The 123,486-nt window shown below is 38.9% G+C and overlaps 4 protein-coding genes and 10 gene segments (V, D, J or C); 5 read left to right on the top strand and 9 right to left on the bottom strand.

Annotated features, from left to right (window-relative positions):
* Positions 1–3,881: 3,881 nt before the first annotated feature.
* LOC137872986 (Ig kappa-b4 chain C region-like) lies at positions 3,882–7,933 on the bottom strand. The segment is given in 3 exon segments: positions 3,882–4,392; positions 5,602–5,677; positions 7,886–7,933. Coding segments are annotated over 3 exon segments (456 nt in total).
* Positions 7,934–11,522: 3,589 nt separating this feature from the next.
* LOC137872985 (Ig kappa-b4 chain C region-like) lies at positions 11,523–13,305 on the bottom strand. The segment is given in 3 exon segments: positions 11,523–12,041; positions 12,866–12,941; positions 13,249–13,305. Coding segments are annotated over 3 exon segments (468 nt in total).
* Positions 13,306–18,126: 4,821 nt separating this feature from the next.
* Positions 18,127–19,495, bottom strand: LOC137872464 (Ig kappa-b4 chain C region-like; the record flags this gene model as incomplete). The annotated part of the segment is given in 2 exon segments: positions 18,127–18,630; positions 19,456–19,495. Coding segments are annotated over 2 exon segments (372 nt in total), but the record flags the coding sequence as incomplete, so codon positions are not given.
* A 3,986-nt stretch (positions 19,496–23,481) lies between these two features.
* Positions 23,482–24,226, top strand: LOC137872463 (immunoglobulin kappa variable 6D-21-like). The segment is given in 2 exon segments: positions 23,482–23,665; positions 23,875–24,226. Coding segments are annotated over 2 exon segments (363 nt in total).
* A 1,627-nt stretch (positions 24,227–25,853) lies between these two features.
* Positions 25,854–28,738, bottom strand: LOC137872984 (Ig kappa-b4 chain C region-like). The segment is given in 3 exon segments: positions 25,854–26,369; positions 27,579–27,654; positions 28,703–28,738. Coding segments are annotated over 3 exon segments (444 nt in total).
* A 9,575-nt stretch (positions 28,739–38,313) lies between these two features.
* On the top strand, positions 38,314–38,872 carry LOC137872983 (immunoglobulin kappa variable 3-15-like). The segment is given in 2 exon segments: positions 38,314–38,365; positions 38,565–38,872. Coding segments are annotated over 2 exon segments (360 nt in total).
* A 1,043-nt stretch (positions 38,873–39,915) lies between these two features.
* Positions 39,916–41,708, bottom strand: LOC137872982 (Ig kappa-b4 chain C region-like; the record flags this gene model as incomplete). The annotated part of the segment is given in 2 exon segments: positions 39,916–40,431; positions 41,639–41,708. Coding segments are annotated over 2 exon segments (402 nt in total), but the record flags the coding sequence as incomplete, so codon positions are not given.
* Positions 41,709–45,976: 4,268 nt separating this feature from the next.
* On the bottom strand, positions 45,977–47,829 carry LOC137872981 (Ig kappa-b4 chain C region-like). The segment is given in 3 exon segments: positions 45,977–46,487; positions 47,694–47,771; positions 47,817–47,829. Coding segments are annotated over 3 exon segments (423 nt in total).
* A 4,194-nt stretch (positions 47,830–52,023) lies between these two features.
* LOC137872462 (Ig kappa-b4 chain C region-like) lies at positions 52,024–53,476 on the bottom strand. The segment is given in 2 exon segments: positions 52,024–52,534; positions 53,361–53,476. A coding segment is annotated over 1 exon segment (261 nt).
* A 6,188-nt stretch (positions 53,477–59,664) lies between these two features.
* Positions 59,665–61,049, bottom strand: LOC137872461 (Ig kappa-b4 chain C region-like). The segment is given in 2 exon segments: positions 59,665–60,183; positions 61,008–61,049. A coding segment is annotated over 1 exon segment (261 nt).
* Positions 61,050–68,902: 7,853 nt separating this feature from the next.
* LOC137872950 (formyl peptide receptor 2-like) lies at positions 68,903–78,628 on the bottom strand. Its single transcript, XM_068711490.1, has 3 exons — positions 78,510–78,628; positions 72,833–73,013; positions 68,903–71,658 (listed from the first exon to the last, which is right to left on the bottom strand). Exons 2-3 carry the CDS (start codon positions 73,004–73,006, stop codon positions 70,789–70,791), a joined length of 1,044 nt encoding a protein of 347 aa, XP_068567591.1. The 5' UTR covers positions 73,007–73,013; positions 78,510–78,628; the 3' UTR covers positions 68,903–70,788.
* Positions 78,629–82,341: 3,713 nt separating this feature from the next.
* si:ch211-171h4.5 (myelin-associated glycoprotein) lies at positions 82,342–93,589 on the top strand. Of its 2 annotated transcripts, none has more exons than XM_068710670.1 (12): positions 82,342–82,384; positions 82,865–82,918; positions 83,046–83,254; positions 83,802–83,955; positions 84,193–84,350; positions 85,108–85,261; positions 88,025–88,161; positions 88,507–88,645; positions 89,847–89,943; positions 90,209–90,227; positions 91,650–91,727; positions 93,180–93,589. In XM_068710670.1, exons 2-12 carry the CDS (start codon positions 82,870–82,872, stop codon positions 93,288–93,290), a joined length of 1,305 nt encoding a protein of 434 aa, XP_068566771.1. In that variant the 5' UTR covers positions 82,342–82,384; positions 82,865–82,869; the 3' UTR covers positions 93,291–93,589. The 2 variants fall into 2 exon arrangements, with proteins under 2 accessions (XP_068566771.1, XP_068566770.1); XM_068710669.1 differs by having other exon boundaries at positions 91,650–91,744.
* Positions 93,590–98,960: 5,371 nt separating this feature from the next.
* LOC137872980 (uncharacterized) lies at positions 98,961–107,840 on the top strand. The gene is made up of 5 exons (XM_068711511.1): positions 98,961–99,021; positions 105,914–106,080; positions 106,652–106,747; positions 106,844–107,011; positions 107,673–107,840. The coding sequence occupies exons 1-5, from the start codon at positions 99,015–99,017 to the stop codon at positions 107,838–107,840; spliced, it is 606 nt and encodes a 201-aa protein (XP_068567612.1). The 5' UTR covers positions 98,961–99,014.
* A 3,966-nt stretch (positions 107,841–111,806) lies between these two features.
* On the top strand, positions 111,807–119,554 carry si:ch211-171h4.3 (serine/threonine-protein kinase SBK2). The gene is made up of 5 exons (XM_068711489.1): positions 111,807–112,221; positions 116,208–116,352; positions 116,452–116,654; positions 116,744–116,905; positions 117,597–119,554. Exons 1-5 carry the CDS (start codon positions 112,216–112,218, stop codon positions 118,227–118,229), a joined length of 1,149 nt encoding a protein of 382 aa, XP_068567590.1. The 5' UTR covers positions 111,807–112,215; the 3' UTR covers positions 118,230–119,554.
* The last annotated feature ends 3,932 nt before the right edge of the window (positions 119,555–123,486 follow it).

The following is a 123,486-nucleotide window of genomic DNA, read 5'->3' as shown; positions in this document are numbered from 1 at the left end:
TTTTGGATTTCAGTTTTTCCATCAAACCAAAGACTCTAATAAATGAGCACTGACACATTCCTGATCAATACTCTGATAAAGTGATGGATCCATTGATAAAAAGCATCATCACAGTAATCCAAGTCCCTGTTGGAGTCAGTCAGAGCATTTCCATAGAGAGCCACTTTGCATCAGCAGCACCATGCTCCAGTGCTCTGGGAGAGTTTATAGTCCTGAGAGTTGAACACTGGATGACTGACAGCTGTCCTTCATCACAACAGAAGACACAGAAATCGTCCTCATCAAAAACATGACTTTGATCTCCGTCCTCATCTGGACTCTCCTCTGCTGCTGCTTCACAGGTAAAGTCCAGAGAATCAAACTCCTCTCCTCTGTGAACATCCGTCCCTCTGAAATGAAGCCGACTAAACCGTGACGCTGCTTTATGTTTTTGTCTCTGTGTCCTCAGAGTCCAGAGGCCAGGTCACAGTGACTCAGTCTGGAGCAGTGAGCTCGGCTCTGGGAGGCTCCGTCTCCATCACATGTAGGACCAGTCACAATGTTTATTATAGTAGCTCATATCACCGTTTAGCCTGGTACCAACAGAGAGACGGAGAAGCTCCTAAACTTCTTATCTATAGAGCAACTTCTCGACAATCAGGGATTCCAGATCGTTTTACAGGCAGTGGATCAAACTCTGACTTCACTCTGACCATCAGTGGAGTCCAGACTGAAGATGCAGCAGTTTACTACTGTAAGGGGGAATTCGACGCCAAGAGTCATGATCTGTTCACACAGTGAAAAAGCATCGTACAAAAACCTCCCTCAGTCAGACTGAACAGAAACTGAACTGACTGCTGCAGCTGGAAGCTACTGCAGAGACTGATACACTTCACTGAAGACACAAACACACACACACACACACACACACACACACACACACACACACACACACACACACACACACACACACACACACAAACATATATTTTCATCTAGAGGATTGACTTTATTACTATTGTTGCTGTAGCCACTAATGAACATTTATCACAAGAATTTCAATGACAAAAAATGATCCTGGTGATCTTTCCACCAAAGCTATCCATTCATATCCTGTTATAGATTTATGTTCTAATCTGATTTACCAAAGAATCAAGAAAAGCAAACCTGAAAACATTAATTTTATCTTCATATCTGCATGTATATAATTTGTATACAAAAACACATTTTCCCTTACATGCAACTCAAAAACCCAACAAATACATTGAGATTAAAAGTGAATTCTTCACCCTGAAAACATCAAAACAATCTCTTCTCAATGTTCATCCACTAACTGTTGTTGAGCCTTCAGTCACATCCTCAGCAGATGGAGTCGCCCAGTTGTCATTGAAATGTAGATTTTCAAATTCCCAACAGGAAAACTACTGAATGGACCTTGTGGTGAAATAGTTTTAATTGTACAGCTTCGACTTTCAACCTCAACTTTTCAGTCAAGGTGGACGAGAAGTTGTTAAAGTGCAGCATGAAGATCTTCAGAGAACTCACATCTACATGAACTTGAGTGAATTAAATCTGTCCAACTGGAATAGACGGTGGGCTGAACGTGTTCTTTGTGTTGGAGATTGATCTCCATTGATAGAGTAAACTATATCCATGTTTGATATTAAATTATTCCATGAAGTCCAATTAAATGTGTTGGCAGATCTGGTTTGATCAAATAATATTTAATTGTCAGTCTGCTCAGGAAGATCACGGGACAGCTCTAGATGCTGAATCAATCATTTGGTTCTTTTTAACGTTATTAAAATTACCAAATAATAGAGTAAGACTTTAATAGGAAGTAGAATGGGTCATTTATCAAATTTAGTCCACCGTCTAAAACTGATGATGACTTCCATGTTTTCTGGTTCTGTCCACATGTCCAAAACTTCTGGTTGAAATCCTCAACCTCAGCCTTCCTTAAAGCCTCATCACAGCTTTACTTGGTGAAATCTCCATATTACAAACATAAACATGTCAAACCCACATTGATATTGATATCACTCATCACTGTCCAAAAAGACCATAATACCAAACTGGAAAGACGGAAAAAAACTGTCCACAAGTCACTGGATCAGTTTACTACCAGACCATTCAATGTCCTCCACATGTAAATATGTAAATGTGTAGATCAAAGCTGTCATCAGTGAGGAGGAAACATGATGATGTGTTGAGGACAGCTACACTTCACTGACTCTGAGTGTTTGCATATGTGTCCTGCCTCTCTGCTCCCAGCCGTTAAGAGGCCAGTGTTGATCAGTGGCTGTCCAGGCCTTTCAGAGACACTGACACGCCGGCAGCACAATGATGATGTCACTGACTCTACTGCTGACCACCCTGGGGCTCCTTGTTCAGGGTGAGACTCTCTTCTGAAAACTTTGCTTCACCACAATGATGTTCTGCTGTGATGGAGAAACAGTGAAACAAGCAGCATTTACCTTCTTCCATCTGTTCTCCATGTTGAAGAAATGAGACTCTTCTGTTTGGATGTTGATCATCTTTCTCCAAACTGGATTTGTCTCAATAACCCTTCTGCTCTTTTTCATGTTTTCCAGATTCATCAGGAGAAATCGTCCTGACTCAGTCTCCTGGATCTCAGTCTGTTGTTCCAGGACAGACTGTCTCCATCAGATGTAAAGCCAGTTCAGATATGGGAAGCTACCTTCACTGGTACCTTCAAAAACATGCAGAATCTCCCAGACTTATGATTTCATACGCTACAACTCGTCAGTCTGGAGTTTCAGATCGTTTCGTGGGAAGTAGATCTGGAATTGACTTTACTTTGACCATCAGTGGAGTTCAGACTGAAGATGCAGGAGATTATTATTGTTCACAGAGTGGCCACAGTTGGCCGTTCACACAGTGATACACCGTCGTACAAAAACCTTCTCAGCAGGAGAGGAACTGATCTGACTCAACAGCTGCACAGAAATACAGACACTTTACATTTGACTGAAATGAAATCGTTTTAATAGTTACATGTCAGGATATAATATTTATACTACAGTAAATGATAATGGTAATCTTGTTGAAATCGGGAATTAATCTATTAATAATAATAATAATAATAATATATTTAAAGTCTCATCAAAGATGAGTTGGAAAATAGAGAAGTTATTAAAAGTAACATGAACACTAAATATTTGCCTCTGAAAAACAATATTTACTTCCATGTGTTTTTGACAGTTATTCTTCAAGTGATTCAAATTTAATTTAAAATTTGGTTGATATTCAAGTTAAACAGTTTCCAACGTACCTCAATACATTGTGTGTATTCAATAATCCTGTGTTCATGGTGAAACGCTGAAGTTATTTTATATTTTGATCACACTGCTGATACTGATACTATAATGACATAATATGTTGAAGATATCCTACTTTATTACTCAGATTTAATTTAAACTTCTCAGACTTTGTAATTCATTCAGATTCTTCATACTTGCTGAACACTTTTAAAACTGTGTTTCTACCAATGACACACTATATATCTGATATAAATACAGTATATCCAATTCTTCTTGAAATATTTTAATGATCAGCTTTGTTATAAAAATATGAATTGGCAGTCAGTGTAATGAAGCAGATTCTGACGTCACAAAAGTTTGAAGGAATCTAGAATAAAGGATGAATTTACTTCTATCATGTCTGGGTGACATTAACTGATAGTCGTGATTATCTCGTCATTTTTCAAAACATGAAAACTATCAAAAAAAACATTTATTAATTTTATGTTATTTCTTTAGACATTCATAAGCAATAATAAAACCCCAAGACTCAGATGAGTTAATTATTTCTAGATGTATTGGAATTATTAAGAAAGAAACATCAGTTTATTTTACAAGAACATACATCATGACATTGAATTTGATGAAAAGTTATTTATTTTGTTGGATTAATCAAAATTAGCATCAAAACGGTATGAATGAAACATGTACATGTCTGGGACAGACAGTGAAAGAAAAAGATAAACAGACATAAAGAGTTACAGAGTACAGACTGAGAGTATCAGAGTGAAACCAGTATCAGAGTCCAGTGAGTCAGGTCAGGACTGGGAACACTGGTCTCTCCTCAGTGTCTCTGAGAGAGGAGTCTGGGAGCCCTGGGTGGCCTCACAGGTCACAGAGCCAACCTTCCTCCACTGGTCTGCAGGGAGCCTCAGGGTGCTGCTCCAGCTGTAGCGGCCGTCCTTCTCCAGCACCCCGGGGCTCCTGCTCTCCTCCCAGCTGCTGCTGCTGCTGCTGCTGTCGTCCACCTTCCAGGCCAGACTCCAGTCTGAGGGGAAGCCCTTGTTGGCCAGGCACATGAGCGTGGCCTTCCCCTGCTGCAGCTCCTCACTGGAGGGGGGCAGCACCGTCAGGGTGGGACGGACATCACCTAGGAGACACCAATCAGCTTAGAGGACAGGGACCACACAGCTGTCAATCAAACACCAGACACTTGGACACCTTTACTGTGAGAGAGTTGATTTTCTCCTTTAAGGAGTTTCTGTCAGATGTTCTTTCTGCTCCACCAGTCACTCACTCACACATTGTTTCACTTCCCTTTAAGAAGCCTCTCATGCATATCAGCACAGAGAGAATCATCATACAGAATGAGCTGAAATATATCAAACTACACTGGAGATAAAACATCAATATGTGGCCAAATATCAAAACATTATCATCCAAAACATTAACTAAACATTACTTTAAAATATTTAGTGGAAACATTTACAAGTACAGAAAATGAAGTGACTACAATCAAACGTTCTTCATGTGGATGTCAGTCATCATTAAAAACTGTTCAAAGATTTAAACATTTTAAAACAATATTTGACACAATGAAGAGGTTTTACACGTTTTCAAATACCTATCTTCATCTTCACTCTGTTAATTTATATTTTACTCATTCTGATTCAGAATTTGTTTTAAAACAGTTTTAATTGAGGTCGAAATGAACCCAAACTTTTAAAACATTTGTAGAAGTTTTATCTTTTTTACATTTCAAGCTGTTTGAGTTTCAGTAGGAGAGGAATGAGTAAATAAATGTTTAGTAAAGCTGCTCTGAGTTAGTCTCCATGATAAAAGTGGAGAAATAAAAACATGAATCCTAAAAGTGTACGATTAAAACAAGATATATTCATCTTTTTCAAACATCAAAAACCTACATTTACAACATTACTTTAGAATAATTCATTCAGTATTATTGTGCAAAAACTTACTTCCAACATCCAGTCTGGTTCCTCCACCAAAAGTCAACCACAGTGATACAAAGTCATTGAGCCGCCGTACAAAAACCTCTCACTGTAGAGAGACACGGCTCTCTGACTTTGACACACTGAACTAAAACTACAAACCCTCAAGATGCAACTTCACCATTTCAACTGGAACTAATGATTATCCTGTAATTTAATGTTTTACTTTCTTAAATATGAGTATTTTAATTTCTGTTGCTAAAGTGAACTTTGTCTCTTAGTGCAAAATATTTGACGAAAAAGTTGTTCATGATGGTGGAAAGAAAACTACTTTTCTGAGTCTGTTGAATATAAAAGAATACAAAGACAAATTACTCCTGAAATAATTAAAATGTAAATATTTGACTTACTTCCAACATCCAGTCTGGTTCCTCCACCGAACGTGTACCACAGTGATACAAAGTCATTGAGCCGCCGTACAAAAACCTCTCACTGTAGAGAGACACGGCTCTCTGACTTTGACACAAACAAACTCAACAAACACATTCACAGTTTACCCAGTTTATGTAATCACTGGTTAAAATGTTTAAAACTGATTCAGAAATGATACATATGTATTTAACTATTTATTTGTGAAATGTTGAACATCTATGGGCAATATTTACTTGTCTCTTTGTAAAACAAATTGATATAAGATATTCGTAAAGAAAAACTCTTCAATAAATACTGCGAAATGTAAATAATTATCATAAATACATTTTATTTTAGATAATGGCAAATGACAAATTATAACTTTGTTTAAGTTTGTACAACAGTGATGATGGTTGATGTGGTAGTGAATTTGGGGAAAATCAAAACAATATTCTGGATTTCAGTTTTTCCATCAAACCAAAGACTCTAATAAATGAGCACTGACACATTCCTGATCAATACTCTGATAAAGTGATGGATCCATTGATAAACAGCATCATCACAGTAATCCAAGTCCCTGTTGGAGTCAGTCAGAGCATTTCCATAGAGAGCCACTTTGCATCAGCAGCACCATGCTCCAGTGCTCTGGGAGAGTTTATAGTCCTGAGAGTTGAACACTGGATGACTGACAGCTGTCCTTCATCACAACAGAAGACACAGAAATCGTCCTCATCAAAAACATGACTTTGATCTCCGTCCTCATCTGGACTCTCCTCTGCTGCTGCTTCACAGGTAAAGTCCAGAGAATCAAACTCCTCTCCTCTGTGAACATCCGTCCCTCTGAAATGAAGCCGACTAAACCGTGACTCTGCTTTATGTTTTTGTCTCTGTGTCCTCAGAGTCCAGAGGACAGGTCACAGTGACTCAGCCTGGAGCAGTGAGCTCTGCTCTGGGAGGCTCCGTCTCCATCACATGTAGGACCAGTCAGAATGTTTATGGCTCTAACTACTTAGCCTGGTACCAACAGAGAGATGGAGAACGTCCGAAACTGCTTATCTATTTGGCAACTTCTCGACAATCAGGGATTCCAGGTCGTTTTACAGGCAGTGGATCAAACTCTGACTTCACTCTGACCATCAGTGGAGTTCAGACTGAAGATGCAGCAGTTTACTACTGTCAGAGTGTTCATCACATCAACAGTCAGTGGGTGTTCACACAGTGAAAAAGCATCGTACAAAAACCTCCCTCAGTCAAACTGAACAGAAACTGAACTGACTGCTGCAGCTGGAAGCTACTGCAGAGACTGATACACTTCACTGAAGACACACACACACACACACACACACACACACACACACACATTCAAGATGTTATGACTTCTCACAACAATACATTGACTTATATTAATTTTCTGGGAAGTACCCAGTGGAGGTCCGTGTATTTTATACCTGGGCCTTCAATGCTGTCCTGCTACAGTTGAACCACTTCCAAATAACCTCATTATGACTCCAGCATGACGGGATGCTTCGTTATTAACGGGCAATGCATAAAGTCAAAATCAATGTAATTAACACAATGACAAGAACAAACTGACAAGAACCAGTCACATATATTTACTTGACAACAAAGCAGGTAGAATAACATGAAACCCAAATAACACGATTCAACAGTTCTCTGCACATTCCAGCAACACTGCGGCGCTAAAACACACATTCCACCACACACTCAAGAACACGGGCCATTCACATATTATTCACATCAGAGGGAACAATATTAACCATATCATAAAAACGACACCACAGACAAATTAACACAGTAGTAACGCTACAGCAGATGTAAAAAAAGAAAAGCAGTTCACTTACCAAAGCTGCTGTTCACTATTTAAAGACAAAGTATATCCTCCTTTCTTTGTTTACAAAGAGTTTAATACCACGGTTGTTCAGTACATCCGTGCAGTTTAGTTCCAGCACGAGGTCCTTCCCGATTCATGGACGCCAGTGATGACAGTCGAGTCTCCCCAGTTGTATTTCTTGAATACATTTGAATGCGTTTGAGTCAGTGACGTGCGGTGAGGTTCGTGTCTGGTGAGGCTCTGACTCTACATAAGTCAGATTTACAAATATATGAACCCAATAGAGAAGTTTAAATCACCATTCAATTAGCAGCTTGCACGTTGACTACTGGTTTTTTTTCATATCAGCATTATTTACACACACACACACACACACACACACACACACACACACACACACACACATAGGTAAAGTACATATTAGATTCCACCGGGAGCGTTTCAGAAGCGGAGCGCTCGCGGGCTCCACACGCGAACATCGTGAGATTCCGCGAAAATCTGCGTAGCAACCACGGATGTATAAAGAGAACAACAAACACATAAACGGTTACTTTACCTGTCCGACGTTGAATTGCTGTTGATTTGTTCATATTTCCTTGTTTCTTGAGACATTTTTAAGCTTGGATATATAATCTTACATTTTTGTGGTCAAAGCAAAATATAAAAAGAAGAAGAGAAGTGTAGAAGAAGAGCAACGACAGAACAAGCATCAACCCGACCCGTGGGCTCTCGCTCGCCCCCTTCTTTGAGACAGAGTAGTGTTTGCCTCTCTGTGCTTTTTCACTGCGGTTTCTGTCAGATCAGCAACACTAAATATGTTCTACACAGACGTGAAATACATTACCTATTCTATGGAAAGAAAATACATATAATAAAAGTGTCTACAAATATTACAGTGGTGACAAACAATGAGAAAGCTAAGAGGCACGCGCTCCACCCAGTTAGTGAAGGATTCACAGTCTGAGGAGAGGAACAGCTCGTCACTGCCTCACCTCACTGTCTCCTCTGTTTGAACAGGACATGCGCTAATTCAGCGATTTTGATTATAAAAATACTTGAAATGATTGGAATCATACAGAAATTACATTTATAGCACAGATCAGTATAGAAATATTAATATTTATTTTATTTTAGCATTATTTGTTTTTTACTTGTCATGATGACCTCCCCTGACCTCACGTCCCTGGTTTGAGGGCTGAAAATGTCCGCTCGACAGAGACACTAGAGTTTGGGATTGTCACCGCCAAACATGGCAAAACGTTAAAAATGTAATGTCACGTAAAAACTTCTTGCATATCTTTAAACTTTAACTCTTTTTACTACAAAGTCCTGCTAGCTATTTTCACAACAGTCACGCTACTCCACTGACCAATGAAGTCGCACGTTAATGATGACGTACTTGTAGGCCAGCTAGAAGGCTCTGGCATGTGAAAGAATACGGCCAACATGTCAAACTAAAAATGTGATTGGTTGAAGACTATGACGATAACAATATTGTCCCCATTTACTTGAACTGCAAAGAGATTCACTTGTAATTCTGAAGGCCTCTGGGCAGATTTTTTTTACTTAGAGACAACATAGAGGTGAAATGTGATTGGATAAAAGCTCTACTTAAAACAAGCTGTGCTGAAAGCAGCGCAACTGAGGAAGACAGCTACTGTATGCAATGAGATAATAAGCTAAAGGGAAAAATATGTAGAATACATGTAGTGTATTTATGAAAAATAATTCTGTCAGTGTCTAGGCCAGCAGAGAAGGCCTTGCTGGCCCTGATGGCCCACCATTGGTGTCATGATTTAAATAGCCAGTGAGGAGGAAACATCATGATGTGTTGAAGACAGCTACAGTTCACTGACTCTGTGTTTTTACAGTAATTGAAAATACCAAACAATAGCGTACGGCTTGAATAGGACGTCTATCGCTGAGGATGAATCATTTGAAAACTTAAAGCAGAGAGGAGGCTCCGGTCCACCGTCTAGAACTGAAGATGACTTCCATGTTTTCTGGTTCTGTCCACATTTCCAAAACCTCTGGTTGATTTTCTCAAACAAACGATCTGAGATCCTCAACCTCAGCCTTCCTTAAAGCTTCGTCACAGCTTTACTTGGTGAAATCTCCATATTACAAACACATAAACATGTCAAACCAACATTGATATTGATAACAGTCATCACTGTCCTAAAAGACCATAATACCAAACTGGAAAGACAGAACAAAACTGTCCTCAAGTCACTGGATCAGTTCACTACCAGACCATTCAATGTCCTCCACATGTAAATATGTAAATGTGTAGATCAAAGCTGTCATCAGTGAGGAGGAAACATGATGATGTGTTGAGGACAGCTACACTTCACTGACTCTGAGTGTTTGCATATGTGTCCTGCCTCTCTGCTCCCAGCCGTTAAGAGGCCAGTGTTGATCAGTGGCTGTCCAGGCCTTTCAGAGACACTGACACGCCGGCAGCACAATGATGATGTCACTGACTCTACTGCTGACCACCCTGGGGCTCCTTGTTCAGGGTGAGACTCTCTTCTGAAAACTTTGCTTCACTACAATGATGTTCTGCTGTGATGGAGAAACAGTGAAACAAGCAGCATTTACCTTCTTCCATCTGTTCTCCATGTTGAAGAAATGAGACTCTTCTGTTTGGATGTTGATCATCTTTCTCCAAACTGGATTTGTCTCAATAACCCTTCTGCTCTTTTTCATGTTTTCCAGATTCATCAGGAGAAATCATCCTGACTCAGTCTCCTGGATCTCAGTCTGTTGTTCCAGGACAGACTGTCTCCATCAGATGTAAAACCAGTTCAAGTGTTAGTAGCTACCTTCACTGGTACCTTCAGAAATCAGGAGAATCTCCCAAACTTTTGATTTATGACGCTACAACTCGTCAGTCTGGGATTTCAGATCGTTTCAGTGGAAGTGGATCAGGAACTGACTTCACTTTGACCATCAGTGGAGTTCAGACTGAAGATGCAGGAGATTATTATTGTCAGCAGAGTAACAGCTGGCCGTTCACACAGTGATACACCGTCGTACAAAAACCTCCTCAGCTGAAGAGGAACTGATCTGACTCAACAGCTGCACAGAAATACAGACACTTTAAGTTAGAACAACTATGAATATAATATAACAGAATAATGTCAAGAAATATTATTTATACTATAGTAAGTTTTAATGGTAATCTTGTTGAAATAGGTTATTTATCAAAATAATTAAAGTCTCATGAAAGATAAGTCGAAAAGTAGATAAGTTAACACAAGTAACATAAACAATAGATATTTGACTCTGAAATATAATATTTACTTCCATGTGTTCTAAAGATTATTTTTCAAGTAATTCAAAAACATTATACGTTAAAACAGTAAAACATTTATCTTTTCCAACACAAATAAACACATTGAGTTTGTTTATATGATCTTGTGTTTATAGTAAAACACATCTTATGTCATTTTTGAAACTTCTAAATATGTTTCCACTTGAGAGTTTCTATCAATGACAAACTTAATTTGTGATATACATGAAGTATATCTAATTTTCTTTAAACTATATAAGATTCCATTTTTATAGAAAAAACTACAATTCCATTCAGAGTAATGAAGCAGATTCAAGTCATACAATATTTAAGGAATCTGGAATAAATGGTGGATTTAATTATATTATGTCAGGGTCACAAGAACCTCAAAGTAATGATTATCAAACTAGTTTCTTTAAAAATATGAAAAAAATATTAAACACAACAGTATAGTATTATTACATTATTTTTAGAGAAATGTCCAAGCCATTTTAAAACATTGGACTCAGTTGGGTTGAATGTTTCCAAAATTAATGGAACTATAAAAAAGCAACATCTGTTTATTTTTTAATAACGTATGTGAAAACAACGAATTTGATGAAAAGTTCTTTATTGTAGTAAATATAAAACAACATTCAACATGGCATTATATTAACTTAAAGTTGTTTTCTTCCAAAATTGCCAGAAATGTTTTAATTTTAAGACTGAATCTTTCTCTTTAACTTTTAAAACAGCAACATCTGTTTATTTAATAAAATTATACATGAAAACAATTCTCTTCATGAAAAGTACTTTATTGTTTTAAATCAACCTGAATTACAACAACAAAACGTTATCAATGCAACATGAACTGAGACAGTGAGTGAGTGAAAGAAAGAGATAAACAGACATAAAGAGTTACAGAGTACAGACTGAGAGTATCAGAGTGAAACCAGTATCAGAGTCCAGTGAGTCAGGTCAGGACTGAGAACACTGGTCTCTCCTCAGTGTCTCTGAGAGAGGAGTCTGGGAGCCCTGGGTGGCCTCACAGGTCACAGAGCCCACCTTCCTCCACTGGTCTGCAGGGAGCCTCAGGGTGCTGCTCCAGCTGTAGCGGCCGTCCTTCTCCAGCACCCCGGGGCTCCTGCTCTCCTCCCAGCTGCTGCTGCTGCTGCTGCTGTCGTCCACCTTCCAGGCCAGACTCCAGTCTGAGGGGAAGCCCTTGTTGGCCAGGCACATGAGCGTGGCCTTCCCCTGCTGCAGCTCCTCACTGGAGGGGGGCAGCACCGTCAGGGTGGGGACGACTCGACCCACTGCAGAGAGAGAGATTCATGAAGTTCATATGAGGCTACTACTTCTGTTGGTCTTCCTCAGATTGAATCAAACTGATCTCAAACGTTTCTCTTCTCTCTCTGAGCTCAGTAACCGCAGCAACAGACAAGCATCACTGCTGAACCATGACAACAGACAGGTTTCAGTACTGAAGATAAAACATCTAAACTGACCTTCTTTAACTAAACTTTGGAAATTCAAAATATTACAGCGATAGTACATATGAAGATTATGAAGCTTGTATTGTTTTAACTATTTTAAGTATTTCTTGTTTTAATTCAAAACCTCATAGATGATGATATGTGTTTGTTCACATCATGTAAGCAGGAATCATCACTGAACAGTCGGGGTTCATTACTGACACATTCCTACTATTCTTAACTACTGAAATACTTTTTTAAACTCATACGACATGTTTATTAGCTTTAAAAGCATCAGTCTGAGAGGAAAATTTAATCACAACCACATTAAACACTGAACAAAAATATATGAATAAAAAGTCATTCTTTAGCCGTAACATCAAATATTTTACATAAAAATGAAAATATTTTCTTCATGAAAATGAATGTAGAGTAGTTACGAATTAATTTGAATAATGTATAAACTTAAAGTAAAATCTTCTGTGCAACAAGATTATTCATTGGAGTGGATTTTTATCAACCTATCAACACTGAAGACCAGATAATTGTTACAAGTATATAAAATGTTGAATATCAAAGAAAATATAACAGTAAGCTCTACAGCTATGACATTCAAACAGAATACATGTATAATGTAGGTTATTAAGGGAGTCAATTGTACTTACAGTTAACGTTCAGTCTGGTTCCTCCACCAAAAGTCCACCACAGTGATACAAAGTCATTGAGCCGCCGTACAAAAACCTCTCACTGTAGAGAGACACGGCTCTCTGACTTTGACACATTGAACTAAAACTACAAACCCTCAAGATGAAACTTCACCATTTCAACTGGAACTAATGATTATCCTGTAATTTAATGTTCTACTTTCTTAAATATGAGTATTTTAATTTCTGTTGCTAAAGTGAACTTTGACTCTTAGTGCAAAATATTTGACGAAAAAGTTGTTCATGATGGTGGAAAGAAAACTACTTTTCTGAGTCTGTTGAATATAAAAGAATACAAAGACAAATTACTCCTGAAATAATTAAAATGTAAATATTTGACTTACTTCCAACATCCAGTCTGGTTCCTCCACCGAACGTGTACCACAGTGATACAAAGTCATTGAGCCGCCGTACAAAAACCTCTCACTGTAGAGAGACACGGCTCTCTGACTTTGACACAAACAAACTCAACAAACACATTCACAGTTTACCCAGTTTATGTAATAACTGGTTAAAATGTTTAAAACTGATTCACAAATGATACATATGTATTTAACAACTTATTTGTGAAATGTTGAACATCTATGGGCAATATTTACTTGTCTTTTAGTAAAACCAATTGATGGTTGATCAAGATATTCCTAAAGAAAAACTCTTCAACAAATCCTGCCAAATGTAAATAATTATCATAAACTCATGTTTTTTTACATACTGTGATACATTAAAAAACAATATTTTGTTTAAATTCGTCCCACAGTGATGTTGATTTGTGTTGTAGTGAATTATGGAGATTTTACAAAACATTTCAGAGGAAAATGTTTCCATCAAACTCAAACCAAAGACTTTAATAAATGAGCACTGACACATTCCTGATCAATACTCTGATAAAGTGATGGATCCATTGATAAACAGCATCATCACAGTAATCCAAGTCCCTGTTGGAGTCAGTCAGAGCATTTCCATAGAGAGCCACTTTGCATCAGCAGCACCATGCTCCAGTGCTCTGGGAGACTTTATAGTCCTGAGAGTTGAACACTGGATGACTGACAGCTGTCCTTCATCACAACAGAAGACACAGAAATCGTCCTCATCAAAAACATGACTTTGATCTCCGTCCTCATCTGGACTCTCCTCTGCTGCTGCTTCACAGGTAAAGTCCAGAGAATCAAACTCCTCTCCTCTGTGAACATCCGTCCCTCTGAAATGAAGCCGACTAAACCGTGACTCTGCTTTATGTTTTTGTCTCTGTGTCCTCAGAGTCCAGAGGACAGGTCACAGTGACTCAGCCTGGAGCAGTGAGCTCTGCTGTGGGAGGCTCCGTCTCCATCACATGTAGGACCAGTCAGAATGTTTATGTTTATAACAGCTATCACCGTTTAGCCTGGTACCAACAGAGAGATGGAGAAACTCCTAAACTGCTCATTTACTCTGCTAGCACTCGACAATCAGGGATTCCAGGTCGTTTTACAGGCAGTGGATCAAACTCTGACTTCACTCTGACCATCAGTGGAGTTCAGACTGAAGATGCAGCAGTTTACTACTGTCAGAGTGTTCATTCCATCAACAGTCAGTATGTGTTCACACAGTGAAAAAGCGTCGTACAAAAACCTCCCTCAGTCAGACTGAACAGAAACTGAACTGACTGCTGCAGCTGGAAGCTACTGCAGAGACTGATACACTTCACTGAAGACACACACACACACACACACACACACACACACACACACACACACACACACACACACACACACACATTCAAGATGTTATGACTTCTCACAACAATACATTGACTTACATTAATTTTCAGGGAAGTACCCAGTGGAGGGCCGTGTATTTTATACCTGGGCCTTCAATGCTGTCCTGCTACAGTTGAACCACTTCCAAATAACCTCATTATGACTCCAGCATGACGGGATGCTTCGTTATTAACGGGCAATGCATATAGTCAAAATCAATGTAATTAACACAATGACAAGAACCAACTGACAAGAACCAGTCACATATATTTACATGACAACAAAGCAGGTAGAATAACATAAAACCCAAATAACACGATTCAACAGTTCTCTGCACATTCCAGCAACACTGCGGCGCTAAAACACACATTCCACCACACACTCAAGAACACGGGCCATTCACATATTATTCACATCAGAGGGAACAATATTAACCATATCATAAAAACGACACATTGACAAATGAACACAGTAGTAACGCTACTGCAGATGTAAAAAAACAAAAGCAGTTCACTTACCAAAGCTGCTGTTCACTATTTAAAGACAAAGTATATCCTCCTTTCTTTGTTTACAAAGAGTTTAATACCACGGTTGTTCAGTACATCGGTGCAGTTTAGTTCCAGTAAGAGGTCCTTGTCGATTTATGGATGCCAGTGATGACAGTCAAGTTTCCCCAGTTGTTTTTCGTGAATATGTTTTAATGCGTTTGAGGGCTGAAAATGTTCGCTCGACAGAGACAGTAGATACTGGATATGTCACCGGCCAAAATATCAAAACGCTAAAAATGTAATGTCACGTAAAAACTTATTGCATATCTTTAAACTTTAACTCTTTTTACTAAAAAGTTCTGCTAGCTAATTTCACAACAGTTACGCTACTCCAGTGATCAATCAAGCCGCACATTAATGATGACGTACTCAAATAGGCCAGAAATCTGATTGGATAAAAGCTCTACTTAAAACAAGCTGTGCTGAAAGCAGCTCAACTGAGGAAGACAGTAGCTACTGTATGCAAAGAGATAATAAGCTAAGGGGAAAAATATGTAGAATACATGTAGTGTATTTATGAAAAATAATTCTGTCAGTGTCTAGGCCAGCAGAGAAGGCCTTGCTGGCCCTGATGGCCCACCATTGGTGTCATGATTTAAATAGCCAGTGAGGAGGAAACATCATGATGTGTTGAAGACAGCTACAGTTCACTGACTCTGTGTTTTTAAAGTAATTGAAAATACCAAACAATAGCGTACGGCTTGAATAGGACGTCTATCGCTGAGGATGAATCATTTAAAAACCTAAAGCAGATAGGAGGCTCCGGTCCACCGTCTAGAACTGAAGATGACTTCCATGTTTTCTGGTTCTGTCCACATTTCCAAAACCTCTGGTTGATTTTCTCAAACAAACGATCTGAGATCCTCAACCTCTGCCTTCCTTAAGGCCTCATCACAGCTTTACTTGGTGAAATCTCCATATTACAAACACATAAACATGTCAAACCCACATTAATATTGATATCACTCATCACTGTCCTAAAAGACCATAATACCAAACTGGAAAGACGGAAAAAAACTGTCCACAAGTCACTGGATCAGTTCACTACCAGACCATTCAATGTCCTCCACATGTAAATATGTAAATGTGTAGATCAAAGCTGTCATCAGTGAGGAGGAAACATGATGATGTGTTGAGGACAGCTACACTTCACTGACTCTGAGTGTTTGCATATGTGTCCTGCCTCTCTGCTCCCAGCCGTTAAGAGGCCAGTGTTGATCAGTGGCTGTCCAGGCCTTTCAGAGACACTGACACGCCGGCAGCACAATGATGATGTCACTGACTCTACTGCTGACCACCCTGGGGCTCCTTGTTCAGGGTGAGACTCTCTTCTGAAAACTTTGCTTCACTACAATGATGTTCTGCTGTGATGGAGAAACAGTGAAACAAGCAGCATTTACCTTCTTCCATCTGTTCTCCATGTTGAAGAAATGAGACTCTTCTGTTTGGATGTTGATCATCTTTCTCCAAACTGGATTTGTCTCAATAACCCTTCTGCTCTTTTTCATGTTTTCCAGATTCATCAGGAGAAATCATCCTGACTCAGTCTCCTGGATCTCAGTCTGTTGTTCCAGGACAGACTGTCTCCATCAGATGTAAAACCAGTTCAAGTGTTAGTAGCTACCTTCACTGGTACCTTCAGAAATCAGGAGAATCTCCCAAACTTTTGATTTATTACGCTACAACTCGTCAGTCTGGAGTTTCAGATCGTTTCAGTGGAAGTGGATCTGGAACTGACTTCACTTTGACCATCAGTGGAGTTCAGACTGAAGATGCAGGAGATTATTACTGTCAGCACTGTTACAGTTGGCCGTTGACACAGTGATACACCGTCGTACAAAAATCTCCTCAGCTGAAGAGGAACTGATCTGACTCAACAGCTGCATCGCAATTTAAACACTAGATATTTGATAAATATACATTTTTATGGAAGAACAAAAAAACACTTTAAGCATATTTCTGTTAAATAAAGTTTTAGGAGTATTTCTTAAAGTGGTTTGTGAGTAATTAGAAGTTTGCTCAAAGTAAGAACCAAAATAATATAATTACAGCTTTTACAACATTATAATCTAAGTGATTATAACATTCTAACAAATAATCAATACTTTAGTTCAATAGTTTTTAAACAAAATCAAAGTCAACTTTCTATATTTTCTTTGGAAAATGTCAAGCTTCAACCTCAGAACGGAAAAAAAAAATACGAATTACAGTTCAAAACTAAACAATTTCTGTCTGTTATACATTTTATAGAACTATTTATACATTTTACTATACTCATCCATTTGAAGTGTTTTGTATATATTTAGAAGTTTATAAACTATATAATACAGCGCAATTCAGATCAGAGTAGGTCACTGAGACTAATTTCTTTCTAAAATAATGACCAGAAATGATAAATGATGAAATGATCTGAAGCTAAAACAAACTCAGTCTCTTTTGATTAAATACATCCACTGTTGTAATGCTAGACAACCACATATTACAACAGTTAGACTATTATATTATACATGGATACAGTTGATTTGAACAATAGCTTTTTTGTATTTTAATATAATATCAGTTTTACGACAGGAAGTGAAAAATGATCATATGTTAGTTCAACAGACAGACATTATTATAACTTCTTTCGTGCCACATCTTTTGGTGGAGATTTACTGTCTCATTTAAATAACATTTTGTGCAAAATCTCAAATTGCATTCATGATAAGTGATAACAAAGAGAAATATGATTCACCATTTAAATGTTCTGACCATGTGTATTGTTAAAAAACTTACGTAATATAAATACAACTGGAACATTGAAAACAATTCTATAAGCTTAAAACCATTAAAAAAATAACCTGGAATGAATTGACATATTACTTTTTGTGACTTTTGTCCATTAAATCTGACTAATGTATAATAAATGTCAAAGAAAGGAAGTCAAAAGACACATCACTTTAATAATACACATGATGAATTCTTTATTGTTTTAAAATGTGGAAACCATCAACACAATAAAGAAGAAGTTAATGTTTAAACATGTCATGAGGAAAGAGAACCAGAGAGAGTTACAGAGTACAGACTGAGAGTATCAGAGTGAAACCAGTATCAGAGTCCAGTGAGTCAGGTCAGGACTGGGAACACTGGTCTCTCCTCAGTGTCTCTGAGAGAGGAGTCTGGGAGCCCTGGGTGGCCTCACAGGTCACAGAGCCCACCTTCCTCCACTGGTCTGCAGGGAGCCTCAGGGTGCTGCTCCAGCTGTAGCGGCCGTCCTTCTCCAGCACCCCGGGGCTCCTGCTCTCCTCCCAGCTGCTGCTGCTGCTGCTGCTGTCGTCCACCTTCCAGGCCAGACTCCAGTCTGAGGGGAAGCCCTTGTTGGCCAGGCACATGAGCGTGGCCTTCCCCTGCTGCAGCTCCTCACTGGAGGGGGGCAGCACCGTCAGGGTGGGACGGACATCACCTAGGAGACACCAATCAGCTTAGAGGACAGGGACCACACAGCTGTCAATCAAACACCAGACACTTGGACACCTTTACTGTGAGAGAGTTGATTTTCTCCTTTAAGGAGTTTCTGTCAGATGTTCTTTCTGCTCCACCAGTCACTCACTCACACATTGTTTCACTTCCTTTAAGAAGCCTCTCATGCATATCAGCACAGAGAGAATCATCATACAGAATGAGCTGAAATATATCAAACTACACTGGAGATAAAACATCAATATGTGGACAAATATCAGAACATTATCATCCAAAACATTAACTAAACATTACTTTAAAATATTTAGTGGAAACATTTACAAGTACAGAAAATGAAGTGACTACAATCAAACGTTCTTCATGTGGATGTCAGTCATCATTAAAAACTGTTCAAAGATTTTAAAATTTCAAAACAATATTTGACACAATGAAGAGGTTTTACACGTTTTCAAATACCTATCTTCATCTTCACTCTGTTCATTTCTATTTTACTCATTCTGATTCAGAATTTATTTTAAAACAGTTTTAATTGAGGTCGATATTAACCCAAACTTTTAAAACATTTGTAGAAGTTTTATCTTTTTTACATTTCAAGCTGTTTAATTTTCAGTTGGAGAGGAATGAGTAAATACATGTTTAGTAAAACTGCTCTGAGTTAGTCTCCATGATAAAGGAGGAGAAATAAAAACATGAATACTAAAAGTGTACGATTAAAACAAGATATATTCATCTGACTCAAACATCCAAAAACTACATTTAAAACATTACTTTAGAATAATTAATTTAGTATATTTGTGTAAAAACTTACTTCCAACATCCAGTCTGGTTCCTCCACCAAAAGTCCACCACAGTGATACAAAGTCATTGAGCCGCCGTACAAAAACCTCTCACTGTAGAGAGACACGGCTCTCTGACTTTGACACAAACAAACTCAACAAACACATTCACAGTTTACCCAGTTTATGTAATCACTGGTTAAAATGTTTAAAACTGATTCAGAAATGATACATATATATTTAACAACTTATTTGTGAAATGTTGAACATCTATGTGCAATATTTACTTGTCTCTTTGTAAAACAAATTGATATAAGATATTCGTAAAAAAACCCCTCTTCAATAAATATTGCTAAATGTAGATAATTATCATCAATACATATTGTAGATTATGGAAGATTACAAATAATAGCTTTGTTTAAGCTTGTACAACAGTGATGTTGGTTGATGTGGTAGTGAATTCGGGGAAAATCCAGAAAATATTTTGGATTTCAGTTTTTCCATCAAACCAAAGACTCTTATAAAGAGCACTGACACATTCCTGATCAATACTCTGATAAAGTGATGGATCCATTGATAAACAGCATCATCACAGTAATCCAAGTCCCTGTTGGAGTCAGTCAGAGCATTTCCATAGAGAGACACTTTGCATCAGCAGCACCATGCTCCAGTGCTCTGGGAGAGTTTATAGTCCTGAGAGTTGAACACTGGATGACTGACAGCTGTCCTTCATCACAACAGAAGACACAGAAATCGTCCTCATCAAAAACATGACTTTGATCTCCGTCCTCATCTGGACTCTCCTCTGCTGCTGCTTCACAGGTAAAGTCCAGAGAATCAAACTCCTCTCCTCTGTGAACATCCGTCCCTCTGAAATGAAGCCGACTAAACCGTGACTCTGCTTTATGTTTTTGTCTCTGTGTCCTCAGAGTCCAGAGGACAGGTCACAGTGACTCAGCCTGGAGCAGTGAGCTCTGCTCTGGGAGGCTCCGTCTCCATCACATGTAGGACCAGTCAGAATGTTTATGTTTATAGCTCAAATCACTGCTTAGCCTGGTACCAACAGAGAGATGGAGAAGCTCCTAAACGGCTCATTTACTATGCTAGCACTCGAGCATCAGGGATTCCAGGTCGTTTTACAGGCAGTGGATCAAACTCTGACTTCACTCTGACCATCAGTGGAGTTCAGACTGAAGATGCAGCAGTTTACTACTGTCAGAGTCTTCATTACATCAACAGTCAGTATGTGTTCACACAGTGAAAAAGCGTCGTACAAAAACCTCCCTCAGTCAGACTGAACAGAAACTGAACTGACTGCTGCAGCTGGAAGCTACTGCAGAGACTGATACACTTCACTGAAGACACACACACACACACACACACACACACACACACACACACATACGCACACAATTAAGAAGATTAAATATTTCAGTATTGTTGCTGTAACCACGAATGAACATTTATCACAAGAAGTTCAATGACAAAAAATGATCTTGGTTTTAATGAATTTATCTTTCCACCCCAGCTTTTCACCATCCATTCATATCCTGTTATAGTCTCATGTTCTAATCTGATTTATCAAATAATCAAGAAAAGCCAACATGAAAACATTAATATTATCTTCATATATCTGCATGTAAAACATATGCAAAAACACATTTTCTCTTACATGCAACTCAAAATCCCAACACACACATTGAGATTAATAGTTCATTCTTCATCTTGAAAACATAAGAACAATCTCTTCTCAATGTTCATCCATTAACTGTTGTTGAGCCTTCAGTCACATCCTCAGCAGATGGAGTCGCCCAGTTGTCATTGAAATGTAGATTTTCAAATTCCCAACAGGAAAACTACTGAATGGACCTTGTGGTGAAATAGTTTTAATTGTAAAGCTTTAACTTTCAACCTCAACTTTTTAGTCAACGTGGACGAGAAGTTGTTAAAGTGCAGCATGAAGATCTTCAGAGAACTCACATCTACATGAACTTGAGTGAAACAAATCTGTCCAACTGGAATAGACGGTGGGCTGAAGGTGTTCTTAGTGTTGGAGATTGATCTCCATTGATCAGTGACGGGCCGTGCATTTTATACCTGGGCCTTCACTGCTGTCCTGCAGCTGAAACACAGCTTTGGTTATTTGTTTTCTGTAAAAATGAAGCTCAGCACCTATAAATACACTAGCTGCAGAGTGCAAACATGAATATGCCGGGAGTTTGTCTCCTCTCTGCTCTGACTGCAGCTGGGACTGCTGCGCCAGGCTGATGTTAGAGTGACCGTCTGTGAGTGCTTTGGGGCGGTGGAGGGGCTCACGGCAGCTCCCGCTGCTGGGTCATGACAGTGCAGAACGTACGTGTATTCACGTCAGTCAAACACCAGAAAAATTTCACACAACACCAGTAAAAGTCACTAGATTTGTCGCCAGATTCAGCAAGAAAGTCGACAAATTGGCAACACTGGCACCGGCTAAATATGTCCCAAGCGCAACATTGGATGTAACAATAGATCCTATCACATATAAAACCAAACAAAAATCCATCTTCATAAAAACAAGTTGACTTACCGAATGCTGATCACAGATAAACTCCATCCTCCTTTCTTTGTTGAAGAGTTTAATCCCAGGTTAAATCCCAACTCGTCACTGAGTGTTAAAAAAACAAAAGCTAGGTAAAAAAAATCTAAAAAAATCTACACCAAGCAAAATGCAAAAAATGTCATAATTTCTTCCATATCTTTTTATTTGAACTCTTACTACTCCGACTAAGCCTCTGCTGTTAAGTTTCGTTTTCCAACAGTCACATGCTCTGACCAATCACAGCGCACGCTGCACCTCACCGCAGAGCTGCACCTGGAAACTGAGCTGCACGTTAATGCTGACGTACTTGTAGGCCAGCTAGAAGGCTCTGGCACATCAAAGAATACGCCCAACATGTCAAACTAAAGATCTGATTGGTTGAAGACTATGACAATCAACATTATTGTCCCCATTTACTTAAACTGCAAAGGGCTTCACGTGTGAGTCTGCAGGCCTCGGGCCTCTCTTCTTAAGCTACATCCATACTACTCCGTTTACGTTTGGAAATGGAGTTTTCAAACAAAAACGATCTCCGTCCACACGGCGTTTCAGCCATCGTTTCCGAAATGATCTCCGTCCACACCACACGCCTGGAAACGAATATCACGTGACTCTTCACGTACACTGGGCATGCGCCGATGTAAACAGGAAGTAGATTGTCGTATTTTGTAACAAAGCAACCAGAGTAATAAAGTAGTCTTTAATGATCGTAAGTACGTGTTTGATACTTAAGATCTTCTCTCAAATATTCCTCTATAAACTCAGATACAGTTCGTGGAAAGTTTTATAAGTTTTATTTTTCAGACTTAACGTTAGTTACGGCGCTGCAGGTCTCTCTCTCTCTCTCTCTCTCTCTCTCTCTCTCTCTCTCTCTCTCTCTCTCCGCTCACTGATCTCTCTCTCTCTCTCTCTCTCTCTCTCTCTCTCTCTCTCTCTCTCCGCTCACTGATGTATCTCTCTCTCTCTCTCTCTCTCTCTCTCTCTCTCTCTCACCGCTCACCGATCGCTACAATAACAGCTGTTTCCTCTGCAGACATGCAGACTTTACCTGGACAACAGCTGCTAGTAAAGACAACAAGGTCATCAATGCCTGTAATCAGTTGTCCGCGTTAAATTAACCTGGTAGTCGATCGCGGGTGTCTACGTCATCGTTTCCAAACTTATGCGTTTCCGTCCGTCCAGACGAACATCAAACAAACGATCTGAGATCCTCAACCTCAGCCTTCCTTAAGGCCTCATCACAGCTTTACTTGGTGACATCTCCACATTACAAACATAAACATGTCAAACCCACATTAATATTGATATCATTCATCACTGTCCAAAGAGAACATATTACCAAACTGGAAAGACGAAAACAAAACTGTCCACAAGACACTGGATCAGTTCACTACCAGACCATTCAATGTCCTCCACATGTAAATATGTAAATGTGTAGATCAAAGCTGTCAGCAGTGAGGAGGAAACATGATGATGTGTTGAGGACAGCTACACTTCACTGACTCTGAGTGTTTGCATATGTGTCCTGCCTCTCTGCTCCCAGCCGTTAAGAGGCCAGTGTTGATCAGTGGCTGTCCAGGCCTTTCAGAGACACTGACACGCCGGCAGCACAATGATGATGTCACTGACTCTACTGCTGACCACCCTGGGGCTCCTTGTTCAGGGTGAGACTCTCTTCTGAAAACTTTGCTTCACCACAATGATGTTCTGCTGTGATGGAGAAACAGTGAAACAAGCAGCATTTACCTTCTTCCATCTGTTCTCCATGTTGAAGAAATGAGACTCTTCTGTTTGGATGTTGATCATCTTTCTCCAAACTGGATTTGTCTCAATAACCCTTCTCCTTTTTTTTCATGTTTTCCAAATTCATCAGGAGAAATCATCCTGACTCAGTCTCCTGGATCTCAGTCTGTTGTTCCAGGACAGACTGTCTCCATCAGATGTAAAGCCAGTTCAAGTGCTGGTAGCAGCCTTCACTGGTACCTTCAGAAATCTGGAGAATCTCCCAAACTTTTGATTTATGCTGCTACAAATCGTCAGTCTGGGATTTCAGATCGTTTCAGTGGAAGTGGATCTGGAACTGACTTCACTTTGACCATCAGTGGAGTTCAGACTGAAGATGCAGCAGTTTACTACTGTCAGAGTCTTCATTACATCAACAGTCAGTATGTGTTCACACAGTGAAAAAGCGTCGTACAAAAACCTCCCTCAGTCAAACTGAACAGAAACTGAACTGACTGCTGCAGCTGGAAGCTACTGCAGAGACTGATACACTTCACTGAAGACACACACACACACACTCACACACACACACACACACACACACAAACACACACACACACACACACACACACACACACACACACACACACACACACACACAAACATTTAGTTGGTAAGATTACTTTTCTTCACCTCCTCTATCTCTAACAGCATATTTACCGACATTACAAAACACTTTTTAAACATGAAGATGTCTTATCTCCACTTGACTCTGCATTTCATAATGAACCCTTTCAATCTTTTTTGTCAGAAAGTAATCAAGAAAAGCTTCATATGTAGCACTGTCTTAGACCAGAGTACATTTGAACTTTTTATTAAAAGATAATGTTATGATTTGTAGAACAGGTAGCAGGATAAGGACCCAACACAGATACAGATGAGGAGGAAGATGGAACAATTCAATGCTTTATTTGAAATGGCTGACAGGCATGGTCTGCTATTTAACAGTCTCTGTTGGTCAGGAAGGTTCTAAGATGCAGGAGATTATTATTGTCAGCAGAGTAACAGCTGGCCGTTCACACAGTGATACACCGTCGTACAAAAACCTCCTCAGCTGAAGAGGAACTGATCTGAATCAACAGCTGCACAGAAATACAGACACTTTAAGTTAGAACAACAATGAATATAATATAACAGAATAATGTCAAGAAATATTATTTATACTATAATAAGTTTTAATGGTAATCTTGTTGAAATAGGTTATTTATCAAAATAATTAAAGTCTCATCAAAGATAAGTCAAAAAGTAGATAAGTTAATACAGGTAACATAAACAATAGATATTTGACTCTGAAATATAATATTTACTTCCATGTGTTCTAAAGATTATTTTTCAAGTAATTCAAAGATATTATACGTTAAAATAGTAAAACATTTATCTTTTCCAACACAAATAAACACATTGAGTTTGTTTATATGATCTTGTGTTTATAGTAAAACAGATCTTATGTTATTTTTGAAACTTCTAAATATGTTTCCACTTGAGAGTTTCTACCAATGACAAACTTAATTTGTGATATACATGAAGTATATCTAATTTTCTTTAAACTATATAAGATTCCATTTTTATAGAAAAAACTACAATTCCATTCAGAGTAATGAAGCAGATTCAAGTCATACAATATTTAAGGAATCTGGAATAAATGGTGGATTTAATTATATTATGTCAGGGTCACAATAACCTCAAAGTAATGATTATCAAACTAGTTTATTTAAAAATATGAAAAAAATATTAAACACAACAGTATAGTATTATGACATTATTTTTAAAGAAATGTCCAAACCATTTTAAAACATTGGACTCAGTTGGGTTGAATGTTTCCAAAATTAATGGAACTATAAAAAAAGCAACATCTGTTTCTTTTTCAATAACGTATGTGAAAACAACTAATTTGATGAAAAGTTCTTTATTGTAGTAAATATAAAACAACATTCAACATGACATTATATTAACTTAAAGTTGTTTTCTTCCAAAATTGCCAGAAATGTTTTAATTTTAAGACTGAATCTTTCTCTTTAACTTTTAAAACAGCAACATCTGTTTATTTAATAAAATTATACATGAAAACAATTCTCTTCATGAAAAGTACTTTATTGTTTTAAATCAACCTGAATTACAACAACAAAACTTTATCAATGAAACATGAACTGAGACAGTGAGTGAGTGAAAGAAAGAGTTAAACAGACATAAAGAGTTACAGAATACAGACTGAGAGTATCAGAGTGAAACCAGTATCAGAGTCCAGTGAGTCAGGTCAGGACTGGGAACACTGGTCTCTCCTCAGTGTCTCTGAGAGAGGAGTCTGGGAGCCCTGGGTGGCCTCACAGGTCACAGAGCCCACCTTCCTCCACTGGTCTGCAGGGAGCCTCAGGGTGCTGCTCCAGCTGTAGCGGCCGTCCTTCTCCAGCACCCCGGGGCTCCTGCTCTCCTCCCAGCTGCTGCTGCTGCTGCTGCTGTCGTCCACCTTCCAGGCCAGACTCCAGTCTGAGGGGAAGCCCTTGTTGGCCAGGCACATGAGCGTGGCCTTCCCCTGCTGCAGCTCCTCACTGGAGGGGGGCAGCACCGTCAGGGTGGGACGGACATCACCTAGGAGACACCAATCAGCTTAGAGGACAGGGACCACACAGCTGTCAATCAAACACCAGACACTTGGACACCTTTACTGTGAGAGAGTTGATTTTCTCCTTTAAGGAGTTTCTGTCAGATGTTCTTTCTGCTCCACCAGTCACTCACTCACACATTGTTTCACTTCCTTTAAGAAGCCTCTCATGCATATCAGCACAGAGAGAATCATCATACAGAATGAGCTGAAATATATCAAACTACACTGGAGATAAAACATCAATATGTGGACAAATATGAACTCTTTATCATCAAAAACATTAACTAAACATTACTTTAAAATATTTAGTGGAAACATTTACAAGTACAGAAAATGAAGTGACTACAATCAAACGTTCTTCATGTGGATGTCAGTCATCATTAAAAACTGTTCAAAGATTTTAAAATTTCAAAACAATATTTGACACAATGAAGAGGTTTTACACATTTTCAAATACCTATCTTCATCTTCACTCTGTTCAATTATACTTGAATGATTCTGATTCAGAATTGTCTTTAAAAGAGTTTTAATTGAGGTCGAAATGAACCCAAACTTTTAAAACATTTGTAGAAGTTTTATCTTTTTTACATTTCAAGCTGTTTGAGTTTCAGTAGGAGAGGAATGAGTAAATACATGTTTAGTAAAGCTGCTCTGAGTTAGTCTCCATGATAAAGGAGGAGAAATAAAAACATGAATCCTAAAAGTGTACGATTAAAACAAGATATATTCATCTGCCTCAAACATCCAAAAACTACATTTAAAACATTACTTTAGAATAATTAATTTAGTATATTTGTGCAAAAACTTACTTCCAACATCCAGTCTGGTTCCTCCACCAAAAGTCCACCACAGTGATACAAAGTCATTGAGCCGCCGTACAAAAACCTCTCACTGTAGAGAGACACGGCTCTCTGACTTTGACACACTGAACTAAAACTACAAACCCTCAAGATGAAACTTCACCATTTCAACTGGAACTAATGATTATCCTGTAATTTAATGTTCTACTTTCTTAAATATGAGTATTTTAATTTCTGTTGCTAAAGTGAACTTTGTCTCTTAGTGCAAAATATTTGACGAAAAAGTCGTTCATGATGGTGGAAAGAAAACTACTTTTTTGAGTCTGTTGAATATTAAAGAATACAAAGACAAATTACTCCTGAAATAATAAAAAATGGAAATATTTGACTTACTTCCAACATCCAGTCTGGTTCCTCCACCGAACGTGTACCACAGTGATACAAAGTCATTGAGCCGCCGTACAAAAACCTCTCACTGTAGAGAGACACGGCTCTCTGACTTTGACACAAACAAACTCAACAAACACATTCACAGTTTACCCAGTTTATGTAATCACTGGTTAAAATGTTTAAAACTGATTCACAAATGATACATATGTATTTAACAACTTATTTGTGAAATGTTGAACATCTATGAGCAATATTTACTTGTCTTTTAGTAAAACCAATTGATGGTTGATCAAGATATTCCTAAAGAAAAACTCTTCAACAAATCCTGCCAAATGTAAATAATTATCATAAACTCATGTTTTTTTACATACTGTGATACATTAAAAAACAATATTTTGTTTAAATTCGTCCCACAGTGATGTTGATTTGTGTTGTAGTGAATTATGGAGATTTTACAAAACATTTCAGAGGAAAATGTTTCCATCAAACTCAAACCAAAGACTCTAATAAATGAGCACTGACACATTCCTGATCAATACTCTGATAAAGTGATGGATCCATTGATAAACAGCATCATCACAGTAATCCAAGTCCCTGTTGGAGTCAGTCAGAGCATTTCCATAGAGAGCCACTTTGCATCAGCAGCACCATGCTCCAGTGCTCTGGGAGAGTTTATAGTCCTGAGAGTTGAACACTGGATGACTGACAGCTGTCCTTCATCACAACAGAAGACACAGAAATCGTCCTCATCAAAAACATGACTTTGATCTCCGTCCTCATCTGGACTCTCCTCTGCTGCTGCTTCACAGGTAAAGTCCAGAGAATCAAACTCCTCTCCTCTGTGAACATCCGTCCCTCTGAAATGAAGCCGACTAAACCGTGACGCTGCTTTATGTTTTTGTCTCTGTGTCCTCAGAGTCCAGAGGACAGGTCACAGTGACTCAGCCTGGAGCAGTGAGCTCTGCTCTGGGAGGCTCCGTCTCCATCACATGTAGGACCAGTCAGGATGTTTATTATAGCAGCCCATATCACTATTTAGCCTGGTACCAACAGAGAGATGGAGAAGCTCCTAAACTGCTCATTTACTATGCTAGCACTCGACAATCAGGGATTCCAGGTCGTTTTACAGGCAGTGGATCAAACTCTGACTTCACTCTGACCATCAGTGGAGTTCAGACTGAAGATGCAGCAGTTTACTACTGTCAGAGTTATCGTGAGATCAACAGTCAGTGGGTGTTCACACAGTGAAAAAGCGTCGTACAAAAACCTCCCTCAGTCAGACTGAACAGAAACTGAACTGACTGTTGCAGCTGGAAGCTACTGCAGAGACTGATACACTTCACTGAAGACACACACACACACACACACACACACACACACACACACACACACACACACACACACACACACACACATTCAAGATGTTATGACTTCTCACAACAATACATTGACTTATATTCATTTTCTGGGAAGTACCCAGTGGAGGGCCGTGTATTTTATACCTGGGCCTTCAATGCTGTCCTGCTACAGTTGAACCACTTCCAAATAACCTCATTATGACTCCAGCATGACGGGATGCTTCGTTATTAACAGGCAATGCATATAGTCAAAATCAATGTAATTAACACAATGACAAGAACCAACTGACAAGAACCAGTCACATATATTTACTTGACAACAAAGCAGGTAGAATAACATAAAACCCAAATAACACGATTCAACAGTTCTCTGCACATTCCAGCAACACTGCGGCGCTAAAACACACATTCCACCACACACTCAAGAACACGGGCCATTCACATATTATTCACATCAGAGGGAACAATATTAACCATATCATAAAAACGACACATTGACAAATGAACACAGTAGTAACGCTACTGCAGATGTAAAAAAAGAAAAGCAGTTCACTTACCAAAGCTGCTGTTCACTATTTAAAGACAAAGTATATCCTCCTTTCTTTGTTTACAAAGAGTTTAATACCACGGTTGTTCAGTACATCCGTGCAGTTTAGTTCCAGCACGAGGTCCTTCCCGATTCATGGACGCCAGTGATGACAGTCGAGTCTCCCCAGTTGTATTTCTTGAATACATTTGAATGCGTTTGAGTCAGTGACGTGCGGTGAGGTTCGTGTCTGGTGAGGCTCTGACTCTACATAAGTCAGATTTACAAATATATGAACCCAATAAAGAAGCTTAAATCACCATTCAATTAGCAGCTTGCACGTTGACTACTGGTTGTTTTTCATATCAGCATTATTTACACACACACACACACACACACACACACACACACACACACACACACACACACACACACACACACACACATAGGTAAAGTACATATTAGATTCCACCGGGAGCGTTTCAGAAGCGGAGCGCTCGCGGGCTCCACCCGCGAACATCGTGAGATTCCGCGATAATCTGCGTAGCAACCACGGATGTATAAAGAGAACAACAAACACATAAACGGTTACTTTACCTGTCCGACGTTGAATTGCTGTTGATTTGTTCATATTTCCTTGTTTCTTGAGACATTTTTAAGCTTGGATATATAATCTTACATTTTTGTGGTCAAAGCAAAATATAAAAAGAAGAAGAGAAGTGTAGAAGAAGAGCAACGACAGAACAAGCATCAACCCGACCCGTGGGCTCTCGCTCGCCCCCTTCTTTGAGACAGAGTAGTGTTTGCCTCTCTGTGCTTTTTCACTGCGGTTTCTGTCAGATCAGCAACACTAAATATGTTCTACACAGACGTGAAACACATTACCTATTCTATGGAAAGAAAATACATATAATAAAAGTGTCTACAAATATTACAGTGGTGACAAACAATGAGAAAGCTAAAAGGCACACGCTCAACCCAGTTAGTGAGGGATTCACAATCTGAGGAGAGGAACAGCTCGTCACTGCCTCACCTCACTGTCTCCTCTGTTTGAACAGGACATGCGCTAATTCAGCGATTTTGATTATAAAAATGCTTGAAATGATTGGAATCATACAGAAATTACATTTATAGCACAGATCAGTATAGAAATATTAATATTTATTTTATTTTAGCATTATTTGTTTTTTACTTGTCATGATGACCTCCCCTGACCTCACGTCCCTGGTTTGAGGGCTGAAAATGTCCGCTCGACAGAGACACTAGAGTTTGGGATTGTCACCGCCAAACATGGCAAAACGTTAAAAATGTAATGTCACGTAAAAACGTCTTGCATATCTTTAAACTTGAACTCTTTTTACGACAAAGTCCTGCTAGCTATTTTCACAACAGTCACGCTACTCCACTGACCAATGAAGTCGCACGTTAATGATGACGTACTTGTAGGCCAGCTAGAAGGCTCTGGCATGTGAAAGAATACGGCCAACATGTCAAACTAAAAATCTGATTGGTTGAAGACTATGACGATAACAATATTGTCCCCATTTACTTGAACTGCAAAGAGATTCACTTGTAATTCTGAAGGCCTCTGGGCAGATTTTTTTTACTTAGAGACAACATAGAGGTGAAATCTGATTGGATAAAAGCTCTACTTAAAACAAGCTGTGCTGAAAGCAGCGCAACTGAGGAAGACAGCTACTGTATGCAATGAGATAATAAGCTAAAGGGAAAAATATGTAGAATACATGTAGTGTATTTATGAAAAATAATTCTGTCAGTGTCTAGGCCAGCAGAGAAGGCCTTGCTGGCCCTGACGGCCCACCATTGGTGTCATGATTTAAATAGCCAGTGAGGAGGAAACATCATGATGTGTTGAAGACAGCTACAGTTCACTGACTCTGTGTTTTTAAAGTAATTGAAAATACCAAACAATAGCGTACGGCTCGAATAGGACGTCTAACGCTGAGGATGAATCATTTGAAAACTTAAAGCAGAGAGGAGGCTCCGGTCCACCGTCTAGAACTGAAGATGACTTCCATGTTTTCTGGTTCTGTCCACATTTCCAAAACCTCTGGTTGATTTTCTCAAACAAACGATCTGAGATCCTCAACCTCAGCCTTCCTTAAAGCTTCGTCACAGCTTTACTTGGTGAAATCTCCATATTACAAACACATAAACATGTCAAACCAACATTGATATTGATATCATTCATCACTGTCCTAAAATAACATATTACCAAACTGGAAAGACGAAAACAAAACTGTCCTCAAGTCACTGGATCAGTTCACTACCAGACCATTCAATGTCCTCCACATGTAAATATGTAAATGCATAGATCAAAGCTGTCATCAGTGAGGAGGAAACATGATGATGTGTTGAGGACAGCTACACTTCACTGACTCTGAGTGTTTGCATATGTGTCCTGCCTCTCTGCTCCCAGCCGTTAAGAGGCCAGTGTTGATCAGTGGCTGTCCAGGCCTTTCAGAGACACTGACACGCCGGCAGCACAATGATGATGTCACTGACTCTACTGCTGACCACCCTGGGGCTCCTTGTTCAGGGTGAGACTCTCTTCTGAAAACGTTGCTTCACCACAATGATGTTCTGCTGTGATGGAGAAACAGTGAAACAAGCAGCATTTACCTTCTTCCATCTGTTCTCCATGTTGAAGAAATGAGACTCTTCTGTTTGGATGTTGATCATCTTTCTCCAAACTGGATTTGTCTCAATAACCCTTCTGCTCTTTTTCATGTTTTCCAGATTCATCAGGAGAAATCATCCTGACTCAGTCTCCTGGATCTCAGTCTGTTGTTCCAGGACAGACTGTCTCCATCAGATGTAAAACCAGTTCAAGTGTTGGTAGCAGCCTTCACTGGTACCTTCAGAAATCTACAGAGTCTCCCAAACTTTTGATTTCTTTTTGGAATATTTTATTTTTCCAAGTTTTTTAACCAAGGAAGAGAACGTGCAGAGCTTACAGAACACAATACATTAAACATTACAAAAAATTACATAACACGCTAAGAAAGAAAAAAACCCACAAATACATGAAATAAAATTAAGTAAATAAATAAAGAAAAAAAAAACACAAATACATGAAATAAAATTAAGTAAATAAATAAATAATTCCCCCCACCCGAACAAACCAAAAAACAAAAAAGGTTGGTGCATAAAGTGACACAGCACAAAGCATATTGTAACTTCAAATAATTACAGTCCTATTGTAATGTTAGTGTTGTACCCATGTACTCCAAATAAGGCTGCCAGATTTTTAAAAATAAATGATATCTTTTTCTGAGACTATATGTAATCTTTTCAAGAGGAATACAACTGTTCATTTCCACAGACCATTTGTCGATGAGAGTGGGGGAATCAGATTTCCATGTCATTGCAATACATTTCCTGGCCACACATAAAGCAATTACTGCAAGTTTAATTTGGGGCTTTGTTAAAGACCTGTTGAGAGTTGTGAAGTTTCCCAGTAAACATAGCTCAGGATCTAATGGAAAGGTAACACCTGTGATCTTAGTTATTGTATTACAAAAGTCATACCAAAAGGACCTCACCTTTGTACAAAGTCAGGTACAGTGTAGGAAGGAGCCAACCTCTATACCACATCTGAAACACATTTATGACAATTCAGGTTTGGATTTATGTAGCTTCTGTGGGGTGAGGTACAGCTGATGAAGAAAATTATAATGAACAAGTCTGTACCGGGCATTAACCGTTGCTGACAAACTGTTCTGGCACAAATCTGACCAGAGTTGTTCATCAATTGTTATATTCAAGTCTGATTCCCATCTCATCCTGGATCTGTGTAATCCTGGTTTTGGGCCCTCATTCAGCAACATGGAGTACATTTTAGAAATAAATTTGTACACATTTCCCTGGTGAAGCAATTTTTCCACATTAGTTAACACAGGTAGAGTCATTCCAGGGCCCAGGTTGGTTCTCAAAAAAGATCTTAACTGGAGGTAACAAAAGAAAGTTCTACTGGACAAGTCCTACTTTCTCTTCAGTTCTTCAAAAGACATGACAAGTCCTTGATCAAAGCAATCTTCGAGATGCTGGATTCCTCTGTCATGCCAAGTCTCCAGAATCTTGTTATTTAGTCATGGGTAGAAGTTCATTTTGTGTTAGAGGTGATTTTGGTGATAGTCTCATATTTAGTCCAAGAGTTTTGTGAACTTCATAACATATTTTAATAAAATGTTTCAAAATAGGATTGTCTGTCCTACTGGATATGGTTTTGGAGTTCCATTTATAAATAAAATCACTGGAGGCTTCTTCTTTCAAAGGATGAAGTGCAATTTGTATTCAAGAGGGGGCAGCACCACCGTCAAAAAATGACAAAATATATCGCATCTGGGCTGCTAAATAATATTTCTTTAAAATGGGTAGTTGAAAACCTCCTAGACTATAATCCCATGTTCATTTTTCCATTGACACCCTTGGCATTTTACAGTTCCATAAAAACTGCCTAATGTGTTTGTTGAGGGTTTTAAAAAGGTTTGAGGTAATGGAATGGGTAAGGACTGGAAAAGATACTGCAACCTCAGGAGAATATTCATTTTCACAGTTTATTCGACCAGTTAGAGTAATGGGTAGATTCATCCATCGACGTAGGTCGTTCTCGATTTTACTCAGCAATGGGAGGTAATCCAATTTGTACAAGTTTTTAAGATCATTATCTGTAATTATTCCTAGATATTTAATATTCGGTAGCCACTTAAATGGGGTTGTTTGTTGGTATTCAGTGTGATCAAAGTTTGTGAGTGGAATAATTTCACTTTTTTCCAAATTGACCTTGTATCCTGAAATAGCACTATAGGTGTTTAGTAGCGTCTGTAGTTTAGTGAGAGAGTTAACCGGGTCTGTTAGATACAGAATTACATCATCTGCCAGGAGATTCATTTTATGATTTATTTGGTCCACTCTGAACCCCTTTATATCTGGATCCCGTCTAATTGCTTCAGCAAGTGGTTCACTAGCCAGGACAAAGAGTCCTGGAGACAGAGGGCAACCCTGTCGACTCGATCTACTCAAGGGAAATGCTGTCGAAGTCTGTCCATTTGTGGTAATTTTGGCTCTGGGTTTATGGTAAAGGGTTTTCACCCAATTGATAAACAAATGGCCAAATCCAAACTTGCCCAAAACTTTGAATAAGTACGGCCACTCTAGCCTATCAAAGGCCTTTTCAGCATCTAATGCTACAGCTACACTAGGTTCAGTTTTAGATTTTGTTAGATGGATAATATTAAAGAGTCTGCACAAGTTATTGGCTGATGAGCGTTTCAAAATAAAGCCGCTCTGGTCTGGGTTTATTCATTTTGGCAAATATTGGCCAAGCCTGTTAGCCAGGGCTTTGGAAATCAATTTGTAATCTGAATTCAACAAGGAAATAGGTCGAAAAGAGGAACACTTTAATGGATCTCTATTTTTTTTTGTGAATCACAGTGATTATGGCAGTGGAGAATGATTCTGGAAGAGTTTGAGTTTTGGATGCTAAATTAATCACATCCATTATAAGGGGGGTAAGTAAGTCCTTAAATTCTCTGTAGAATTCAGGAGGGAAGCCATCCTCTCCTGGTGATTTATTGGATTGTAGTGAGCAGAAGGCCTTTTCAATTTCTTTCTGGGTGAAGGGCAAATCAAGATTCTTTTGGTCTTCGTGGCCGAGTTTCGGTAATTCAATAGTGGACAGAAATTCATCAATCTTAGATAGATCCTCTGGTGATTCTGATGTATATAGATTTGTATAAAACTGTTTGAATGCATCGTTAATTTCTGTTGGGTTGTGTGAGGTTGCACCCGTTTCAGTTTGAATTGCATTAATTGTCCTTGAGCTTTCCTCTGTTCTCAATTGCCAGGACAGAATTTTGTGAGCTTTCTCTCCCAATTCATAATATTTTTGTTTGGTTCGTAAACATTTTTTTTCAACTGTATAGGTATGTAATGTATTGTATTTCAGTTTTTTGTTAACCAGCCGTTTGTAAAGTTCTTTAGACCCAGATTGTTGAAACTCCTTTTCCAATTTCAAAATATCTGCTTCTAGCTCATTTATCTCTGCCATATATTTATTTTTGATACCCTTTGTATAAGATATTATTTGTCCTCTTAGCCCATAATATGAAACTATTAGGGGAGGAGGCGCAGTTTGTCTCACAAAAAAAAGTTATCTGGTCCCTAATAAACTGGCAAAAGTCTGGTCTATGAAGGAGAGTAGGGTTCAGACGCCATCTATATTGGTTTGCTGGTTTTTCTGGCATCAAAATAGATAGGGTCAAAGGTGAATGATCAGACAGCATCCTAGATACATATTCAGATTCTAGTGTTCTATGAATTAGCTGTGTTGACAATAAGAATAGGTCAATCCTGGTGTGAGAGTTGTGTGGGCAGGAGTAAAAGGAGTAGTCTCTAGTTTGAGGGTGCATCTGTCTCCACACATCAGTCAGGTTTAGATCTTTCATAAATGATAAGGTAGTTTTAGCTGCTTTTGTTCTGGATGTTGTTGTGGCTGACTTATCTAACATAGGGTCTAAGCAAAAATTAAAGTCACCTCCTACAAGTATGTTTTGTTGTCCCCCTGATACCTTCATGAAAATATCTTGAATAAAGGATTCATCATCATAGTTAGGTGCGTATACGTTTAACAGTGTCCAGGGTTCAGAGTAAATTTGGCAATTAACTAAGACATAGCGGCCTGATGGATCAATTATAGTTTCTCCAATTGTCACTGGAATGTTTTTATTTACCGTATTTTTCGGACTATAAGGCGCACTTAAAATCCTTACATTTTCTCAAAAATTGACAGTGCGCCTTATAATCCAGCGCGCCTTAAGCATGGTCACTTGTTGTGCTTATTGATCGATTTTATGTGGTACAATGTGCTCAAAAATCTGTCGAAATATGTAAGTACGACTTTGGTAAGCAACGAAGCCGCTCCGCTCAATGGATATTCGGAGCATTACGGTACGCTGTGTCACTACCTGATTGGCCCCGTAACAGGAATGTAATGTCTAAACTAAAAGTCAAAATCGATCAATAAGCACAACAAGTAACCATCGGTCGCAACTGTCGTCCGAGCTTTCACGATAGCTGGAATCATCACTGAACAGCCAAGTACCGATAACAGCAACAAGACTGACTCGGAAAATGACGAGAGGGATTCGGGCATTCTTGATGCCGAAATCGCACAGCTGTTTCCCTCAGACACTGAAGATGAAGAATTCGATGGATTTGTGGAAGAGGAATGAATCGATAAGTGAGTGTATTTTTCTGTACCGGTATTTGTTGTTACAACTGAGTTGAATAAAGTTTGATTTACCGGACTGTGTTGTTTTGCTTAATGCGCCTTATAATCCGGTGCGGTTTATGTGTGAACATAGACACGTTAATTCACAGTGCGCCTTATAATCCGGTGCGTCTTATAGTCCGAAAAATACGGTATTAAAATAGCAACCCCCCTTGCTTTTGAGTTAAATGATGATGATAGTACGTGTCCTACCCATTCTCTTCTCAGCTTTTTATGCTACTGTGTGGTAAGATGGGTCTCTTGTAAAAAAGCGATATCTGTTTGCAGTTTTTTAAGGTGTGTCAAAACTCTCTTCCTTTTAACAGGTCCATTTAGCCCATTCACATTAAAGCTAACAAACTTCACTACCCTATTCATTAATGCCAAGTGTGGACATCAGAGTGTCATCGCCTCTTTGTAAATTCACTGTGCAAGAGCCAGTGTATCTCCTGTGATCAAATAAAAAAAGATAAACCAAAGCACCAACATTAACGAAGAAAACAAACCCCTTCACCCCAAGTGCCTAATCCTGAACATTTGACACTATCTTCCCTATCAAACTGGGTTGTGCACTTTGCACTTGTCAATTATGACATGTCTGGCTGGTTCAGAAACATACAAACCAGCCCAAGGCTTTGTCTGAGAAAAATTTTAACAATATGTATAGTATCGAATTTTAAGTGTGACAAGAAATTATAACAAATGCTGAAAACACCCTTTTCTGAAATTATTAGAACGCAAGCAGGGTGGGTTAATATGAAACCAATCTATCAGATAAAACTTAAACTTGAATTGTTGCCATCACTTACTTTATCCCAACATCTTTAACCTAACAAGAGTGACGGCAGTGCTAAAGCTAGACAGCTCCTGAGAGCTGCTGCTGCGTGTCTGGGTTTCATCCACCTGTTGGTTCCGTCCGCCTGGTCCGTTATGTTTGTCCCGGGGAGTCCCGCAGGAATGCTGCCGCTTCTTTTGGTGTTTTGAAGAATTTTCTTTTTCCATCGGGAAGGAGGATGGATCATTTAAAAACTTAAAGCAGATAGGAGGCTTCGGTCCACCTAGACTTCGGTCTAGAACTGAAGATGACTTCCATGTTTTCTGGTTCTGTCCACATTTCCAAAACTTCTGGTTGATTTTCTCAAACAAACGATCTGAGATCCTCAACCTCAGCCTTCATTAAAGCCTCATCACAGCTTTACTTGGTGAAATCTCCACATTACAAACATAAACATGTCAAACCCACATTAATATTGATATCATTCATCACTGTTCAAAGAGAACATATTACCAAACTGGAAAGACGGAACAAAACTGTCCTCAAGTCACTGGATCAGTTCACTACCAGACCATTCAATGTCCTCCACATGTAAATATGTAAATGTGTAGATCAAAGCTGTCATCAGTGAGGAGGAAACATGATGATGTGTTGAGGACAGCTACACTTCACTGACTCTGAGTGTTTGCATATGTGTCCTGCCTCTCTGCTCCCAGCCGTTAAGAGGCCAGTGTTGATCAGTGGCTGTCCAGGCCTTTCAGAGACACTGACACGCCGGCAGCACGATGATGATGTCACTGACTCTACTGCTGACCACCCTGGGGCTCCTTGTTCAGGGTGAAACTCTCTTCTGAAAACTTTGCTTCACCACAATGATGTTCTGCTGTGATGGAGAAACAGTGAAACAAGCAGCATTTACCTTCTTCCATCTGTTCTCCATGTTGAAGAAATGAGACTCTTCTGTTTGGATGTTGATCATCTTTCTCCAAACTGGATTTGTCTCAATAACCCTTCTGCTCTTTTTCATGTTTTCCAGATTCATCAGGAGAAATCATCCTGACTCAGTCTCCTGGATCTCAGTCTGTTGTTCCAGGACAGACTGTCTCCATCAGATGTAAAGCCAGTTCAAGTGCTAGTAGCAGCCTTCACTGGTACCTTCAGAAATCAGGAGAATCTCCCAAACTTTTGATTTATGACGCTACAACTCGTCAGTCTGGGATTTCAGATCGTTTCAGTGGAAGTGGATCAGGAACTGACTTCACTTTGACCATCAGTGGAGTTCAGACTGAAGATGCAGGAGATTATTATTGTCAGCACTCTAACGGCTTCCCGTTCACACAGTGATACACCGTCGTACAAAAGCCTCCTCAGCTGAAGAGGAACTGATCTGAATCAACAGCTGCACAGAAATACAGACACTTTAAGTTAGAACAACTATGAATATAATATAACAGAATAATGTCAAGAAATATTATTTATACTATAGTAAGTTTTAATGGTAATCTTGTTGAAATAGGTTATTTATCAAAATAATTAAAGTCTCATGAAAGATAAGTCAAAAAGTAGATAAGTTAATACAAGTAACATAAACAATATATATTTGACTCTGAAATATAATATTTACTTCCATGTGTTCTAAAGATTATTTTTCAAGTAATTCAAAAATATTATACGTTAAAATAGTAAAACATTTATCTTTTCCAACACAAATAAACACATTGAGTTTGTTTATATGATCTTGTGTTTATAGTAAAACACATCTTATGTCATTTTTGAAACTTCTAAATATGTTTCCACTTGAGAGTTTCTACCAATGACAAACTTAATTTGTGATATACATGAAGTATATCTAATTTTCTTTAAACTATATAAGATTCCATTTTTATAGAAAAAACTACAATTCCATTCAGAGTAATGAAGCAGATTCAAGTCATACAATATTTAAGGAATCTGGAATAAATGGTGGATTTAATTATATTATGTCAGGGTCAAAAGAACCTCAAAGTAATGATTATCAAACTAGTTTCTTTAAAAATATGAAAAAAATATTAAACACAACAGTATAGTATTATTACATTATTTTTAGAGAAATGTCAAAGCCATTTTAAAACATTGGACTCAGTTGGGTTGAATGTTTCCAAAATTAATGGAACTATAAAAAAGCAACACCTGTTTATTTTTTAATAACGTATGTGAAAACAACTAATTTGATGAAAAGTTCTTTATTATGGTAAATATAAAAGAACATTCAACATGGCATTATATTAACTTAAAGTTGTTTTCTTCCAAAATTGCCAGAAATGTTTTAATTTTAAAGACTGAATCTTTCTCTTTAACTTTTAAAACAGCAACATCTGTTTATTTAATAAAATTATACATGAAAACAATTCTCTTCATGAAAAGTACTTTATTGTTTTAAATCAACCTGAATTACAACAACAAAATGTTATCAAGGCAACATGTACTGAGACAGTGAGTGAGTAAAAGAAAGAGTTAAACAGACATAAAGAGTTACAGAATACAGACTGAGAGTATCAGAGTGAAACCAGTATCAGAGTCCAGTGAGTCAGGTCAGGACTGGGAACACTGGTCTCTCCTCAGTGTCTCTGAGAGAGGAGTCTGGGAGCCCTGGGTGGCCTCACAGGTCACAGAGCCCACCTTCCTCCACTGGTCTGCAGGGAGCCTCAGGGTGCTGCTCCAGCTGTAGCGGCCGTCCTTCTCCAGCACCCCGGGGCTCCTGCTCTCCTCCCAGCTGCTGCTGCTGCTGCTGCTGTCGTCCACCTTCCAGGCCAGACTCCAGTCTGAGGGGAAGCCCTTGTTGGCCAGGCACATGAGCGTGGCCTTCCCCTGCTGCAGCTCCTCACTGGAGGGGGGCAGCACCGTCAGGGTGGGACGGACATCACCTAGGAGACACCAATCAGCTTAGAGGACAGGGACCACACAGCTGTCAATCAAACACCAGACACTTGGACACCTTTACTGTGAGAGAGTTGATTTTCTCCTTTAAGGAGTTTCTGTCAGATGTTCTTTCTGCTCCACCAGTCACTCACTCACACATTGTTTCACTTCCCTTTAAGAAGCCTCTCATGCATATCAGCACAGAGAGAATCATCATACAGAATGAGCTGAAATATATCAAACTACACTGGAGATAAAACATCAATATGTGGACAAATATCAAAACATTATCATCCAAAACATTAACTAAACATTACTTTAAAATATTTAGTGGAAACATTTACAAGTACAGAAAATGAAGTGACTACAATCAAACGTTCTTCATGTGGATGTCAGTCATCATTAAAAACTGTTCAAAGATTTAAAAATTTTAAAACAATATTTGACACAATGAAGAGGTTTTACACATTTTCAATTACCTATCTTCATCTTCACTCTGTTAATTTCTATTTTACTCACTCTGATTCAGAATTTGTTTTAAAACAGTTTTAATTGAGGTCGATATGAACCCAAACTTTTAAAACATTTGTAGAAGTTTTATCTTTTTTACATTTCAAGCTGTTTGAGTTTCAGTAGGAGAGGAATGAGTAAATACATGTTTAGTAAAGCTGCTCTGAGTTAGTCTCCATGATAAAGGAGGAGAAATAAAAACATGAATACTAAAAGTGAACGATTAAAACAAGATATATTCATCTTTTTCAAACATCAAAAACTACATTTAAAACATTACTTTAGAATAATTAATTTAGTATATTTGTGCAAAAACTTACTTCCAACATCCAGTCTGGTTCCTCCACCAAAAGTCAACCACAGTGATACAAAGTCATTGAGCCGCCGTACAAAAACCTCTCACTGTAGAGAGACACGGCTCTCTGACTTTGACACACTGAACTAAAACTACAAACCCTCAAGATGAAACTTCACCATTTTAATTAAAAGTAATGATTATCCTGTAATTTAATGTTCTACTTTCTTAACGATGAGTTTTTCAATTTCTGTTGCTGAAGTGAACTTTGTCTTTTAGTGCAAAATATTTGCTGAAAAAGTCATTCATGATGGTGGAAAGAAAACTACTTTTCTGAGTCTGTTGAATATAAAAGAATACAAAGACAAATTACTCCTGAATAATTAAAATGTAAATATTTGACTTACTTCCAACATCCAGTCTGGTTCCTCCACCGAACGTGTACCACAGCGATACAAAGTCATTGAGCCGCCGTACAAAAACCTCTCACTGTAGAGAGACACGGCTCTCTGACTTTGACACAAACAAACTCAACAAACACATTCACAGTTTACCCAGTTTATGTAATAACTGGTTAAAATGTTTAAAACTGATTCACAAAGGACACATATGTATTTAACAACTTATTTGTGAAATGTTGAACATCTATGGGCAATATTTACTTGTCTCTTTGTAAAACAAATTGATATAAGATATTCGTAAAAAAAAACCTCTTCAATAAATATTGCTAAATGTAGATAATTATCATAAATACATATTGTAGATTATGGAAGATTACAAATAATAGCTTTGTTTAAGCTTGTACAACAGTGATGATGGTTGATGTTGTAGTGAATTCGGGGAAAATCCAGAAAATATTTTGGATTTCAGTTTTTCCATCAAACCAAAGACTCTAATAAATGAGCACTGACACATTCCTGATCAATACTCTGATAAAGTGATGGATCCATTGATAAACAGCATCATCACAGTAATCCAAGTCCCTGTTGGAGTCAGTCAGAGCATTTCCATAGAGAGCCACTTTGCATCAGCAGCACCATGCTCCAGTGCTCTGGGAGAGTTTATAGTCCTGAGAGTTGAACACTGGATGACTGACAGCTGTCCTTCATCACAACAGAAGACACAGAAATCGTCCTCATCAAAAACATGACTTTGATCTCCGTCCTCATCTGGACTCTCCTCTGCTGCTGCTTCACAGGTAAAGTCCAGAGAATCAAACTCCTCTCCTCTGTGAACATCCGTCCCTCTGAAATGAAGCCGACTAAACCGTGACGCTGCTTTATGTTTTTGTCTCTGTGTCCTCAGAGTCCAGAGGCCAGGTCACAGTGACTCAGCCTGGAGCAGTGAGCTCTGCTCTGGGAGGCTCCGTCTCCATCACATGTAGGACCAGTCACAATGTTTATTATAGTAGCTCATATCACTATTTAGCCTGGTACCAACAGAGAGACGGAGAAGCTCCTAAACTTCTTATCTATAGAGCAACTTCTCGACAATCAGGGATTCCAGATCGTTTTACAGGCAGTGGATCAAACTCTGACTTCACTCTGACCATCAGTGGAGTCCAGACTGAAGATGCAGCAGTTTACTACTGTAAGGGGGAATTCGACGCCAAGAGTCATGATCTGTTCACACAGTGAAAAAGCATCGTACAAAAACCTCCCTCAGTCAGACTGAACAGAAACTGAACTGACTGCTGCAGCTGGAAGCTACTGCAGAGACTGATACACTTCACTGAAGACACAAACACACACACACACACACACACACACACACACACACACACACACACACACACACACACACACACACACACACACACAAACATATATTTTCATCTAGAGGATTGACTTTATTACTATTGTTGCTGTAGCCACTAATGAACATTTATCACAAGAATTTCAATGACAAAAAATGATCCTGGTGATCTTTCCACCAAAGCTATCCATTCATATCCTTTTATAGATTTATGTTCTAATCTGATTTACCAAAGAATCAAGAAAAGCAAACCTGAAAACATTAATTTTATCTTCATATCTGCATGTATATAATTTGTATACAAAAACACATTTTCCCTTACATGCAACTCAAAAACCCAACAAATACATTGAGATTAAAAGTGAATTCTTCACCCTGAAAACATCAAAACAATCTCTTCTCAATGTTCATCCACTAACTGTTGTTGAGCCTTCAGTCACATCCTCAGCAGATGGAGTCGCCCAGTTGTCATTGAAATGTAGATTTTCAAATTCCCAACAGGTAAACTACTGAATGGACCTTGTGGTGAAATAGTTTTAATTGTACAGCTTCGACTTTCAACCTCAACTTTTCAGTCAAGGTGGACGAGAAGTTGTTAAAGTGCAGCATGAAGATCTTCAGAGAACTCACATCTACATGAACTTGAGTGAATTAAATCTGTCCAACTGGAATAGACGGTGGGCTGAACGTGTTCTTTGTGTTGGAGATTGATCTCCATTGATAGAGTAAACTATATCCATGTTTGATATTAAATTATTCCATGAAGTCCAATTAAATGTGTTGGCAGATCTGGTTTGATCAAATAATATTTAATTGTCAGTCTGCTCAGGAAGATCACGGGACAGCTCTAGATGCTGAATCAATCATTTGGTTCTTTTTAACGTTATTAAAATTACCAAATAATAGAGTAAGACTTTAATAGGAAGTAGAATGGGTCATTTATCAAATTTAGTCCACCGTCTAAAACTGATGATGACTTCCATGTTTTCTGGTTCTGTCCACATGTCCAAAACTTCTGGTTGAAATCCTCAACCTCAGCCTTCCTTAAAGCCTCATCACAGCTTTACTTGGTGAAATCTCCATATTACAAACATAAACATGTCAAACCCACATTGATATTGATATCACTCATCACTGTCCAAAAAGACCATAATACCAAACTGGAAAGACGGAAAAAAACTGTCCACAAGTCACTGGATCAGTTTACTACCAGACCATTCAATGTCCTCCACATGTAAATATGTAAATGTGTAGATCAAAGCTGTCAGCAGTGAGGAGGAAACATGATGATGTGTTGAGGACAGCTACACTTCACTGACTCTGAGTGTTTGCATATGTGTCCTGCCTCTCTGCTCCCAGCCGTTAAGAGGCCAGTGTTGATCAGTGGCTGTCCAGGCCTTTCAGAGACACTGACACGCCGGCAGCACAATGATGATGTCACTGACTCTACTGCTGACCACCCTGGGGCTCCTTGTTCAGGGTGAGACTCTCTTCTGAAAACTTTGCTTCACCACAATGATGTTCTGCTGTGATGGAGAAACAGTGAAACAAGCAGCATTTACCTTCTTCCATCTGTTCTCCATGTTGAAGAAATGAGACTCTTCTGTTTGGATGTTGATCATCTTTCTCCAAACTGGATTTGTCTCAATAACCCTTCTGCTCTTTTTCATGTTTTCCAGATTCATCAGGAGAAATCGTCCTGACTCAGTCTCCTGGATCTCAGTCTGTTGTTCCAGGACAGACTGTCTCCATCAGATGTAAAGCCAGTTCAGATATGGGAAGCTACCTTCACTGGTACCTTCAAAAACATGCAGAATCTCCCAGACTTATGATTTCATACGCTACAACTCGTCAGTCTGGAGTTTCAGATCGTTTCGTTGGAAGTAGATCTGGAATTGACTTTACTTTGACCATCAGTGGAGTTCAGACTGAAGATGCAGGAGATTATTATTGTTCACAGAGTGGCCACAGTTGGCCGTTCACACAGTGATACACCGTCGTACAAAAACCTTCTCAGCAGGAGAGGAACTGATCTGACTCAACAGCTGCACAGAAATACAGACACTTTACATTTGACTGAAATGAAATCGTTTTAATAGTTACATGTCAGGATATAATATTTATACTACAGTAAATGATAATGGTAATCTTGTTGAAATCGGGAATTAATCTATTAATAATAATAATAATAATAATAATATATTTAAAGTCTCATCAAAGATGAGTTGGAAAATAGAGAAGTTATTAAAAGTAACATGAACACTAAATATTTGCCTCTGAAAAACAATATTTACTTCCATGTGTTTTTGACAGTTATTCTTCAAGTGATTCAAATTTAATTTAAAATTTGGTTGATATTCAAGTTAAACAGTTTCCAACGTACCTCAATACATTGTGTGTATTCAATAATCCTGTGTTCATGGTGAAACGCTTAAGTTATTTTATATTTTGATCACACTGCTGATACTGATACTATAATGACATAATATGTTGAAGATATCCTACTTTATTACTCAGATTTAATTTAAACTTCTCAGACTTTGTAATTCATTCAGATTCTTCATACTTGCTGAACACTTTTAAAACTGTGTTTCTACCAATGACACACTATATATCTGATATAAATACAGTATATCCAATTCTTCTTGAAATATTTTAATGATCAGCTTTGTTATAAAAATATGAATTGGCAGTCAGTGTAATGAAGCAGATTCTGACGTCACAAAAGTTTGAAGGAATCTAGAATAAAGGATGAATTTACTTCTATCATGTCTGGGTGACATTAACTGATAGTCGTGATTATCTCGTCATTTTTCAAAACATGAAAACTATCAAAAAAAACATTTATTAATTTTATGTTATTTCTTTAGACATTCATAAGCAATAATAAAACCCCAAGACTCAGATGAGTTAATTATTTCTAGATGTATTGGAATTATTAAGAAAGAAACATCAGTTTATTTTACAATAACATACATCATGACATTGAATTTGATGAAAAGTTATTTATTTTGTTGGATTAATCAAAATTAGCATCAAAACGGTATGAATGAAACATGTACATGTCTGGGACAGACAGTGAAAGAAAAAGATAAACAGACATAAAGAGTTACAGAGTACAGACTGAGAGTATCAGAGTGAAACCAGTATCAGAGTCCAGTGAGTCAGGTCAGGACTGGGAACACTGGTCTCTCCTCAGTGTCTCTGAGAGAGGAGTCTGGGAGCCCTGGGTGGCCTCACAGGTCACAGAGCCAACCTTCCTCCACTGGTCTGCAGGGAGCCTCAGGGTGCTGCTCCAGCTGTAGCGGCCGTCCTTCTCCAGCACCCCGGGGCTCCTGCTCTCCTCCCAGCTGCTGCTGCTGCTGCTGCTGTCGTCCACCTTCCAGGCCAGACTCCAGTCTGAGGGGAAGCCCTTGTTGGCCAGGCACATGAGCGTGGCCTTCCCCTGCTGCAGCTCCTCACTGGAGGGGGGCAGCACCGTCAGGGTGGGACGGACATCACCTAGGAGACACCAATCAGCTTAGAGGACAGGGACCACACAGCTGTCAATCAAACACCAGACACTTGGACACCTTTACTGTGAGAGAGTTGATTTTCTCCTTTAAGGAGTTTCTGTCAGATGTTCTTTCTGCTCCACCAGTCACTCACTCACACATTGTTTCACTTCCCTTAAGAAGCCTCTCATGCATATCAGCACAGAGAGAATCATCATACAGAATGAGCTGAAATATATCAAACTACACTGGAGATAAAACATCAATATGTGGACAAATATCAAAACATTATCATCCAAAACATTAACTAAACATTACTTTAAAATATTTAGTGGAAACATTTACAAGTACAGAAAATGAAGTGACTACAATCAAACGTTCTTCATGTGGATGTCAGTCATCATTAAAAACTGTTCAAAGATTTAAAAATTTTAAAACAATATTTGACACAATGAAGAGGTTTTACACATTTTCAATTACCTATCTTCATCTTCACTCTGTTAATTTCTATTTTACTCACTCTGATTCAGAATTTGTTTTAAAACAGTTTTAATTGAGGTCGATATGAACCCAAACTTTTAAAACATTTGTAGAAGTTTTATCTTTTTTACATTTCAAGCTGTTTGAGTTTCAGTAGGAGAGGAGTGAGTAAATACATGTTTAGTAAAGCTGCTCTGAGTTAGTCTCCATGATAAAGGAGGAGAAATAAAAACATGAATACTAAAAGTGTACGATTAAAACAAGATATATTCATCTTTTTCAAACATCAAAAACTACATTTAAAACATTACTTTAGAATAATTAATTTAGTATATTTGTGCAAAAACTTACTTCCAACATCCAGTCTGGTTCCTCCACCAAAAGTCCACCACAGTGATACAAAGTCATTGAGCCGCCGTACAAAAACCTCTCACTGTAGAGAGACACGGCTCTCTGACTTTGACACACTGAACTAAAACTACAAACCCTCAAGATGAAACTTCACCATTTTAATTAAAAGTAATGATTATCCTGTAATTTAATGTTCTACTTTCTTAACGATGAGTTTTTCAATTTCTGTTGCTGAAGTGAACTTTGTCTTTTAGTGCAAAATATTTGCTGAAAAAGTCATTCATGATGGTGGAAAGAAAACTACTTTTCTGAGTCTGTTGAATATAAAAGAATACAAAGACAAATTACTCCTGAATAATTAAAATGTAAATATTTGACTTACTTCCAACATCCAGTCTGGTTCCTCCACCGAACGTGTACCACAGTGATACAAAGTCATTGAGCCGCCGTACAAAAACCTCTCACTGTAGAGAGACACGGCTCTCTGACTTTGACACAAACAAACTCAACAAACACATTCACAGTTTACCCAGTTTATGTAATAACTGGTTAAAATGTTTAAAACTGATTCACAAAGGACACATATGTATTTAACAACTTATTTGTGAAATGTTGAACATCTATGGGCAATATTTACTTGTCTCTTTGTAAAACAAATTGATATAAGATATTCGTAAAAAAAAACCTCTTCAATAAATATTGCTAAATGTAGATAATTATCATAAATACATATTGTAGATTATGGAAGATTACAAATAATAGCTTTGTTTAAGCTTGTACAACAGTGATGATGGTTGATGTTGTAGTGAATTCGGGGAAAATCCAGAAAATATTTTGGATTTCAGTTTTTCCATCAAACCAAAGACTCTAATAAATGAGCACTGACACATTCCTGATCAATACTCTGATAAAGTGATGGATCCATTGATAAACAGCATCATCACAGTAATCCAAGTCCCTGTTGGAGTCAGTCAGAGCATTTCCATAGAGAGCCACTTTGCATCAGCAGCACCATGCTCCAGTGCTCTGGGAGAGTTTATAGTCCTGAGAGTTGAACACTGGATGACTGACAGCTGTCCTTCATCACAACAGAAGACACAGAAATCGTCCTCATCAAAAACATGACTTTGATCTCCGTCCTCATCTGGACTCTCCTCTGCTGCTGCTTCACAGGTAAAGTCCAGAGAATCAAACTCCTCTCCTCTGTGAACATCCGTCCCTCTGAAATGAAGCCGACTAAACCGTGACGCTGCTTTATGTTTTTGTCTCTGTGTCCTCAGAGTCCAGAGGCCAGGTCACAGTGACTCAGCCTGGAGCAGTGAGCTCTGCTCTGGGAGGCTCCGTCTCCATCACATGTAGGACCAGTCACAATGTTTATTATAGTAGCTCATATCACTATTTAGCCTGGTACCAACAGAGAGACGGAGAAGCTCCTAAACTTCTTATCTATAGAGCAACTTCTCGACAATCAGGGATTCCAGATCGTTTTACAGGCAGTGGATCAAACTCTGACTTCACTCTGACCATCAGTGGAGTCCAGACTGAAGATGCAGCAGTTTACTACTGTAAGGGGGAATTCGACGCCAAGAGTCATGATCTGTTCACACAGTGAAAAAGCATCGTACAAAAACCTCCCTCAGTCAGACTGAACAGAAACTGAACTGACTGCTGCAGCTGGAAGCTACTGCAGAGACTGATACACTTCACTGAAGACACAAACACACACACACACACACACACACACACACACACACACACACACACACACACACACACACACACACACAAACATATATTTTCATCTAGAGGATTGACTTTATTACTATTGTTGCTGTAGCCACTAATGAACATTTATCACAAGAATTTCAATGACAAAAAATGATCCTGGTGATCTTTCCACCAAAGCTATCCATTCATATCCTTTTATAGATTTATGTTCTAATCTGATTTACCAAAGAATCAAGAAAAGCAAACCTGAAAACATTAATTTTATCTTCATATCTGCATGTATATAATTTGTATACAAAAACACATTTTCCCTTACATGCAACTCAAAAACCCAACAAATACATTGAGATTAAAAGTGAATTCTTCACCCTGAAAACATCAAAACAATCTCTTCTCAATGTTCATCCACTAACTGTTGTTGAGCCTTCAGTCACATCCTCAGCAGATGGAGTCGCCCAGTTGTCATTGAAATGTAGATTTTCAAATTCCCAACAGGTAAACTACTGAATGGACCTTGTGGTGAAATAGTTTTAATTGTACAGCTTCGACTTTCAACCTCAACTTTTCAGTCAAGGTGGACGAGAAGTTGTTAAAGTGCAGCATGAAGATCTTCAGAGAACTCACATCTACATGAACTTGAGTGAATTAAATCTGTCCAACTGGAATAGACGGTGGGCTGAACGTGTTCTTTGTGTTGGAGATTGATCTCCATTGATAGAGTAAACTATATCCATGTTTGATATTAAATTATTCCATGAAGTCCAATTAAATGTGTTGGCAGATCTGGTTTGATCAAATAATATTTAATTGTCAGTCTGCTCAGGAAGATCACGGGACAGCTCTAGATGCTGAATCAATCATTTGGTTCTTTTTAACGTTATTAAAATTACCAAATAATAGAGTAAGACTTTAATAGGAAGTAGAATGGGTCATTTATCAAATTTAGTCCACCGTCTAAAACTGATGATGACTTCCATGTTTTCTGGTTCTGTCCACATGTCCAAAACTTCTGGTTGAAATCCTCAACCTCAGCCTTCCTTAAAGCCTCATCACAGCTTTACTTGGTGAAATCTCCATATTACAAACATAAACATGTCAAACCCACATTGATATTGATATCACTCATCACTGTCCAAAAAGACCATAATACCAAACTGGAAAGACGGAAAAAAACTGTCCACAAGTCACTGGATCAGTTTACTACCAGACCATTCAATGTCCTCCACATGTAAATATGTAAATGTGTAGATCAAAGCTGTCATCAGTGAGGAGGAAACATGATGATGTGTTGAGGACAGCTACACTTCACTGACTCTGAGTGTTTGCATATGTGTCCTGCCTCTCTGCTCCCAGCCGTTAAGAGGCCAGTGTTGATCAGTGGCTGTCCAGGCCTTTCAGAGACACTGACACGCCGGCAGCACAATGATGATGTCACTGACTCTACTGCTGACCACCCTGGGGCTCCTTGTTCAGGGTGAGACTCTCTTCTGAAAACTTTGCTTCACCACAATGATGTTCTGCTGTGATGGAGAAACAGTGAAACAAGCAGCATTTACCTTCTTCCATCTGTTCTCCATGTTGAAGAAATGAGACTCTTCTGTTTGGATGTTGATCATCTTTCTCCAAACTGGATTTGTCTCAATAACCCTTCTGCTCTTTTTCATGTTTTCCAGATTCATCAGGAGAAATCGTCCTGACTCAGTCTCCTGGATCTCAGTCTGTTGTTCCAGGACAGACTGTCTCCATCAGATGTAAAGCCAGTTCAGATATGGGAAGCTACCTTCACTGGTACCTTCAAAAACATGCAGAATCTCCCAGACTTATGATTTCATACGCTACAACTCGTCAGTCTGGAGTTTCAGATCGTTTCGTTGGAAGTAGATCTGGAATTGACTTTACTTTGACCATCAGTGGAGTTCAGACTGAAGATGCAGGAGATTATTATTGTTCACAGAGTGGCCACAGTTGGCCGTTCACACAGTGATACACCGTCGTACAAAAACCTTCTCAGCAGGAGAGGAACTGATCTGACTCAACAGCTGCACAGAAATACAGACACTTTACATTTGACTGAAATGAAATCGTTTTAATAGTTACATGTCAGGATATAATATTTATACTACAGTAAATGATAATGGTAATCTTGTTGAAATCGGGAATTAATCTATTAATAATAATAATAATAATAATAATATATTTAAAGTCTCATCAAAGATGAGTTGGAAAATAGAGAAGTTATTAAAAGTAACATGAACACTAAATATTTGCCTCTGAAAAACAATATTTACTTCCATGTGTTTTTGACAGTTATTCTTCAAGTGATTCAAATTTAATTTAAAATTTGGTTGATATTCAAGTTAAACAGTTTCCAACGTACCTCAATACATTGTGTGTATTCAATAATCCTGTGTTCATGGTGAAACGCTTAAGTTATTTTATATTTTGATCACACTGCTGATACTGATACTATAATGACATAATATGTTGAAGATATCCTACTTTATTACTCAGATTTAATTTAAACTTCTCAGACTTTGTAATTCATTCAGATTCTTCATACTTGCTGAACACTTTTAAAACTGTGTTTCTACCAATGACACACTATATATCTGATATAAATACAGTATATCCAATTCTTCTTGAAATATTTTAATGATCAGCTTTGTTATAAAAATATGAATTGGCAGTCAGTGTAATGAAGCAGATTCTGACGTCACAAAAGTTTGAAGGAATCTAGAATAAAGGATGAATTTACTTCTATCATGTCTGGGTGACATTAACTGATAGTCGTGATTATCTCGTCATTTTTCAAAACATGAAAACTATCAAAAAAAACATTTATTAATTTTATGTTATTTCTTTAGACATTCATAAGCAATAATAAAACCCCAAGACTCAGATGAGTTAATTATTTCTAGATGTATTGGAATTATTAAGAAAGAAACATCAGTTTATTTTACAATAACATACATCATGACATTGAATTTGATGAAAAGTTATTTATTTTGTTGGATTAATCAAAATTAGCATCAAAACTGTATGAATGAAACATGTACATGTCTGGGACAGACAGTGAAAGAAAAAGATAAACAGACATAAAGAGTTACAGAGTACAGACTGAGAGTATCAGAGTGAAACCAGTATCAGAGTCCAGTGAGTCAGGTCAGGACTGGGAACACTGGTCTCTCCTCAGTGTCTCTGAGAGAGGAGTCTGGGAGCCCTGGGTGGCCTCACAGGTCACAGAGCCCACCTTCCTCCACTGGTCTGCAGGGAGCCTCAGGGTGCTGCTCCAGCTGTAGCGGCCGTCCTTCTCCAGCACCCCGGGGCTCCTGCTCTCCTCCCAGCTGCTGCTGCTGCTGCTGCTGTCGTCCACCTTCCAGGCCAGACTCCAGTCTGAGGGGAAGCCCTTGTTGGCCAGGCACATGAGCGTGGCCTTCCCCTGCTGCAGCTCCTCACTGGAGGGGGGCAGCACCGTCAGGGTGGGACGGACATCACCTAGGAGACACCAATCAGCTTAGAGGACAGGGACCACACAGCTGTCAATCAAACACCAGACACTTGGACACCTTTACTGTGAGAGAGTTGATTTTCTCCTTTAAGGAGTTTCTGTCAGATGTTCTTTCTGCTCCACCAGTCACTCACTCACACATTGTTTCACTTCCCTTTAAGAAGCCTCTCATGCATATCAGCACAGAGAGAATCATCATACAGAATGAGCTGAAATATATCAAACTACACTGGAGATAAAACATCAATATGTGGCCAAATATCAAAACATTATCATCCAAAACATTAACTAAACATTACTTTAAAATATTTAGTGGAAACATTTACAAGTACAGAAAATGAAGTGACTACAATCAAACGTTCTTCATGTGGATGTCAGTCATCATTAAAAACTGTTCAAAGATTTAAACATTTTAAAACAATATTTGACACAATGAAGAGGTTTTACACGTTTTCAAATACCTATCTTCATCTTCACTCTGTTAATTTATATTTTACTCATTCTGATTCAGAATTTGTTTTAAAACAGTTTTAATTGAGGTCGAAATGAACCCAAACTTTTAAAACATTTGTAGAAGTTTTATCTTTTTTACATTTCAAGCTGTTTGAGTTTCAGTAGGAGAGGAATGAGAAAATACATGTTTAGTAAAGCTGCTCTGAGTTAGTCTCCATGATAAAAGTGGAGAAATAAAAACATGAATCCTAAAAGTGTACGATTAAAACAAGATATATTCATCTTTTTCAAACATCAAAAACCTACATTTACAACATTACTTTAGAATAATTCATTCAGTATTATTGTGCAAAAACTTACTTCCAACATCCAGTCTGGTTCCTCCACCAAAAGTCCACCACAGTGATACAAAGTCATTGAGCCGCCGTACAAAAACCTCTCACTGTAGAGAGACACGGCTCTCTGACTTTGACACACTGAACTAAAACTACAAACCCTCAAGATGAAACTTCACCATTTCAACTGGAACTAATGATTATCCTGTAATTTAATGTTTTACTTTCTTAAATATGAGTATTTTAATTTCTGTTGCTAAAGTGAACTTTGTCTCTTAGTGCAAAATATTTGACGAAAAAGTTGTTCATGATGGTGGAAAGAAAACTACTTTTCTGAGTCTGTTGAATATAAAAGAATACAAAGACAAATTACTCCTGAAATAATTAAAATGTAAATATTTGACTTACTTCCAACATCCAGTCTGGTTCCTCCACCAAAAGTCAACCACAGTGATACAAAGTCATTGAGCCGCCGTACAAAAACCTCTCACTGTAGAGAGACACGGCTCTCTGACTTTGACACAAACAAACTCAACAAACACATTCACAGTTTACCCAGTTTATGTAATCACTGGTTAAAATGTTTAAAACTGATTCAGAAATGATACATATGTATTTAACTATTTATTTGTGAAATGTTGAACATCTATGGGCAATATTTACTTGTCTCTTTGTAAAACAAATTGATATAAGATATTCGTAAAGAAAAACTCTTCAATAAATACTGCGAAATGTAAATAATTATCATAAATACATTTTATTTTAGATAATGGCAAATGACAAATTATAACTTTGTTTAAGTTTGTACAACAGTGATGATGGTTGATGTGGTAGTGAATTTGGGGAAAATCAAAACAATATTCTGGATTTCAGTTTTTCCATCAAACCAAAGACTCTGATAAATGAGCACTGACACATTCCTGATCAATACTCTGATAAAGTGATGGATCCATTGATAAACAGCATCATCACAGTAATCCAAGTCCCTGTTGGAGTCAGTCAGAGCATTTCCATAGAGAGCCACTTTGCATCAGCAGCACCATGCTCCAGTGCTCTGGGAGAGTTTATAGTCCTGAGAGTTGAACACTGGATGACTGGCAGCTGTCCTTCATCACAACAGAAGACACAGAAATCGTCCTCATCAAAAACATGACTTTGATCTCCGTCCTCATCTGGACTCTCCTCTGCTGCTGCTTCACAGGTAAAGTCCAGAGAATCAAACTCCTCTCCTCTGTGAACATCCGTCCCTCTGAAATGAAGCCGACTAAACCGTGACTCTGCTTTATGTTTTTGTCTCTGTGTCCTCAGAGTCCAGAGGACAGGTCACAGTGACTCAGCCTGGAGCAGTGAGCTCTGCTCTGGGAGGCTCCGTCTCCATCACATGTAGGACCAGTCAGAATGTTTATAACTCTAACTACTTAGCCTGGTACCAACAGAGAGATGGAGAACGTCCGAAACTGCTTATCTATTGGGCAACTTCTCGACAATCAGGGATTCCAGGTCGTTTTACAGGCAGTGGATCAAACTCTGACTTCACTCTGACCATCAGTGGAGTTCAGACTGAAGATGCAGCAGTTTACTACTGTCAGAGTGTTCATCACATCAACAGTCAGTGGGTGTTCACACAGTGAAAAAGCATCGTACAAAAACCTCCCTCAGTCAAACTGAACAGAAACTGAACTGACTGCTGCAGCTGGAAGCTACTGCAGAGACTGATACACTTCACTGAAGACACACACACACACACACACACACACACACACACACACACACACACACACACACATTCAAGATGTTATGACTTCTCACAACAATACATTGACTTACATTAATTTTCTGGGAAGTACCCAGTGGAGGGCCGTGTATTTTATACCTGGGCCTTCAATGCTGTCCTGCTACAGTTGAACCACTTCCAAATAACCTCATTATGACTCCAGCATGACGGGATGCTTCGTTATTAACGGGCAATGCATAAAGTCAAAATCAAAGTAATTAACACAATGACAAGAACAAACTGACAAGAACCAGTCACATATATTTACTTGACAACAAAGCAGGTAGAATAACATGAAACCCAAATAACACGATTCAACAGTTCTCTGCACATTCCAGCAACACTGCGGCGCTAAAACACACATTCCACCACACACTCAAGAACACGGGCCATTCACATATTATTCACATCAGAGGGAACAATATTAACCATATCATAAAAACGACACCACAGACAAATTAACACAGTAGTAACGCTACAGCAGATGTAAAAAAAGAAAAGCAGTTCACTTACCAAAGCTGCTGTTCACTATTTAAAGACAAAGTATATCCTCCTTTCTTTGTTTACAAAGAGTTTATTACCACGGTTGTTCAGTACATCCGTGCAGTTTAGTTCCAGCACGAGGTCCTTCCCGATTCATGGACGCCAGTGATGACAGTCGAGTCTCCCCAGTTGTATTTCTTGAATACATTTGAATGCGTTTGAGTCAGTGACGTGCGGTGAGGTTCGTGTCTGGTGAGGCTCTGACTCTACATAAGTCAGATTTACAAATATATGAACCCAATAGAGAAGTTTAAATCACCATTCAATTAGCAGCTTGCACGTTGACTACTGGTTTTTTTTCATATCAGCATTATTTACACACACACACACACACACACACACACACACATAGGTAAAGTACATATTAGATTCCACCGGGAGCGTTTCAGAAGCGGAGCGCTCGCGGGCTCCACACGCGAACATCGTGAGATTCCGCGATAATCTGCGTAGCAACCACGGATGTATAAAGAGAACAACAAACACATAAACGGTTACTTTACCTGTCCGACGTTGAATTGCTGTTGATTTGTTCATATTTCCTTGTTTCTTGAGACATTTTTAAGCTTGGATATATAATCTTACATTTTTGTGGTCAAAGCAAAATATAAAAAGAAGAAGAGAAGTGTAGAAGAAGAGCAACGACAGAACAAGCATCAACCCGACCCGTGGGCTCTCGCTCGCCCCCTTCTTTGAGACAGAGTAGTGTTTGCCTCTCTGTGCTTTTTCACTGCGGTTTCTGTCAGATCAGCAACACTAAATATGTTCTACACAGACGTGAAACACATTACCTATTCTATGGAAAGAAAATACATATAATAAAAGTGTCTACAAATATTACAGTGGTGACAAACAATGAGAAAGCTAAGAGGCACACGCTCAACCCAGTTAGTGAGGGATTCACAGTCTGAGGAGAGGAACAGCTCGTCACTGCCTCACCTCACTGTCTCCTCTGTTTGAACAGGACATGCACTAATTCAGCGATTTTGATTATAAAAATACTTGAAATGATTGGAATCATACAGAAATTACATTTATAGCACAGATCAGTATAGAAATATTAATATTTATTTTATTTTAGCATTATTTGTTTTTTACTTGTCATGATGACCTCCCCTGACCTCACGTCCCTGGTTTGAGGGCTGAAAATGTCCGCTCGACAGAGACACTAGAGTTTGGGATTGTCACCGCCAAACATGGCAAAACGTTAAAAATGTAATGTCACGTAAAAACTTCTTGCATATCTTTAAACTTTCACTCTTTTTACGACAAAGTCCTGCTAGCTATTTTCACAACAGTCACGCTACTCCACTGACCAATGAAGTCGCACGTTAATGATGACGTACTTGTAGGCCAGCTAGAAGGCTCTGGCATGTGAAAGAATACGCCCAACATGTCAAACTAAAAATGTGATTGGTTGAAGACTATGACGATAACAATATTGTCCCCATTTACTTGAACTGCAACGAGATTCACTTGTAATTCTGAAGGCCTCTGGGCAGATTTTTTTTACTTAGAGACAACATAGAGGTGAAATGTGATTGGATAAAAGCTCTACTTAAAACAAGCTGTGCTGAAAGCAGCGCAACTGAGGAAGACAGCTACTGTATGCAATGAGATAATAAGCTAAAGGGAAAAATATGTAGAATACATGTAGTGTATTTATGAAAAATAATTCTGTCAGTGTCTAGGCCAGCAGAGAAAGCCTTGCTGGCCCTGACGGCCCACCATTGGTGTCATGATTTAAATAGCCAGTGAGGAGGAAACATCATGATGTGTTGAAGACAGCTACAGTTCACTGACTCTGTGTTTTTACAGTAATTGAAAATACCAAACAATAGCGTACGGCTTGAATAGGACGTCTATCGCTGAGGATGAATCATTTGAAAACTTAAAGCAGAGAGGAGGCTCCGGTCCACCGTCTAGAACTGAAGATGACTTCCATGTTTTCTGGTTCTGTCCACATTTCCAAAACCTCTGGTTGATTTTCTCAAACAAACGATCTGAGATCCTCAACCTCAGCCTTCCTTAAAGCTTCGTCACAGCTTTACTTGGTGAAATCTCCATATTACAAACACATAAACATGTCAAACCAACATTGATATTGATAACAGTCATCACTGTCCTAAAATAACATATTACCAAACTGGAAAGACGGAACAAAACTGTCCTCAAGTCACTGGATCAGTTCACTACCAGACCATTCAATGTCCTCCACATGTAAATATGTAAATGTGTAGATCAAAGCTGTCATCAGTGAGGAGGAAACATGATGATGTGTTGAGGACAGCTACACTTCACTGACTCTGAGTGTTTGCATATGTGTCCTGCCTCTCTGCTCCCAGCCGTTAAGAGGCCAGTGTTGATCAGTGGCTGTCCAGGCCTTTCAGAGACACTGACACGCCGGCAGCACAATGATGATGTCACTGACTCTACTGCTGACCATCCTGGGGCTCCTTGTTCAGGGTGAGACTCTCTTCTGAAAACTTTGCTCCACCACAATGATGTTCTGCTGTGATGGAGAAACAGTGAAACAAGCAGCATTTACCTTCTTCCATCTGTTCTCCATGTTGAAGAAATGAGACTCTTCTGTTTGGATGTTGATCATCTTTCTCCAAACTGGATTTGTCTCAATAACCCTTCTGCTCTTTTTCATGTTTTCCAGATTCATCAGGAGAAATCATCCTGACTCAGTCTCCTGGATCTCAGTCTGTTGTTCCAGGACAGACTGTCTCCATCAGATGTAAAACCAGTTCAAGTGTTAGTAGCTACCTTCACTGGTACCTTCAGAAATCAGGAGAATCTCCCAAACTTTTGATTTATGACGCTACAACTCGTCAGTCTGGGATTTCAGATCGTTTCAGTGGAAGTGGATCAGGAACTGACTTCACTTTGACCATCAGTGGAGTTCAGACTGAAGATGCAGGAGATTATTATTGTCAGCAGAGTAACAGCTGGCCGTTCACACAGTGATACACCGTCGTACAAAAACCTCCTCAGCTGAAGAGGAACTGATCTGACTCAACAGCTGCACAGAAATACAGACACTTTAAGTTAGAACAACTATGAATATAATATAACAGAATAATGTCAAGAAATATTATTTATACTATAGTAAGTTTTAATGGTAATCTTGTTGAAATAGGTTATTTATCAAAATAATTAAAGTCTCATGAAAGATAAGTCGAAAAGTAGATAAGTTAACACAAGTAACATAAACAATAGATATTTGACTCTGAAATATAATATTTACTTCCATGTGTTCTAAAGATTATTTTTCAAGTAATTCAAAAACATTATACGTTAAAACAGTAAAACATTTATCTTTTCCAACACAAATAAACACATTGAGTTTGTTTATATGATCTTGTGTTTATAGTAAAACACATCTTATGTCATTTTTGAAACTTCTAAATATGTTTCCACTTGAGAGTTTCTATCAATGACAAACTTAATTTGTGATATACATGAAGTATATCTAATTTTCTTTAAACTATATAAGATTCCATTTTTATAGAAAAAACTACAATTCCATTCAGAGTAATGAAGCAGATTCAAGTCATACAATATTTAAGGAATCTGGAATAAATGGTGGATTTAATTATATTATGTCAGGGTCACAAGAACCTCAAAGTAATGATTATCAAACTAGTTTCTTTAAAAATATGAAAAAAATATTAAACACAACAGTATAGTATTATTACATTATTTTTAGAGAAATGTCCAAGCCATTTTAAAACATTGGACTCAGTTGGGTTGAATGTTTCCAAAATTAATGGAACTATAAAAAAGCAACACCTGTTTATTTTTTAATAACGTATGTGAAAACAACGAATTTGATGAAAAGTTCTTTATTGTAGTAAATATAAAACAACATTCAACATGGCATTATATTAACTTAAAGTTGTTTTCTTCCAAAATTGCCAGAAATGTTTTAATTTTAAGACTGAATCTTTCTCTTTAACTTTTAAAACAGCAACATCTGTTTATTTAATAAAATTATACATGAAAACAATTCTCTTCATGAAAAGTACTTTATTGTGTTAAATCAACCTGAATTACAACAACAAAACGTTATCAATGCAACATGAACTGAGACAGTGAGTGAGTGAAAGAAAGAGATAAACAGACATAAAGAGTTACAGAATACAGACTGAGAGTATCAGAGTGAAACCAGTATCAGAGTCCAGTGAGTCAGGTCAGGACTGAGAACACTGGTCTCTCCTCAGTGTCTCTGAGAGAGGAGTCTGGGAGCCCTGGGTGGCCTCACAGGTCACAGAGCCCACCTTCCTCCACTGGTCTGCAGGGAGCCTCAGGGTGCTACTCCAGCTGTAGCGGCCGTCCTTCTCCAGCACCCCGGGGCTCCTGCTCTCCTCCCAGCTGCTGCTGCTGCTGCTGCTGTCGTCCACCTTCCAGGCCAGACTCCAGTCTGAGGGGAAGCCCTTGTTGGCCAGGCACATGAGCGTGGCCTTCCCCTGCTGCAGCTCCTCACTGGAGGGGGGCAGCACCGTCAGGGTGGGGACGACTCGACCCACTGCAGAGAGAGAGATTCATGAAGTTCATATGAGGCTACTACTTCTGTTGGTCTTCCTCAGATTGAATCAAACTGATCTCAAACGTTTCTCTTCTCTCTCTGAGCTCAGTAACCGCAGCAACAGACAAGCATCACTGCTGAACCATGACAACAGACAGGTTTCAGTACTGAAGATAAAACATCTAAACTGACCTTCTTTAACTAAACTTTGGAAATTCAAAATATTACAGCGATAGTACATATGAAGATTATGAAGCTTGTATTGTTTTAACTATTTTAAGTATTTCTTGTTTTAATTCAAAACCTCATAGATGATGATATGTGTTTGTTCACATCATGTAAGCAGGAATCATCACTGAACAGTCGGGGTTCATTACTGACACATTCCTACTATTCTTAACTACTGAAATACTTTTTTAAACTCATACGACATGTTTATTAGCTTTAAAAGCATCAGTCTGAGAGGAAAATTTAATCACAACCACATTAAACACTGAACAAAAATATATGAATAAAAAGTCATTCTTTAGCCGTAACATCAAATATTTTACATAAAAATGAAAATATTTTCTTCATGAAAATGAATGTAGAGTAGTTACGAATTAATTTGAATAATGTATAAACTTAAAGTAAAATCTTCTGTGCAACAAGATTATTCATTGGAGTGGATTTTCATCAAGCTATCAACACTGAAGACCAGATAATTGTTACAAGTATATAAAATGTTGAATATCAGAGAAAATATAACAGTAAGCTCTACAGCTATGACATTCAAACAGAATACATGTATAATGTAGGTTATTAAGGGAGTCAATGGTACTTACAGTTAACGTTCAGTCTGGTTCCTCCACCAAAAGTCAACCACAGTGATACAAAGTCATTGAGCCGCCGTACAAAAACCTCTCACTGTAGAGAGACACGGCTCTCTGACTTTGACACAAACAAACTCAACAAACACATTCACAGTTTACCCAGTTTATGTAATAACTGGTTAAAATGTTTAAAACTGATTCACAAAGGATACATATGTATTTAACAACTTATTTGTGAAATGTTGAACATCTATGGGCAATATTTACTTGTCACTTTGTAAAACAAATTGATATAAGATATTCGTAAAAAAAACTCTTCAATAAATATTGCTAAATGTAGATAATTATCATCAAAACATATTGTAGATTATGGAAAATTACAAATAATAGCTTTGTTTAAGCTTGTACAACAGTGATGTTGGTTGATGTTGTAGTGAATTCGGGGAAAATCAAGAAAATATTCTGGATTTCAGTTTTTCCATCAAACTCAAACCAAAGACTCTAATAAATGAGCACTGACACATTCCTGATCAATACTCTGATAAAGTGATGGATCCATTGATAAACAGCATCATCACAGTAATCCAAGTCCCTGTTGGAGTCAGTCAGAGCATTTCCATAGAGAGCCACTTCGCATCAGCAGCACCATGCTCCAGTGCTCTGGGAGAGTTTATAGTCCTGAGAGTTGAACACTGGATGACTGACAGCTGTCCTTCATCACAACAGAAGACACAGAAATCGTCCTCATCAAAAACATGACTTTGATCTCCGTCCTCATCTGGACTCTCCTCTGCTGCTGCTTCACAGGTAAAGTCCAGAGAATCAAACTCCTCTCCTCTGTGAACATCCGTCCCTCTGAAATGAAGCCGACTAAACCGTGACTCTGCTTTATGTTTTTGTCTCTGTGTCCTCAGAGTCCAGAGGCCAGGTCACAGTGACTCAGCCTGGAGCAGTGAGCTCTGCTCTGGGAGGCTCCGTCTCCATCACATGTAGGACCAGTCAGAATGTTTATAACTCTAACTTTTTAGCCTGGTACCAACAGAGAGATGGAGAAGCTCCTAAACTACTCATTTACTCTGCTAGCACTCGACAATCAGGGATTCCAGATCGTTTTACAGGCAGTGGATCAAACTCTGACTTCACTCTGACCATCAGTGGAGTTCAGACTGAAGATGCAGCAGTTTACTACTGTCAGAGTTTTCACGTTATCAACAGTCAGTATGTGTTCACACAGTGAAAAAGCGTCGTACAAAAACCTCCCTCAGTCAGACTGAACAGAAACTGAACTGACTGTTGCAGCTGGAAGCTACTGCAGAGACTGATACACTTCACTGAAGACACACACACACACACACACATTCAAGATGTTATGACTTCTCACAACAATACATTGACTTATATTAATTTTCTGGGAAGTACCCAGTGGAGGGCCGTGTATTTTATACCTGGGCCTTCAATGCTGTCCTGCTACAGTTGAACCACTTCCAAATAACCTCATTATGACTCCAGCATGACGGGATGCTTCGTTATTAACAGGCAATGCATATAGTCAAAATCAATGTAATTAACACAATGACAAGAACCAACTGACAAGAACCAGTCACATATATTTACTTGACAACAAAGCAGGTAGAATAACATAAAACCCAAATAACACGATTCAACAGTTCTCTGCACATTCCAGCAACACTGCGGCGCTAAAACACACATTCCACCACACACTCAAGAACACGGGCCATTCACATATTATTCACATCAGAGGGAACAATATTAACCATATCATAAAAACGACACATTGACAAATTAACACAGTAGTAACGCTACTGCAGATGTAAAAAAAGAAAAGCAGTTCACTTACCAAAGCTGCTGTTCACTATTTAAAGACAAAGTATATCCTCCTTTCTTTGTTTACAAAGAGTTTATTACCACGGTTGTTCAGTACATCCGTGCAGTTTAGTTCCAGCACGAGGTCCTTCCCGATTCATGGACGCCAGTGATGACAGTCGAGTCTCCCCAGTTGTATTTCTTGATACATTTGAATGCGTTTGAGTCAGTGACGTGCGGTGAGGTTCGTGTCTGGTGAGGCTCTGACTCTACATAAGTCAGATTTACAAATATATGAACCCAATAGAGAAGCTTAAATCACCATTCAATTAGCAGCTTGCACGTTGACTACTGGTTGTTTTTCATATCAGCATTATTTACACACACACACACACACACACACACACACACACACACACACACACACACACACACACACACACACATAGGTAAGGTACATATTAGATTCCACCGGGAGCGTTTCAGAAGCGGAGCGCTCGCGGGCTCCACCCGCGAACATCGTGAGATTCCGCGATAATCTGCGTAGCAACCACGGATGTATAAAGAGAACAACAAACACATAAACGGTTACTTTACCTGTCCGACGTTGAATTGCTGTTGATTTGTTCATATTTCCTTGTTTCTTGAGACATTTTTAAGCTTGGATATATAATCTTACATTTTTGTGGTCAAAGCAAAATATAAAAAGAAGAAGAGAAGTGTAGAAGAAGAGCAACGACAGAACAAGCATCAACCCGACCCGTGGGCTCTCGCTCGCCCCCTTCTTTGAGACAGAGTAGTGTTTGCCTCTCTGTGCTTTTTCACTGCGGTTTCTGTCAGATCAGCAACACTAAATATGTTCTACACAGACGTGAAACACATTACCTATTCTATGGAAAGAAAATACATATAATAAAAGTGTCTACAAATATTACAGTGGTGACAAACAATGAGAAAGCTAAGAGGCACACGCTCAACCCAGTTAGTGAGGGATTCACAGTCTGAGGAGAGGAACAGCTCGTCACTGCCTCACCTCACTGTCTCCTCTGTTTGAACAGGACATGCACTAATTCAGCGATTTTGATTATAAAAATACTTGAAATGATTGGAATCATACAGAAATTACATTTATAGCACAGATCAGTATAGAAATATTAATATTTATTTTATTTTAGCATTATTTGTTTTTTACTTGTCATGATGACCTCCCCTGACCTCACGTCCCTGGTTTGAGGGCTGAAAATGTCCGCTCGACAGAGACACTAGAGTTTGGGATTGTCACCGCCAAACATGGCAAAACGTTAAAAATGTAATGTCACGTAAAAACTTCTTGCATATCTTTAAACTTTCACTCTTTTTACGACAAAGTCCTGCTAGCTATTTTCACAACAGTCACGCTACTCCACTGACCAATGAAGTCGCACGTTAATGATGACGTACTTGTAGGCCAGCTAGAAGGCTCTGGCATGTGAAAGAATACGCCCAACATGTCAAACTAAAAATGTGATTGGTTGAAGACTATGACGATAACAATATTGTCCCCATTTACTTGAACTGCAACGAGATTCACTTGTAATTCTGAAGGCCTCTGGGCAGATTTTTTTTACTTAGAGACAACATAGAGGTGAAATGTGATTGGATAAAAGCTCTACTTAAAACAAGCTGTGCTCAAAGCATCGCAACTGAGGAAGACAGCTACTGTATGCAATGAGATAATAAGCTAAAGGGAAAAATATGTAGAATACATGTAGTGTATTTATGAAAAATAATTCTGTCAGTGTCTAGGCCAGCAGAGAAGGCCTTGCTGGCCCTGATGGCCCACCATTGGTGTCATGATTTAAATAGCCAGTGAGGAGGAAACATCATGATGTGTTGAAGACAGCTACAGTTCACTGACTCTGTGTTTTTAAAGTAATTGAAAATACCAAACAATAGCGTACGGCTTTAATAGGACGTCTATCGCTGAGGATGAATCATTTGAAAACTTAAAGCAGAGAGGAGGCTCCGGTCCACCGTCTAGAACTGAAGATGACTTCCATGTTTTCTGGTTCTGTCCACATTTCCAAAACCTCTCGTTGATTTTCTCAAACAAACGATCTGAGATCCTCAACCTCTGCCTTCCTTAAGGCCTCATCACAGCTTTACTTGGTGAAATCTCCATATTACAAACACATAAACATGTCAAACCCACATTAATATTGATATCAGTCATCACTGTCCTAAAAGAACATAATACCAAACTGGAAAGACGGAAAAAAACTGTCCACAAGTCACTGGATCAGTTCACTACCAGACCATTCAATGTCCTCCACATGTAAATATGTAAATGTGTAGATCAAAGCTGTCAGCAGTGAGGAGGAAACATGATGATGTGTTGAGGACAGCTACACTTCACTGACTCTGAGTGTTTGCATATGTGTCCTGCCTCTCTGCTCCCAGCCGTTAAGAGGCCAGTGTTGATCAGTGGCTGTCCAGGCCTTTCAGAGACACTGACACGCCGGCAGCACAATGATGATGTCACTGACTCTACTGCTGACCATCCTGGGGCTCCTTGTTCAGGGTGAGACTCTCTTCTGAAAACTTTGCTTCACCACAATGATGTTCTGCTGTGATGGAGAAACAGTGAAACAAGCAGCATTTACCTTCTTCCATCTGTTCTCCATGTTGAAGAAATGAGACTCTTCTGTTTGGATGTTGATCATCTTTCTCCAAACTGGATTTGTCTCAATAACCCTTCTGCTCTTTTTCATGTTTTCCAGATTCATCAGGAGAAATCATCCTGACTCAGTCTCCTGGATCTCAGTCTGTTGTTCCAGGACAGACTGTCTCCATCAGATGTAAAGCCAGTTCAAGTGTTACTGATGACTTACAGTGGTACCTTCAGAAACGAGCAGAATCACCTAAACTCTTAATTTATAATGCTGGATCCCGTCATACTGGAGTTTCAGATCGTTTCAGTGGGGTTCAGTCTGGAACTGACTTCACTTTGACGATCAGTGGAGTTCAGACTGAAGATGCAGGAGTTTATTATTGTCAGCAAGATAACAGCTTCCCGTTCACACAGTGATACACCGTCGTACAAAAACCTCCTCAGCTGGAGAGGAACTGATCTGACTCAACAGCTGCACAGAAATAGAAAGAAATGTCAGTTTGACTGATGCTGAAGTCAATATAACAGTAGATTGTCAGGAAATATATTTTATACTATAGTAATTAATTATGGTATGTTTAATACCATAGTAAGTAATAATGTTTACTTTGCCAAGCCATTACACACTTAAGCATTTAATACTTTATTCCATGTATTTTTAATTCTGTATCCTTCATCATCATACACTATCACTATGATACAGTATCACTGCAGGTATTTGTATGAAAAAGTGATTTTTGGTCATTGTACATTTTAGTTAAATTGTTATAATTTCAACATTTTTTTCTTCCTATTTTTTATTTTATTTATTATTAAATACATTTTTTTTTTTATTATTTATTTTTAAATCCACATGACACATATTTGAATTATTCCTCAGACTGTTTAATATTATTTTATCTCTTACTATCAAAAATAAAGTTTTCAACTTACCAGGCTGTGTTGGAAGAGTCGGTCCAGATGGAGGTGAAGGAAATGAAAAAGGGAACCGAAAAAAACTTTGATTCTCGTTACTGTTACACGGTTACATTATGGTCTGTGGTAGTTTCACTCTGTTGCACATATGAATCTCATATGGACCATGCTGTCACTGGAGATTTACAGTTTAATATATTATTTAATGCTGACATCTTCAGGTGCAAAAGTGACATTGCTTCATGTTCAGTAGAAGCTTTGTTGAATGCAGAAGCAGGACAGCAGTTTTAACATTGTTTTAAGACTAGACCTTGTTGAGGTATTTCAGCTATTCGGTGATATTTTTTTCACTGACTCATCAAAGTCTCAGTTGTAGCTTTATCACAGTTGGATAGACCTTCATCTTCACTCTGTGGTTTGTCTGGACAAGACCTGACACACAGAAACACAACAAAATTCTGGAAACTGTTGCACATGTTCCTGTAAATCCCCCCAAAATGTTTGAGAACAGCAGTGGTCTGTATTTTTTAAGTTAATAACTTGACATAATAAACGTCAGAGAGCTACAACAACAAGAAAGGAACACACAGCTTTGCCTTTAAAATAAAAGCCCAACATTGAGCATGTTCAAATAGAGACTTGCTGTTTTTATGCCATTTTTTCTTGTTTGACCATAATGGACACTAGTTTTCTCAGTACTTAACTGCACTCTGTCAGTCATCTCTGGCACAATTTCTTGGAAGAATTTAACAACACATGAACATAACATGGATTTCTTAAACGTTAAATATTATTAAGAGAGAGCTTTGTGAGTCACCATTGAAATTTTCTAATCATGTGTACTGTTACCAAAGTTAATGAATATAGTATAAACTGGAGCGACAAAAGACGAATATCCAGTCTTAAAACCATTTAAAAATGAATCTTGACAAAATTGGACTTGTTACTGTTTTGAATTTTGTTCATTGATTGAACAAAATTTGAACAAGATTAATGTTCCTAATATATATATATATATACTTAAATACAAATGAGAAAACCAGGAGAGAACCACGAAGAACTAACGTTCCGTTGCTGAGCAGGCGCATTATCATGTGTTTATGTGAAACTCAAAGTATAGGACTTGAGTGCAAAGACATTTTTGCTGCATAAAAGTAGGTCTATTTATTTTATAAAACCGTAGAAAACAAGTGTCATGGGATGGGGAAATTCTGGCTTTTCTTTGTTTCCATATAAATCCCCTTAATTTGTACACTGCATGATTACTGAGTAGCCAATCAACCTCACTGATTTTGTAAAGTAACAACTGCCTCCAACAATGAGGTCTTGTTTTTCTATATCATGTTTTTATGTGTTGGTTTGGATACCGAAACAAGTTTTAACACACATTCAAATTCAATTTGATCAACTTTGAGCTAAGCCATAAGTGACTTTGCAGTGAAACTAACTCATATTTCAGTGAGTATTTTAATGCCATTTTTTAAACTTATTTTTTTTCAAACCCCAGTTTTGGTAGAATTTGCAGTTTTACTGGAAGTGTGCCTGTGAGTTGTCTCTAGGTATGTATGGTCTCAGTAGATTTGAGGTGTGAGTGAGAAACTGTAATCTGCTACTTCATACCCAGGTGGCAGTGTTTACTAATGGTTCAGAGAGAGTATGCATCATCATATGTCCGTCCACTGTCTTTTATGGGATTAAGAACATCGGTGCATTTAAACAACTTTCTTAAATGACGTCATCAATTTCAGATCAACCGAATAACATCTTCTTAATCAAGACAATACTAAAATTGTGTTAGAGATAATTAAGATGAAGATAATTGTATTTGGGCTACCTGGTAGTTATCTACCTGGTGATTATAACAGTCCAAAATAGAGCTACGGTATTTTCAGAAACTACAACCGGTAAGGCACTTGGATCTGGACCAAAGAATGTTAAACAACATTTTAATTACAGCTTAGACATAACAAAGCTGATCGGTGTTCCCCTGAAAATCCTGTTCAAAGAGTGTAATAGGAATACTTACATAACTAAGTTCAGATTTTACCAACGTGTCGATCAGTATTCTCCTAAAGGATCTGATTCAGTGTTAAACCACATTTTAATTCAGATTCACACGCATGCGTCTGAAGACAGATTAATGACACTGATGGGTTTACATCGTAAATACTTGTGCGTCGGTTTCTGGCGTGACAAAGCGTTTGTTTTTGACGCCCTGGGAATGAGAACGGGCCGGCATCTCACATGTTTTGTTTTTAGCATCTCTGAGCTTTTCTGGAGGCAAACATTACGTCATTAAGTTGAGTTGAGCCAGGTTGCTGTTCTTTAAAGAAGACGGTCAGCAAACTTGAAATATGTTACTTTCTTAAAATGCTTTACAGTACTACCACTTATGATCCGGGATGGTTGAAGACGGCATCTAAACAGAGTATTGAAGGCGCTACAACAGCTTTCTATTGCAGCTTTTGGCACTTTGTGTTGACACCTTTGCACAAATAAACTGTTTGATTGCCTACAACTTAAAAAGTCTTTATTTTTATATTACAGTTTCATTATAATCATATTTACAAATTAATATCATATGTGTAACAGAAATTTTCAACAACACAAGTAGAACAGAGAAATCAAAGTGAAACACTGCGGGCTTCATAACATTCAACGTGTTGCTGCTTCTGTACGGCACACAGCAGAACAGAAATACAATTAAACCTAAAGAGCAGACGTAAAGATAAACAGTCCAATTGCACAGACGTGTATCTTAGTGATGTGTTAGTAGTCTATCGAGCAGGTACGGCTGTGTTTTATGAGCCGGTTGCTAAGGACCGACGTTCACTGTGCTGGTCGAACAGCTTCTAGGCTTAATTTTATTATCATTCATATGCACGTGTGTTCCATAAAAGCCATAAATGCTCTGCCCATTTCTGCACTGAGCTGCTTACAGTTACACACTTTAAACCCCTTTGAGAGTCGCTGATGGCAGAAAATAAAAAATATGGATGTAAAACCAAAAGACAGATTATTAGGGACCTGCCCTTCAGTGTGACCGCTGAACAGAAGACAGAAGTTATTACTGGCTTTCCTTTTAATAATCTCACTTCCCCCTCTTCCATCTTTCCTAGTCCACCAGACTCACCACAGTTCCACTTTCCATCTGTGACCTCAATCACATGCAACAAAACACAACGTTACAGGAAAATGTGAATCTGACATCAGTGTATCAACATCCGGCCAATCAGTCTCTTCACCGTAAAGTCAGGACATATTTACAAAAGTGCAATTTTTCAAATGTTGCACTTTTTCCTCAAATGCAGTTTGAGGAGTAAATAATACTTAAAGTTATCTAAACTACAACAGAAAGGAGTCTCAGTACTTAAAGATAATTAAATACATGCATGTTCCTCGTATATAAAGATGTCTGAGAAAGAAAGGCACATTTTCTTACTTGCAGTAATGCAGCCATGAGCAGAACCTTCTTTACTAAAACCTTCTTCTCTTAAACCAACTCAAACTAAAAGTAAACGTTGACTTATTTTGCTACATTTGTTTTTGTCACGATAGTCCTGTGACTCGCTGTCTTTCCAAAATAAACTACTAACGTAGGTTTACATAGTTTTTAGGTTTAATTACTTAACTTAACTTCTTGGTTAAGCTTAGGAAAATGCCGTCATTTCGGTTGAAATACTTACGTTTGTAATGTGAAATAGCTACTTTTGTTACGCAAATGGTGTTAGTAAAGTCAGGAAGTTACGTAGCAGAAGCACATAAGTCATTGTTGACTTGGTCTCACATGGGACACGGACAGCGGTCTCCTGGGTGAAAGTCCTGTTTTTGTTTTACAGAAGACAAACAGGCACTGGCACTAATGAAAGGACTGATATGAATGAAAGTGTTTGCATCTGACTGATGCCAGATCGCATTTTGAACAAACCAACAGAAACTATATTTGTGATTCTGTTGTAATGGCTTATGCATCTAAAGCAAGTTTCAGATCTCTACAACTTTCATACTTTACTGAAATAAATGGCTGCCTAGAGGGACGGAAACTTTTTCCATCACTTCCTTTTACCATATTGCTGGTGGCATTTTATAAAACTTTCACAGTCCAGCCTACTATGAATACTTTTCTGAAAATGAACATGCAATATATGTATCAATAGATTACACTTGTTTCTGTGTGGTTATTTCAAAACAAATGCCCTGTCTTGTACTGTACTGTCTTACACTTGCAACATCCCTAACCCAATAACCATCAGGGGCGACTCCTCTGATTGTATAGAAGTCTATGAGAAAATGACTCTGATTTTATCAAAATTGCATGCCGCTAAAAACAATCTAACTGCATGAAAATACTTCAGTGTGGACCTGTTATGCTCTAAAATGTGTTCTGGAAGAGAGACTCAAACTTCAATCTAATGTTGTCTGACTCCTTCCTGCCACGACAAAAGAAATTTGTTTCGACCCGCCGCTGTCGTCCATAGAGCGCTCGTTGGACTGGCTCGTCTGCCCGTCCATGTCGTCCGTCAGAGCTCTCTTGTACACCCCCGCCAGACTCTGCCTGAACCGCCCCCTCACGTCCAGCCCCATGCAGAAGTACAACAGCGGGTTCACGCAGCTGTTAAAGTAGGCGATGCCCTTCGCCACAGGGTGCCAGATCTTCACCACCGTGTTCTTGCTGTCCACCATCTTCACCAGCAGGAGGCAGTGGTACGGCGCCCAGCATAGGAAGAAGGCAATGACCAATGATGCTAGTATGCGCAGGGGGCGGGACTTCCCCGCCAGGCGGGTGCGTCGGATGCCAATTGCGGCCAGGATGTAACAGATGAGGATGACCATGAAAGGCAACATGAAGCCACACAGGAAGCGTATGGAGTAAAGGACCAGTTTGGCATTGTTGTTGGACTCCTTCACCTCCAGGGAGCACTTGGTCAGGTTGTTCTTCTGGTAGACCTGGCGGTAGACGAAGTACGGCGCACTGAAGACGGTCGCGGCGCTCCAGACGCAGACGGCCACCAACTTAGCGGCCCACAGGGTGCGTCGCCGCTTGGTGAAGACGGGCTGCCAGATGCAGAGCGCCCGGTCCAGACTGATCACAGCCAACAGGAAGACGGAGCAGAACATGTTGGCGTATTTGAAGAAGCCGTTGAACTTGCAGACGAAGACGCCGAAGGGCCAGCTGTTGAAGAAGAGCTTCTTAGTGAGCGAGAAGACTCGCGTGAAGCAGAAGATGAGGTCCGCTATCGCCAGATTCACCAACCACACGTTGGTGACCTTTGGCTGAGGAGGAAGAAGAGAAGAAGAAAACAAGGAAAGGGAACAAAGAGGGAAAGAGGAGAATTGTTTAGTATTTTGTTCTCGTACAATTATGCTTTGAGGGTATTTTGTCTAGATTACGTTTCACAAATACATTTTAAATAAGTCTACAAAAGTTTGCATACAAAAACCAACGTAATCTCACCGAAATGGCCACGAGGTCTTAACAGCACATTATGAGGTGGTGGCATGTTATACGTTGAAATTACACGTCGGCACCATAGAAATAATTGATTTTAAAACATTTAAAAACATCATGGTTGGGTTTACAGCACATACGTAAACTTAGATTTAGGCAACAAAACCACATAGTTAGATTTAGAAAAAATGTCACAACTGTAACTTGACAATAACTGAACAACATTGTGGGGCCGCTAGTCTTTGTTTGACCCATCCACCTCCCATCCTGACCATGGTGATGACATCTGTCAGCTAGAAATGAAATACTGCTCTTGTTTTCTTTTTGTGCGAAATCCAAAAATATATTGCTTCAAAAGCTATTCTTTGAGTATAATAAGTATGGAGTTGGTTTACAGAATGCAGAAAAGATTTCAGCGTATTTTTACATTTACACATATTTATTTATATTCACAATATCACACTCCTAATTTTAAAAATCACAGCTTTTAGTTCTTCTTCTTTTTCTAAAGAACTGCAATACATTCTAACTTCCTTCTTCTTGTATCACACATCAGTATAACCATGTATGCTTAGCTGTAAACACAAATACATGAGTTTGTCACACCACTTAAAAATGTGGCATTAACCACCCAGCCAAATTTTAAAGATTAAACAAATCTGCAAGTAAATACATTTTCAAAATCTTGAAAAAAAAATGCACTATCCTCTGCTCTGGAAACTGGAGGCGTTTTCACAGTATGTACGACATTATGGCCTTCTCCCTGCTGCATGATAATCATATCATGCTAACTTGAGTAAGGATAAAATGATTCAATCGTGCGGCTTTTGTTGCTCTCGGGCCTAACTGATACAGATTCTGATTGTAAAATGAATCATTTCCAAATTCAATCTCAGATTTTACTTTCCCCGTACCCAGAACAAGAACAGGACAAAGAGCTTCAGGGTAACATGTTTTTTTCCCCTCCTATTTCTAACTCATCACACACTGTGAACCCACCTTGAGCTTGAATCCGGCCACCCAGATTACCATGGAGTTCCCCGTGATGCCGAGCACGACGGTCAGACTGTAGATGGCGATGGAGACGTTGTCCAAGATGGCGTCGACGTCCACCGCTGTCACCTGGTCATTCTTGGAAGGCTTGAGGACGGAAAGCGAGGCGTTGAGAGACATTGCTTGGCTGGAAAACAGGAAATCAAAATGTTACTGATCATATCCTGTTTCTAACAGACAACGAGGAAGAAAATGCAAGAAGACGACCTGAGACATGAGTGTTAGAGTGGATAATTTAAAGGCTTTATCTCTGTAGGGCCTGAAAGGGGGTCAAATTTTGTCATTTGTATCTTATGAAACACATTTTTCCAGCCAAAAACCTAAATAAATCGACTTACTGTATCTCAGTCAAAATAAATATATGTTCACGCAACTCATTTAGATTTTCCAACATCCTACAAATGCTTTTTTTAAATGCAAGCTAATGCTACTAACTTGAAGCAATAGATTAAGCGTTTTAAACTCACAAGTTGTTGTTTTGATTATTAACCTGTGCATCATTTATTTTGTTGTGATAGGAGAGATTTGATAAATTAGATTTCATTAACTAAATATGCAAGTTAAATACAGTTTTGAAGTAGACCGTCAAAGTGTAAAGCAGCTGACTCAGTCTACGACTCTTTGCAGTTCACCTGACCGCAGTGACGACTGGTAGGAAAATATATTAAGATAACTCAACAACTCAGCAGGAAGTTTTCCAATTGATGTCACTTGTGTCAGCTGAAACCGCAACATTTAATTAACTTCACAGATGAAGATGGTTGAGGTACAAGCAAGGGCGCTGGAAATAGGGGGTTAGGAAGTGGGGAAGGAGCCATTGGCCATCGCCATCTTGGTTTTTTGCAACCAGAAGTGACACAAGAGGGCGGAGCTAACTACAACCGAACGCTGAATAAGATAATTTTGAGGCAATGTTACAATGTAGTCAGGCTTAATTTGGGGGAAATATGTATTTAATGATACACAAGAAGAAAAATTGGAGTATTGGGCTTGAATATTTCTCTCGATGAAAACATCAAATAACTTCAAAAGCTGATTTTGAATATAAATGTGATTCTGTTTTTACAACTTTGAAGCTACTAAAGAAAAAACGAGTGAAGAAAACGTAATAGGATGACACAAGATAGTTTTTTTTTTAAAGAAGACACAGAATAAAGTAAGATAAAATGTAAAATCTACCACACAATGTAGTTGATGTGAACAGAACATACTTCATATATAGAATTCAAGATAGCAGTGTTTATGCGACGCACTTCTGCTCTGTTGTTCATCATTTGTGGGTGCTCTCTGACCTTTATCATTTTTTGGAAACCATCTTTTTTAAATAAAAAAATTGCTCTTTTTAAAAAGAATTATGAAATAATCCTCACTGTGGAGCATGTAAGCCGGAGTTCCTATTGATCAATTAATAATTGTATGGGAATCAAACTGGATCAAGCAACAATGAACTTGAAAATTATGTCAATTGTATCTGCTGAAATCACAAAATTACAGCTTCCCATATCATTACCACAAAGTGTGTTTTTCCAAGTTTGTCCATTAACTTTCATTTAATCTAAACTCTTTATTTTTTATCTTAAGTGAATTTGTTTTGCAGGAGAAAGCTGGTTATCTTGTGTTGCTTCGTCAGAACGATCATAAAGAATATATTATTTTGTGTTGTATACTATACAGCTTTGTCATTATAAGAAAACTCCCCGTTTCCTTCCTGTTTTCTCTCGTCACGCAGCACAAAGAGGATCTAGGTCGACCAAAGATGATCTAAAGAGTTCTTGAATGTAGCATGGGTTCGGGTTACTTCCTCTTTTACTTTCACGATGAAAACACTCAAGAAGTTTCACTATCACGATGTGCAAGAAACACGTCTTTTTAAGGAGTGAACTTTTCCAATCACAAGCCTTAATCTGCAAAGGATGCTCTGAAAATAGACGTTAACAGACAGCACAGTATGAATGAACACGAGTTTGTGAATAAAGCTGAGTCATTGTTTTTCCATGTCTGAGAATGTACTGAAGCGTCTCTATATTTATGTGCATGTCAGTGTGTGTGTGTGTGTGTGTGTGTGTGTGTGTGTGTGTGTGTGTGTGTGTGTGTGTGTGTGTGTGTGATGGCTTAAAATGCATTTATGGGTGTGTGCAATAGATATGTTCACACTGTTTTGCCTTCACCTATAGGTTACATTTTTTACTTTTACTTTTACTGCAACAACAGATCAACCTTTTATTTAAAAACCAAACAAACTTCACAACAGCTTAATAATCTATCTCTGTAACATCTCAGGTCAAACATTTACAAATTTGCATTCTTACTAAAAAGATAAATATCAGTTCCGTCTGTGTTTGTGCAATAGACACACCTTTTATCTTTAACAGCAGCAACAGTGATACTGCTGTTGTTTTCAGCTTGTGAGACTTTAAAATATATATATAAATACATGTGGAGCATGTAAATGGGACTTCATGTAAATGGGAATTCATATTGATCATTTTGATGAAATAGATTTATAGTCTGTCTGAGTTTGAAATAATATGTGACACAGTCAAACACTAAGAATAAAGTTACATTTATTTTAAACCAAACCTTTTCCTTTTACATGTTGCACACATGCAATGTGGTTAACGACAACACACGCAAACACGAGCTTGACTTCTCAAGACGGGAAGAGAAACTCTGTGAGGTTCGTTGAGCTCTGATTACCAACAGGTGATTCCTGTTTCAAACGTTTGCCTCATGTTCCTGACACCGGCTGTGAACAATCCTCCATATGATCGTACTGTGAAACAAGGAGACACAATGTTGATTGGTAGCTTTTTGGTTTTGGTTTATTATATTCCTCAGACATGGCAGGACATTTGTACAAAAATAAATGGTGTTCTCACAATATTTGGCACCTGTGATGAGATAGAAATGTGACGAATGTTTTCAGTCCAAGTTTAAAGTCTTTAACGCACAACGGTTACAGATATTGTTATTTCTCAGGCTTCCTCCAACAATGCTCATACAAATAAGTAATTATACAAGTAAAAACATTGCAATTTAAGACATTAAATATTGCAGAAGTTAAAGGGATACAATGGACTAATATGTATTTGTTATATCATATTTTAATTTTTTTTTTTATGTTAGCAGACTGGTTGACTCATCAAAGCAGGAAAATCACAGGTGTGAGTGATTAAGTGTCCCAGTGAGACGTGACAGTGAGCTTCTGGCTCACCTACATGGAAAGCGGCCATCGTTAATGTTATTTATTCCACTTGTGCTTCTCCTGCTTTAAACAAGTCTGAGTATGTGATGTGAAAAGTCTGTTCAGACTTTTAACATGCTGAACATGTTACTTACGTCCAGCTTCGAAAGGTTGCAGTCGTGATGTTTATGTTTATGATTAGCATTAAAGATTGGTATTGTGCTTACTCTGCGATGCTTAAATAAAACAGAGACACCGTTAATGTAACGGGTGCAGGCTGGTCACATCCAGCATTCGTAGCTAAAACTAGAAAAAAAATATACATATACCAAGAAATAATTTTGTTTTTAATCCATGTAATCATGAACGACAAATTATAACGGACACAAGAGGACGGGTAGAGGTGGATGGGTCCGACAAACTGTGATCTAACAGCCAGGAAACGACCGTTCGTTCCCCGTGTGAAAAACGAGAAGACAACGATGTATTTGTCACGTAATGTAGTTACGGTACTTCCGTGGTTATTTTAACCTAAACAACGATCTTTTCCTAAACTTAACTAAGTAGTTTTGTTGCCTTAACCTAACTAAGTACTTGACGATGTTTTCTTAAACCTAACTACGTATTTCACCATCTTGTATTAAACCTAACTGAGTTGTTCCACAAGAAGACGGACGATTATTTGAAAAAGTTTAATGAGCAGAAATTGACACGTGTTTCTGGCTTTCGTGGGAAAAAATGCTTTTCATCAAATATCACACGATCCGTTATATGAGGAAACATTCTAAAGCAGGGGTCTTCAACATTTTTCCGGCCAAGGACCCCCCAAACTGATAGAGAGATGGAGCAGGGACCCCCTACTATATATAGTGTATAAAACTGTGTTTTATATTATACTGGGCCTAGTGCCATGCATAAACATACCTGTTATCTTGCATACAATACTGAACTATTAAAATAATGGACAGATTTATGTTTCGGAAAAAAGAAAAGAAAAAAAATTGTCTAATCAAACAAAAATTTTGCAGACCCCTTGCAGTACCTCCGCGGACCCCCTTGGGTTCGCGGACCCCCTGTTGAAGACCTCTGTTCTAAAGCAACACTTGTGCTTTTGCTACAATGACAACTCCAAGATGTCTGCAGAGCAAAAGGCTGTGAAAAAGGTGGAAGTAATTTCCTAAAAAAGTGATGAAACAGTGATGAATAGTTGGAACTTTCATGTACAATATATGGTAAATAATATAATAAAAATGTCAGAATTATCAATGGATGGTACGCCACAGCTCTGTGTTTACGCATCACTTCCTGTCAACCAGAGGACAATTCCCATGAAGAGCTGCCACACACAGGATTTCATCCCAGCAGATGTGCATGTTTGAATGAAACGGATAAAAGAAAATAGATTGAGTCACTGTTGTTGTTGGCATTACATTTTTTGGCAAAGACGTTAACGTGAAGCAGATTTTTAAAAAAAAATGACAGCAACATTTGGAACCCACAGAGACAAACTGAGTGTCTCTGAACATCACTGCTCTGGAAGCACAACTGAATACCACAGAAGAAAACATTTATGAGCCCACTGCATCTCATCAAACCACAGTTCACCACAAACACCGTTTCAATTCCGACCCTCTCTCCGATTCAAACGACCGCAAAGTTCCAACCGCTGTGTGAGCTACATGAGTAACTGTAGTGGGAACTGATCTGATTAAACATCACAATAACTCTGTTAGTCTGCAAGACGATTATGTAAACGTTCACCAATGAGCAGTAAAATGTATCGCAAGTAACGTTTGGAGGAATTGTTTGTGCTAAATTTAACTAATTCAAAATTGAAATATGATCGCGTCCAGACTTACGCAACAGAGCAGAAAACAAATTCAGTCTTTGTTGTGGTGGAAAGAAGAAACGAGCTGAACCCAAAAAAGATTTCCTGTTCTGAACCATTGTAAGCTTTTTTTCACAGCGACAACAAGCCACAGATTTTTGTTCTGACCTGCTTTCAGCTTCGGCAAAAAGATGAGAAAAATAAAAACCCAACTGTTTCAATGTTTGAACAATGACAATAATTCATTTCTTAATTTTACACGTTGTGCATTCATTGTCCCTTTTAAGTGTAAAAGAGGTGGACTCTTGCTGCACACTTTCATCACAAACACACAGTCAGCTGCAGATAGTAGTCAAAATATAGCTGCACCACTCTTCTGCTACATACTGTGTGTTTACTATCTTCGGGGCTACATCACCATTATCAGTCAATAATCAACAATGTTAGATCTCCGACATACAGGATCTGAAAACCAGATTGATCTCCGGTTGTGCAAACCATGAACCCCGCCTCCCTCAGATTGTGTTTAATAAATATCGTTATCATCAGTAAAGTATAGAAAACTGTGTGAAATCAGAAAAGTAGTCTGAGAAAGCCTCCTGATTTCTTACCTGCAGACGTTGAACTGATATCACAGCGATGAGGTCGGCTGCTTCGGTCTCAGTGATCAGAGACAGAAGTGGAGACGCATCTTCATGAGCTGTGTGTGTGTGTGTGTGTGTGTGTGTGTGTGTTCATGCACAGTGAAGTTCCTCCGTATCATTGTTACTTCAAGTGGTTTTATTGCCAAAAACTGGACATGTGTTTGTGTGTGTCAACTCTCTCTCTCTCTCTCTCTCTCTCTCTCTCTCTCTCTTTTACACACACGCACGCACGCACGCACACACACACACACACACACACATGTTCCTCTTTCTCTCTCTCTTGTTTTATGTCATGAGTTTCTGGCTGCATCTTCCTGTCTGAATGCTTTTTGTTTCCTTCACACAGTCACACTCACTTTGTCTGCGTGTATTCAACACACACACACACACACACACACACACACACACACACACACACACACACACACACACACACACATATATAAACAGACAGAGTGGATGACCGTCTTGTTTTAATCCAACAGAGACTGAGAGCCAATCAGGTTCCTCTAAACTGGGTCGATGACTTTTTGTTATTACAAAAATAACTTTAGATAATCTTCATTATTCCACAAAGAAAACAAAACAATCCATCGTGGTGAATGTTGGACTTTGAATTATTCAAACATAGTTTTTCTCACAAAATAATTCTCACTGTTTTGAAGGGGATTTACCAATTTCCTCAAAAAAAGAAAGAACTTTTGTTTTTGTTTTTAAAGTAGAAGTGATTTGAACTTGATTGCAACCTAATGTTCTGTTCCCACACATCATAAACTGCTCATTGCTGTTGACAGTAAATAGTCACATATAGTTGGCTTCTGGTCATAGAAAATAAAGAAGAAAAATGAAACCACGGAAGTGCAGCGCTGCTGATGCAACTCTGGAGTAACAATGATAAAAAAAGAAACAAATAAAATATAAAAAAATAAATAATTTTCTTAGATATTTGGTTTTTTTTTCCATCAAATGTTCAGCTGTTTGTGTCAATCAACATGAATGCAGATGAATAAATAACAAGCCTTATAGCGCCTCAGAAAACAGGGAGTTACTGCCACCTTCAGTGGGTCACAAGTGATTTTAATCAGATTAAATAAACCACTGTTTTTTTTTGTTTTCCTCCAACTTTCCTCTGCTTTCAGGAAATGTTTCAATGTCCCGCCTTCTTTCGTTGTCCCCTCGGCCAATCAGGTCACTCTGAACAGAGCTCATGACCTCCTGAAGTTGCCAGAAGGTATAAAATGAGAGAGAGGAAGTCATTCAACAAACATAGCAGATTTCCTTTAAACACATATTTCAAACAAAACTGTTTTACATGTTGACTTAATATTGTTCATAGGTAATATTTGTCACACAAATCTGTGGTAATTTAAATTCATGGTTTCTACTCAAAAAGGCTGAAATAAGAAATGTATTCACTCTAAAACTCCAATAAAAGTGAAGATTAAGATTCTAGTAAGAGTCTGTGTGTTAGTGCTGAACAAAGGAATGCATTATGTCATTGACAACCCACATAAGTATTTAATGCAGACGTTTGGTTAGCTTTGTGCACATCAAAATATAGATTCCCAGCATTCAATACGACAGCGTGCAAACATATAATTCACCCGCTTATAATGCCCTCTAGTGGCAAAGAGTGGAGTTGCTTCTTTGTGATTCACCAGATTTTGAAGCCTTGCTATATTTGCCAGTTTGTAGAAAAGAATGTTCTGCTCTATTTTAGGTTTATTTAAATTTCAGGGAACAGCTATGAAAAGCACAATTCACCCACCTGTAGTGATATCTAGTGCTGTAGAGAGTTTTGTTTGTCGACAAGATTTCAGCATCCACTCCAAAACAATGGAGGTGAATGGAATTTAGCTATTGCTCAATTTTGCTGCATATAAATAGACTTTATAAGTGTTATAACGTATCTCTCTATGTATATATATATATATATTTCCCTGCAGTTTTCTTAACCCTCCTGTTATGTTCGTTCTTTTAGGTACAGCCATAATGTTCGCGGGTCAATTTGACCCGGTGCATGTTTAATCATCCAAAAGTGGTCAGAAACCTAAAAAATCCTAATAAATATAGTTTGTACCTCATCACCAACTCCATTACTAACAATTCAATCAGTATTTAGTGGAATGGAGTTATTTACCCCTCCATAGATCATAGTTCAATTAGGATAACCCACTCGTTTTCATTTTTTTGGTACTTTGGAAAAACCTAGATATAAATTGCACTAGTCTACCATAACATGTATTTATTTCAAAAATTTTCGTACATTTTGAAACTTTCTTTTTTTAATGGGGTGATGTAGATAAATAGCGATGAGACACCTCTGCTGTTCAGGGTCATATTGACCCGCTCACTCAAAATCAAGCCAAATGAATACAAAAGGATTTGTATTGAAAGTAAACTTCATTTATGTTCATTTATAGTGTTAAGAAACAGACATTTACAAAAATGAACAAGAGATGAGCACAATGAACGAGGTGTGTGTGTGTGTGTGTGTGTGTGTGTGTGTGTGTGTGTGTGTGTGTGTGTGTGTGTGTGATTGTGTTTCCTCATTTCCTCGTTTCCTCATCTGATGGTTCATAATCAGCACCATTATAATTTGAATTGACCTCAAGATGGTCTTCATCTTCAGACACATCCTCCTCTATTTCACCGTCGTAATCAAGGATGTGCTCCAGAGCCTCCAGGGCTGTCATCCTTTGTTTCTGTTGCTCATGTTGTCCTACAGTATTCTGCTGTGTTGTTTGCATCTGCAGAGTGTAATGTTGGTCGGACTCTCAAGCAACCCTCCCCTGCTAAGTGTGGGTGGAGTTTATAAAAGGTTCCCGTCAAAATAGTATCTGTATTTCTCGCACAGGTGGGGAAGTGAGAAAGAGTGTGAGTGTGTGTGTGTGTGTGTGTGTGTGTGTGTGTGTGTGTGTGTGTGTGTGTGTGTGTGTGTGTGTGTGTGAGAAATGGGGTGAAACATGATGGGAGGGAGTAAGAAATACTTCGTCTCACGTTTTCAAAGAAAGAAATGATCTAAACTTGACACTTCTGACCCCTTATAGCCTCCATTTTCACTGCCAGGTCAAATTAACCCCAACATTATCTCTGTTATAGAAACCTGCAGGGGGTGGTTGCAAATGCATGATATATATATATATATATATATATATATATATATATATATATATATATATATATATATATATATATATATCTCGAAGTAGTCGATATATATATAGTCGAAGTTCTCTGGCATTCACATTTTCTTTGGTTGTACTTTGTGTTTAGTTGGCAAATGTTATTATGATCAGCTAAACTAACAGTGAACACGTAAACATCATATTTATTAATGTCAACATTGACAGTGTCGTCATTGTGAGAGTGTTATAAAAAAAACAATTTGTAAATAATTGAAATACACATTTACGGTGTTTTAAATAATAATAATAATAATAATAATAATAATAATAAATCACTTTTCAAAACAATGAAAGATTTGTTTTGCCTTTGTGAAAGTTTTTTTCACCTTTTGTTAAACTTCTGGGTCTTAAGTCCAACTCTCTTTTACTTCAGACATCTCAAAAGCTGAGGTTAAATAAAAAATAGTTCGAACATAGACATGTTTTTGTAATTTGGGTGAACCAATGCTTTAAAACTTAGTTCCATTCCTGCATTGTGCTGTTTGATAGACACATGTACTAACCATGATTTCTCCAACACCACACACACAGTCATGATTTCACCACAGACACAATAATGTTCCTAACTTCCTTTTTTTCAAAATATTCACTCCTCTTTCGCAGCACAAACACAATCACATTGATTTGGATGAACTGCTCATCATCACTCGACAGGTAAGAATAAAGTATCTGAATGTGTGTGTCGTCTAAAATCACAGAAATGTTTGAGTGTGAGGAGAAGGTGGAAATGAGGTTTTCCTAAATAACTCGACTTTAATGTCTGTTGAATAATACAAAATATTGTGTTTGAAAAATAATTAAAATGTTTCTTCCTGGAAATTAGTGGGAATTTACATATGTATGACTCATTTACTGAAGTTTGTATTTGCTGTAAAATTGATTTGTTTTTATTTTAAGTTACATTCAATAACAGCATATTTACAAAATGTCACATTTTGTATTTGCTTCTCATAATGCATTTATCTTTTAACTGTTGTCAGAGTGCATTATTTATTGTTGTTGTTGTTTTCTAACATCATAGCAGCTTTTGTCTTAAGTTCATGTACATTTTGTATTAGTTTTTTCTCTTCTCTTCTTTTTGTTGGTTAAATGTTGAATGTTTCATCTTGGTTTTAAACTTTTTGTGTCATCCAGCTGAGATGGGTGTCGGTCTGGCGGTTGTTACTTTGCTCATCGCTCTGATGCAAGGTCAGTAGTTCCCTGTTTGCTCATGTAACAGGTATTTCAAAAGGTGGTAGTTTGTTAATAGTCAAATCAAAAGCCGCACTATCTTAATAAATCTGCATTTTAAAGGCATACATTTTGCCCCTTCCAGGAGTCTTTTGTAAACCCTGGGAGGTGACGCTGCCCGAAAGAATCGTGGGCATCAGCGACTCTTGCGTCACAGTTCCGTGTCGTTTCGATGTCCCCAATAATGAGGAAGCAAACATCGTAAACTGCTCAGACGGTGGCATTTGGAGGGAAGGAAGTCTGGGTGGTCCTTTCATCTTCACTGCACGCAATCCTTACACCAACACTTTAAGTGTAGGTCTCTCATGAAATCTCTGAAACAACACTTTAAGCAACTTGACTAAACCGCCATGTGTAGCAATTCAAAATGCCGTGCTTTGGTGACACGTAGTAGAGAAATTATTAGTCTTACTTTGTAACAGCTAAGTTGTCAACTGTTTTCGGGTAAAAGAAACAAGATATCACATTATAGTTACTGAGCTTTAGAGGCGCTAGCTGCTCACCCTGCTTCCAGTCTTTATGCTAAGCTAAGCTAACCCTGAGCCGTACTTCACGTACGATCATGAAAGTGGTATCAATCTTCTCCTCTAACTCTGGGTGACAAAAATGCTGACCTCTTTCTTTAAAGTTTATACAAGTGTATGAAACATCCAGATAGACATTGTGTAAGATGTAATCATCAAACGGTGAGTGTTACAAGCTGTTAGCTGTTTGACAAAAGACAGGAAATGAGCGTGGGATCCGTCTCATCCTCATCTTTTAAATTAAGCCTGGCACACTTGGTGTCTTTGGAAACTCCTGATCCTCACAAGAATTTAAGATTAAGTTTCGTGCTTTTTAGGGGCAAATAGTCGGCAACTTGATGAAGAAGGACTGCACCACAACGTTCCACAGCTTCCCGAAGAACTACAGCAACATATACTTCTTCAGACTCGACTGTTTAAACCACGTCAAGTTCACTTTCCAAAAAGGCGTCATGATTAACATCCAAGCAGGTATGAATGGATGAAGAGATGATCCGCTGGTTCTTTTGTCTCAAATTACAGTGTACAGATATTTGAACATAAGTTATTGACCATAAATGTAAAAGAGCTAAAAAAAGAAGAATTAAACTGGTCTTGCTTCCATCAGCTGGCTAGAAACATGAATCCAAATAACTGCTAATGCTGCTCCGTGTCTCTAACTGTGTCTTTGTCATCCCTGTTTATTGACATCTGATTCCTCATCGACAGAGCTGCCCCCCCCCCAGCTGTCCTCTGTGAGTCAGGTGTCGGAGGGAGACCGGGTGACGCTGCGGTGTTCAGTCCCGGTGCCCTGCTCCATCCTGCACCCCTCTATCACCTGGCTCCCCCAGGACAACTCCAGGCAGCAGCAGACACAAATGCAGCAGGTGATGGATCGCTTATTCATTCATTCGTTCATACATGCATCCATTCTTTCATCAATTCATTCATTCATCAAGCAATCAATTTATTGTAGGTTTTGGTCTTTTCATGTTTTTTTTTGACAATAGCAAAACATATAAAATCACAGCAATCATGTTATCTGAGTACAAGTTTGAGATATTTGTAATTTACTTAAGTATTTCCAATTCATGCTATTTAATACGTTTGCGCCACCCCATTTAGGAAGAAAACAGTTTTTTTGTTTACTTTACTAAATGTAAAGTAAATGTACAGCTATAGTTAAAATAATCCCATGATCTTATTATCAAAATTTAAATATATTAGATTAAACTACCAAACTTTATATGAGGGTTGAAATAAGCTCCACTGCTGTCTTACATGTCTAAGAATATTACTTTGGGATTATGATATTAATAAGGCATTAATAAATACATACAAAATTAACTAATGAGTCATTTTATTTTTAGAAATATATATTTTTTTTGCTGATGATTCTTAAGTTTATATGTTTGGGAGGTCAGACATTTATTTAATGCAGTATTTTTACCGCTTTTACTTAAACAAACTTTTTTCTCCACTGTTCACTAATTCATTTAACTTACAGTTTCTACATTTCAAATTGTCATGCCTTTGTTATCGATTCAAATTATTATAATTCAAAAAGGACATATACAGTTTTTTTTTTATTTCATCTGCATTTCAGTAATTTAGGTGCTTTTCTTCTCTCTTTTGCAAAAGCAGAGTGTGGATGGACTGATGACGATGACGTCCACACTGACCTTCAACGCCTCAGCCGCCCATCACAATCGGAGCGTCTCCTGCTCTGTCTCCTACCCGCTGACTAAAGGGGGCAGCAGCCCGCCGTCTGCATCGAGTCAGACACTCAGCGTCCTGTGTGAGACACTCAGTGTTTGTCTGCAGTAACATGAGCCAAAGTGTGAATGATACAAAATAATAATAACATAGTAAAAGAGATTTACTAAAGATGCTGCTGATCCACGGGAGGAAATACAAATAAATGTAAACTCAAAAGAGCTGTATAGATAACGACACCTTACAGTACCAGAGGACCAAAGGGACCAAAGTGTGTGGTGGAAAGCAATTCATTTGGCAAAGTATTGTACTTGAGCACAATTTTGAGTTACTTGTACTTTAATAGAGTATTTTTACTCAAGAACTATATATTATTCAGAGGAAAAACACTCAATAACCTTCTACATTTATTTGGCACATTTGCTTTTAAGAATAAGATTTTACAGAAAAGCGAATGAAGAGCTGGTGAAAACACAACACATTGGCGTGTTTTTGTAAAGCAGTAGAGCAGCGTCTGGTTGGGACAACTTAAGGCTCTTCAGATGTTTATCAGTGGTCAGTATTTCCACTCTTAACTTCCCAGATGGTCTAATTGAAATAGCTGTTTGAGGCCAAATAATCCAACATTTAAAAAAAAATTTTTAAAAAAATTAATCATCTTGATTGTGTTACCCTTTGAAGGTGCCAGGCCCTTTTTGGGAACCAGTGGACTAAGCTAGTTGATTGTAATAAAGAAGATAAACTAGAACCACCCTGACAGCTACAGCAGTAACACGCTACTTACACATTGATGCAGCAGAACAATGTAAAATGTAAAATGATTATTATTTTTCCTTGAACAATTTTAGATCAGGCTCATAAGAAGTACGGATAACTTTTACTTAAGTTAAAGTAGTAAAAGTCCTGCATTCAAAATGTAGTATTAGTATAAAATAAATTATTTTATCTTAATCATCAACGTAAATATCACTTTAAACTTATTCCACCTAGAATTTCTTATAAGAAATTCTAGGTGGAATATATATATATATATATATATATATATATGTATATAAATATGCATATATATGTATATATACATATATATATATACATACATATACATATATATCTGTGTAGCTTAATCTATAACAATTATCTTATTTTGTTTGTTTATTTTGAATTCATATTCTTAATATATAAAATATTAAAGTAATCAAATAAATGTGGTGGATTAAAAGGGATATTTCACTCTGAACTGCAGTGAAGTAGAAGTACAAAACATAAAATGTAACTACTTAAGTAGTAGTTGAGTAAATGTATTTAGTTACCTTCCACCACTGGTCTTGTGTTTTTGTGCAAAATAATTAACTTTGTAGTGCATCACTGAAATCTTTATTGAGGAAACTTTGTAACCAAATGACTCGTTTAGCAACAGAAGGAGATGGAATTAGGTTGTTTTCTCTTGGAACTTATGAATAATACATAGTGCTGATTGATACATTAATACACTGACAAGCTCGCCTTCCTTTCCTTTTTCTTCCTTCCTTCCTCCTTCATTCTGCAGATTGCACTGACGCTGACTTATTGCCCATTAAGTTGATGAATGCGTTAGACACAATACAACGCAGTTTGAGAATACAGTCGGCTTGTTTCAACATGACTTTGTCTCACTTGACCTGAAGGGGATTTTTTTTTGCACAGACGGAAGTTTTTCTTTAAGCAGCGAGTGTTTGAAGAGCTGAACTTGTCTTAACTTGGTGTTGACGGAGGCAATTAACCCACTGAAGAATATGACTGCAAGCATGCAACAAAGTGCCTTTGTTACCGTGGTACTGTGTGTGTGATAGTGGTGGTACTTACGTGTAGTAGAAATACTCTGTTACAATTAAAAGGCATTAAGTACAAAATTATTAACATAACTACAAACACACAAAATGTAATTATAGGGTAAACACCTTTAGATGCACCATCTCATTTTCACACAGGCACGAAGTTAACAAAATATTCAAGCAAAAAAAGTAAACAAATATTGATAATAAATTCAACAATTCAACAACACAAAAAATAGTGTAACATAGAGAAAGACATCCACAACAAATCATCTTTCTCCATCCCATCCCAAACCACACATACATAATTTAAAAAATGATTGAGCATGATAATAATAAAATGACATTATGTCAAAGTACTGAGTCTATTTATAAAATAGAATGAAAGCAAACACAATCAAAAATAATAAGAAATAGATTAAAGATAAGCAAGCTAAGACTGCTTTAAGTCATGGGAAGAAGTAATCAGTCTAAATTAATTAGGCAAATTATTTCAGTCTGATCTTGCTTTAAAAGTTTAAAGTCTCCCAAGTTTAAAAAAAAAGTCTAGGCATGATTAAAGGTTGCTCAGTGTGTGACGATTTGAACAAAACTAAACTCTGACAATGAACAAATACAATTGTTACATGCATTATTGATGCATGTGTATATTTAATGTTTTTTCTTAATAAGGGGGTAGTTGTAATTACTTTTATATATTGCTGAGTAGCAATTGTCAATAAAGTATTATGTTATCTAAACCTTTACATCATAATCTATTTGTTGCTTGTATTTTGTAATATTGTTGTAATATTTATCTGAATAAAAGTAGTGGACTACAAGGAGAGTAGTTGTTGTACAGATTGCAAAGCCCTTTGGGCTATACAAACAAAATTGAATATTCAGATATCCAGAATATCCAGAAAAATGGAAATGATCAATTAAGTACATTACTGAGTAAATGCACTTTTCAAAACAAGCCATCTTCATTGGGAAGAGCCTATTATTTTGACAATAATTATTTCAACACCAGATATCACTTTCTGCTTCCCAAGATGCTCCCAGAGTAACGGTGGCCACGCTCAGCACAGCCGTTCCTGTCTCTGAGGGCCGCACTGTGACGTTTACATGTTGGAGTGACGCCAACCCACCTGTGACGCTCTACACCTGGTACAGAGTCGACAGTGGCAAGGTAACAGACAATCTATTGTATTTTGCTTAATTAGGTTTTTATTTATTGATTTATGTGTAGCTGCATACTTTTTATACCTGTATAATCATTCAGGACACATTCATTTTACCTTCTCTGTGTGGCCAAAACATTGGAAATTGGTTATACATACTGAAAGAGTATCTTTATACTAGGATACAAGGTCTATGCACATCTTATAAAGTACGCAGAATAAAAACCAAATTCTCAAAACAACATGAAAAAAACCCTTTCACTGCACTTCAATTCCCATCAATTGTGTGTGTTTTGTGTTCGTTCCCTCAAAAAATGTAAAACTTAAACATGTTTCACCTCTCCTCATGACAGTTGACGAAGACGAATGAAGGAGAAAAGATGGTCCTGCAGGTCAGTCGGATGGACAGCGGGGTTTATCTGTGTGAAGCTCGAACCCAGAAGGGCTCCCAGAAGTCCAGACCTGTGACTCTGGAGGTCAACATCACTACAGGTAAACAACATAATGGCTTCATCATAAATTGCACTGCAAGTCGTGACTTTGGATTCAAAAAGTGTCGGTTAATCTTAAGAAATCCAATGCACGCGATAATGATTCACCAGCTGCTGACGATGGAATCTGAGACAAACAAGATGTCAACTGGAGAAAATCTACAGTTAAATACACAGAAACAGGCAACAGTGAGTGTGTTTCTGAGAGGTTTTTCTTTTCTTTTTTGTTGGATTATTTGTAACATGTGATGTGACAAATAGCTATGAAGTAAAGCTATAGTGAAGTCAACTGAAGGGAAGTAAGGAAAAATAAAGTAAAGCCACAAAGTAAGATGAGGTGAAGCAAAGCTGCAAAGTAAAGTGATGTGCAGTGAAATACAGCTACAAAGTAAAATAAAGTGAAGTGAAATAAAACAACAAAATTAAGTGAAGTGGGGTGACATAAGGTAAAGCTACAAAGTAAAGTGAGGTGAAATGAGGTAAAGCCCCAAAGCAAAGTAAAGTGAGGTGAAGTGAAGCAAAGCTACAAAGTAAAGTGATGTGGAATGAGGTAAAGCCTCAAAGCAAAGTGAGATGAAGTGAAATACAGCTACAAAACAAAGTAAAGTGAGGTGAAGTGAAGTAAAGCTACAAAGTAAAGTGAGGTGAAATGAGGTACAGCTACAAAGTAAAGTGATGTACAGTGACATACAGCTACAAAACAAAGTAAAGTGAGGTGAAGTGAAGTACAGCTACAAAGTAAAGTTACTTTGTAAAGTGAAGTGAAGTGAAGCAAAGTGAAAAGAAGTAAGAAAAGATAACGTAAAGCCACAAATTAAAGTGAGGTGAAGTAGAGCTATGAAGTGTAAAGTCAATTGAAGTTAGGGGAAGTGGAGTAAAGCTTGAAAGTAAAGTGATATGAGGTAAAGAGAAGCTACAAAATAAAGTGAGGCAACATTAAGTAAAGTGAAAGTGCAAATTGATTTTTCTCTGGAAAGAGACAAGACTTCTAAGAAATGAAGGAGATCACTGACTTAAGCAAACAATACAAGTTGAAGGGAAGTGAATATGCCAAAAAAAAGGGCTTGAATAACTCAGGAAGATTGAAGATATCGTTCATCTGACATCACAAGGTGGAAAAAAAGCAACAACAAATAATGGTTACTTGTTACTTTCGCCAAAAAGTTTCCACTTAATTTGTTGTGTTTTAATTCTGTTTTTAGGCAGCAGCAGTGTTGTGGCACTTCCCTATATTTTATGTGGAGCGTTGTTGGTCCTCTACATCATGACTGTTGTTGTGGATGTGTACAAGTATCAAAGGTAAGGATGTCGTTTTGTACGTCTCTTTTCCCTCCCACACTTCTCCCATTGTTTTTGGAGGTATAACTTTTTATTCCTGGCAAGCCTGAGTTTATTACTGTAATATTATATTATGATGTTGTTGAATTTTAAGACACTCCCAGTTGTTGGAAACCTCATATACTGGTGTTAAACAAGAATTTATATGTAGCTTGGTTCTCTGCCATGAAAGAAATATTATATTTCCTTGTAATTTTGACATTCTTTTTCTGTTTGTTTTTCATAGTATTTCCAGGAGGCTGAAGGTAAGTGGAAATGTCTCACCTCAAACAGAAAGTGAATGACAGCCAGACTGTTAAAAACTATCCCCCGCACAGCACTTACAGAGACGATCTGATAAGGAGTTTTGATATCCTCTGCTAGTCACCGTCTCGTCTCACCGGCATCCCTCGTCTTCTCTGTTTGACTGTAGAGCTCACGCTGACTAATCTTTAAAACATGTGATCCGTCATTTTTCTAAAGAGTGAGTCTCTTCCGCGCAGCATTCACAAATAACAAACAATCTAATGGTCTAATTGATTTTCAGAAGTAGGTGAGAGTATGGCAAAAGTAAATACTGTGAATGTGCTTCATGCACGATATGTTAGATGAACGGTTTTCCTAATAAGAAAGGATCGCATGCAGAAAACATTCAGGAAAAGGGTCACAATTTTTAAATGTTTCTTTACGTAACAATAAATAAAATGCAACAATTACTGAAGATGTTTTAGATGCCTAATCTTTTCTTGACACGCATGCAAAAAACGAATGCTAATTTGAGCGTGGACATGGCATTTAGGAACAGTTTACTGAACCAAAAGATACATTTTACTATTCATACCTCTACAATGTATCACTGTGCATCATGATTGTGGTACGACATTGTGGTGGAAAAAAAATCCTATACCCGCTTTGCGTGAGTCTTCTAATGCTGAAATACATAATAGCAAAAACCAGGTTGTCTTTTAAGTATTTATTCTCAGCGCAGAGAAGGTTCAATCATCACAACAGAATGCGTACAGTCTCAGTGAGGAAGAACCAAGAAAAAAGTGAACAAGCTTTCTTTATACAGACAGAGCAAAGGTGGGGGCCGATGGCCGATGTTACAGACATCTCGGTCTCAGACTTTTGGTCTCAGACTGATGGGAACAACAAGTGAAAACAAACGGCCAGCAACCAAAACAAGCGGCCCAAAGGCCTCGGCATGGAACATTCTCATACATCACAGTTAGTTATCTATGTGAACAGGCAAGGGAGAATAATTCTTTTGCACAACAGAGACACGGTGAAGTTCAACAAAGTCCAGAGCAAAATGACTTCTGCATGAATACAATATACTGAGTAGAAATATATACTACGTAAAAAATTACCATTACAACATAATCACAGTTTTTTTTTTCCTTTCTTTTTTTTCAACAGTAGTGCAAATCATCTGCGGCCCCACATCCTAAAATACTGGCAATATAAACAATCAAGCCTGCAGTTAGAGTTGTTTAAAGCACCTTTCTAAAACTTTCCTAAAGTCATATCGACATATATGTTTCATTTCAAATATGTTTATTTGTGTCCGCATCTAACCCAGATGTTGGTATCAAATCAGTTTTGGTTTCCAAATAAGTTTTAATATGTTAAGGAAGATTTTGTGTCATCAACTGGATCAATAAGATTTATTTTTTTCATTTCCTCAGCAGATTGAGCTGAAGGAGGAACGAACCTACACTGATCTGAGAGTCTGCAGCGTCGCGTCCGACTATGACCGACTCCAGGTATCTGCAAACCTCATGTACATATTTATTTAAAATGATAAATCATTTTATTCCCTAGCGGTGTTAAAATCAGACAACACGAGGTGTTCAAGACGAGATATCTGACTAACTGTTGTCCACTTTGCACATATAAGGTCATGTGTAAAAGAAGCAGGAAGAAAAGGGTGATGAATCGGATATGGACCAGCATTATTCATGTTCAGACATGTTGGAACTTGTTGAAACACGCCAACAATGCCTCCCACAAAATGACGTTCCCCTACAGATAAACCGCATTCTCAATTACCTTTGGAGTTCAACATATTACTTTGGGATAGTTTTAAACCGTTTTAAACGTGTAGTAAAATGTTGTAAATTGAAACAAATACAAAATCACAGCAAAACTACTCAGTTAGGTTTACAAAAAAACTGTTTGGCTTAAAATGACTGCGTTTTGTTACGTTATTTAAGCTGTGGACACAGATAAAACAAGAGAACTTTGACTTTTGGTTTCACACGGGACGTAAAAGGTCGGTCTCCTGGTTAAAAGTCCTGTTTTTGTTGAACCCATCCACCATCCAACGTCCTCCCCATGCAGATTATCGTCAGAAAAGTATTTGCGAAATCAGCGACAAATTATCTTTCCCTCGAAACTTAATTCACACAACAGTTTCATTGGGAACGTAATTTTAAAGAGAATGGGCTGTAGATTTACAAAAGTACATAGTAGAGACAGTAAAACAGGTATCAAGCCAAAAAACACGACTTTGACATCAGGCCGGCAAAATAAAAACGTCCAAGTTAACCAGAGGCCAAAACATAAGAAAAAGTCAAAAGCAGGCGGGCAAGGGAGATGACAATGAATGGAAGTTAATGTGTTCCCATTTACATGCCTCTGTCTTTCATTCCTTCAAACATGTTTTTGAAAATATGCGGTCATATCCAAAAACCTGTTGATATCCAAGTCTTTTTTTAAAATAATGTTTAATAGTAAGTGTGTTCCTCCTTCCGACCAGAAATGTAAAAAAAAAAGCTCCTTAAACCCGAATAATGTCGACATATCTCACATGCCTTAATCTGAAAATGCTCCATTCAAAAGGAAAATTTGAATGGATATCAAATTCAGATTATTCTCATATTCTGAATATTCGTGGAATATTCGTGGAATATTATTCGTGGAATATTCGTGTTCTTGTAAAAATAGTAATTGTGACAAAATGTTTGTCTGTTGTCCAACTTTCCAATTTAAGACTTTGAAATATCATTTCAAACACATGCTGTGATTGGTTGGCGGTGTGTGCAGTTAATGAGGTTTTCATGGTTAAAAAGGAAGGCAGCTGTGTGAGATCAGACATCTTTTCAATGAGAGTGAAGCGTCGATTTCAATAATTTAAAGTATCTGTGTATAAGTATCTGTGTGTTCCTGTACTCTGTGTGTGTGTCTGCATTTGTTTTGTTTTTAATCCCAAAAAGCCTCGAGAGCCTAAAGAGATGCCCTCTGATGACAACTACGAGAACCCCATCGCCCTGCAGGCCACATTCAAAAACCAACCGCCGCCAAAGAGGACCTCAAGGAAGGGGTAGACGTTTTCATTGAAAGGGTCTAAATATGAAATATGATTGTTAAAACTTCAAACTAGACTTTGTGTCGTGAAATGTCACATGTATCAATTCTATATTCTTTATCCACTTTGCAAAAAGCATTCTTTGAAGCCATATCATGCTTATTGTTTTGGTTTTTGGTGACTTTACCATCACATGTAACAAATAATTCTACTGTGGATGTCTCACGTGCACTTTTGTACACACGTCCTGTTATTCATTATGATACATTTGGAAAATATTTTATGTGGAAACTGGAATTTAATAAAGATTTGTGTGAATGAGCAGTAATTAAAGACGTTTTTTTTTCTTTCTCCCCCTACCTTTCTCTACTGCTAACAAATCATCCTTTTAGCTCATTTGTTATGTTCTCAAGATTTATTTTTGAGACTTTTGTGTCGTATAACAAACTCAAGAGATGCAACACCGACAGTTAAGAGGTTAAAACCATAGAAGGACAGCGAGATGTGCTGATGTTAACATCGCAGCCTCATTTACCAAACACGACTTGGGTCAGACTGCTTCAAAGGATCTTCTGTTCTGCCTCATTAACTCCCACTTGCGTCTCTTTGATCTACCAAGTGACACATAATCTTTGGTAATTTACTGGAGCACATGAACAGCTTATGATGTGAAAAAACATTGTCAACCAATCAGCAGAGGTTATATTGATGGGTCACTGAGGTGCCAAATACACGGTTCATGATTACTCTGCACACTTTAATATCATTATTAATGACAAAAGTTGTGAATTTGATGCTGGTTGTCGCAGATAATTGAAATAATTGAAAAACTTAATTTGCTGTATTTAATAAAGTATTCCACATATAGTTTGAAGTTTCTTTTTATTCTTTTATTTCTAACTTTTAAAGGTGTGACGTGTAAAGCCGGCCACATATTCCAAACAAATAGAGGGCAGAATTTCACTTCGTCCTATGCTTCTTCATACAAACTAAACTTACAGTTTCAAGTCTTCTTCAATACAGAATGATGTTTTAGGGCGGGGCTACCTTGTGATTGACAGGTCGCTACCACGGCGTTGTCAGGTCTGGGACGGCCCGTGTTTTGTCTTACAACTTCAACCCTTTCACAGTGTGTTTTCACGTCATAAAAGTTAATTGTATCAATTGAGTCGCCTAAATAAGTCTTATTCAGTGCTCCACCCTCTCCTGTCACTTCTGGTTCGAAAAAAAACAAGATGGCGACGGCCAAAATGCCAAACTCGCGGCTTCAGAACAGCAGCCCGCTAACCAACGGGGGACGTCACGGTGACTACGCCCACTTCTTATATACAGTCTACGGTCTCATACAGGCGCTGATGGGCACTGACCAAATGCCTGTATTTGATGAGACATAACGTCAAAACCTCCTCACATTCTGTTGGTGATTGATCATTCGAAAGGATCATTTTCTTGAATGCTTTAAACTGAAATTCTGGCAAGATTTCACACATTACATGTTTGAACCAAGATTGTTTTCTGTGGCAACTGGCGACTGAGGTGCTTTGCATCATCCATCGCCTGCAACATGTTGCTCCTGGCGTCTGGGACAGAGACATTTTGGTTATTTTTGACATCCATCACCAGCCGAGAGTTCGAGACCATGAAAAACCTTACGACAGCAGGGGAAGAGAGACAACCGATGAGCCAAATCTGAGACTTTTTGAGCGAGCGTGGTAACAAAGGGGAGTGAAAACATTAACTCCTGCTGTCTTGGTTGGAAAAAAGTAACAGCTGCATAACATAACAGACATATATGATGATCTAAACCTCCTGGAACTTAACTCAGGATGAGATCAGAGTCAAGTCGGGGGTCTCAGACTGAACAGCAAACACACATCCTCCAGAAAATCCACACTGACACGCTTCAGTTGTTCCATGGTGGAGGTCCGTTGTCTGGCTGCCATGCTGAATTCCTGCCTAATGTGATTAACTTGGTGGCGGTTTAGTCTGTGTCAGTGTTTGATGCCTAAAAATAAGCGTCCGTTGTGTCTTTTCATGCGTTCGCTGAAAGGTGCATTGTTTCAAGTTCGGACGGCCTTTTTCTTTCTCTGCTGTTGCCAGTAATAAACGTATTAAGAAACACTTTCTGTCAGAGCAAAAAAAAAAAGAAGAAAACCTGCGTCTGTCAGTCATTATGCATGCTGCTTCCCCCCCTCCCCCGCTCACCCATTCACTGCTGCATTCCTCACATTCCTCCGTTCAACAGAGGCCAGAAAAGAGAGAGAGAGAGAGAGAGAGAGAGAGAGAGAGAGAGAGACAGAGCGAGAGAGAGAGAGAGAGAGAAAAGAAGATAAAAAAGTAGACGATAAGTAGAAGAACGTGGGTGTTTGGGGAAATGATTAGTGGGCTTGTGAAAACCACTATTGAGGACAAGGCCCCCCCTTTAACCCCTCCTAACACACACACACTCACACACAGCCTCTCCATTACCCCATACGGGATTGTCTTTGATGACAAAAGGAGGGCGACCGTTATGACGTATGTTTCCGTGCATCACTTTCACTGGCACAAAGTTCAGCAGTTCAGCGTTTGATGCCAAACGCCATCTGTGATCTGATGACTGCAACTTATACATTTAAAAATGTTTTATGGATGCAGACCTCAGGTAGGTCAAGTATTCTGTATCATGGTTGGTGGAGATTTAACTATCACAAACATTTCTTAAGAAGCAGGAAATTATAAGCTTCTTGGAAACTTTTTTTTTTCAACATCATTCCTCCAGAGGCAATTTGAGCCTGCTGACGCTGTCGCTTTGGCACAAGCCAAACCACCGATCAGTTAATGAAGTGAGTAACGTAATGATGCTACAACTTAGCTTTTTAGCTGACACTTTCATCCACAGTGACTTCAACTGCGTGAGTAAGTTGTGACTTATTCGTTGAACCTGCTCATAAAAATTTCCATTCATGCAACTAGTTCACAGCGGTGAAAGTGATAGTAGGAAAAGTACCACCAGTTTAACTGTTGACTGCCACTGTAAAATATTAACTGTCTATACATTTCTAAGTGTCAAAATAAGTTATTAAGGCAACAAAAACACTTAGTTAGATTTAGGAAAAACATCACGGTTGGGCTTAAAATAACTATGTCAACGAAGTAAGAACGTAAAAATGTAACATGTCACGTCACGATGCTAAAGAGGTTAGCGTAGTTACTGCAATAGCATCAATTACTTCAAAACTGGAGAGGATTTCTTCATAGAAAGAAGAGCAAGAACATGACACTGAAGTCAAGTTTTTTTTTTTTTAAAGTGCCTGCCCTTTTTCGAAAAGTTTCCAATGGCAGCTTATGAGATGTTTCTCTGTCATAAAACATCCAAGTCAGCGAACAGGCTAGGCGACATACAGCATATTGGAAAAAAAGCTCATCCTGGCTCTAGGGAACATCCATCTTGTCAGGCTTCAAGTAATGAGTTTGGGCTCAGTTAAGCCAAAGCACGGACCAATCAGCGTCCTGTTAGCAGCTAACGGCAGCTATGGCCGTGGCTTAGACGTGTGTGTGGGTGTGTGTGTGTGTGTGTGTGTGTGTATGTGTGTGTGTCGCAACCAGGCAGAAACCTCTGGTTCAGAAAAGTGAAGCCAATACTGTAGCGCCTTAAAGCGGCATTCTCTCTAATGTCCAGCAGGGGGCGACTCCTCTGGTTGTATAGAAGTCTAGTCTAAAATTACTCTACTTCTCTCTTGATTCCCTCAGTAAACATTATAAACATGAGTTTATGGTCTCAGTCTCTAGTTTCAAGTCTTCTTCAATACAGCATGATGTTCATTTAGTAAATTATGGTCCATTTAGAGTCAAACAGACCATAAAGCAGGGGATGCTTTAGGGCGGGGCTTACTGTGATTGTAATTATTTAGTCTACCCTCATTGATAAAAATGTGGTGGACAAACGTGTAATCATAACGCAACACAACGCAACAGCAGCTGTACAAATTGGCAGCCGAGAGCAGGAGACAGCGTAACACTCTGCTGAACTGTTGGTGTTGAGAAAACAAAGTTACTCTTCCACCTCTGGAAATAACTTTGATAGCTTTTAAGACGTTTTAATGAAAATCCTACCGGTAAGACATTTGGGGTTTTTTTAAACTCTGAAAATCTATCTTTTGAGAATCGGACAGCGATTAGCTGCCGGAGGTAAAAACACATGTTTACCCAGGTCATCCCATATCATCTCAACAGTTGTGTCAGTGAGTCTGCAAAGCATTTGTGTAAAAGCAAATTGTTCAGGGCAAATTTTACCTTTTGAGATTTCAATATTCACCACATTCAAAAGGTGACGGAGATATGTCAAAGCATCATCGGAAAATGACTAAATGTGCTACTTCTTGCTAAACTAAAGGAAAGGTGATCGTGTGGAAATAAGAGTAACATATTGGTCATTGACTTCTTATTGGCTGAAACTTCATTTAAAACTCCATAAAGCCTCCAAAATTGAGCCGCAGATCCAGGTGATAATTGTTCACATTGTCATTGATACATTTTTAGTCTAACAATATTGATTATAGCCACTTTCATCAGGTTTCAAACTAAAACAGGTAGATGATTGAAAGAGAGTGAATGATTCAGAGATGACTTTCACTGAGGGGAACTGGCGCAATAACCCTTTGACGAGGGAAATCTCAACTGCAGAATTTCACAGGTAACCTAAATTTCCAGAAAACAGGGATTAATAATTAATGCCATTTTCTTGTTTTTCTCTCTTTGGCAAGAATGTTGTCGAGCCAGGAATTCCTAAAATGTAGAAACGTGTTAAAATACACAGTAATTGAGTAAAAAAAAAAAACGGAAGCAAGTCATAAAATTCTATTGTTGAGTTTTAGTTCCTCTTATCCAGGTTTGGTTAATTAATTGCATCGCTGACAGGAAGCCACACTGGGAGTGGCCCAGTACGACCCACAGACGTGTTACTGGTGGAGCAGCTGGGGTTCAAGAGCACATTCATTGTGGTTGAGAGTATTTCTCCTGACAGTGACAGGCGGAAGGAGGCCTTTGTTTACTTTAGTTTATCATCTTTCCTGCATTTATTATTAATGGACTGTGCTGCCGGGATGTCGTCACGTCATCTACACGCTTGACTTTTCCCTTTTTTCCCCCTTTCAGTTGCATGATTTTCTGTTTGAATTAGCAGAAGAATGTACACATGAGAAGGCAATTTGGACATGAGATGAGAGGTTTCAATGTACACAACTCTATTTATCATATAAATAAATGATTTTTCTTCTCTTCTTTTCACTTTCTGCCTCGTCAAGTTTTCATTGTATTTCCTTCTCTGGCATCTGACGCTGTTTTTATGTGTGAACAAGAGACAAAAGAAGAAAGTGAGGTGATGACATCAGGGAACAGAGGGAGGAGGGGGAGGAAAGAGAGAGAATTGCTCAATTTAATATTTTCAGATTCTGCTGTTTTATTTTATTTATGATTGACTTCATTCGGAATCACCTCAATAGACAAAGACATTGGGAGTTTTTTGGGTTTTTTTCAGATGAGGGGGGTTAGAGGATGGGGGGGGGGGGGGAGCTGTCCAGCGTGGGCGTCGATGCTCAAATGGCGACGTTGGCTGATGACTCAGGTGATGTGTCATGCTGCTATGCTATAAAAGGGAACTTTTACATTTTGTCCACACACACAATAACACACACACACACGCGTACAGTACACACACTGGACTGGAGAAGGAGGTTTGTTTACTACAGCAGCAGCAGAAAAGATGAAATGTAAGTTTGTTTATACTTTACTTTTAGAGAGTGAATTTAGATGCGTGTATGTGTGTGTGTGTGTGTGTGTGTGTGTGTGTGTGTGTGTGTGTGTGTGTGTGTGTGTGGAGGGGGGGGGGGTGGTCTTTACTCTTACTTTTAGAGTCAGTTTGATGAGAGAGAGAGTTTGTGAATGAATGAATGAATGAGTGTGTGACCTGTGTGGCTGAAACAGAAGGTTTAGTTTTTAAATGTGATTGAATTTCATTTAACTTTCACAAAGTGTTGGGTGTCAGGTTTTGGCAGTGACTGTGTGTGTTTGTGTGTTTGTGTGTTGGGGGGTTTCCCTGAGTGCTTTGAACTTGCATCAGCAGCAGCATCATCAGACTTAATGTACTAAAACAGTAAAACATCTTTTCTTGAAGATTTATTTTATTTCAACTCTATTCTCAAAGTTAAAGCCATACTCTCAGCAGTTTGTTGTTACTTTATATGGCCGATGCTCACTAATGGCCCACTAATGAAAGTATTGCAATATTTATATAATTGCAGTATTATGAACTGGGCTGTGACGACATACCCCGAAAAAAATAATAATACTGTATAGCAGTTTTTCTCTATTGTAAACACACAAAACAAATTGGAACTATGCACACAATTCTGAAAATGTGAAGCTCAAGTATCAACAAAATTACACTGTCATAATTGTCTTTCAAATAGAAAGTCTAAATCAACCAGGTCTGAAATCTAAAGGATTGACACTAAATTATCCACAATATTTGTGTATTTGCACACAATATTTGTGATAGTCGTTGTGTCAGATTAGGAGCTCATAGAGTGACAGCTCCAGCGAGGAATGATTGTGTGTGTAAACGCATTTTTTATGAATGAAAAGTTGTAATCGCTGACCAGTGGAGGTCTTCTCTCACAGTCACAGGTGTTCCACTGACTTTGAGATTACATAACACTCGGGTCAAGTCAAAGGCAATGCCGATTACTACCTAATTACTAAAACCTGCTGACTCGTAAAACAACAGCAAGAGTCATTAAACACCGAGTGTGTGTGTGTGTGTGTGTGTGTGTGTGTGTGTGTGAAGGTGTGTGCGTCTGAGAGAGGTGACACACATGAGTCAGGTAGGCAGACGATGATGTCATCATGCGCATCACTTACTGTAATGTAATCTGCACACTCACTGTATTAGGACGGATCATGGATGTATCAAGAGGAAGGGGTCAGTGGTGACGACAGTTTGCCCCAGTGGCCAACTGCGGTACTGCAACTGTGAAAACGAAATTGTTTTTAAACACTTCCTGGTTGATGTCACACTGTCTGCGTCAAGCTTGATGATGTGTGAGGAAACAGGACACTGCAACGTGTGTAAACTGCACACAGCAACACACACACACACACACACACACACACACACAATCATTAAACAGATATATGCATTTCTTATGTTATTATTGATCACTATTTTCTGAAACAGGTTTTTTTTTTCCTTAATTCTAGGGAGTTAAGGTTAAACTTGAAAATAGATTTTTGGGGCTTTATCCATTTTTAGTAAAGTTGCTACGTTCATGAGTTAGCTGCCGCAAAGCTCAGAATTCACACACTGTGTTGTCAGAAAATAGCACTCAGAAACTAAACAATTAGCTGTGATAGATGTTGTGCAAAGTCCATCTAGTTATTTACTGGATGATAAAGGTGTCAGTTCTCGGTGAACATTTTGGATTTGAAGCTTCGCTGAACACATCAACAGGGAAGTCTTTATGACAGTGTGCCCTGCAGCCTCCTGCATTTCCAAATATATATAATCACTTTACTTGCAAACATGCCAAAACATGATCCAGATCATCTGATATGAGGATATCACAGATGTCTTCTGTGTTGCTGTTGACAGGTGAAAAAAAAACAACCATCTGGTGTTCTCCCAACCTTCAGCTTTTCGGGAAGAAACACAATAAGTGCAGCAGAATCAATCCGTCAGTTATTATAACCATATAAAGTCGTTATATGTAAGTCCAATATTCACTCTTCTTTTTAGCTCTGTTTTTGGTCTTCACCACGTTCACCAGCTAGTCGCTAACTTTGTCCGTCTGATGTTTGGTGCTGGGCAGGAAGTGGACAGTGTTTTGTCTTTTTGTTTGCTGCTGCTGCTGGAAACATCAATACGATTCAACTAAAATATAAAAAAGTCAGTGTGTGGCATTTCAAGGGATCTATTAGCAGAAATGGAATACTCATATGTATGTATAAGAATTGTTGTGTTTTTTTGTTAGCTTAGAATGAGTCCTTCATAACCACATAGGGTGAGGTATGTTTCTACAGCAGCCCAGAATGGACAAACCAAACACTAGAGAGAGCCTTTTACATTAGTCACAGGCAGGAGTAAGTGTAGGTGTATTCCGTATGTTGCCACGTGCAACCGCACTGCAAGATGCCACCAAATCCTACAAACTGTCCCTATAAGGTTGCAAGTTGTAAAACCAAAAGCTAAAAGGCACTAAAATCTCTTTAGAACTGCAAAGTTAGGCGATAATTTGCCGTGTATTCGTCTACTACGAGCGACACCTTTCGCATTACACACAATCATTTGATCCAATATTAAAATAGTGATCAGTGCCACTTAACGTTTATCTCAAATAACGTGTAATAATTCTGACGTTTCAAAGTTTGTAGAGCTTTCTCAAACCATGGAAATGAGCGTACCGCACCACGTGGATGTTTGCCCGTAAGTCAAACATTGCACTCGTGGTTTGCCAGTTCCTTGAAAGTAAAAAAGCTTTCTTTGGTTTTATCGGTTGGTTTCGGAGGAAGTTGGCACTTCCTGCCCGGTCGCCGCTCTCAACTGTTCTGAAGTTCATCAGAAGTCATAAAGTCATAAAAAAAAAGGCCCCGGCTGAGGAAATGAGGCGTTCACTGTGTCAGACAGAAGACTGACACGAAGTGGAACGGAAGTGTGTGTGTGTGTGTGTGTGTGTATGTGTGTGTGTGTGTGTGTGTGTGTGTGAGGCGCAGCATGCGTGTGTTGGTGTTCCGTGTGTGCTGACGAAATGATCTGCTAAATGCATCAAAGACGGACTATTCACTCTGCTTCTCAAGCAGTTCTGCCGTGAGCTGTAATGCTGTCACAGCTGTTTGCTCTGCCAAATACGTGACTGTACACAACACTGCCGGGGGATGTTTTTCTAGTATGACAGAGGCTTTTTGCTGATGTCTTCTTTAGAAAGAATTTCCAAGAGCCTTATGATGCTGTTTCAGATTTCCTGTTTACGCTGACAATGAACTGACCTGACCTGTTACCGGACTTGGAGAAATTCTGCCGTAACTGATATTTAATGGAGCGTTTTGGCAGGAAGCTGTAAGTGCACTGATTCACTGGCCAGTTGTGGATGCTTGAGACTTGAGTGAGCATCTGTTTGTTGTCATTTAGGCCTTGAATGGGATTATGTGTTTCTAACATTACTTCGCTTTGAAGGGCAGAACTCATCTTATTGGTGCAGTTGTTCGGGCAGAATCCAGGAGGAGTGAAAGGTCCCACTTTTAGATGTTTCCTCCAATCAACTCACCTGAGATCCCCTCAACTGTCTGTCAAACAGACGAGTCATTTTGGGCTGGAAGTCGATGTCGTAACTCACAGTGGGACAGATATGGTACAATATTGTATGTTTGCTCTCTTTAATTAAGAGTCAGGACATTCCCATAATCCAGATCTTGGAATAAGATCCAGACGTGTGTTTTTTAATTCATGAAAGATAATTTTGCAGCTGTTCTTGTTTCCTGTTTGCAGCTCTCTGCAGCTGCATATGAGCCTGACCAGGAATAAAGAAGGGGAAAAACCCACAAAAAAAACATTTACAGTAACATATTTTTGTTTTTAAAGCAGGATGTTTTATGATTAAGTGTGAGGACGCTTCAGTATGCTTGTTGTGCACAGATGTTAAGATGCTTTAGGTTTTCATTAAATAACACCCTGTTTTTAATACTATTTACTGTCAGCAATACACATTCAGTGTATTTACGTTCTGTCATTTGCTCTTTAGTTCTCATTGTTAGTCCACGTTGAATTCACTTTTATCCAACCAAGGGATTCAAAGGAAACGATGCATGTATGTAATGCAACATTACTGTTTTAATTGTATTTTATGGCATAAGATCTGAGCTACAAAAGGCAGATTGCACACAAATCTGCTGCTGAAGATACATTTAATTATTTAAATATGTATTGAAGTTGTGTCTTCTGTCTTGCTTGTTTTTAAGACAAATCTGCATGAGTGTGACACATTTTTAAGACTTTTATAACTTATGATATTAAAAAAATATATGTTGTAAACTATTTAATAAAAAAAAAAACTGTAGTTCTTAAATAAAAAACGACTAAGCATAAAACCGCATCAAACTGCAAAAGGAGGATTTTGAATAGAAACAATGAAGGATTTTACATAAAAGCAAAAACAAAATGAAATCTGAAGACTTGATTGTTTTACTGAACAGATACAAATGCATGAAAAGCTCCAAAGTTGACTTTGATCGTTTGTGTGTACTGGACCCCCCCCCTCCCTGTGACCTCTGACCTGAAAGTAACTGCCGTCTGAATGACCGTAAAAGTGTTTAAAGTGCACCGAGTGAGACGCTCATTACAAAGTGGATGTTTTCCCTTTAAAGAGTGCAGCCTGAGGCGTCGACACGATGACGTCACCTCATAGATTAATCTGAGTCAGACTGCACCACCAGCTCCTTTCTCCTTTTCCACCAGGAGGCCCAGAGCAGACGGACGGACGGGGGGCGGGGGGGGCAGCCCACAGCATACCTCACATTCCTTCACCCTGATCCAACACTCACGGACAGTTCACTTCTTTGTTGCCCCGAGTTATGGGATTTCTCAAGTTGCAAAAACCAGCGGGTAGATTTACAGACGTGCGCTGTCTTGATTGAAGTGTTGCTTCCTTGTATAGAGATCGTCACTGATTAAAACAGCTTAAGAGACCAAGACAAAGCAAACCAAAGAGGATTTGGGGGAATTATTCACTCTCAGACTGATTGAAAGAGACGACAGCTGATGATTCCTCTCTGTGTATTTGTCAAACGCAGGGTGAGGTGTTCATTCCATTCATTCCTGACAGATTACACAGAAAGCATTGCTGCTATCCACATTCATCCATTTATCCTTTAATTCATTTATTGGACAGGGACAGTACAAAGGTTTAGACGTGTTACGTTTAGATGAAGTGCAACAGATGCACTGTTGAGGTTTTCCAGCCAAAGCAAATTTGCAGACCGTGTTCCTGGTTAGGCTTTTAAGACATAAAAACACATAATGCAACATCACACGTTAAAATAATTTTAAATGTATTGCATATGTGTGCACGTGGATATGTTCCCTAATTCATAGCAGTATAGGCGCATGTCCATAATTTGCGTGTGTGTCCATACACATCTTCATGAGTACGAATGATGTATGTTGAACTGGCTCAAATGACTATGTAGTGTGGAAGATGTGGCTCATAGTGATGAAGCCATGTAGGATTATAACTGGAGTCTGAAGTTCGCTACAGCTTTATGGAGCTTTTTAAGCGTCTCTCAGCTCATTGTTTTAGTTTTATAGGCCGCAACTTCTGCTCCATTAACCTCCTTCAATCAAACAAACAGCAGACGGACACAGTTAGCAACTAGCTAACAGGTGGACATAGTTGAGCATTTTGTTGCCCACGAGTTGGCGGAGGCCAAATACGAAGCTAAAAGTAGAGTGAATAATAGACTTTTACTCATCAGGTGGTATGAAACACGACTATATTCACATCCATTCACCCATTTTGAGCAGTTTAATGCTGACTTTTTTTTCCGGCTGAGACGCAAGACCTCATTTCCCAGAAGTAAAAATTTCCAGTCCGCAGAAATCTGTTTCCTCGTCTCACACTCACACACTTTCAGCCACCGAATATGCTAACAGTAAATCAGAGTCTGACCTATTTTGGTCACTAAACCTTTGTTCACACCGCAGAACTTTAATCTCTGAACTCATGCTCTTATGATTGTTTTGATATAACTGTATAACAGAATATAACAGTGGCAGTGATGCTGAAATGGAATAATTTAGTTTGTATGAAAATTTGAATATCTCTCTTCATGCAAATCACGTGCCTTTTTAACTGTGAAACAAGCTGCAGGGGCACTTGGGAAGAGTCAATGTTATGTCCACATAAAGTTCTTGTTATTGCGACTAACAGGCTCAGATTCTTATTGTAAGTGTCTGACAAAATGATGGAAAGAACCCTAAAGAGAAATAAAAGATTTTTCTTTACCGTTTTCTTAATCCGATCTTTTCTTAAGTCCCGCTCAAAGAGAAGTCTCGTTCTGAATATCTGTACGCTGTGGCTCAAATAAATAAGGGCGTCAATTGACTTCAAAGACCTCATCCTTATTGTCAAAACCATCTAAATATTCAGCTAATGCATTGAAAATATTTTAGAAAACACTAAGGCACGCTTTCTGTACTCCAACGCAACAAACTCTGCCCGGCCGAGGCTTGCAATGTTTCCACCGTTGTCTTCCGGCAACACATAACCTTGTGAGATTTTGGAGCGAGAGCCGCTTATAAATACAGTCTCAGCATGTCTGTGGCAAAAACAAGTGTTTTTCGGGGTAGTAAAGTGACGGTGATTTCAGAAATTGTTGTCCCCATCAGTCAGTTCGACACAAAAACTTGAGAAAAAAGGGACCAGGTTCACAAATACTGAAGTTACCCTTTAAGAAAATAAATGAAATATACAAAAATACAAACAAATGAAGAAAATATCTTCTCCACTACATACACAATAATGTTAATACACAATAATTACAGAAAACGCAAGCAAATACAGAAACATGTCACTAACAGTCTTTTTTTTTTTGAATCTCTTCTTGTCTTTTTAGTGATTCATGACTCCACCCACTGTCTCCTCCACCTGCTGCTATTGGCTGAGCTGTTTGTCCATTCATCATCTCGTCCCACCCACAGTTCTCCACTCTGTGTGATGTTTAAATCAATGATCCATCAGGTGGACAGCTTGATGAACATATTAAAAAAACTCCATAACTTGGTAAGTATCTTTACTGTATACTGCCTGGATGAGCAGTAATTAATGATTCATTTAAATATATATATATATATATATATATATTTTTACCTCTTATGCGGTTTATGCGTCTTTAAGTTTCCCATCAGGGATAAAAACAACAACTTTTATTTTGTCAGAAAAAATGTACATTTTAATAGTTGATGTATCATGCGTTAGTGTACAAAATAAATATACTAACTTCAAGTTTGCACTTAAAAACAAACAGTCAACCAAACAGATTAGTTGGTTGATAGAAAACACACGTAAACAGACACATTTACATGTTTTTATTAATGATTTTGTACGTATATTTTATTAGAAATGATTATTCCTCCATTCAAACACAAGGCAGTCAGAGGACAATCAGTGAAAGATCCATAAAAGACCGACAAAAAGGAGAATATATGTGTTTTTAATGCAGCCTTTTTAGTCATGTAAATTATTGATTTAAGGTTTCTCACATTCTTTTAAGGTGTTTCAAATTGCAGCTGTTCTGTTGTCAAATGTTCTGTTTTTTTAAAGCAACCTTCATTTCTCATCATGTTCCCAACAGACAGATGATGAACGCATGAACTTTGAAGCTGTGGAATATCGGCTGGGCGGTCTTCCTCATTTACAACACACCGCGGCCAATTTCAACTCATTGAAGGTAATGTTTCTGGACTCAAGGCCTTCAGTTATGTCAGGAGAGAACTTAAACAGCAGATTTATATTTCCTCTCTCTGTGTATTTCATGTCTCCACAGCTGAACGAGTCACTCCCCCAGCTCTTCCTGTACACTCGGTCCTTCAGGCTGCATGTTGATTGGTTGAAAACAGCCAAAGAAAACGTCAGTTTGTCCTCCCAGTCAGCTGAGGGCGCCAGCTCTCACCTCCTGCAGCTGTCCAACCTCTTAAGTGCATCTCTTCACCAGGTGAGAGGACCAGCATGGTGGTTTGGTTCATTTACATGGACTATATGGACGACAATTCACCCCAAAAAAATAAAGCTAAAATTGAAAGAGAAATGGTAAATAAAGTACATTTTACTTGAGTTATAATCAGGGATTAAAAAAAGTGAGATTATATAATGTGATAAACAAATGTCAGTGAACAGAAAGTCAAATTAGAAAATGAATGAAATGCTTGAAATTGCTTTATCAGACAGAAAGGGAAAACACAGAACAAGACACATGGAATAACTTTAACAGAATTGCTAATGAGCAAATTATTAACAAAAAGATATGAAATGAAAAGGTAAAAATCATTACACCTACAGAACACTATTTAATTGTGATAACGCTGAAATATCAATGTAGACTCTTGAAAAATAAGACCAGAACCTTAAAATTCAATAAGCATCATCATATTAATATTTTCATGAAAATTGGCTCATTAATAACATCACATGTAGAGTGGATCAGCATCAGTTAAATTCACAGTGAAAAAGAATAAAGTAGGAGAGTAATGAGAAAACAACGATAAAAATAGAAAAAAAACATATTTAACCGGTTGAAGGTAAAATCAAACAGATTCGGTTTGACTTCCAAGCTGCTTCCTAAACCTCTAAACTGTAATAATTCGTTCTGTCTTTAGATCGCTGAAGAGGTTCCTCAGCCACCGTCTCCCTCCCTCCCTGTCGTGTCCACAGCCTTCGACGTCCTCCAGTTCTCCGTTGAGATCTCTGAACGGTTACAAGTCTTTTGTAACTGGTCAAAAAGAGTGTTGTCGCATCTGAGACGCTCCTGCTGCCCTCGACGTTAAGCCTCCGCCTTCAGCGAACAAGCAACTGCTAATGTCTGTCCATAAAACCACTTGTTGACTTATATGCTAGATGTTTACTTATATGAGGAATTTGGTTGGTCCACCACTTTGGTCCGAACTGAAATGTCTTGACAACTTTTGGATGTATTGCCATGAAGTTTGGTACAGATATTCATGGTCCCCAGTGGCTGCCCACAGGTCAAAGTTTTCACCTATTCAGAGAAATATTTCAACGTCTTCTGGATGGATTGGCATAAAATTTGACATTTAAGGTCCCCAGAAGAAGAATCCTAAAGGCTTTGGTTGATTACCTAATTTTTCCTTTAGCGCCACCATGAGGTTGACACATGTTGTTGTTGGGTGGATTGCCCTAACATTTGGTACAGACATTCATGTCCCCCACAAGATGATTTGTAACCACTTTGGTGATCCTCTGACTTGCCATCTGGCGTCACCATCAGGTCAAAATTTTAAATAGTCCAATACTTTGGTTTGTGACCAAATATCTGCAGAACGAAAGACTTTCCCATCAGTATTAGATTCATCTTTTGTGCAACTTAGCAAATGTTAGCGTGCTAACATGCTGAGCTAAGACGGTGAACATGGTGAACACCATACCTGCTTAGCATCACTGTGTTTGCGTTGTCATGACTGGCATAATATTTGTCGCAATAATAGCCAGATGTTGAGCTCTCAATTCAGCAGGAAAGCAGACTAGGTTTACCACATGTTCTTAAGAAAAGTCTCTTTTCACTTGTAGCTTTTTTTTAAAATGTGCAGTACTGATGCACTGTGCAGAGGAATCCCCACCTGTGACCATTACTCCCTTCGAGACTGTTTACATTCACAGTGCCTGCTAAGTGTTGACCTACTCAGTGAGCTAAACAACGAGAAAATGTCTTGAAACTATTAATATTTTTTCTACTATTTAGGATAGTATTTATGAGCTTTTTATATATTACAGTGTGAGATGCAGGCATCTCAATTTTTTTTCTATTGGTTATCTATTAAGTAATATTTAATAATATTAATAATAAAGTATTGTCATGCTGGAGTGCCTTTTTACAGTTTTATTTATACATGTTGTTTTTGTATGTTTGACATGATGTCTTAAATAAAGTTTTACACTTGAAACAGAGATCTGCTCCACGTTGATGCTTTATACTTCTTAACATAATTTCACTTTACACAACACTGCATCATTGATCTTACACAAAACATGACAAACTGTGGCGGTGGAAATAATCGGTTGAACTGAACCTCAGTTCGCCTCAGTTTACATTATTAACTACATGGTAAAAGGGTTTTCTTTATTTTACCTTTAAGTCCTTTGTTGCTCTGCACCGACTGTAAGACCCAGGGCATGATGGGAAATGCCTGTCTGTCGCCTGATAGAAGAACTGATTGGCTCTTAGTTTTGAAAACAAAACCTTGTGTCACACGAGGAACGAACAGAGATCTTCTGGCTGAAAGATCGGTTTCAGTTTGACCTTCCCACCCACTCTGTGTGAGGTTTTACTTCCTGGTTCATAATTACGTAGATTATATACAAACTGATTTCGTGGAATATCTATGTATCAAATCACATTCACTTCCTCAGCTGTGAACGTTGTACGAGAACAGCCTGTTCATTTAGCCTGCAGTCTCTCTCTCTCATGTGTGTGTGTGTGTGTGTGTGTGTGTGTGTGTGTGTGTGTGTGTGTGTGTGTTTGAACGCAGGAGTGGACACAGGTGTGCAGGTGTCAGGCTACAGGCTGCCTCTCATCATAATCAGCCCTGCCATATAAAACCCGATTGCTACATCACCAGATCGTAGATTCTGTTCAAGCAGTCAGTTTTGTTTCCGTCCAATCAGGTTCTTCTACTGAGCCGTTAGTATTTTGACTGTTTTTTTCTGAAACCAGTTTCCTTGTGCCTGATGTAACTTAAGCCTTGTTTGCCTTCATCTCTGGCTCAACTCTCTCCAGAACCCCCCCCCCTTCAGCCAGCTCACACTACCAACCTTTTAACTTGCCCCTCTGCCTCTGACCCTTTAGAAGAGAGCACTGTCGCTTTAATAAGAGAGTGAGAGACTGAATGCTGAAGGCCTTCTGCCTGTGCTGAACTGTGGGTTAATAAAAATAGCAAAAACGAAGACGGACATGTTTTTGGCGGTTCATGATGAAGGGTGCAGCTCTGTCGCTTTCTGCCTCAAACGTCACAGCGTCACTCAAACTCCACATCTGCAGCCGCTGCAACGCAAACGCTCGTAGAGCGCCGAGGTTAAAAAGAGCCACGCGGGGCTGAGTGACACACGTGGGAATGCGCAGGCCGCTGCCGTTCAGCCTGCGACCTGAAGTAACACACCGTGACTTGCGTAATGTCGGCGTGTTGACACGTGGACCCAGACGGATGATCTCACACTCAGACAGACTTTCGCTGTATACGCCGGCCCTCCAGGGAAAACTCTGAGTGATCCTGCAGTTGTACGCACTGCGGTCACCGGCAGCAGCTGAGATCTTGATCCACAGCCCACAGGGGGGCTCCGGGTGTTAGAGCGACATATTCTTTGACTAGAAATAGAAGGGGAGGGACAAATAAAGACGGTGTTTTGTACCCAGAGAGAAAGAGGGTGACGGGTGATCATTTTGTTGACCGCCAGATCGACAGCTTGTGTTGTCTGGATGCCTCAGAGAGGGAACAACACACACACGTGCGCACATGCACACACACACACACACACACACACACACACACACACACACACACACACACACACACACACACACACACACACACACACACGCTTTTGACAAAACATGTTATGTTGTTCTTCCTCCAGCTGCCAGAGGACACTGTTGTCTGCAGACTACAGTCAAAAGGCAGCTCAGTGGATTCATATTCTAAAATAAACAAAAGAACTATGGATTTGTTCTCACTGCAGTTCCTCCAACTTTCACCCAGATTTTTGTGTTTTTGATGTTTTTTTCCGCCTCAATTTGTGCCCCATAGAGTAAATCTATACCTGTTCTATGCAATGAAACCACTCTTACTCACTCGTGATCATTTCGTTCAGTTGTTTACTGAACATGGCATGGGCAGCCCACTGCTCCCTGATACTGGGATGGGTCAAATGCAGAGAAAAATTTCCCCCTTAACGGGATAAATATAGTATAAAAAATTAATTTAAAAAAAGTCTGGGTCAAAGGATGGGTTTCCATCTTTTTTTCCAACCGACTGCCGACTTTGGTTTCTTTAACCAAGTTCTTATCATTGTAACCGTAACGACAAAACTCTCCAAACAGAGAGAGCTCGTCATTTTAATCCAAACCAAGATGAAACACAACTCAGTCGCCAGAATAAAATGTCTGCATTGCGTTGAACCTCAACGTTTTACAACAAAAATATATGTTTCATATCAATATTTCTACTAACATGTATATGGATGGTCTAATGTTTCAGTCGCTAGTTTGTTATTTTGAAACTCTCAATAATTTAGGTTCAGGCAACAAAACTGCATGGTCAGGTTAAGTAAAAGATCATGCTTTGGTTGAAATAGTTATGTTACTTTTGGTTTCAGGACACAAACACCAGTCTCCTTTTATTATGAACCATCCATCTACCCCGACCGAAGTGTTGTATGTCAAATACAAACGTAACCCCGGAGAACATATGTGCATGTAATCATTTAAATGGGTGAGATATAAAAGATAAACAGAGAAATGTGGCTCCCGTACTGTTTTCCGTTTTCGGTACCAGGCTGTAAACATGTTTATTTCTGCTGCACCGTATTTTAAGGTGAGGGTTTATGGGGATTGACTCACTTTTGAAGCCTTTTGAAAAACTGCAGTTTTGGGCTAATGGTGATACATCTCAGTTCATGCAAACACACTTTTTTTTGTGCATTTACACTTGGTGAAAACACTCAAGCCGAGCGTGGACACACACAGATGCAATCATGAACACTCTCAGTCGCTATAGGCTTCCTCTACAGAGCACACACAGAGGTAGAGTAGGAAGGAAGGAAGGAAGGGAAGGAGGACGGAAGGAAGAAGAAAATGCTCAAATGAGGGATGGAAAGTAGGACGAACTCTCTCTCTCTCTCTCTCTTGCTAGGATCCGGGGGGAGGAGTGGAGGTGAGGACAGACATGAAATCCTCAGAGCTCGTCGGTCAGTGTGGAGAGTTTCTCCTCTGACTGCAAACCACAGCCGAACTCTCTTTGCAGCAGACTGAGACACACAGGTTGTTGGGTTTTTTTAATGTACAGAAGGTGGAAAGAAGTGCAGCAGATGTGAAGGATTTCCTGACAGGTGCACCTGCTAAATGAAGAGAATTTATGCTAGACAGATTTCTAACTGAAGATCAACGACGCTGAACTGAACCACAGCTGCAGAATGACAGTAAGTCAAAGCTGCTGCGGAGATTCTCTCACTGCAAGCGTTCATAGATTTAAGGGTCAGTTCACTCAATTTGTAAGACACACTTTCTCATGTACCTCTCGTTTCATGGGAACTGCACAGATTTGTCATAACCTGGACGGCTACAAACTATCTGCATGATGAAGATACCACACATGAGGAAAAAAATATATTTAACTTGGGTGACCTGACCCTTTTAAATAACAATGACCAGATGGAGAACGTTGAAAATATGGAGTGTATTTTGATAATATCATGAGCAGGAACAATGCAAACGGATGTGTTGGATAGAGATCATCGTGGATGTCTGATGCAGTAGGGTTTTACATGAAGTACATTGTGAACATTTCATATTTTTGCGTTTATTTCATCTCAACAATTATCTTTATCATGATTGTCATCAGAGGGCTTTTGTTGCCTTATCATAATACAAGTGAACACTTTAATAGCGCCATTTGTATCATATTTGCTACATGAGTTTCAGAGACCTCTACAGAATTAACATGAGCAATACTTTCCTGAAAAACCTGTTGTATACAATCCTATACATGTCTGCTGCCATCTGGTGGATTGTCCATGCACTGCAGGCAGTAGCAGGCATTTAAATTCCATTTCCAAAATGGCAGCCGTCACGTACTGACTCTTTCGTTTTCAGCAGGGAAATCGTTGCTAATTTTGAAACAGTTACGGTAAGAATAACATTTATAGTGTTACTAATATTTCAATATGAATATTTACTGTATTGAAGCAAACTATAATTACTTCATGTTTCGTTCCTTATTTTTTAGTAAAATCGTGTTGAAAACATAGGTATCAAATATGATACAGCAGGTTTATAAAGTAATAATTCACCTGTAAATCCTTGTATTGCATTTCATTATGCAATCTGGATTATGCCATATCACAATGTCAAATACACTGTTTTGGTCATTTAATTAAACTAATTAAAGGTAGAAATGTCACAGTAAGATATATTGAGTGGAAATGTATGTTTTTATATATATATATAAAAAAAAGTCCTGTGCAAAAACTGTGCTTTGCCTGCAAAACAAACAGGTTGTAAAAAGGTTGCTGTTTGGAACATTTGGAACCAACTGAAATGTTCCAAATGTTTCAAAAGCAATGAACATCATTAGTTATTCTTTCTAAAATAAACATTGTTGTGATCAATACATTGATAAATATGCCTAATGTATCAAATGTGATACAAAAAAAATATCAGATATGTAAATACAAAATATATATATAAATATATTTTGACTAAAGGTCCAATAAACACTTCAATATAAAAAAATCAGAATTTTCTGAAAATGATATGATGTGTCAGGCTTCACAGGGTTAAAGAGACATTTTGGACTAAATTATTTTAGGTTGCAATCAGATGTATACCTTTTTTAATAGTCTAGAAAAAATGACTCTTCTTATTTTGAGCTGCTTCAACACAGTTTGATTAAATAAGTCTTCAAAAGAATATTCATCAAGCTGTTTTGTTATATTGAGGCTCTGGTGTCTCATTTAACACACTGACACTGTATGAACATATTTAGACCGGAGGTTTTACATCATCCACATCAGCTAATTCTTCAGCACAAGTATTGCCTTAAATGTTTGATTTTAAATGTCAGACATTCACATGATTCACATATATGCTGTTGAAAATGAATAGTAGTATATAAATAGTAGAATGTATATTTTCAAAAGCACGAGGAGTGAAAGGAGAAGTAGCCAGAAGCTCAAGTATTTGTTTAATATTGCTATGTTGGTCTCAATTACATGTCTTAGCTCTAACTGTATGCTGATGATCCCGTCCTTCATCACACTGGTGTTTGTGGTCCAGAGAGACCATTTTCCAAGTAGAAGGGGTCATTTATCTCTAACACACATCAGTCACTCCAGGCGTGTGTGTGTGTGTGTGTGTGTGTGTGCGTGCGTGTGTGTGTTACGTAACACGACGTCCCACAGTGAAGCTGTCATCGTAGCTCTGTGAGAGATCAGACCGGCGTCACCTTCTTTGACACCCGTCTAAACCCGACCAGCTCTGTGACCGTCAGCAATGCTCAGTGTGTGGCTGATTCATTTTATTCACAGCATCCACAAAATCTGAATTTTTCCACTTTTTTTTCAAAGAAATCTGCACAAGTGGAAAAAAGAAAGAAAAGATGTATTTCTAAATTTGGTTGATTTGAGTTTTTGAAGGATAATGGGAACAATGTAATACTTCATGTACAAAATAAACAATAAAAAGTTAATTAATTAAAACATTCATGATGCTGGCCTTGTCTCAGACTGACCTGAATAGTTCAGTAATTAGAGCACAGCAACATCTGAGAGGGTCTGAGCTAAGCTTCCTCTGAGACCCCCCCCCCATAAATGTAGTCACATATGGATTAGACATCGACCATATGGCGAAGCTCTGCTGCATGTGCTGCACTGTCACAGCAACGCAACATGTTTGTGTTCGTTAGCGATCATAAATTAGTAATTTGAAGGATTTGTTTGTATTGCATCTGGAGATTAAGGAAATAATCTGGCAGCTGATTGATTTTTAGAATTCCTTGTTGATTCAATTGAAACTGTTCAATGAATCACACCTCGCACCAGAAACACTACTATTTTACATCTTAAATTTCACAAATGTTCCATTTCTAGCCAAAAGAATCTGCACAGTTGATCGTAAAGCGTGTCTGAAATGTTGCGAGTCCTTGTGTTTGCTAAGTATGAACAAAGGCTCAGTGAGGGGGTGGTGTGTGTGTGTGTGTGTGTGTGTGTGTGTGTGTGTGTGTGTGTGGGGGGGGGGGGGGTTACAGTATCTGACAGCTCTGACTTCTCCTCTAATGGGCGGTAATGAGCTGCCCAACGTCTGGATGGACGGTGACACTAAATCCCGGCCTGGGCCCAAGGGTGCCAGCTGTGGTGGAAACAGCGACGTTCCAGCAAAACAACACAAAGATCAGACTGTCTGCATGTGTGTGTGAAAGGATTTCGGGAGGCTATTAACAGACATGTTTATACCCGTGGATCGGTGTTGCCAGCATCGCCATGACGACAATCATCACGGCAACGGTTGCGCTGCATTCCAGAGAGCTGCAAAGGGGGGGATGCCACTCTCAGCCGAGGCATTTCAACCTCTGACGATGTTGTTTGTCTATATGTTAAATGTAGAAACGTCACATTTATGTGTCAAAGGGACACATAATGGTAGGAGTTTGACTTGTCGTACCAGGAAATGCACAGATGTGAAAAATCACATCCTGATAAACATCCTTATTTCACTCCAAAACCACTATTTTGTTCTTAACCTAACCAAGTAGCTTTGTTTGAATTCACAACAAACTGCAATTGTGCGTCCGTATGTGACGGTTTACGCTGACGAGCCGACCGAACTTTCGTATTTCCATAATTTTCATTTCCGTATCTACAAACGTCCTTATTTGAACCCAAACCATGATCTTTTTCTAAACCTAGCCTAGTAGTTATGCGTCTGTATGTGACGAGTTGGGAATGAGAAAGGACTTAATTGACACGCGAAAAAGCTTCAATAAGCGACATGACATGCTAAATGTCACTGTATAGTTGACGCGCTACTTACAGGCCTTCCTATGAGATCATGTCGGATAAAGAGCCGGGTTCCTGGTTTCGTGAACGCTGGCTCCATAACGTGCCTCATGACGCAATTTACTTGTGGCAGTGTGGCCAAAAGCTGAAGGGGAAAGGAAAGACAACAAGTCACCAACAGCAATTGGTAATCAGTAAACCTCATCTGAAATCACCTCCATGTCAAAATGACAACAGTCTGTCCTTTTAATAGTAATCTAACTCCTGCTCAAAACACATTTAATGTTGTCTATTTTGTCGTGTGTGTGTGTGTGTGTGTGTGTGTGTGTGTGTGTGTGTGTGTGTGTGTGTGTGTGTGTGTGTGTGTGTGTGTGTGTGTGTGTGTGTGTGTGTGTGTGTGTGTGCGTGCTCAGGCTGCCGCGAAACTCCTGGATGAGATGTGCCACCTGACGGCTCAGTCTCTGACCGCGATGGACACATCGGAGCACTTCCAGGTCCTAAAGCTGCTGGGTGAAGGCTCGTATGGCAAAGTCATGCTGGCTGTACACAGGAAGAGAGGTGAGGGGGAGAAACTATTGTTCATTATCACTTCAATACGCCAATAACAAAAAAAAAAGAAAAAGACCTCCGTCAGTATCTGTCCCGCGTGTCCTCCAGGTACTCCAATGGCTCTGAAGTTCTTCCCTCGTGAGTCCACGTCTCTCTTCTCCTTCCTGAGGGAGTACAACCTCTCGCTCTCGTTCTGCACTCACCCGTCGCTGACCAGAGCGCTGGGAATCGCCTACTCCACGCCTTCACACTACGTCTTCGCTCAGCAAGCGAGCCTCTTCGGCGACCTCTACAACGTCATCTTGCCCGAGGTGTGGGCTTTTATTTCCATGCTGTGTTCAGATGCAGGATTTCAGTAGGCCTATGGCTCACACATCCATCCCCCCCTTGTACTCCCCAGGTCGGTATGGAGGAGGACTCTTGTCAGCGGGTGGTGTCCCAGCTCTGTGGCGCTCTGTCCCACCTGCACTCTCTTGGCTTCGTCCACAGGGACCTCAAACCAGAGAACGTCTTCCTGTGCGACTCCGCCTGCCGCTGGGTCAAACTGGGAGACTTTGGCATGGTCAGTACGAACCACACCGTACCGCTAAAATGTTGAATGATTTGGTCAAGCCGAAAATCTTCAGGGTTGCCTCTCTAAAGCTATTTTTTGTTTAATTTGGCAGAATAAGGGGCCGTTCACGTTCCTCAAATCCATTGTTGTCAATGTAGACATGCTGAAGGTGTGAATAGCAGTCCAGGTAAATGAATGGAGGAGAATCATCAGTTCAGCACTACCCGGAGCTTTACCATCAGTCTCGTGGAATAATTGACTTGCTTCACCCTTTACCTTTTTGAAAGGTCAGCCAACCTGACCCGCGACTGTGAGGGATCCATGGTGCTGGAAATCCATTTATCTTTGTTAAGCTTAGTCAGCGAGGCTTACCGCTAAATTACTGCTTCATCATCATCATCATTGTAATTCCAACGGGCAGGTTTTGGCACGTTGGCTAAATTGATGAAAGCAGCGTTTTATTTGTGTTTTCAGACGCAACATGTGGCCCCTAAGGCCAGAATAACAAAGACATACAGTAACTTTGCTCAAATCGTTGAAATAAAGCAGGGGAAGACTGAGCCAAAAGCAGCCCAGGGTTTAAAGAACATCCATCAATATACAGAAACCTCTTTTTGTATCACGTTAAATTGACTGTAATTTAGTTGCAATCACCAATCTGTCGTAGAAAAGAGACAAATGGATGAGTGTTCTCCACCAGGTGAAGGCCGTGGGCACCAGGGTCCCGGAGGTCTGGTACAGCTCTCCTTACTGCACCCCGGAGTCCGAGATCGCTCGCGGCAACGAGGACAGCTGGAGCAGCGAGGGCGATGGAAAGTGTGCCGTCAAGGAGGATGAAGAGGGGAAGAAGAAGCCGAGAGTTTGGGTGTCCGTGGAGCCCAGCACGGACAGCTGGGCGCTGGGGATCCTGACCTACGCCATGCTCACCGGCAGTCACCCCTGGGCCGAAACCGCCAGCGACTGCCGGTCGTACCTGAAGTATCGGGAGTGGTCCGACAGAGCGGAAGGCCTCGACGACGACGACGACGAACTGGACGTGTGGGCGGAGCCGCAGGGCGAGGGCGGTTTAATCGGTGCAGGACTTGCGGAGAAGGACGGGCCTCCCGTGGCGCCCCAGTTCGCGTGTTTCACCCCGCTGGCCCGCCGCTTCTTCCGGAAGCTCCTGGACCCGACGCCCCGGCTCCGCGGGCGACCCGAGGTTGCGCTGAATTACCTCGGAGGGGAGTGGGTGATGGAGAAGGAGAGGGCGAGGCTGGAGGAGGAGAGGAAGAAGAGCGGAGTGAAAGGGGCGATCAGGAACATGAAAGAGAAGGAGGGGAGAGGAGAGAGATGAGGAGTCAAAACAACACGAGAGAATTATGAAGCAACTCGTCACCTTTTACATGACAACACGTGTTTTATAAATATATGTGATGTTTAGCTTACTAAACCTGATTAATATTGTTTTTAGTTCATAGTTTGTGCCTTTAAAAGCCATCATGGTCATAAGATCCTCCGGTTCAAGCGTCTCAAAGTTGAGAATTTTCTGCTTTTTTTTTTTTAGGTTTTTTTTCGTGACGGCAAATTAAATATTTTTAGCAATTGGACTGTTGATCAGACAAAACCCCACTCGTCATTTTAAGCTCTCAAAATCAAATGATTTCACTCATTTGTTACATTTTAAGTGGTTAATCAATTAATCAAAAAAATTCTAGTATTCAACAGCTAAATTATTGTTGCAACCCAACTGAAAAGACAAATATTTGTCCCTAATATTTCAACGGTAATACAAAGTAGACCGCTATATATAAAAGATGCTGCTCTTCAAAAGAGCTTCTGGGGATTTAATTAAACTAAATTACCATAACTAACTGTATCTGAAATATGAGATTAGAAATGTCTTGAAAAAAGAATGTAGCGGCTGCTCTTCTGGGGATTATTAGTGTGTATTCGTGTTGTAAAAATAATAATTAATAGCTGTAACGCTATCGTGTCCTTGTAAAAGATACCACCTTTAATGCTCTGCGTCTATATTTGGGTTTCGACTTTTGAGCGTATTCATCATAGTAGGTTATGAACTGTATATAGACTGTTTTTATAGCCATCAACACGTCTGCCAGCAGACCGAGAGGTGCAGCGCCAAAACACTTTGACACGGTTTCAAGTAATAAAGAATCGTGTCAAATGGCATAAATATTTCATAAAAATAAGCCTATTCAAAGGCGGCTCTTTCTGGAAGTAAATATTTATATGCTGCGTTTATTTCTCCAGCACAGAAAACGTAGTTGGCAGCAAGCCACTTCAAGCTAATGCTAGTTGTGTGTTTTAGCTTGCTCGCCTAAGCTGCTGTAGCACTTTGTACATAACCACAAACCTCATATTCTTTCTCTTTATATTGTACATGTTTTACATGTTATGTATTAAATTCAATATAACCAGTTTGTGATTTCAGATAGAAAAAGTCTAAATTTAAAAATTCTGTCTGCTATACTTCAGCACCACGGACAGCTCCATGGATTTACTCGTCAATACACAACACTGAGAGAGACACTCATCTGAATGTAACATAAATACTGCAGTGTTATTGACACAATGTATGTTTATTTGTGTACTATTCTACAGACACGTGCCGTCTTTAAAATATATTTTAAATGCAATAAAGGTATTGTTTTTTGTAAAGAGGCTCTTTTGTGAACAGTTTGAGCACAATGCATCGTTCCATGATTCTATTGAACATCACAAAGACGGATTTTTTTAAAACATCTTTAAGTACACTGACCTTGTAAATCACCACCCGGCATGCTCGTATCTCAATAATGTCCTCGTGAGATTATACACCAATGCAAATAGATCACACGCACACACACACACACACACACACACACACACACACACACACACACACGGAGGCATGCACACGGTGAGGAGAGCTTCCCCAGATGTTTTCAAAAATAGATCCGCTGTCGTAAATTTGACACTACAACCTCTCAGCACCATGTATGTGCCGCTGAGCCACACAGCTCCCTGATCGGCGAGCCGCACGGTGCAGCCAAGTCACACACTATCTCTCCTGCAAGAACAATCAGCTGGACGCCCTGCTGCAGCGGTGCAGCACACACTGAACCACTGATTGAGAAACATGAGCAGAAAACCTTTTTTTTTTTAAATGCCATTTGGGGAGAAGATGATTCACTCCTGGTGTCCGTTTCCTGTGCTGCGACAGAGGCAGAGGCCGGCGATACATGCATGATTTGTTTACCGGAAAACATTTGATCTTTGCCTTCTTTTTTTTTGTCATTTACATTTTCATTTTTTAAAACATATTAACAATATGCATAGATACAAAAATTAAGTTTGTCAGAGAATAAAATAACAAAAAAACAGAAGAAATACAAATTAAATAAATAAATAAAATACATTCTTCTAAACTTAAAAAGGCAGCTACAAGACCCCTCCCCCACAACCCCGGCGCATTAATTATCTTTCCCATGCACCTCCATATACAAAACATTTGATCTTTGACTTCTTTTTGAGGAAAAGAGAGACGCTGAGGTCAAAGGGAGATGGCAGAATGTTGACCCGCTGCCCAGTCTAATAAAAACCGGAGGAGTCGTAAATATAAGTTGAGACAAAAACAACAACAAAAAGCCGCTACAGGATAAATGCATTCGTCCTACTACCCTCACCTCACCTCCACTTTAAAAATAGAACGCAGAATTGTAGAAGAAGCCAATAGGATTTTCTGCTTTACCTTAATTTTAAGCTAATAAGATGTCAAATTGTATTGTTTATTGGCAGAGCTAAAAGAAAGTGCTGTGAGTTTAAATAGAGTAAATCCGAGGGTGGATGAGGTCTTGTTTACCCGATCCCTGTGAAGGCCTCACGGACAGCTCATCATATATCATCAGCATATGGTGTTGTACCTAAAGCAACCTTGTGACCCCATTTTTAGTTTCTGTCATACCTTAAGTTCCAATAAAAGTTTGCTTGTGAAACCCTTTCTGCATCAAACTCAAATGGCCCACAATCGTAAAGCTAAAAAAAACAAGGCTGTTTCTTTTTTTTTTAGTTCCTGGAAAGCTGACATGATGAAGATAGAAAGCTTTCACCCGCAGCCAGTAAAATAACAACTACGTGAACACATGAACCCAATTTAAAAGGGCACTTTCAAATATGTCTTTACGGCTTGGTTTAGTCCATGTCCCATATAACGAGACACTGGTGCAGGATTTACGGTTATGTACTCAGACCCGCTACTCATGAGCCCCCCCCCCCTCCGACACACACGCAGCTCCACCTAAACCATCCCGTCGAGGTGTCGGTTCAAGCAAAAAGTGACTCTAACATTTTGACCTCTCGCTTATCTGCTTCTCCCTGCAGCCCATAACTCCAGCATCCAGTGCCAAATAATACACAACAACAAATGCTTGATGTTAATAAAAGTGAAGTTTGAGATAAAGAGATCATCTGGGAGTCATCTCGCAAAACATCCCGAGCCCAAACTCATGAATCAGCGAGCTTGTTAAAAGCAGACAGTTATATTACCGTATCGCATTTGGGAAGCAAGTCCGAGGGGCCGAGGAGGGTTGTGGGGGGGGGGCGGGGGGGTGACGCTGGTTGGTGGCCTGTGAACTATTCCACTCTTGACATTTCATCTGATATGTTGCGTTAACACCATGCGTGTTGGACTGTGTGTGTGTGTGTGTGTGTGTTTGCCAAAATGCAAATGAAGAGAGTGAGAAAAGAAAGGCTAGAAGCTGACAAATCACGGATCATGAAAATATCATTTTAAACGCAATCATGAATCAATGCATGAATGCAGACGTCACAAAATGCAACACGATATGACATGTGGTGATATTGTGTTATATTTGTCCGCGGTGGAATTGACAAGCGTCCGCTAATAAAAGTGTGCATGATGTTGTCACATACCTGCCGCGGGGCCGTTATTCTAACTATTGTGCTGCCTTCAGGTGCTGCTGGAAAGATGAGAACTAAAAAGTGAAATGCTCTTATTATGAAAGGTTTAAATTGTCATGTAAGTTGGCCAGAGGATTTCGTGAAGGGGTCAAGACGATGAGTGTGGCAGACTGTGGTTTTATTTGACACGCGGGGCAAATCCCTTGAAATGACTTTTTACAGGTCCAGCTGCCAGATAGGTTTACATTTTTACGAGACTAAGAAAGCTGACAGCGTTGTAGAGCACTGAAGAGGCTGAGGGTAAAGGTGATGTTAGGCTACAACCTTGTTGGATGGTGGAGGCTTCAGGTCCTCCCTTTGAGTGTGAACGTTCAGTTTAATCGTTGAACTTTGTTGTGGCGATCATGTGTTGTTGTTTTTTAACATATCCTGTAGAAACGATGGGCAAAATCTTAAGTTGTAATCAACATGGCAGCTCATGACAGTGAATTAATGGTGTGTCTCTCTGGACCTGTTCACCACAGTGGCCTAACTGAAGACATGGTGTATTAATCTTGACAATACTTACCTAATAATTAAGAGTTTTCTTTGACATAAAAAAAAACGTCTTATAGTTTGTTTAGGGGTTCATCCTCTGGGGACCAAAGAATGTCCAAAGCAAATTTCATGTTGAGTGCAAACCTTCAGTGTGTGAGGCGCACCAGGCTTTCAACTAACTCCAATACAAACCCACGAGTCATCATTAGACGGTGAGAGCGACTGATGTAGTTTTGAGAGCAAGAAAGTCTTAAGCTGGTCAAACAAACACAGGACTTTCATCTAGGAGACCGCTGTCCCTGTCCTGCATGAAATTAAGTCAACGTCTTATTTTTTTCCGTTATTTTGTTCCATAACTCATAAAACCTACTCAAGTAGCGCTCAAACCATCATCTTCCCTAAACCTAATGAAGAAGTTTAGTTGCATAAGTGAACATAAAAACTAAGTTAATAAGTTGTTTTCCATGTTTATTTTGAATATGTATGTAAGCCGAAATTCTTCCGTTTCCTGTGAATATGGGAGTTTATTTTGAAAAGACACTATGCGAGGGGAAACTAAAATGCCGCCCCTGACACGTCCAAAACTGCAGCTAGAGGTGCATGTAGAGCGTTTTGACGTTGACGTCCCAAAAGCGCTGCGACCATAAAGCTGCCTTTTAGTGCGGCTAAAAGGCAGCTCATCCTTAATGTTTAACACCTGACTTGAAAGGGGTCGTCGTAGCTTTCAGAGCGGCACGTGAACGGAGACCGGTATCTCGTCTTTGGTTCTGAAGGATGCAAACGGATCTCCTGCAACGGATACAGGCTGTGTTCTGACTGCGATCTCTGGGCACCTGCTCCAAATTCTCCACATCACAACCTTGAGCCAAATAGGAAAAATGTACTTGTCTATTTATTTTATGAAGTGCTGATGTACGTAGCTTTGAAAGTGATGCTCTGCTAAGATTAGCCCAAAGTCTTTGGGAGTGTTTTGGCCGTGCTTCTGTCTGTCCGTCCGTCCCTTACCTAGACTAGACAGACTGAATGATGAAAAACTCCATGTTATTCTTGAGTATCGCTGAACCTTGACATCACACTGATGGCGGTAAATGGGATAAGTTCTCTGAAAAAGGGTAAACAGAATCTTCAGCGGGGACATCGAGTGTATTAAAAGT

This window comes from Cebidichthys violaceus, unplaced genomic scaffold, assembly GCF_023349555.1.
Source record: "Cebidichthys violaceus isolate CVI_PGR_0920_01 unplaced genomic scaffold, fCebVio1.0.p SCAF_16, whole genome shotgun sequence".
Lineage (NCBI taxonomy): Eukaryota > Metazoa > Chordata > Actinopteri > Perciformes > Stichaeidae > Cebidichthys > Cebidichthys violaceus.
The sequence above is the reverse complement of the archived record's forward strand: the minus strand, read 5'-3'. Positions and strand labels throughout refer to the sequence as shown.

What these genes read in the sequence shown, in the direction of transcription:
- si:ch211-171h4.3 (XM_068711489.1), top strand. An exon ending in GGCTGTACACAGGAAGAGAG is followed by an intron (nt 116,353 to 116,451) that starts GTGAGGGGGAGA and finishes CGTGTCCTCCAG; the next exon opens with GTACTCCAATGGCTCTGAAG. An exon ending in AACTGGGAGACTTTGGCATG is followed by an intron (nt 116,906 to 117,596) that starts GTCAGTACGAAC and finishes GTTCTCCACCAG; the next exon opens with GTGAAGGCCGTGGGCACCAG.
- LOC137872950 (XM_068711490.1), bottom strand. Translation starts at nt 73,006, where the DNA reads ATGTCTCTCAACGCCTCGCTTTCCGTCCTCAAGCCTTCCAAGAATGAC. An exon ending in TGGCCGGATTCAAGCTCAAG is followed by an intron (nt 71,659 to 72,832) that starts GTGGGTTCACAG and finishes CTTCCTCCTCAG; the next exon opens with CCAAAGGTCACCAACGTGTG.
- si:ch211-171h4.5 (XM_068710669.1), top strand. Translation starts at nt 82,870, where the DNA reads ATGGGTGTCGGTCTGGCGGTTGTTACTTTGCTCATCGCTCTGATGCAA. An exon ending in GCTCATCGCTCTGATGCAAG is followed by an intron (nt 82,919 to 83,045) that starts GTCAGTAGTTCC and finishes TGCCCCTTCCAG; the next exon opens with GAGTCTTTTGTAAACCCTGG. An exon ending in CTTACACCAACACTTTAAGT is followed by an intron (nt 83,255 to 83,801) that starts GTAGGTCTCTCA and finishes CGTGCTTTTTAG; the next exon opens with GGGCAAATAGTCGGCAACTT.
- LOC137872980 (XM_068711511.1), top strand. An exon ending in CCAATTTCAACTCATTGAAG is followed by an intron (nt 106,748 to 106,843) that starts GTAATGTTTCTG and finishes ATGTCTCCACAG; the next exon opens with CTGAACGAGTCACTCCCCCA. An exon ending in TAAGTGCATCTCTTCACCAG is followed by an intron (nt 107,012 to 107,672) that starts GTGAGAGGACCA and finishes TTCTGTCTTTAG; the next exon opens with ATCGCTGAAGAGGTTCCTCA.